The following is a 139492-nucleotide window of genomic DNA, read 5'->3' on the forward strand; positions in this document are numbered from 1 at the left end:
GAAAACATGTGACAGCAAGGAGCCCTGGGTAAATGTTATGGGTGCTGAGCTGGGAGTCATGGAGCCAAGGGATTTCTGGTCTGTTCCTAGCCTCTCTCCTCCTGAGTAAAGGTGACTTCATTTGGAGTGCCAGCATTGACTCTCCCCACTTCCTACAAATGCTTTTCCTGAAGGGGACCTTGCCATCTTGACAGGGCCTCAGTCTCCTTCAGACAAGAAGCTAATGGGCAAAGACTGCTGGGGGTCTGAGGCTGGATTCCAGATGGTTCTGAACTTCTCCCACCTGTCACAAATTAAGAAGCAACCATATGATGTGACAAAGGCAGAGGAAGAAATAAGGTATCAGAGAAATAAGGTCCCACTTCTGTGGTGTCCTTTTTGAAACTCCTCCTCCTATACTTCCTGGCTTTCTCTCATTCCTGGTCCCACTGGGGCCTCTGCTCTCTCTATGGCTGGACGCTGGGGTCAGTGAGGTCACCTTGCATGCAGACTTTAAGGAGGTTCCCAAAAACTCTGTAATCAAATGCTATCTTAAGTCTTTTTAAAAAATAAAAATTAATGCCAAAAGTCAATGACAAGCAAATTATCACATTTAAAAATAAAGGCAGAGTTAGTCTTTCTCTTTTTCAAACATTTGCTTTGGTTGACGTCACATGTTACTCCCATGCAGGCAATTCCCAAGTTTCTGTTTCTAGCCCTGACCTCCTCCCTTGAGCAAAAATTGAGGCTCTCCAGCTGCCTCTGGAAACCTCTGGAGAGGTCCTCTTGGCAACAAAGAGCTGAGGCCCCCAGCCACTGCTGCAGGTTAGTGAACCCATCTGGACGTGGGTCCTGTGGCCCCAGTTACACCCTGGATTGGCGGCAGCTTTGACTGACAACTAAACTGCGGCATCACAAGAGACCCTGAGCCAGAACCGTCCAGCTGAGCTGCTCCTGGCTCCTGCATTCTTTTTAAAAATAATTATTTTAATATGCCTGACCAGGTGGTGGTACAGTGGATAGATTGTTGGACTGGGACGCAGAGGACCCAGATTCAGAACCCCAGGTTGCCGGCCTGAGCGCGGGCTTACCAGCTTGAGCGTGGGTGTGGCTGGCTTGAGAGTGAGATCATAAACATGACCCCATGATTGCTGGCTTGAGCCCAAAGGTCTCTGGCTTGAAGCCCAAGGTCTCTGGCTTGAGCCCAAGGTTGCTGGCTTGAACAAGGGGTCACTGGCTCTGCTGTAGCCCCCCTTCCCCATCAAGGCACATATGAGAAAGCAATCAATGAAAACTAAGGTGCCGTAACGAAGAATTGATGCTTCTCATCTCTCTCCCTTCCTGTCTGTCCCTATCTGTCCCTCTCTCTGTCTCTGTCACACACAAAAAAATTATTTAAAATTTTCCATTAAGAAAGAGAGAGAAGCATCAAATCATTGTTCCACTTAGTGGTACACTCACTGATTGTTTTTCATAGGTGCTCTGACCAGGATCGAACCCACAACCTCGTGTGCCAGGATGACACTCGATCTACCAAGCTACCCAGCCAGCGCCTGCTCTGGGATTCTTGACCCACAAAAACCATGAGGTAATAAATGCCTGAATCTTGTGTTTTTTAAAATTTATTTTTATTAATTTTTTAGAGAGGGAAAGCGGGGGGGGGGGGGAGAGAGAGAAGCAGAAACATCGACTGTTTCTGTATGTGCCGTGACTAGGGGATCAAACCGGCAACCTTTGTATACCAGGACGATGCTCTAACCCAGGTGCTATCCGGCCAGGGCACCACTAACTAATTCTTGAGATGATTTGTTATGCAGCAAGCAGCCTTTCTCTCTCCCTGGAGAGATTTTGGTGGACTGCTCCTTTGGGTGGCATGAGCATCCTCCTCCTCCTCGGTTACCGTCCCTGGGAATGGAATGTGCCTCATGGCTGCAGGCACTGCCTGTGTGCCTAAGGCGCCCGGGGCGATAGCTCCTCCAACCAAAACATCATCCCCGAGTTTCCAACCATCATGTCATGACTATTTCAGAATGTAAAGTCACAGGTGTGTGGTATTTATATGGTGTATGTGTGATATCTATATATGAAGGGTATGTATGTGTGATATATACATGAGATGTAGAGGTTCAGTCAGTTCCAGATAAGAACAGAGACCATGGAAAAGAGTTGGGGAGAGTTGGTAGGATGAATTTTATTAAAGAAGGAAGAAGAGGAAGAGATTTCCTAAAGTTAACTTCATATGAAAGAGGCTCAGAGATAGATCTTGGAATAAAGACAACATTCTTTTTATTTTTCTTTGTTTAGTTTTTTGGGGTTTTTTGGGGTATTTTTCCGAAGTTGGAAATGGGGAGGCAGTCAGACAGACTCCTGCATGTGCCAGACTGGGATCCACCCGGCATGCCCACCAGGGGGCAATGCTCTGCCCATCTGAGGCGTTGCTCCGTTGAAACCAGAGCCATTCTAGCACCTGAGGCAGAGGCCATAGAGCCATCCTCAGCGCCCGGGCACACTTTGCTCCAATGGAGCCTTGGCTGCGGGAGGGGAAGAGAGAGACAAAGAGAAAGGAGAGGGGAAGGGTGGAGAAGCAGATGGGCGCTTCTCCTGTGTGTCCTGGCCAGGAATCGAACCCAGGACTTCCACATGCTAGGCCTACGCTCTACTGCTGAGCCAGCCGGTCAGGGCAGTTTTTTATCTCTTAAGAATACATTCTTGGAGAGTGCACCACCCCACATCATGCAATCAGTCAAGGGTGTGGGGAAAAGCTTAGTCTTAAAACTAAGCCTTAGGCTATAACAACCCAGCCTGCTTACAGCATGTCCCCCACACCCAATAAAAAAAAGAAGAAAAAAAAAGAATACATTCTTAAATAAGATGCAAAAAAGAAAAGATTAATAAATTTGACTTCAACAAAGTACAAAGCACTGTAAACTTGAAAGGAAACCATAAAAAAGGGAGCCTCCCAGCCATGGGAGAATATATTTACCATGAATATAATCAAGAGAGGATCTGTAGTCAGAATGTATAAAATGTTGCTACAAATCGATGAGGAAAAGACAAAGCACAGATTAGAAAGACTGGAGGAGGAAATCTAAATGGCTTATAAACATTGCAAAGCCATTCAGTCTCCCTGTTGATCAGAGGAATGTAAAATAATGCAGTAGGTTCCCTCCCACTCCCACCCCACACTAGATTAGCAGAATGTAGGGGCTTAATTAAGAGAGGGTGAGATGTGAGGACATAAGTTTTCTCAGACACAGTTGGGTCTGTAAATTGGTTGAGAGTTCTTGGAGGGCAATTTGGCAGAATCTGATAAAACTATAAAGTATACACATCCTTTTACCCGGTTCTCCCAAAATTATATCATATATTTATAAAATGTGTGTGTGTGTAATCTTTATATATAAATGTATATTATATATGTACATATATAATATATTATACCAATACACTGATGGAGTACTAACAGAGAAATACCCACACACAGCACACAAAGAGCAATGCTCAAGAATCGCCTTGTAGCATTGGAGACCCAAAAGCTTTAAGAGAAAACAAGTATCTAATAATAATAACATATCGCCTGACCTGTGGTGGCGCAGTGGATAAAGCGTCAACCTGGAAATGCTGAGGTTACCGGTTCGAAACCCTGGGCTTGCCTGGTCAAGGCACATATGGGAGTTGATGCTTCCAGCTCCTCCCCTACTTCTCTCTCTCTCTCTGTCTCTCCCTCCCTCTCCTCTCTAAAATGAATAAATAAATAAATAAAATTTAAAAAAAAAAATAATAATAACATATCATTAGAATGGCATCTTACTTTTCATTAGCAACCCAAACTGCCCTGATTACTGGAAGTCAATGGAGCAATGCCTTAAATATTCTAAAGAAGAATGATATTTGAAATTGGAGTTCTACACCCAGCCAAGCAAGTCAAAGGTAAGAATGAAGACATTTTCAGACATTTAAGCTTCCTTTTTTTTTTCTTTCTTAAAAAATTTATTGATTGATTTTAGAGAGGGGGGAAGGAAAGAGAAACATTGATTTGTTTCACTGATTTATACATTCGTTGGTTGATTCTTATATGTGCCCTGACCAGGGATCAAACCCGCAACCTTGGAATGTCAGTCAGGACGATGCTCTAAGCAGCTGAGCCACCTGACCAGGGCTTATGGTTTTGTTTTGTTTTTTTTTTTTGAGAAAGTAACTTGAAGATCTACTCCAGCAAAATGAAGGAGAAAACAGAAAAAGAAAAACAAGGGATCTAGAAAACAGTAGATTTGACCCAAGATAGCAGTGAAGGAAAATACCAATGACGACTGTGTAGCAGACTTTGAAAAGAGCCTTATTTAAGTTTAAGCAAGAGAATGGAGATGTCTGGAACAAGGAAAGATGCCTCGAGAGAAAAAAAAATTGGACCCTCTGCAATAGACAGATTTTAAAAAGGCAGTAATTTTGAAGATATGGTAAGTCATGTTATTCTTTTGTCTACATGAAGAAAAGAATCAGTAACTATAAGAAAAGTTTAAAGGCTGAACAAGAAAATCATTGTTCAAATGTGAAGCAAATCAAAATGAAGTATATTAGGAATAATTGACAGACTGTATAAGAAAAGGGAATCCATTTTGTCTTTGAGTTTATTTTGGAACCACAGTAAAAAAAAAAGTCCTCTTAGCATTCTTTTTGGCTCTATAATAAATATGTATATGATCATGGTAGCATAAATGTTATTTGTTGGTTTTTGGCATTTAAAATCAACTTATAAACAAAGGACTAGGCAGGACATTAAGATTGCCAGTGCTGACAATGCAAGAGGTAGGGCAGAGCAGATGGCATGGGAGACGGGGTGATAGAAACCACGGTAGTTACATAGTCTTGTCATATGTGTTGGTTACTAGATTCCTGAATGAATTCTGTCTAAAGCCGAAGGAGCAAGAAACAGAGGTGTTAGTATAGTGTTTAAATTTGCAAAAGTGACAAAGAGGACTAAAATGACCAATGTGTTCATTGACCATTTGAGAGGAGGATGACAAAAAAGTGACAAACATGCTGTTTGTTGTTTGGGAGGTAAACCAGTGGTAGTGATACTGCTTTTCCTTATGAACCCTTCTTTGCTATTTGATTTTGCACAGTGGATATGTCTTTGAACACCCATATGCATGCACAATCGCACACATAAGGACTCTTTAGAAAACTTGTCAGCTCCCACCAGGAACCTCTCAGAGAGCCTAGAGACCAAGAGGCAGGCCAAATGCTCAAAGGACAGCTTCGAGTTGCATTGCAGAGGAAGCAAAAAGTGTTTGCCAGAGGTGTAGGGGCTGCTCGGTGGCTGGAGTGTCACGTTCCCTGGTGAACGTGCAGGGAGGGGGTGAAGCATGCAGCAGCTTGTCACCAGGGAGGACAGCAAAAGCTCGTTTCCTTTCTGTGATAGCTGCAGCACCGAACTCTTGATAAGGTGCCTAAGTTTCTGAGGGAAAGACCCCTCCCAGCAGGAGAGAGCTAATCCCACTGATGTTCAAATGACTGCATGCTCATTATTATGTATTTTGTTTACTCAGCCCGCCTTTCTAATTACCTGTCGGAATGTGCAAACCCTTCTCCCCAGCCCCGCTCTGGAGATTAGAGAGTAGGGTAACGACCCTCATGTCCAATCCCACCACCCTCTGCTGAGGCTCTCTCCTGGACTGGTTCGAACTCTGGCTCCACACCAATGAACTCAGTGCCTACAGCCTAGGAAACATGATTCCATCTAGGCCCTCAAGAACTTTCCATCTAAGTGCCTGGCTGGATGCATTGGTTGGTTAGAGCATCATCCCAATAGGCCGAGGTTGTTGGTTCGATCCTTGGTCAGGGCACATACAGGGACAGGTCGATGTTCCTGTCTTTCTTTCTCTCTCCTTTCCTCTCTCGCTAAAATCAATAAATAAAATTTTTTTAAAAATTTAGCAAAAAGAGACTTATCCATCCATTCGTTTGTCCATCCATTTCTCTCTGTCTGTCTCTGTCTCTCTTTCTCACCAGTTGTTTTGTATGGGGCCGTGCTAGGCATGATTACAGAATCAAACAAGAGCGTGTCCATCTCTTGCTGAGCTGGTGCTCTGTTGGAAGACTTGCCCACAAGCCTGTCTTTCCAGAATGCCACCGGGAGTGTCATCCAGCTATTGTCACATGGGACCAAGGGCATTCAGAGCACATAGTGATGCTTGGGGCAGGGCCAGACTGGGGTACTCCAAACATTAGAGAAGAATTTTCATGAAGGAAGTGAAATTTATCTGAGATTTACCAGATGAGAACATTTCCAAGGTAAAGAAGAGTTGAAGGGCTTTAGGCCAAGGAAAAGGAATGAGTCAACACGTGGCCTCCAGGGCCGCTCTGTGCTGGGCCAGCTTGCTAAGTGAGGGGCTGCGGTGTAGCAGGATGTAGGGGTGGGAGAGCTGCAGCCCTGACTCCATGTCCCCTCGGAAGGGACAGCTTTGGTGTCAACCAGGCAGAGAGCCACAGTCCAGAATTACACCCCGGCATCCTACCTTCCATGTCAGGGCTCTTGAAAGTGAAAATATTCCAAAGTATTGAAGCTCTCGGGAAAGACATAAATGGTTTTTATGCAGGAGAGGGTGGTTTAGAAGAAACAGAAATTTAGAGAAAAAAAAATTTTTTTTTTAAAATATTTTATTTATTGATTTTTTTTTTTAGAGAGAGAGGAGTGAGAGAGAGAGACAGAGAGAGAGAGAGAAGGGGGAGGAGCAGGAAGCATCAACTCCCATATGTGCCTTGACCAGGCAAGCCCAAGGTTTCGAACCGGCGACCTCAGTGTTCCAGGTCGACGCTTTATCCCACTGCGCCACCACAGGTCAGGCCTAGAGAAAAATTTTGACCTATATTCACTTAAGAGGGTTAGATAGTAAAATTAATTTTCATATAATACAGTTTGACTATATTCAGAGTATTTTGAGAAAAAGCTTAAATGTTTTTAACTGATTGATTTCAGAGAGAGAGAGAGAGAGAAATATTGATTTGTTGTTCACTTATTTATACATTCATTAATTGCTTCCCATATGTGCCTTGACTGGGGATCAAGCCCACAATCTTGGCATATTGGAACGAGGCAACACTAACCAACTGAACTACTCAACCAGGGTGAGAAAGCCTTTCTGTCTGCCTCTCTTACTCTCAAATTTTCATGGAGAGCCCAGAAAAGGCCTCAGAAAATATGTCTTTTCCCTTGATTTTTTTCTGATCGTTTTCTCTCCAGTCCTCACAGCCAGTCTGGAAGCCGAGGAGGCATCCGAACCGACCTGGATTCTGGACACAGAACCTCAGTGGCTTTGTCCTCAACGGCCTCCTGTCGCACCCCGTCCATCGTCACGCTCCTTCCCTGACCTAATGTGAGAAGCTTTAACAAGCCAACTCCTCACTGTGCCCCAGCAGAGCTCACTCAGGAGGCCTGGATTGGGGTCCTGGACTCTGCAGTTACACAAGTTCCTCAAGTGAGTCCGGGCAGACATCACCACCTCACCAGGGATGAACCCACACCCAGTAGAAGGTGGGAGGTGCCAGGACAGGGGTGGAAAAGCTGTCTGGGGCTGAGGGGAGGGGAGGAACGGGGCCCACCCCAAAACTCAGGGGCAGCTGGCATTGTGGTTCCGAGATGGCAACACTGTGTGGAATGCCACCAGATGAAGGAGCACCACTGCAGAAACCACGGAGTCCGGTCCAGAGAGGACAGACAGAGCGGGCTGGAAGGCGTCTGGGTCAGAGGAGACCAGTTTTAAGTGCCCTTGGTCCTAAGGATATGCACGGGAGCACAAAGTATCTGCATTCTCCTACAGTAACCATAGAGTTACACTTAGAGCATCTACAACGTAGTATCTTTGGGGGAAAAAAAGGCTTCACAAAATTTAAAAGTCCCTAACAATACGGGTTGGTAAACAGTATGGGCTTCATCCACTTTAGAAAGCATTGGCAGACAGCAGTCTGATTTCAACAGCTTTATGAGTAGTCTTTCCTCCCCCATGTCAGAAGAGGCTGTTTTATGGTTTTTCTGCTTTTTAAGCTCACCCTGACCGCACAACTGACTGGCCAGACTCCTCACCCAGACCCGCACTCAGACAGAAGGCCTGCTTCCCTCCTCTGCATGACAAAGGGCGGTTGCCTCCTGACCGCCCAGTCCCTTGTAAAAAGTCTCCCAATCCACACTCCTGGTCTTCTTTTGGCCACTAGCTAATTGCTCAATTATTTTATTTCCCCCCAGCAAAATTTCAGGCCGCCTGGAATCCACATTTGGGACCAGGAGTCTGTGTCCAGGAAGCCAAGGAGTCTGGAGATTTATCCTCTGTCTGTCTGCTTCTGAGGCTGCCCCTGCCCAGCCCTGCCCCTACCGGGCCTGCCTGGGTCCCCAGCTTGCCTGGGGCTGATGGCTGCCTCCCTCCAGCTTCAGGGGGTCAGACAAGCTGCACTGGAAATAACTTCAGAGAGTGGAAGGGGCTAGGGAGTGGGAATCGGAAGACATGACTTCATGTAGGCATCCATCAACTGTGTGAGCTTGGGGACATTGCCACCTCTCAGAGCCTTGGTTTTCTTAGCTCTAAAAATTGGGGGCAAGGCAATGGCCTGGATAGTCCGTTTCAGCTCTGACTCTACAAGGAAGCAAGATCACTTGTACAGTGGGTCCTCACTTAAAGTCATGGATAGGTTCTTGGAAACTACTACTTTAAGGGAAAACGATGTATAAGGAAACCAATGTTAGTTACCAAAGGCTCATTGATAGAAATGAGTTAAATTCCTATGAGCTATACATACATTTAAGAAAGACGAATAAAAATTAGTAAGATCATTATTTTATTTTCCAACCCGTTGATTCTAATTTAGGGTCTCAGGAAGCCTGAGCTTCTCCCAGCAGTTCAGGGCCCACCCATTGCAGGGCTGTTCACACTACACCCACAGTCACTCAGACTGGGACAGTGAAGACACTAGTTCACTTCCCATGCACATCTTTGGGATGTGGGAGGAGCCTGGAGCAAACCCACGCAGACATGGGGAGAATGTGCAAACCACCCAGACAATGGCCCTGTCCAAGAAGTGATTATTTTACCTTATTTCTTGAAACAATGAAATGAAGGCAAAAGAAACAATATTATTCGAGGACCTGCTGTAGAATCATTTTCCTCTGATTCTCCAAAGTAGCGGAGAAGGAGGAGGCTGTGGCATCTTGCTGGACAAACCATCCAGAGGTGCTACATGCTCCCAGGCTCTCCCCTCCAAGGTAGGTCCCCATGATGGGGAAGGTTCTCAGTTTCCCAATGGTGGGCCGCTGGCCCAGGCTCTCAGTGGCCCCTCAGAGCTCCTGGGCACTGGGCCAGATGCCCATCCCTGCTGGCAAGACTCATCCTGAGTTGGTGATGCTGGCTGCTGCCCAGACAGTGCCAGTCCCCACTGAGGACTCAGCTACAGAGGTGGCTTTGCGCTTGGAGGACCCATGAGGCGCCTGTGAGATGGGAGTGGCAGAGAATCCAGCTGAGGGGGACCTTCCACTTGACTCTGTGCTCTGGAAAATGCAGTTGCAATTTAACTGGTCAGTTATCCCAGGTGCAAAAGGGGCTCTGATCACTGGACTCCTGTGGGTTCTCAGCCCAGAGGCACCCCGAATGGGAGGAATCCTTGTGTGGGCATATGTTGGTCAGGGAGCAGCTCCAGGGTCTGGCCTCTTAGCCTGGGAGAGCAGGTCCCTAATGAAACCAGTACGGAGTCTCCAAAGCTTCCAGCCCCAGGGAGCTCCCAGGGTGTAGATATTGGGGGCCTGCCGTGGGGGCCATGGTATGCAAGGGCAGCCTGGGTGTTAGATCTTTGGCACCACCCTGGCCCGTGATAAGCCACGGGGCTTCCTTTCGCCCAGCACCAAGGGTGGCGACCTTTGCATATTTACGGAATACCAGCCTAGAACAGCTTCAAGGGACCAAGGGCCACTGGTCCTGGGTTGCCTGTAAATGTGATACTTCTGCACCTTTTGGCCCGACTTGAAGCCCAAATGTTTGCATCACGTAAGTCCTTTCCTTGCTAATCACCACTTGCAAAGAAAAGCGACACTCTTCTTTTGAAGAAGGCTACACTTGTCACAGAGCGAGCAGGAGGGCCTGTTTGGGCCCAACAGAGGGGTGTTCAAACTCTGTGAGATGTGAGCCCCAAGATGGGATTTGAATTCCTCCTTGTGAATTACACAGATTCCAAAGAAACAGATGGGGGAGAAGAAAGGGGAGCAGTTTGGGGGCCATGATTCTGTCACCCCTGAGATTCCTCTTTTGGTTTCAGCTATCAAAGTTTCTGTATTTCCTCTTACCTTATCCCATGTTCATATTCGACAGAATCCCTGTTTCCTTCCCTTCCAACAGTCCTACCTCTGACACTTCCTAGCTGTGTGACTTTGGGCAAGCCAGGTAAGCTAGCTTTTATGCCTCAGTTTCTTCATCTATGAAATGGGGACAATAATGGCAAGTTGTGATGATAAAGAGTTCAGGTGTGTAGGTCCTGGCCAGTTAGCTCGGTTGGTTAGAGCATCGTCCTGAAACACCAAGGTTGTGGGTTTGATCCCTGGTCAGGGCACATGTGGGAAGGGACCAGTGAGTGCACAACTAAGTGGAACAACAAATGAATGCTTCTCTCTCTCTTTCTTTCTCCTCTCTAAAAAGTAATCAGTTAAAAAATAATGATAAGTTCAGGCCCTGGCTAGTTGGCTCAGTGGTAGAGCATCAACCTGGCATGTGGAAGTCCCAATTTTATTCCCGGTCAGGGCACACAGGAGAGGTAGCCATATGCTTCTCCACACCCTCCCCACTTCTCTTGCTGCAGCCATGGCTCGACTGATTTGAGCACTGTGGCCCCAGGTGCTGAGGACGGCTCAGTGGAGCCCCTGCCTCAGGTGCTGAAAATAGCTAGGTTGGGAGCATTGCTCCAATGGGCATAGCAAGTCCCCAGATGGGGGACATGGGGCGGTGTTTCTGGATGAATTCTGTTCAGGGTGCATGCGGGAGTCTGTTTCTCTATCTCCCCTTCTCTCATTTAAAAAAAAATAAAGTTCGCCTGACCAGGTGGTGGTACAGTGGATAGAGCATCGGACTGGGATGTAGAGGACCCAGGTTCGAGACCCCAAGGTCGCCAGCTTAAGCGCAGGCTCATCTGGTTTGAGCAAAAGCTCACCAGCTTGAACCCAAGATCACTGGCTCCAGCAAGGGGATACTCGGTTTGCTGAGGGCCCGCGGTCAAGGCACATATGAGAAAGCAATCAATGAACAACTAAGGTGTTGCAACGCGCAATGAAAAACTAATGATTGCCCTGGCCGGTTGGCTCAGTGTTAGAGCGTCGGCCTGGCGTGCAGGAGTCCTGGGTTCGATTCCCAGCCAGGGCACACAGGAGAGGCACCCATCTGCTTCTCCACCCCTCCCCCTCTCCTTCCTCTCTGTCTCTCTCTTCCCCTCCCACAGCCAAGGCTCCATTGGAGCAAAGTTTGCCCGAGCACTGAGGATGGCTCTGTGGCCTCTGCCTCAGGCGCTAGAATGGCTCTGGTTGCAACAGAGCAACACTCCGATGGGCAGAGCATCGCCCCCTGGTGGGCATGCCGGGTGGATCCTGGTCGGGCGCATGCGGGAGTCTGTCTGACTGCCTCCCCATTTCTGGCTTTGGAAAAATACAAAAAAACCCCCAAACAAAACAAAAACAAAAAAAACCTAATGATTGATGCTTCTCATCTCTCTCCGTTCCTGTCTGTCTGTCCCTGTCTATCCCTCTCTCTGACTCGCTCTCTGTCTCTGTAAAAATAAAAATAAATAAAAATAAATAAATAAAGTTCAAGTATGTATAACACTCAGCACAGTGCACAGCCCATAGGCACTGTTAGCCATTATGACTATTATCAGTGTTATTATTCCTCCTCTTCCACAAATTCTAAGCCCCCCACCTTACTACTAAAACCCCTCAATGTACCTGCACACATGCATATGGTGGCAGTTTGTACACCGTGTCCCTGGGCTCCCATCCAGGGAAATCCTGCACATGAGCACCAGGAGGTTCTATCTTCCTCTGCCCGGGATGTGTGAGGAGCACAGTGGCAGGGGGATGGCACAAGAGACCTGCCAGTGACATGCATACCTACAGAGGACGCAGAGTATCCCCTTCTGGGAAGGGGGTTGAGGGGGTGCTCCCTGCCCACTGGGCCCTTGGCTCTCACCCACTGTCCTTACTCTCCTTCACCATTATTGCTCACCTCCGCCCCCCATGGCAGAACACAGGTTTTGAGAAGGACTTCCTCCTGCACATCTTCAAATACCCTGGGCCAGGAAGGGCCTCTAGGAACAGATGACCTCCCAAGCTCTCCACATGCTAGTGAGTGCAGGAAGGTTTTTTCACTGTGTGGCGTGCTGACTTTGTGTCCAGCAGAAGATCTGGGGTGGGTGCTGACCCCCTCCTCCCAGGGCTGTCGTGAATACATATCCAGGGTTAGAACAGTACCTGGCACACAGTGAGCTCTAATGGTTGTTGCTCTATTGAGAAAGGACACACCTAGGCACTGCAATGACTATGCAGATAATAACAGCAAACCCTTATATGGGCTTACTGTGCACCAGGCACTGGGCTAAACGTCTTACACATGTTGATTAATTTAATCTTCATACTAAGTCTTATGCAGTAGACCTGATTACTATCAGCCCCTCCTTCAGATGAGCAAACTGAGGCACTGAGTAGTTAACGAACTTGCTAGCAGGTCTAGCAGCCAGCAGGCAGCGTATGTGACCCCGGGCAGTCTCACATGTGTTTGAGGAGGAACAGGGCTCCCAGATACCCTACCATGCGGCTTTGGACCGGGACATGACTCTGGGCAGCTCTGGCCTCTCCTTTCTAGGTTCCTGTGCCTTGATCCCTGTCTGGGCATGACATGGGCTCGAACTGAGTGCTGGTGGTTCAAGCATGGAGTCAGCAGCCAGGTTCACCACTCAGCGCTCTCCAGGAGGATGCCGTGCCTGAGGGGGTCTCACTCTGTGGCCATGCGACCAACCGCAAAGATGCTGTGGAAGTCTCTTTCCCTGGCACTTCCGAAGAGAGATTGCCAGATTCCTGTCCCGACAGCACCCAGCTCCTTCTGTCACAAGGGAGGACAAGGTCCCCTGACACACTGTGGAGAGAGTGGAGTGGGGTCTTGTGGGGACTGAGAATCGGGAGAAGTGACTCAAGGGGCTTCTGTGAAATGCTGGGAGCAGGGCCAGGCCCAGGACAGGCAGGAATGCAGGCCACTTTCCCTGTCTTCTCAGTGAAAACCCAAGACCCAGACTGGCCTCCAGGAAGGAGGCTGGCTCCCAGGACGCTCTCTCACAGAATAGGCTTGCTTTGCATTGACTAGGGCTGGGTCGGGCCAGGGAAGTTCAACAGGCACTAAAATTATTACTGAGTTGCCAGATGGCAGCAGCCAGAGACACAAGCCTGTGTGGCATGCAGACAGCCCTGGTGCCCTTTCCAGACAGCCCCCTCCTCGGGGCACAGGGACCTGTCTGGCTGCTGAGCTCCCAGGAGGTCAGGGGTGTGACCTCCCAACTGCCCTCCCTCTCACTGCCCAGGCCCAGCCCAGGGCTGCCTATAAAGCTGGCCCAGCCTGGCTCTCAGCACACCCAGCTGGGACCCTCCTGGAGCCCCCTCAGGGGACACATCTGCTCCGCTCCCCCTCCTGAGTAGCACCATGAGGTCCCTGTGGCTCTGCTGGGCGCTCTGGGCACTGCCCCTGAGTGGCCCCGGGGCGGCCTTGACCGAGGAGCAGATCCTGGGCAGCCTGCTGCAGCAGCTGCATCTCAGTGAGGTGCCCGTCCTGGCCAAGAGTGACGTGGAGGAGCTGGTCACCCCTGCCCAAGTGAGGGCCCAGTACGTGGCCTTGCTGAAGCGTAGCCATGTGGCTTCCTCCCGTGGGAAGAGGTTCAGCCAGAACTTCCGAGGTGAGGCCCTTGCTCCCTGATGCACCTGGTCCTTAGGGGGAGAGGGAGCTAAGACTGGGTGTACAGATTTGGAAAGGCTGACTGGGGCCCCTCTCTTCGGCCGGAGCCCACCCACTTGGTGCCCAAAGCTAGAGCCACATACCTCACCCTGTTAGCTCAGGGTCCCAGAGCTGCCCCTTCCTGCTGGGTAGAGATTGTCACAAATGAAGCCCAGGGAAGGTCTACAAGGCAAGTGAGGACTGTAGGAGTGCTGACCTCTGCACTGAGGTCCCCATCCAGCGGGCCAAAATGGACCCACTGCCAAAGCCAAGGCATCAGAGAAAAGGGGGGTAAGAGACACGAAGGTGGAGCCCATGGAAGCAGAGGTGGAGGGGTGGTGGAAGACCCCTGGTTCAGCCCCAGAGGCCTGGATAGAGGTGGGGCTTCTTGGGTTCTATTTTCACACTGCTATTCGTGCCCTGACCTTGAGCAGTGGTTTCTTTTTTCTTTTCTTTTTGTATTTTTCTGAAGTTGGAAACGGGGAGAGACAGACAGACTCCTGCATGCGCCCGACCGGGATCCACCCGGCACGCCCACCAGGGGACGATGCTCTGCCCCTCTCCGGGGGGTCGCTCTGCCGCGACCAGAGCCACTCTAGCGCCTGGGGCAGAGGCCAAGGAGCCATCCCCAGCGCCCGGGCCATCTTTGCTCCAATGGAGCCTTGGCTGCGGGAGGGGAAGAGAGAGACAGAGAGGAAGGAGGGGGTGGGGGGGTGGAGAAGCAAATGGGCGCTTCTCCTATGTGCCCTGGCCCGGAATCGAACCCGGGTCCCCCGCACGCCAGGCCGACGCTCTACCGCTGAGCCAACTGGCCAGGGCTGAGCAGTGGTTTCCAAATCACCTCTGAACCTGTTTGCTTTCCTGTAACAATGGACTGTGCCTGCTCTACCTGCCAGGATTGTGAACATCCAAGTGCGTTATTGTGAGTGGAAATGTGTTGGGGTAACTGGCAGATTCTAAAGTATAACACGGGGTTCGTCAGCTGTCAGGGCTGCAGTGGGCCTGAATCCTACTTAGCCCTTGCCTCTGTGGGCGGGGGCTCATATCCCTGGTGTCCAGAGACAGACCCGAGGACCCCAAGGTGAGGATTCTGATCTTAAACATCTCAGCCGAGGCCATTAGCTCAGGGCCCCAGGGCTGCCCTTTCCTATTCCTGGAGATTGATATAAAAGGCCACAGATCCTAGGAGGATTTTTAGGTAACCAGGATATGCCCAGGGAGACGGAACAGGGGCTGTTCTCTCCCCACCTGGCCACTACCTCAGTGGCCTTGCACCCTCAGAACTCTCCTGGTGGCTGGAGAGGCCCCGTTGACCCTGCTGTTGTCCTCAGAGGTGGCCGGCAGGTTCTTGGTGTCCGAGGCCTCCACGCGCCTGCTGGTGTTCAGCATGGAGCAGCGGCTGCCCCCCAACAGCGAGCTGGTGCAGGCCGCGCTGCGTCTCTTCCAGGAGTCGGTCCCCGAGGCCGAGCTCCGCCGGCACGAGCTGCTGTCTCCGCGCAGAGACCGGGCCCGGGTGACCATCGAGTGGCTGCAGGTCCGGGACGACGGCTCCAACCGCACGTCGCTCATCGACTCCAGGTGGGGACGCCTGGGCTAGGTTGTGCGCTTGGGAAGAGTCAGGGCGAAGGGTAGGAGGGGCGCGAGAGGGGCGGGTCCATCCCCGGGAAGGGGTTGGAGAGATCGTCCCAGTCCCCACCCCATAGCGCCGGCCTCTGTCTCCACCTGGTGTCGCAGGCTGGTGTCCATCCGCGAGAGCGGCTGGAAGGCCTTCGACGTGACGGAGGCTGTGAACTTCTGGCAGCAGCTGAGCCGGCCCCGGGAGCCACTGCTGCTACGGGTGTCGGTGCAGAAGGAGCACCTGGGTCCGCTGGCCTCCAGCGTCCACAAGCTGATACGCTTCGCCTCCCAGGGGCCGTCGGACACCCGGCACGGCGAGCCCCAGCTGGAGCTGCACACCCTGGACCTCAGGGACTTCGGGTAGGTTCCAGTGGGCAGGCGTGGACTAGATGATTCAGGCCTTCGACCCCTAGGACTAGCAGACAGTCCAGCCCAGGGCGCATCATTCATTCATTCCCCACTACCTATCAGTTTCAAATGGTGGAAATTTTTATTATTCAAACATTTTTTTTTTTTTTGTATTTTTCTGAAGCTAGAAACGGGGAGAGACAGACAGACTCCCGCATGCGCCCGACCGGGATCCACCCAGCACGCCCACCAGGGGCTACGCTCTGCCCACCAGGGGGCGATGCTCTGCCGTGACCAGAGCCACTCTAGCGCCTGGGGCAGAGGCCAAGGAGCCATCCCCAGCGCCCGGGCCATCTTTGCTCCAATGGAGCTTCGACTGCGGGAGAGGAAGAGAGAGACAGAGAGGAAGGAGGGGGTGGGGTGGAGAAGCAAATGGGCGCTTCTCCTATGTGCCCTGGCCAGGAATCGAACCCAGGTCCCCCGCACGCCAGACCGACGCTCTACCGCTGAGCCAACCAGCCAGGGCTATTCAAACATTTTTTTGAAAAACATTTAAAGATATTTTCAATGGGTTTTCATGCTGTCATTGACACACACATAATTCTAATAATCTATTATCATTTTACCCTTTTCCATGATTAATTATTTTTTTTTTTATTTTTTATTTTTTTATTCATTTTAAAGAGTGGGGAGAGAGAGAGAGAGAGAGAGAGAGAGAGAGAAAGGGGAGGAGCAGGAAGCATCAACTCCCATATGTGCCTTGACCAGGCAAGCCAGGATTTTGAACCGGCAACCTCAGTGTTTCCAGGTTGACGCTTTATCCACTGCGCCACCACAGGTCAGGCCATGATTAATTCTTTAAAAAATATTATCATGAGCTGTTACTAAGTTGAACAACTTTCATCTGGCCTCGATAGATTTTTCTTTTTTCTTTGTAGGACAAGTAACAGGACTTTAGAATCATAAATGTAGCTCTGCCTTCCCAGGGCCTCTGGCATGTCATGTCATATTTATTTTATTTATTTATTTATTTTTTTCTGCATTCCCCCGAAGCTGGAAACGGGGAGAGACAGTCAGACAGACTCCCGCATGCGCCCAACCGGGATCCATCCAGCATGCCCACCAGGGGCAATGCTCTGCCCACCAGGGGGCGACGCTCTGCCCCTCTGGGGCATCGCCCTGCTGCGACCAGAGCCACTCCAGCGCCTGGGGCAGAGGCCAAGGAGCCATCCCCAGCGCCCGGGCCATCTCTGCTCCAATGGAGCCTCGCCGCGGGAAGGGAAGAGAGTGACAGAGAGGAAGGAGAGGGAGAGGGGTGGAGAAGCAAATGGGCGCCCCTCCCATGTGCCCTGGCCGGGAATCGAACCCGGGTCCCCCGCACGCCAGGCCGACGCTCCACCGCTGAGCCAACTGGCCAGGGCCTGTCATGTCATATTTTGGTGTCCTCATGTGTAATAGGGATAATGCTATACTCTCATCAAGGTTCATGTCAGGATATATGCAGGTACCATATGAGATAACATGTAAAGTACCTAGTTCGGTGCCTGGCATAGTAGCAGACCTTTAATAAATTGTACCTGATTTATGTTTTGGCTGGTTATTTGTTCGCCATTTATCACACATATCCAGCTTTTTTTTTTTTTTTTTTTTTTTACAGAGACAGAGAGTCAGAGATAGGGACAGACAGTCAGGAACGGAGAGAGATGAGAAGCATCAATCATCAGTTTTCTGTTGCAACACCTTAGTTGTTCATTGATTGCTCTTTCATACATGCCTTGACCGTGGGCCTTCAGCAAACTGAGTAACCCCTTGCTCAAGCCAGCAACCTTGGGTCCAGCTGGTGAGCTTTGCTCAAACCAGATGAGCCTGCGCTCAAGCTGGTGACCTCGGGGGCTCGAACCTGGGTCCTCCGCGTCCCAGTCTGATTACTGCGCCACCGCCTGGTCAAGCCATATCCAGCTTTTTTAACATTATGCGAGAGGGATCACACATCTCCCTCCCAGGTGCCCCACTAGGCCCCACCCTGGGTCCCCTGACCTCAGCCCTCCCAACTGACCTCTGACTTCACCCCTCCTTGTCCCCACAGAGCTCAGGGCAATTGTGACCCTGAGGTGCCAGTGACCGAGGGCACCCGCTGCTGCCGCCAGGAGATGTACATTGACCTGCAGGGGATGAAGTGGGCTGAGAACTGGGTCCTGGAGCCCCCGGGCTTCCTGGCCTATGAGTGTGTGGGCACCTGCCAGCAGCCACCAGAGACCCTGGCCTTCAAGTGGCCGTTTCTGGGGCCGAGACAGTGCATCGCCTCCGAGACGACCTCGCTGCCCATGATTGTCAGCATCAAGGAGGGAGGCAGACCCCGGCCCCAGGTGGTGAGCCTGCCCAACATGAGGGTGCAGAGGTGCAGCTGCGCCTCGGACGGGGTGCCCCTGCCCAGGAAGCTGGCACCATAGGTGCCGGGCATAGCCACTGAGGCCTCCAACTAAACACGTGCACCAAAGTGGGTCTTAATGTAGGCTTTAGTTTTCTAGTTAGCAAGGTACCCCAATTAGGGCCCCTATTTTAGCTTTCTAAGATTTCTCCCATTTCTTGTCCTTGTGTTCATCACCCTAAGCACTTACATGAGTAATTAATGCCTCTGGGGGTTGCTGAATAGGAAATCCTGACTTACTTGTTGCTGGTGCAGCTTAGCATGGACGGATTGTCTGCCGGGAGCTTCTATTCTAAACTCTCAACCATGTATGGGCAACACACCCTCTGATTAGAACTAGCGAATTAGAACTCATTTACTCTATTACATGATGGATTAAACAAAACTGTAAAATCCATGTTTCCCCTAGATAGTGAGGATGTCTAAAAATGAACCCCCATATCCCAAATATTGACTCATTTTGGACTTTTGTAAACACACCTAGATTCCCCCAAGAGGGTATTGGGAGGCAAGGTGAAGGGCTTCAGGGCAAGGGCAGTGGACAGGGAATCAGGACACCTGGTTTTTGGATCTTGCAGGGCCATAAGCTGTGACTTCAAGCAAATGTAGGAGCCTTTGAGTCACCAACTCTGAGAGGTCATTGCCCTGGGGACCAGACACCCCTAATCTCACCCTCTGGAGACCAAGCACTGCCTTCCTTAGTTGCTTTCCCCAATGTTTTGGAAAACTTATCAACAGCCTGGTAGCTCAGTTGGTTAGCACTGTCCTGATACCCCAAGGTTGTGGGTTTGATCCTGGGTCAGGGCACATATAAGAATCAACCAATGAACGCATAAATGGAACAACAAATCGATGTCTCTCTCTCCTTTCTCACTCTAAAATCAATGAGTAAAAATAAATTTTTAGAAAATATTACCAGTTAATACCACATGTATGTTTTTATTATTTAGCAAAAAGAAATTGACCGTAGATAATCTGTTGGAATAAAAGTGGCTCTACTCTGTGTTTCTGTATTCAATTTCTAATATTTAATCGTGTCAGTATTTAATTACTCCTATAGAAGGCGGGCGCACAGTCCATATACGCATCCGATTGGCCCGCTCGGCCTAGAATGGCGCGCGGGGCGGGGCCACGTGGAGCCCTGCCGCGTGGGCTGTGAGCGCGGAGGGTAGCGGGATCCCGGCCGGAAGCTGTCGGAGACTCCCGGGATCCGGCTTCCGCCGCCCGCCGCCTTCCTTTTACCGTACCTCCCAGCCGGCGCTGAGCGCATTCCCGTGCCGGCCGGGTGGACGCCGAGCGCGGGACCATGAGCGTGGGCTTCATTGGCGCGGGCCAGCTGGCCTGTGCGCTGGCGCGGGGCTTCACGGCGGCAGGTGAGCGCGTGGGGGCAGGAGACCGGTGCGCGGGAATGGTGGGTTTTGATTCTGCTTTACCCCGGAAAGCGTGGGAACGGGGTGGGCCTTGCCCCCCAGCTGAAAAGCCCTGTCTGTTGTAGGCGTCCTGTCGGCTCACAAGATAATGGCCAGCTCCCCGGAAATGGACCTGCCCACGGTGTCCGCGCTCAGGGTAGGTGGGGTAGAGAGGTGTGGGGAAGAGGGCGCTAGCCCAGGGGGATGGCCTGATTCACATGAGCCTCTGAGCTGGTCACCAGCTGGCTGAAACCCCCGCCCCTAATCATCTGGTTTTTCCACCTTCCCTGGAGCGGTTCAGTGTGGTGAGAGCACTCAGGAAAACAGACTGGGGTTCAAATCCAGACACTGGGGTGGTTAGATTCATGGAAGTATTTATGTATGGGAAGTATCTGGCACATATTAGGTACCCAACAAATACTCGTTTGTCTTCATAGACTGTGTGTCCTTAAGGTACTCTGGGCCTCAGCTTTCCTCATTTCTAAAATGGAGACCACGACAGCCACTCTGTTGAGTTATTCTGAGGCACAAATGAGCGTGTGGGTAAGCGCTCACGCTAAAAGAGAATATTCCAAGTCCTCACCCCAGACCTGGGCAGTGTGGGAGGGGATGCCTAATGAGGCGGATGACAGGCAGTGCCTGTGCCTAGGAGGGCTGATGCCCCAAGTCCTGCAGAGCCCTGCGTCTCAGTGTGGAGTCCTCCAGGTCCGGGTGTCCTCCAGTGTGCCCTGGGTGACATGGAGACCATGTAGTCTGAGGAACACATGTTCAGGGTTGGGATAGGGCCTGACCAGCTCTGCTTCCAACTGCTGGGTGCCAGGATTTCACCTTTCTCATTGTCACTTACCAGCCATGGAGCCCTCTCACTTGGCAGAGGCGTGCCTTGGGTGCCAGAGGATTGGAGGGGATGTGGGACACATTTCGTGGTTGCCACAGAGAAATTTGTCCATGCTATGCACCTGTGCTCACTTGCCCAGTAGCAACATTGGGGGTAGAGGCAGGGTGTGAGGGGACAAGGCAGGGAATTTGGCAAAGTAGGCTTGGCAGGGCGTCAGCTGCTCCTTGGGTGGGTCTGTGCTGGGTGAGGCTGCCCCGCACTGTGAGTTGGGCAGTTTCCTCCCACAGAAGATGGGTGTGAACCTGACCCGGAGCAACAAGGAGACCATGTGGCACAGCGACATCCTGTTCCTGGCCGTGAAGCCGCACATCATTCCCTTCATCCTGGATGAGATAGGGGCGGACGTCCAGGCCAGGCACATCGTGGTTTCCTGTGCAGCCGGCGTCACCATCAGATCTGTGGAGAAGGTGCCCGTCTCAGCTCTGGTGCCCCTGTGGGATGGGAGGGCTGGGCATGCATGGGAGCTGTGCCCTGGCAATTCACTGGCCCTCTTCCTTGCTCCAGAAGCTGATGGCGTTCCAGCCGGCCCCCAAGGTCATTCGCTGCATGACCAACACACCTGTGATGGTGCGGGAGGGTGCCACGGTGTACGCCACGGGCACCCACGCTATGGTGGAGGATGGGCAGCTCCTTGAGCAGCTCATGAGCAGCGTGGGCTTCTGCACCGAGGTGGAGGAAGACCTAATCGACGCTGTCACAGGGCTCAGTGGCAGCGGGCCTGCTTATGTGAGGCCCTCATATATTCAACCTTCTGGGGATCCAGGGGAGCAAGGTGGGATGGCAGCCAGGCTTGGGCTGGGGATGTCACCCACCTGGTGGGTACAGTTGAATGATGGGGGAAACTGACCCTTGGCACTGGCTCCAGTCATCGGGAAAAGTGGACTGTCAGGGGTGCCCTTGAGTGCCTGCTGCCTCGGGACTCAGTCAGCATCTCCACAGGCGTTCATGGCCCTGGACGCGTTGGCTGATGGTGGGGTGAAGATGGGCCTGCCACGGCGCCTGGCAGTTCGACTGGGGGCCCAGGCCTTGCTGGTCAGTATCTTTCTCTGCGTGTTCTGGACCAGGTATGGGCTGGGGGTCTTGTGGTTCAGAGAGCCAGGGGCAGGGCTTGTTTGGGAACCTGGGCTAAGGCTTGGGGAAGCCTGTCCCAAGGTGCACGGGCAGTTTGTCCTCTCATATTCCCTTTCTGCTATAGGGGGCCGCCAAGATGCTGCTGGACTCAGAGCAGCATCCGGGCCAGCTCAAGGACAATGTCTGCTCCCCTGGAGGGGCCACCATCCATGCCCTGCACTTCCTAGAGAGTGGGGGCTTCCGTTCCCTGCTCATTAATGCAGTTGAGGCCTCCTGCATCCGAACACGGTGGGTCTGTCTCTTCTGCCCCCAGTTCCCCATTCCCAGCTGGTCCCTGGGCTGGACTGGACACTGTCTTCCTTAACAAGTCATCTTTGGTCTAATCAGCAGTGTTGGAATCTGTGCTCTGTTAACAACCTCAGCTTATTAGCTAAGGGTTGGTAGGTCTCACTTAATTTAATTCTCACCACAGTTCTAATAGTTGGGATTAGCTTTGAATATAGGTGAGAAAGTTGATACTCAGACAGCTGTCCCAGGGTTAAACAGTTAATAAGGGATGGAGGCAGGATTCAGCTTCAAGGGCATGACTTCAAGCCCTGTGACTTTCTACACTGTCTCTTGCCCATATGATCACAGATAGCACTTGGCGCTCTAGATCTATGTAGTGACCCATACTTAGCTAAGAGCCCTTCTGAGAAGGTCAGGGGAACGTTTTGTACGGGCTTCTAATTTTGGGGGATACCAAATCAACAAGGCTGGGGGTTTTGGGGATGGGAAAGCATTGAGGAGTCTGGCTCAACTGTTGACTGCATTCCTCCTTCAATCCCTCTCTGGCTTTGTCTGCAGAGAGCTGCAGTTCATGGCTGACCAGGAAAAGATCTCCCCAGCTGCTCTTAAGAAGACGCTTCTGGACAGAGTGAAGCTGGAATCCCCCACGGTGTCCACACTGTCTTCCTGCGGCTCAGGAATGCTCCTCACGAGGAGCCCAGCCCCAGGAGGCAAGAAGGACTAAGGCAGCTCCTTCCCTCCCCGTCTCTGTGACCAGAGCCCTTGCCTGAGCAGGCCGTGCAGGGTGAGAGCCGGCTCAAGTAGTTTTCGGATCCTTGTTATGAATTAAATTCCTGCAGACCAAGCACCCCTAGTGTTCCCTCCTGTTTCGTGTGGGAAGGTGCTCAGAAGGGACGGTTGGTGCCATAGAAGCCAGACGGAACCCTGCACACCTCCCACTGGCAGAGCCCCAGCTCGGGTAGGAGGGTCTGGGAAGGATCTTCAGCTGTGGCTCTCCAGCAAGCCCAAAGCGGGGTCCGCTCGGTGCTACATCCAGGAAGCAAGAGGGCCAAAACATGACGGGAGATTTTCTTGTCGGATTGACGGTGAGCAGCTTAGAATTGTCGCAGTCAGAACTGCACAAGCCTGACCAGGCGGTGGCGCAGTGGATAGAGCATCGGACTGGGATGCGGAGGACCCAGGTTCAAGACCCCGAAGTTGCCAGCTTCAGCACGGGCTCATTGAGCAAGGCTCACCAGCTTGAGCCTAAGGTCGCTGGCTCGAGCAAGGGCATACTCGGTCTGCTGTAGCTCCCTGGTCAAGGCACATATGAGAAAGTAATCAGTGAACAACTAAGGAGCTGCAATGAAGAATTGATGCTTCTCATCTCTCTCCCTTCCTGCTGCCTGTCTCTGTCCCTCTCTCTGACTCTGATTCTGTCACACACACACAAACTGCACAGAATGAGGCCAGTCTGTCTTTCAGTCTTGCTTCGTAGATAGACCATTGAGAAGGTGTTAGTTCTGCTAACTTTAGCTGCTGTAATAAAAAGTTTTCTATTTTATCCTGCTTTTCTACTGCTTAATCATAAGCCATCTTTCTAGAGAGCTTGAGGCCCTAGCTAGGTGTTCGCTGCTTCTGTGGGGAGCAACTGTCTAAGGACATGATGTAGGGACGAGAGGAAGGAAATAGTGGCCAGGCCTGAGGCCTGAAATAACACTGTGCTCCAGCCCGGCCCCTAGGGTCAGGGTTAGGACTGGAACTTTGTGTTCCAGGATGGGCCAAAGCTAATGGCAGAGAAGAGCCAAGTGGTCTTCTACATGTCAGCTCCTCCAACTGCCTTCCAAGGCGGGATCGATGCTCTTCCTCACTATATAGAAGACGCCAAGGCATAGAGGGAGTAAGCAGCTCACCCCAGTTGAACTGCTGGTCCGTAGTAAGGCTGCCCGTGTTGGTAACCATGGGCTCTGCCACCTGTCAGAAGCCAAGGCTGCGTGTGCCAGCCACATGGCCAGGCTGATCCTGTGGTGTTCCCAAGCCAGCTGGTGTGCCTGGTGCTTGTCCCCAAGGGCTCGCTACCTGTGCCATTGGTGTCAGCAGCATTGCTCTGAGTTCAAATCCTCGTTTCTACTATTTCGATTAGGGAGCCTTGGAGAAGTTACTGGACAACTCCGACCTAAAGGTTTCATTCCCCATAAATATGGAGGTCATGCTTTATAAAAAGGTTCTGGTGGGTGTGGAATAAGATCATGTGTGATTGCTCAACAAAGCATCTGGGACACTGGACCCCTCGTCCTTCACCTTCCCACTGGGCTCTGTGCAGCCCTGGCTCTATTCCAGACCTGACGGCCACAGGGAGGGCTACTTCCTATGAGGCCAAAGTGACAACAGGTTTTTTTGTTATTATTATTGAGAGGCAAGGAGACAAAGAGACAGACTCCAGCATGCTCTCCAATTGGGATCCACCAGATTGGGGATCTGGCAAGCAAGCCCTTTTGGGCTGTTGCTCCGCCCATCTGGGGCATTGCTCTGTTGCATGACAACTGAGCTACATATTTTAGCACCTGAGGTGAGGCCATGGAGGCATCCTCAGCACCCCAACTTGCTCAAAGCATTCGATCCAGAGCTGCAGGAGGGGAAGAGAGAGAATGGGGAAGGGGACAGGTGGAGAAGCAGGTGGGCACTTCTGTGTGCATATTTTAGAGAGGAGAGAGAGAGAGAGAAGGGAGGAGCAGGAAGCATGAACTCATGTGCCTTGACCAGGCAGCCCAGGGTTTTGAACCAGCAACTTCAGCATTCCAGGTCAATGCTTTATCTGCTGCACCACCATAGGTCAGGCCAACGTGACAACAGTGTTAAAAGCTATCATTTGACAGCCTCCATTATACGGCAGGCTCTTTGCAAATCCCTTACATAAAATCTCATGACCTTGGAAGCTAGGTACAATCTAAGACTACTAACACGAAGCTCAGAGTTTATATAAGTTGCACACAAAAATTCAAATGGACATTTCAGCAAAGAAGATACACAGATGGCCAATGAGCACATGGAAGGATGCTCAACATCATTAGGAGGGAAATGCATATCAAAACCTGGTGAGGCCTGACCTGTGGTGGTGCAGTGGATAAAGCGTCGACCTGGAAATGCTGAGGTCGCCGGTTCGAAACCCTGGGCTTGCCTGGTCAAGGCACATATAGGAGTTGATGCTTCCTGCTCCTCCCCACTTCTCTCTCTCTATCTCTCCTCTCTCTGTCTCTCCCTCTCCTCTCTAAAATGAAAAAAAAAAAAAAAAAAAAAAACCTGGTGAGGCCTGACCTGTGGTGGTGCAGTGGATAAAACATCGACCTGGAACACTGAGGTTGCCGGTTCAAAACCCTGGACTTGCCTGGTCAAGGCACATATAGGAGTTGATGCTTCCTGCTCCTCCCCCTTTCTCCCCATTCTCTCTCTCTCTCTCTCTCTCTTTCTCCCCCTTTTCTAAAATGAATAAATAAAATCTTTAAAAAAAAGTCTTTAAAAAGAACCTGGTGAGATAGCATTTTACACTCAGTAAAAGAAACCCACAAAAAGAACAAAGACAGTGAGTGCTGGTGAGGTGTGGAGGAATCAGAACCCTCGTGTTGCTCATAGGGATGTAGGATGGTGCAGCCACTTTGGGGAACAGTTTGGCAGTCCCTCAAAAGGCTAAGTTGAATACCATGTGACCCAGTAATTTCACTCCTAGGCATTTACCCACGAGAAGTAAAAACATGTACACACAAATCTCGCACAGGCAGCATTATTTGTAATAGTCATGAAGTAGAAATAGCCCTGGCCTGATAGAGCATCACCTGGCTGCACCAAGGTTGTAGGTTCAATCCCTGATGCACATACAGGAAGAGATCAATGTTCCTTTCTCCCTCTATCCCTTTCTAAAATCAGTAAGAAAATGTTGAAAAAAAATCCCTCAACTGACTGCAGATCAAACCACAACCTTGGTATATCAGGACATGCTAACCAACTAAGCTACTTAGCCATGACTCCCAAGTTTTAATTAGCAGAAAGTGGTGTCAGGATTCAAATCCATGTCTGGTACCAAATCCTGTCCTCTTTGCACTAGACCTGCTGGTGAGCTGTCCAAGGTGACAGGAGACTTTCCCTCACTCCCCTCCCCTCCCCTCCTGTAACCCTAACCTCCTTCCAGGCCCAAATCCACCAACAACACACATTTACTGAGAACCTACCAACTGCCAGGCCTTGGCTTATGCCTTGGTGCGTAGGCCTGGCTCAGGTACATCCTTACCTGCCAAGGACCTGTCTTCACCCCTGAGTTTCAACCAGCTATGGTCAGGGTCAGATTTGACTGAAGGTCCTCCAGGGAGAGGGAGAAAAGGGTCACCCCTCGGAAAACAGCTCTGGTCGCCTCCCCTGTGGACCTCAGGCCTGCCCTCCCAGCGCCCGCCTTCTCACTGGGCTGACTGGCCTGACTAGCCCTGGGTCTGGAGTTACAGGCTGAGCCAGAGGCTGGCAACTCCCTCGAGCCCCAGCGTGTCAGGCTTGGGCAGAGGTTCCAAGGCCGTGCATTGTCCACCAGGTGCCGGAGCCACCGGAAGGCACCCAGAGGCCCCTGCATGCATTTGAGGGGTAAGAGCCAGTTTTGAAGTTGAGTGCAGTGTTTTCAATAAAGGTGTGCTAGATGCTCATTCCCTCTGTGCCTAGTGTCCTGTAAGGACGCCTCAGTGTGCCCTAGTCAGTAACACTCTGTCCTTGTTCTGAGCGGCGCAGGGGCCAAGGACAGATGTGGACACAGAGAGGTCATGTGAAAAACATGGGAAGCCAGAGAAAAGGCAGTGTGGAGGAGGGGGATGAGAGAGTAAGGAAGGGGGCTAGCCAACACTTACCCCGCCCACTCATGCCCCTCCTTAGGCCTCTACCCGTCAGGGTCCCTGAGGCAGCTGGGCCTATCAGTCCTTGTTTAATGACTGGCTTCTCTCAGGACCCCAAACCTCTGTTCCAACTGTGAACAATAGTCACTTTGGGGAAGTGGGATTACAGTTCATTTCTCACTTGGTTTTTTTCTTCATTTTGCTTTAGATTGCTGATTGCCATAAGAAGCATGATAATCATAGTTAGGAGATTAAAAAATGTCTCCACTGCTCCCCACTGGCCGCACCAAACACAAACATGCTATGCTTCATCATGTCCCTAGGTGACCGTTACTAAGCAACGCTCAGAGGGACTCCTGAGAACCTGACTGCACTCCACTCCACAGTGCAGTCACAGTCCACAGCCTGGCGGCACCTCAGCAGGTACAGTGTGGCCCCGACACAGTCTCTCCCTTTCTGCAACCTTCCACACTGTACGGTTTCCTGTTTTCATCAGCAGGGAAGCCCAGCCAATGTTCCTTGTCAGGCAGCTTCTCAGATATAACTTAAAACTTTTTTCCTTAATAAACAAACTCGTGGTTTCTTTCCAAGGGCAGGCATTATATTTTGTGTGCAAGATACATAATCTTATTTAATCTTTTAAAAAATATCTATTTTGCTGATTTTAGAGAAAGGAAGAGAGAGTGAGAAACAGAAACATCAATCCGTTCTTTAATTTCATAATTATAATGTACTTATTATTTTTGCATTGTATTGATGGAAACACTGAGACTTGGGCAAGTTAGGAATATGGCCAGTGAGAGGAAAGGTCTGGGTGCCTAAAACCTGTTTCCTGAAGTGCTGACTGTCCTGCCCTAGGCGGGCACTGCCACCCTCTCTGCCCCAGGGCCCTCCTTTCCGGAACACAAGGATCGGACCTGAAATCTAGGCCGGGTGAGGGGTGCGGGGATGTAGGTGGGGCTAATTCTTCAGGGGTCCCTGCAGGTGCCTGGGAAGGAGACTCAGAATACAGAGCAGGGGCAGGGCTGGCCTCCTCACCACTTTCAGTGGGTGGGGACCTTGTTTTGAGAGTGCCAGGCCCTGGCAAGCCCGCTCAGAGGAGCAGACAATGTAATTTTTCCTGTTTTATAGAAGCAAAAAAAAGCGTCCTTTCTCCCTGCCTTTTGAATTGAGGGGAAGGAACAAGAACTGAGCATGTGTTGACTTCGGTTCCTCCAGCATTGCCCGCATCGCCCGGCCATGCTCCCGCCGCCCTAAACAGATGTGTCTGTGTCTGCCGAAGCCCCTGCCTTCCTGGAGCTTGCTCACCCCACTGTCTCCTGGGGATGCCTCCCCCTTCTCTTCACCCCTCTACCCCAGCTCTCGGCCTTTCTCCCTGCCCTTCATTGACCCTTAGCCGCCTGGACCTTATTCTTTTGGTTATTTTCTCATGAACACAACACTTTGCTCGTTAATAGCGCTTTTGAACTGACAAGATGCTCACTCATCACATCCAACAGGATTCTTACAGCGATCCCGGAAGGCAGGTGAGGAGGGTGTGAGCAGCCCCATCTAACACCTGGAGAACTGAAGACACTTACCTAAGGCAACTAGGGGGGCTGGGGCCACGATCCCAGCCTTCAGATTTCAAGTCCTCTTTCTGATTTCCCTCCCACTCATCTCACAGATGAGCTCTCAAGGCCAGCAGGTGGCTCCTAAAAATGTTTTTACACAGCAGGCCCATAGGAGAGCTAGTCCTGCAAGCCCAGCTCTGCCCACGCCCCATTGTCCAGCTGCAGAGGAAAGGCTCCCCTGCGTCACTAGAGGGCGGCAGGCACTAACCAGTGAGGCCCCCCCCCCCCCCCCCCGGGGAGGGGGGAACTAATGCAAGCCAGGTGACAAAATTCAGGGTGGGGTGTCCTGGGGAGAAACCGATTTAGAGACACATGTATCTAGTGGGAGGGGTGGGGCATGCCAACTGTGGAAGGTGATTTCATGTATTCACAAAACAAAGCAACTTAGTGTCTGTTAGACATGGGAGCACTTGAATCTTCCTTCTTGGAACAGCCCTGGTCCTCTGTCCCTCGTCATTGTCTTCATCATTCCAGGTGGGAAAGGTGGGACAGCAGCCATCCTGGCTGCCCACACACCTGGGCCCCTCCCCTAGGTTTCCCAGGCTGAGGAGCCTTATCAGCCACTGTGTTCAGGCTTCTTGTAGCTTATCTGAATCAATACACACTAGTCCTGCCCCGAGACCTTCAGAGTCGGCTAAATTACTAGTCACTTGACTATGGGCTATCTACTTACCCTCCAGGAATTTATGCGCAAGTCTGAGGACAATAGCAGTCCCCACCTGCAAGAGTGGAGGTGAGGATTCAATGAGACTAATGGCTGGGCTGGTGTCTGGCAGGAGGTGAGCTCTAAAAACTGAGGTTGCTGTTGATTTTATGGTACTGGTCAAGGAATTGGAGGCTCAGAGAAATTAACTAGGAAGTCAGGCCCCAGAGTCAGGGCCTGCTGGAGCCAGAGTTCTGGTCTGGGTGGGAACCTGGCCCCTGGCCCCCGGGCATCTCAGGCTCCAGACCTGGTGCCCAGACCTGGTTCTCAAACCGATGGATCACCTGCCTTTTCAAATTAAGGGAAATGGAGAGAAAACTAGCACTTACTGAGTTCAGTTTCCAACCTTATTACCCTCAACTCTCCAAAAAGCTCCATCTGGACCCCAGACCTGCTCTTATCCACCTGCTCCCCCATGGTCTTTGCTTGTGATAATGTGCCAAGGAACCATAAAACTTAGCATTAGCAGCCATTTTAAAGAGGAAAAGTCAGGCTTCTTACCCCCTCCTTTTTGTAGAGAGTGGAAAGAGAAGAATGCAAGAGCTTCCTGGCTTACAAGAACAACTGGGTCACCTAATAATAATTTAGCTAATTCCTAGAATTCTCTGAAAGGGTGCCTGGGGCACTTGCCACACAGAGCAAAGAAGATAGAATTTATCTGAAAACCTTAGAAAACAATGTTTATGTACCTTAATCAAGAATTCCTATACTCGGATTTACCCTAAAGTCATGAGAGTAACATATAAGTCTAGACAAAGGGTTCACAAGCCCCTCCTTTACCCACCCCAACCAGTACTTGATCTTGTATAAAAGCAGGCTCAGAACTGTATGAGGCCCTACATGATTTGGGATTGTGCCCCGTGTAGCTAGCCGGTTAATTAATAAACTCCTCAAAACTTTCTTCTGTAACCTGCCTTGGTGTCTCTATGTAACCTGTGGATTAAAGTACACTACTTTATAACATGCTCACCCCATTTCCTCCACTGGAAGTGCCTTATCCTTGTCTTTTCTGCCTCTCTAAATGTGGCAGATCCTCATCTCCCACCAAAATCTCAGAATCAGAGCTTCCAACCCTCAGCCAGAGGGGAAGCCACTGCCCAGCAGTGAGGACAGTGAAGATGCAGGCCTGGGCCCATTAGAAGGCAGGTGCAGCCACAGGAGGGTTTTAGGCAGGGAAGGCTCAGAGCATTTTTGCTTAAGAAAGGAATCTTTGCCTGATCTGTGGTGGTGCGGTGGCTAAAGCATTGACCTGGGAACGCTGAGGTTGCCGGTTTGAACCCTGGGCTTGCTTAGTCAAACCACATAGAGGAAGTAATTACAAGTTGATATTTCCTGCTCCTCCCTCTTCTCTCTCTCTCTCTCTCTCTCCTCTCTCTAAAATGAATAAATAAAATCTTTTTTTAAGAAAGGAATCTCTGGAAGCCTTGCAGAACAGTCATTTGAGTCTTGCAGCCATCTGGGTAAAAGCCAGTTAGTTGAAGAGGGTAAGCCACAGGCTTAAGGACTCCCCCCATCCCCGCCCCCGCAAAGCTCCTTATATCATAATTGGTTGTGGAAAACCCAGTTTGTTTAAATTGATAAGCTGAAGCAGATAAGCTGAGGCTCCTCCTGCCCACAGCTCCCCCTGTGTACTTAGCAGACCACTGGGCTATCAGTTAGTAAGGGCTTCTGGGCATTGTTGAGCTCAGGAAGCAAACAGGCCCATGATATGGGGACAGGTGCAAGGGAAGCAGGTGTGGAGGCCAGGCTGAGGTCCCAGCTTAGTGACTGCATTAACTAACCAGGATAGACCAGAAGGAGATTGGGTTTGTGAGAAATAATAAAAATTACAGCTGCCATTCACTGAGTGCCAAGTGCAGGCTAGACCTAGAGCTAGGCCCTTACTCACTGCCCAGGTCTTCACGAGCAAGTCTGTCAAGCGTTGTGTTTCTTTCCCTACTTTTAGCAACGAGGAAACTGAGGCTCATGGCTTTGCCCATGGCTGTGGCGAGCAACAGTAGTGGCCAGAGCCTAAGCTCACCTTCTTCTGCGATCTGCAGTTCCACGGGGGGTGAAGAACACCAGTCATATTGTTTTAGGGCCCATCCGTGATGATTTCATTTTAACTTAACCACCTCTTTAAAGGCCCCGTCTACAAAGACAACCACATTCCTAGGTAGTGGGGGTTAGGGCTTCAACATGTGAATTTGGGAGGACACAGTTCAGCCCATAGCAAGCAGAGTCTGGGGATAAGGAGGATTCAGGAGCTGAGGGGAAGGACCAGAGAGAGTTGGTGAGAACAAGGGAGGCAGTCCTGGAAGCAGAGTGGGGAGCTCATGGGATGAGGGGGAAGAGAGGTCCAGAGCCTGGCAATGTTGGAGGCCCCGAGCTAGCCAATGAGAGAGGATGTGTTCCTGGACCGCAAACTTTGAAGAATGGAAGGATGCTCAGGAGGAGAAGGCTGTGGCTGGAGTGGCCACCTCCCTCTGCAAAAGCATCAGTCAGCCCCGCTTCACTAGAAGGTTAGGGTGGCTGTGGAGGGCAGCTGGGCTGTGATATCTTCATCAGAAAGAGTGAGGCCACTTGTCAGAGCTGCGGGGCTGGGGTTCCTGCTGCAGGACCTTGTCCCTGAGAGGGTGACCAGCTGGAAACCCAGGCTACTGAGAAGCAGAGTCTCCAGGTGTGTCCTCCATTGCTTCAGGCCCCATCCACACTTGGCCCAAAGCAGGTCCTGGGTACCACTGATCCCGACTACAAGACCCAGAACCCCAGCCCACATTTGGGTACCACTGTGAACTCTCCCCAGCCCATCCATCTGTGAAGGGACCAGATTTTTTCCTTTTCTTCCCCCATGCTGTCCGCCTCTGGGGACCTCCAGAGACCAAGGGGCCTGGCCTGTCAGATGGGAAAAGGCCCCGTCTTATTATGGGACCCGTTCTAGGGGGCTCTGGGGGACTTGGCAGGGAAACCCAGCCCTTCCACTAAAACTCAAATAAAACCATTTCCTGGGACCACCGTGAACCTGCTCTGTGGTCATGGTACCGTTCCAGAGGCCTAGGTCCTAAGTGCTGTTGTCTGTTGCCGGCTCTGAGTCAGGGAGGGGATGGCAGGCATGCTGCACACACTCACGCACACTCACTCACAAGCACATACTTGCACGCACCCTGGAAGAGGCTTTTGTTTTACTCGATTGTGGCTGATACACACATCTCAGACTCTTCTTAAAGAAAACATGTAGAGTAAAAATGGCCACTCAGGTCAAAGCCCTCATTGTCCAGAGAGGGTCCTGGGCTGCCCAAGGTCACACAGCTTGCTGGCCTTTGTTCACTCCCCTTTACAGGCTTCCTTAGCTTGTGCTTGAGCCCTGGGCCCACCTTTGTCAACATAGCCCACAAACAGGCCCTAGAGATGCTTCCTCTTCTGGGCAAAGCAGCCAGAAATAGGGCCTCCCACCTGCCCCCACATATCTGGTCAGCTTTCAGGGGCCCTTGGGCAGGGAAATAAGAGGCTGGTTCCACAGCAGCCCCGGGGACCAGCTCCCTCCTTCATTTGACATGTTATTCCATTTTTAATTACTGAGACAAGGCAGCAGAGCCTCCCAGGCTGAGCCCAAAATAGTCAGTTTTTAAATTTGATTTCTGTTCTCTGGAAGGAAAGCCTCGGGGACCCACTGCATGGAGCATGTGGGGCGTGAGGGGCTCAGTGGGCCCGGAGCCGGAAGTGTGGGGGATGCGGTGACCTACACATTGACTTCAGCCTGGCTGTGCCATCAACACGTAGGGCTACCTCTGCAGGCCTCGTTTTTCTCATCCGTGAAATGGGCTGGACCAAAGCTTCCTCCCAGGTCCTTTCTAGCACTAAATGTGTAAATCCTGATCTGCTGTTCTTCACACACACGTGCAGCTTTGCAGGTGCTTTGCCCTCTTTTCCATTTCTGGGCTTTCATTATCTTTTGTTGTGATGCTAAACGTCTTCTCCTTAACTCTCTGCCCATCAACCTAGCGCCAGCCTGTGGCTCTCTGGGAGGGGTGAGGAGGTCCCTTCCTACTTCTCTGACAGTTATTTTCTGTCCCATCTGGCTTCCTCTATCCCCCCTCTCCCCTGGGCTCAGCCCTGGTCCCTCCACACCTGTACCTGGCCAACTCTCCTCTCCTGCTGCTGTCCTCTGCTGTCAAGGGTGCCATACCTGACCTCCAGCATGTTCCTAGTGTGGCCCCTGGACTTCCCCCAGCTCTTCAGACTGACCTGTCCACTCTCTTCACAGCCCCACACCCACTACTTGCTGGTCCTCACTCCTTCCCTGCTGCAATGGTGCCATCCCCTGCCTGGTCTCTGTCGTGGGCCCAGGGCCCTGGCTAAAGTGGGGAAGCTCTCCACATGATAGCTCCATCCTTTCTCCACGCACTCTGCAGCTTTCTGGCTTCAAAAGGTGGGGACACACGTTTCCAGGGCCTGCGAGCAGCCTCTAGAAGTTGAGGGCAGCCAGAAACCAGGGCCCTTTGACCTTGTGATCCTACAACCACAAGGGCACAAATTCTGACAACAGCCTGAGGGGGCTCAAGAGTGGCTCCTTCCCCAGTCAACCCCCGATGGGGCCACAGCCTGGCTGACACCTTGACTATAGCCTGTGAGGCCCACACTAGGACCCAGCTAAGCTGTGCCTGGATCCTGACACAGAATCTTTGACATAATAAATGTGAATTGCTTTTTTTTTTTTTAAAGGATAGGGACAGACACTTATTTTTAGAATTGTAGGACCTCTGTTCCTTAAGCCCAGGATACATTATGAGCTGGTGGCTGAGCCAGGCCAAACCCTGGTCTCCAGACTCCTGACCCAGGCTCTCTCTGGGCTGACTCTGCCTGCCATGCCTGGTCCCCAACCCCCCATCAGGTCCTGCCAGGAGCTTTCGGGCTGGAAGCACAGGCTGGTTTCAGGAGATACCTGCTGTCCCAGGGCTGATGGAGGCCGGGCCCTTGGTGTTGCCTCCTTCAACAGAGGAGGCCCACGTGTGGGAGAGGAACCTCCTTATGTGTGGAGGCCTGGTTGGCTGTAGGACAGAGCCATTTACTGAGCTTGGACCAGGAAGGGGTGGGAAGGCAGTTGGATGTGGAGTGCTGGTGACCATTGTAGTGGTCTGGCTACAGTCATCAGTGAATAAATGGCACGGGAAGCCATGAGACTAGACAGGATGTCTTAGGAGGAGCAAGGAGCAGGTTCTTTCCATGATCTCGGCCTGTTTGCACAGGCTATTGGCCTGGGGTCAGAGAGATGGCGAGAGACCACTAATACAGGAGATGGATTGAAGGAAGGGCATGGACAGAGGCAGACACAGGGCAAATCCCCAGACCTATTATCCCTCTGCAAACACAGGCCCCTTTCCTGAATGTGGATTCCTCATGGGGGCAAGGGTTTTGCTGGGCAAATAAAATAAGTGGGCAGTGAGCCAGAAGAAAGTGAATGTGGATTGGGCCTTTCTTTCCAGTGGCTGGACTAACCAACCAGGAGGGAGGGCAGTTCCACTCTTTGTCCTGTGGAGGTCTTGGGAGAGTCTGGCCTCCTGCTAGGTTGGGTTGGGCCTGAAGGTTAGAGGTAGGGAAATCATCAGGAAGCCGGATCTGCTGTCGTAGAGGGGACAGCGGAGTGGGGAGAAGGAGGTAAAAGTCAGCCCCCCTGAATAAGGGCCTAACCTTGGACCTGATTGAGGACATTATGGCAAGATGGGTCATAGGAGCTGCAGCAGGTAGTTGGAGATCCTGCCTGTATAGGCAAGGACTTGATCCCAACCAGAGTCCAGGCTGCCAGGTGAGAACCAGGAGGAAATGAGAGGTCAGAAGTCATCTCCTGGACTCCATGGGTAGGAATGAGCTGAAACTGGAGACTGGGTTCAAAACTGATACCTAGACATCAATAGTCATCAATGATACAGTCAATCATTAAACAGTGCCACAGAATAAAAACCCCATCTTCAATAATAACAAAAAACATAAATTACCCAGTAATTGATTTAATAAGTTACATAGAAGATGTAAATAAAACCAACAACAGCAATTAAAAAAAAATGAATGAATAAACAAACTGTGTCCTCAGAGGAGAAGATGCTAATGTTTCCAAAATTGATCTTGAAATTTAACATCATTCAATACAAATATTAGGGTATGGCAAAACCCAGCCAGAAACAAAGTAAAAAACAAATTTTTATAAACTAGGGAGAAATATATGCAACAGAGAAAGGGCTAATGTCCCTAATAAATAGAGTGTCAATCAATAAGATAAAAAATATGACAACTGGATAGAAAAATGGACACAATGTAGGAATAAAGAGTTCTCAGGAATGGAAATACAATGGCTTTAAACATGAAAAAATGCTCAAGCTCATAATAATAAAATAAATGCAAATTAAGACTAGAGTGAAATGCCATTAATTATTTATTCAATTTTTTTTTAAAGTTTGGTCTTTAATGATACTACCATATTCGTGGGGCTGTGGTCTCATTTGTTGCTGGTGTAAGTGGAGGTTAATTTGGCAATATGTATAAAAATAAAAACTATGTAAACCCTGTAACCCAGTATATCCACTTGTAGACATTTATCCAAAAGATATATTCATACATGTATAAAGTGGCAGCATTATTTGTAATAGCAAACGTTTGGAAACAATCCATTCAGAGAAAACTAGTTACATAAATTATGCTACATTCATACAGAGAAAGTTCCTGTAGCAGTAAAAGGGAATAAAAAAAAGCAGTACAATACAGAAGATTCTACAAGATACATTCAGTGAAAGAAAAAAGTGAAAGCCAATATGTGTCCTATGCTAAGTTATGAGTTAAAAAAGAAAACAATGTATCTGTTTTCATTGGCATAGATGATCTCTGAAGGATACCTGAGAAAGTAATCACCGTATTTTCTCAAACCCCAGACCTTTTGAATCTGGAACTTTCTTCATCTGACCAGAGCTGAGTTGTGTCTCTGTAATTCAGTGGTTCTCAAAGTGTGCGCCAGGGTGCACTGGTGCACCCTAGAAGATTTCCAGGTGCTCCCTATGGTATTCCAGAGAAATATGTGCCTGTTGGGGACCAAAAACCAACAGGGTTTTTGGAGTTTAGATTTTTAGGGGACAGAGGTGTGGGGAATTGGCTGTAAGCTGACAGTCTGCCCAACCCTGCACCTCACTTGCCTGATTAGGTTGCAAAAGGCTGTTAAGCTGTAGTGCTGGATTGTTTACACTACCCCCCATGTTCCCCAGAAAGACTGGAGGCAAGTTTCTTCTATCCTCTGTTTGGTGTAAAGTTAAGTTGATATGTATGGTGGGGGTTTTCTGCACTCAACACAATTAAGAGTAAAAAGAGAGGAATTCTTCAATGTATTGGTAAGAAAATGAGAATTTGCCTTTCAAATATATGCCCAAACATTGAATAAATTGCTAGGACACATCAAGCTCATGTTTCTCACAAACACAAGAATGAAAAAACTTAAAACATTTGCGCCGGGACCTGCCGGATTTACTAAATCTTACTAAGAATGTATTTATATATATAAAAAGATAAACTTTTTGTCATTTTTTTATTTTTTAACTCCTTTTTTACAAATTCTAAAAAGCACAATTCAAAAAATGTAACATAGCCTGACCAGGTGGTGGCACAGTGGATAGAGCGTCAGACTGGGATGCGGAAGGACCCAGGTTCGAGTGCGGGCTCATCTGCCTTGAGCAAAAAGCTCACTAGCATGGACCCAAGGTCACTGGCTCGAGCGGGGGGTTACTCGGTCTGCTGAAGGCCCGCGGTCAGGGCACATATGAGAAAGCAATCAATGAACAACTACAGTGTCGCAACGAAAAACTGATAATTGATGTTTCTCATCTCATTCCGTTCCTGTCTGTCTGTCCCTATCTATCCCTCTATCTGACTCTTTCTATGTCCCTGTAAAAAAAAATTTTTTTAAAAAAAGAACATAAAAATGTTTTTAAATGTCAGAATAAATTTAATTTTGTCATATTTATTTTGTTTAATTACCATAAAAGCACCCTTGGACTTGATATATTTTTCCTTTAATGTTTGACTTATTATAACGTATTTCTCAGGAATTTGTATATAGTGTGCCTACAATTATTTGTAGGATTTTAAATGTGACCAACTTCAAACAAAACGTTTGAGAACCACTGCTGTAATTTCATGTTGAAGTCCTAACCCCCAACGCCCCAGGCTATTTGGGGATAGGGGAATTAAAGAGGCGATTAAGTTAAAATGAGACTGTTAGGGTAGGCTCTAATCCAATTCAATTGGTGTCCCTATAGAAAGAGGAAATTTGGACACACAGAGACACCAGGGATGCCTGTGCACAGAGGAAATACCCTGTAAGGACATAGTAAGAAGGTGGTTGTCTGTAAGCCAAGGAGAGAGGCCTCAGAAGAAATCAAGTTTGCTGGCACCTTGATTTTGGACCTCCAGCCTCCAGAACTATGAGAAAATGCATTTCCTTGTTAAAGCCCCATAATCTGTGGTCTTTTGTTATGGTGGCCTGAGCAGACTAATACATTAGTATCAATAAGTTGTTGCAAAAATGTGTCTCCTGGCAGACAATGATTATGAGATAAATTCTGATTCTAAAGAGGTTTAACTGTCAGAGAAAATAATAAGCCCCTTTGAACCAATTACTCTGGTTGTCTCTGGAAGGGGGGTTGGGGATAGAGAGACTGAGGGGGGATGGGAGAGGCTTTTCACTGTGTTGTTTAAAAATAAAATTATAATGATACATTAAAATTACAGTTTTGAAAATAGGATAGAGATCATGTTGCTAGATTAGTAAGATTTGTGTGGTGGGAAAAATACCTCTGTGTTCCTTTGTAAACTGCAGACTGTTTCTGGGGCGTGAAATTGGCAGTGACATTTTCCAAGTACCATCCCTTTTGTATGTTTTGGCTTTTGTGCTAATTCTAAAAATAATGAAGAAACATGGTTACTGTAAATTTTTTTAAAAAGTTAAACATTGTAGAAATTACTAACAATATGAAAGACTTCTTTTATTGAGCACCTACTGTGCTCACATATCCATCATCTCCATTCATACTGACAAGTTCCTTGCAAAAAAAGTGAATTATTCTCCTTTCATTGGAAGTCTTCTAATCCAGATGGCAGAAAACTCGCCTGAGGCCACACAGCTAGTCAGCGGCACAGCAAGGACTGAGTCCAGGCTCACTCTTGCCAGGAAGGGGCTGGATGGGCTGAGTCATGGGTTCCTGTCTCCCACCCCTGTTGGCTCCAGGAAACTCCAGGCAAGGCTGGCCCTGTTGATGTGAGTCCAGGCTGCTTGGAACATCAGGAAGGGCCCTCCTAGGGACATGTCTGGAGACTCTAATGGAGCCACATCGGAGCCCAGGCCTGGGGACAGGGAGGCTGATGGATGAAAGGTTGGGGCACCCCAGCACCTGGGACTGGGCCTCGAGGCCTGTCCGGATCGCCCCCAGTAGTATCTGCCCTTTGCTGTGAAGGGGACATGTGTCACCATGGAGACCCCCAGGTGCTGGACTCAAACCCAGAAGCGAGCCTGTTCCTGGGCCCCAGCCTTCATCAACCTCACAGCTTCCTTTGGGTCCGAACCCAGGCTCTGGTCTTATCTGTCCCCCATCCATGGAGGCTGCAGATGACTTCTGACCCTCACATTTTCTCCTGACTTTTGCCTGGCGGCCTGGATTCGGTTGGGGTCAAATCCTGGCCTATTAGGGGCAGGAGGGTGATCTTGGACACACGGTCCACCCCTCACCTGCCCACCTGCCCATCATCTATCTCTCCAGGTCCACCTGAGTGCCAGGTTTGGTGCCCACACCCTAGCTAGCTAGCCCACTGCCTTTCCTGATCTCCTAGGCTCTGGGATCAGGGCCAGGTCCAAACTGGCTGTCACTTAGGGGCCCCCATTACTTTGAGCCCCTCCCCCACCATTTCTACCTCAGGCTGGAAGCTCTGACTCCGGGCCCATTTACTACCTCCAGCTGACCAGACCCGGTGGAGTGGGAGCAGACAAGTGGAGGTAGAAGCGGGGGAAGGGGCTCCTTCGTCTGCATGACAAAGCATGGGAGCTGCCCGCCCTCCTGACCGCTAAGCAACTGTTGTACAGGGGCTCCCAATCCACATTCGCCTTCTTTCCCCCCATCCCAGGGTTGCCATAGTTAGCAAATAAAAATATCAGCTTCCCAGTGAAATTTGAATTTCAGATAAACAACGAATAATTTGTTCATATAAGGATTTCCCAAATGGTGTCCTGTATTTTATTGGGTGCCTTCCCGCTGGCTGGCTGCTCACTTGTTTTATTTCCCCAGGAAAACTCTTCAGCTGGCCTCACATCCACATTCAGGCTGGGCTGTGCCCCTGTCCCCAGCCAGACCTCATCACCTGGCCTGGATGCCCTTGGCTAGCTTCAGAGGGCTGAGCAGGACTCTGGCTGCGAGTAGCTGGAGGGCATGGAAAGAACTCTGAGCGGGAGTCTGAAGACACTGACTTTGTGCAGGCACCTCTCATTGACTGTGTGACCTTGGGGATGTCACCTCTCTGAGCTCAGTTTCCTTGGCTCAAAAATGGGAGGAGGGGGTGGACTAGATGACCCTTTCAACCCTATAATCTCCAAATTTCCAAACAGCCTGGAAGAGGGAAAGGATGGGGTTCCTTATTGGAGAAGAACCCGATTGATGCTTTTAATATTCTCAGGCTCCTTTACACACCTCCCTAACCCCTTCTGCCTGGGAAATGGGGAACCCTGGGCCCCCTAACCATGGACAGACAGCCCAAGATCTTAGCAGGAGCCCTCTGAGCACCAGGTCCCGTTGCTTATCCCTGCAGGCAGGCTGGCCCTTAGAGAGACCTGGGGCCAAGCAGGCAGTTTAAATTGCAGCAAGGAACAGGATGTAAAGGTCCACACACTGGGGACGCCAGTCTGCTGTCACTGGGGGACAGGAAATGTAGCAGAGAACGAGATCCCACCTCTCCTCCAGGAAAGAAGCTTTTTAATTTAACTGGTCAGGTACCCGAGCCAAGGTCCAGACAGCCCTGGTGCCCTTTCCAGACAGCCCCCTCCTCGGGACACAGGGACCTGTCTGGCTGCTGAGCTCCCAGGGGGGCAGGGGTGTGACCTCCCACCCGCCCTCCCTCTCACTGCCCAGGCCCAGCCCAGGGCTGCCTATAAAGCTGGCCCAGCCTGGCTCTCAGCACACCCAGCTGGGACCCTCCAGGAGCCCCCTCAGGGGACACATCTGCTCCGCTCCCCCTCCTGAGTAGCACCATGAGGTCCCTGTGGCTCTGCTGGGCGCTCTGGGCACTGCCCCTGAGTGGCCCCGGGGCGGCCTTGACCGAGGAGCAGATCCTGGGCAGCCTGCTGCAGCAGCTGCATCTCAGTGAGGTGCCCGTCCTGGCCAAGAGTGACGTGGAGGAGCTGGTCACCCCTGCCCAAGTAAGGGCCCAGTATGTGGCCTTGCTGAAGCGTAGCCATGTGGCTCCCTCCCGTGGGAAGAGGTTCAGCCAGAACTTCCGAGGTGAGGCCCTCGCTCCCTGATGCACCTGGTCCTTGGGTGTTGGGGGTGCGGGTAAGACTGGATGTGCCCAGGGTCCACAGTGCAGGGAGCAGGGACCATGGACTGTTAGGAAGGCCAATCTGTCTGCACTGAAGGCTCCACCACTCAGGCCAGGAGGAGCTGAGCCAGGCTGGGCCCATTGGCAAAGCCAAGACAAGACAGATATCCTGGGGTAGCAAAGTGGAAGGAGGGGAGAGTGGGGAGGAGAAAATAGGCTGGCAGAAACCTTATGCTGGTGAACAAGGAGGCTAGCTTCAGCAGAGGGACTCCTTAGAGAGAAGGGACCTCTTGGTTCAGTTCTCAGCTTTGATCGTTGCTGTTTTACCTCAGACAACTCAACAAACATCTCTGATTCTGTTCGCTTCTCTGGAAATGAGGTTCAATTAGCCCTGACAATTTCCCAGAGTTGTGGGCCTTACATAGGATGTAAGGGGTGGTTTCATAATTCTAAAGATGATCATTTGAAAACAGCCTGTCAGAGATGTGCTCGGTTTAAACCCTACTACAGCTTCTCACCTCCCTGGGGCTGGGGTTCACCTCCTCGGTTGCCAGAGCTAGACCCACGCCCATCCTGATCCCTGGCCAGATGGTGCCTGGGGAGAGGAAGAGGCCCTTCACAAATACCTCAGCTCATGCTGTGAACCTAGAGTCTCATGTGTTGGAGACAGGTTGCCTGGCACCTCTGACCAGGGTGTCATATGTGTCCATGCCATTTACCTCTGGGCTCAGGAGCCCTGAAAAAGTTTGTTTATAGGCCCCTGGTTCCTCTTCCTTCTGTTGGGGATATTTTATTTTATTTTTTTTGGTGAGAGACAGAGAGAGAGAGACAGAGAGAGGGACAGATAGGGACAGACAGACAGGAAGGGAGAGAGGAGAAGCATCAATTCTTTGTTGCAGCACCTTATTTGTTCATTGATTGCTTTCTCATATGTGCCTTGATGGGGGGGGGGGGGCTACAGCAGAGCAAGTGACCCCTTGCTCAAGCCAGCAACATTGGGCTTCAAGCCAGCAACCATGGAGTCACATCTATGATCCCATGCTCAAGCCAATGACCCTGCACTCAAGCGGGTGAGCTCAGGGTTTTGAACCTCAGTCCTCTGCAACTCAGTCCGACGCTCTATCCACTGCACCGCCGCCTGGTCAGGCTGGAGACATGTTACCAGAGAGGAATATGAGAGTAAACTAAGGCTCTCCCTCTGCCCTTAAAGAAAAGCCAGGTTTAGCTGGTGTCCATAACATTCCCACTGGCTGGGTGTTCTGCCTCCCACCCTCCGTTCCCTCACCCATCCTAGTGCTGCCGTCTCTGCCTAAAGAAGGCTGCCTATCACAAACAAGTACATGCCACTCAGGGGCCCAAAGCTGCCTCTGGTAACTGAGGGAGGGGGCGGCTAGTCAACAAGCCCCAACAGCAAATGACAGTTTTAGGTGACAGAGGCTGGCCCAGAAAATTTTTTAAGGTGGGGGTGCTTTCTTTCTCGCCTGGCCCACCAGTTTCCCAGGCCCAGTATTTTCCTTGTGGATTGGTTACTGGGGAAATCCTGTACCCAGGGTCAGGGCCTTGCTACCCTCTGAGCTCCCCGTTGACCCTGCTGTTGTCCTCAGAGGTGGCCGGCAGGTTCTTGGTGTCCGAGGCCTCCACGCGCCTGCTGGTGTTCAGCATGGAGCAGCGGCTGCCCCCCAACAGCGAGCTGGTGCAGGCCGCGCTGCGTCTCTTCCAGGAGTCGGTCCCCGAGGCCGAGCTCCGCCGGCACGAGCTGCTGTCTCCGCGCAGAGACCGGGCCCGGGTGACCATCGAGTGGCTGCAGGTCCGGGACGACGGCTCCAACCGCACGTCGCTCATCGACTCCAGGTGGGGACGCCTGGGCTAGGTTGTGCGCTTGGGAAGAGTCAGGGCGAAGGGTAGGAGGGGCGCGAGAGGGGCGGGTCCATCCCCGGGAAGGGGTTGGAGAGATCGTCCCAGTCCCCACCCCATAGCGCCGGCCTCTGTCTCCACCTGGTGTCGCAGGCTGGTGTCCATCCGCGAGAGCGGCTGGAAGGCCTTCGACGTGACGGAGGCTGTGAACTTCTGGCAGCAGCTGAGCCGGCCCCGGGAGCCACTGCTGCTACGGGTGTCGGTGCAGAAGGAGCACCTGGGTCCGCTGGCCTCCAGCGCCCACAAGCTGATACGCTTCGCCTCCCAGGGGCCGTCGGACACCCGGCACGGCGAGCCCCAGCTGGAGCTGCACACCCTGGACCTCAGGGACTTCGGGTAGGCGCTGTGGGTCAAAGGCTGAATCTGAATAACAGGACAAATAGGGAATTACACTTAAATTGAAACGAGCATCTTTTCTCGCGGTACTATGGGAATAAATGGGCATATACGATTTCTCCTTTGAATTTTAGGGTTAACATCACAGTATTATTTATATTTTGGTTATTTCAGTTCTCTAATCTTATCACACATATCCAGCTTTTTAAACATCATGCGAGAGGGATCACACATTTCTCTCCAGATGCCCCACTAGGCCTTGTGCAGAGTCCCCTGACCTCAGCTCTCCCAGCTGACTTCACCCCTCCTTGTCCCCACAGAGCTCAGGGCAATTGTGACCCTGAGGTGCCAGTGACCGAGGGCACCCGCTGCTGCCGCCAGGAGATGTACATTGACCTGCAGGGGATGAAGTGGGCTGAGAACTGGGTCCTGGAGCCCCCGGGCTTCCTGGCCTACGAGTGTGTGGGCACCTGCCAGCAGCTGCCAGAGACCCTGACCTTCAAGTGGCCGTTTCTGGGGCCGAGACAGTGCATCGCCTCCGAGACGACCTCGCTGCCCATGATTGTCGGCATCAAGGAGGGAGGCAGACCCCGGCCCCAGGTGGTGAGCCTGCCCAACATGAGGGTGCAGAGGTGCAGCTGCGCCTCGGACGGGGCGCCCCTGCCCAGGAAGCTGGCGCCGTAGGTGCAGGGCATAGCCACAATGGGACTTGTGTTCTGGGTGCGTCAGCACTGTTCTAGGGACCAGAAGAGACGGGAGTGCTTATGGGCAAATGCTCTGTGCTCTCTACTGAGCCCTGAATGTTCTTTCTCTGACCAGTCAGCTTATATCCTCATAGTCACTTTCCAGGAACAAGACTCCTTGGTCACTGGGTAGACCCTGCCCAGTCTTCTCTGCCTTTTATATTATTCACTGCACTGTATCCTAAGCACTTACCTGTGTAGATTCTATAATCCAAGAGCAGAAACTCCCATTTGCCATTGTTCCTGTGTCCTATCACAGGATCTGGGCTGAGCTCTGTGATACGGGCTGGAGATCTAGCTGTCACTGAGGGTTCAAAACCTACGGTCAAATGTGGGTTGTGCCTTCCCATTGCGGATATTAAGGGCCATTTGTAGGAAGCAAATCAAACACACTTGATTCTGTATTTCTATTTTACCCAGAAGCCTGCCAATTGTGAGAAAACAAAGTTCTATGGGGATTAGGTAAACCCAGTTACTTTCAACCAGTGGCTGTCCGTGGTCACCTGCCACCATATGGGTCCTGGTGAGGGTTCTCAGTGTGGCCCCAAACAGAAGTCACATGGTACTACCCTGGCCAGACCACCAGGGTTACCGATCTAGCCCAGCTCGCTGAGCATAGCCGGTCTCCTCAGGCTGGGTGCCAGGGTGCTTGCAAGAATTTTTTTAAAAATATTTTATTTGGCCTGACCTGCGGTGGCGCAGTGGATCAAGCGTTCACCTCGAACACTGAGGTTGCCGGTTCAAAACCCTGGGCTTGCCCGGTCAAGGCACGTGTGAGAATTGATGCTTCTTGCTCCTCCCCCTTCTCTCTCTCTCTCTCTCTCTCTCTCTCTCTCTCTCTTCTCTAAAATGAATAAATAAATAAAAGTAATTAAAAAATATTTTATTTATTTGGTTTAAAGAGAGGAGAAGTAAAAAGAAGTGGGGGGGGGAGCAGGAAGTGTCATTTCATAGTTGTGTTTCATATGTGCCTTGACCAGGCAAGCCTAGGTTTTGAACTGGCGACCTCAGCATTCCAGGTCAGCACTTTACCCATTGTACCACCACAGGTCAAGCCTGCAAGAATTTTTAAAACTTGCACCTGACCAGGCGGTGGTGCAGTGGATAGAGCGTCAGGCTGGGATGCAGAGGACCCCGCTTGAGTGCGGGCTCATATGGTTTGAGAAAGGCTCACCAGCTTGAGCCCAAGATCACTGGTTCGAGCAAGGAGTTACTCAGTCTGCTATAGCCCCCCGTCAAGGCACATATGAGAAAGCAATTAACGAACAACTAAGGTGCCGCCATGAAGAATTGATGCTTCTCATCTCTCTCCCTTCCTGCCTGTCCCTCTCTCTGTCTCTGTCACAAAATAAATAAAATTAAAATGCTTTAAAAAAAAAGAATTTTTAAAACATGCAATACTTGACCTCTTTTCTCTTAGATTGTCAAATTAAACAAATGACAACAGCTAACACAACAATAGCCATCCAGTTGAATAAATCAAAATTATACCTAATTTTTTTTGTCAGGTAGGCAAAAAATATATATGTTTTGGTGTTTTGCAGAATTTTATAATTAGTATATGTGTGCCATGAAATGAAAAAGGTGGAAAACCACTAGGTCAACCTGATTAGGAAACTAAGGGAAGAGCTATAAAAGACATGGTTAAAGTCTCAGTTAAGTACAACAGGAAGCTAGGATTGAAATACATTCAGATTCTAGTGTGCCAGTCCTCTTAGAATTGAAACAGAGATCTTTTTTTGTCATTGTCCACATTTTAACTTTTCTGGGCACAGAGAGTGGGCTTTGTTTCAATTTTACTTGCTATAAAATATGAAAATCTGTGATCAAAATCCTCAGTACTACAGGAATGTGGGTCACTCATTTAGGTTTTGGGGCAGACAAACGGAGAAAATTTTGAAACTGTCATATATAACATTTTAGAATGCTAAGATCACAGTGGCTTTTAAGCTGTGACTTTGATGTAGGATGCTGGCCTGGGGCATGGAGGTCTTGGATTCCTTGGTAGTTTGCACAGTTCTTATTAGCTATAAATTCTATAATTCTATACCCTCTAAACCTCCATTTCCTTCTCTATCAAGTAGGATGCCCCCTCCTCTGACTCCCATACATTTACTGGAGCTTTAAGGAAATATGTTTTTATATAAGCACTCCACACCTTGCATGCTACATAACAGGGATTAAGGTTATCTGAACTCACATGCTGAACCAGTTTGGACTTCTGTTAATTTTGAAATAAACTTAACCTACTAAAAATCAGATTTAGAGATTCCTTCCCTCTCTGAAATAAAAGATTCTAACTTTATTTTTTTATCAGAGGTTTTACCATTTTAATTCCTAGGGTTAGAACCTTGCTCTTCCCAGGTGCCACTGAGGCAGGAAGGGAATGAGGACTGGCAGGTAGAGGGTATGGGGCTGTGAAGAGAGCGGACAGGTCAGTCTGAAGAGCTGGGGAAAGTCCAGGGGCCACACTAGGAACATGCTGTAGGTCGGGTGTGGTGCCCTTGACAGCAGAGGACAACAGCAGGAGAGGAGATGTGGCCAGGCATGGTATGCGGAGACCAGGGCTGAGTGAGCTCAGGGGCCAAGGGCGAACTGTGAGAAATGACTAGTAGCTGGGGTTTGTGAGTCAGAAAGAAGGAGGAAGCCAGATGAGACAGAAAATAACTGCCAGAGAAGCAGGAAGAGAGCCCCTACCCCTCCCAGAGAGCCACAGGCTGATGCTAGGATCATGGGCAGAGAGTTAAGGAGAAGACGTTTAGCATCACAACAAATGACAGAGAGCAGAGAAATGGAGGGCAGAGCACCTGCAAAACTGCACCTGTGTGTGTGAAGAACTACTCAGGATTTACCGATTTTTAGTGTTAGAAGGGACCTGGAAGTAGGCTTTTGTGCAAATCCTCAGGTTTTGCAGATGCGGAAACCGAGGCCTGCGGAGGAGCGCGGTTTGCACACCAGGCTGGGAGGCGGGCGGGGCTTTTCGGCTCAACAGGGCGCGCGTCCTCCCTGAGCCACATCCTGCGTCCGGCCCAGTGCACACCCCGGTGCCCTTCTCAGTTTACAGTCCAGCTTAGAGCAAGCACCCTGGTACCCAGCCTGGGGAGACCGGCCATGCTCAGCGAGCTGGGCTAGATCGGTAACCCTGGTGGTCTGGCCAGGGTAGTACCGTGCGACTTCCGTTTGGGGCCACACCGAGAACCCTCACCAGGGCCCTTATGGCGGCAGGTGGCCACAGACTGCCTAGAGCGGAGGTGCTGAACCCTACTGAGCTCCGCATCCTCCCACTCCCGGGGGTGGCCCAGGAGCCGTCAAAGAAATAAAGTACAAAACAGGGACGACCACAAACGTTGGCGGGTATTCTCCCCGCGCGTCTCCGGTCCGCAAACACCTGTGCGTGGCCCAGGTCACTCCCAGGTGCCTGGAATATGGGGATGTGCCGGGGGGGGGGGGGGGTTGGTGAGCGGAATTTGCCCTGGTGACGTCCTCCTCGGCCCTGGACGGAGCTGGCGGCGCCAAGGGGTGAGGACTGTTCCCTGGCGCGGGCGGCAGCTGCAAGTTGAACAAGCAGTGGCCGCCGCTTTGCGCATGTGCAGGAGGCGCGGTTCACTTTGTAACTTTCAAGTGCCCGGGACGCCGCTCCTCGGCGGGGCCAGGTGAAGCCAAGCAACTTCCTCCCGCCGCCGCAGCTGCGCCGCCGCGTAAGGTAAAGTGGAAAGGGGTCGCTGGCCTCCGGAAGTCGCCCTCCGCCTTTCCCGGACGTGTGGGACCTGGGCTCTGTGCCGGGGCGCTACGTCAAGTGTCAGGTTTCGGGGCTCGGCCCTCGGGTCCTCGCAAGCCCCGCTCCCTAGCAGAGTGGGTGGGGGGTGGGAGCAGAGTATCAGTCCCCGGGCCGCGCAGCCCGGGCGCCCCGATCCCGCCCCGCGCTCCTCCGAACTTCCTGACAGCTTTGCCCAACTTTCCACTTTCCAGCTTTTCGCCTTCACGCCGACCCCTCCCCCAGCCCCTCTTTCTTAGGGGCTTTGTCAGCTGGAAGCCGACTTCCCAGCCTAACCAGGAGCGCAGCCTCTGGGTTCTACCTTCTCGGACTAGACGCGAGGCTAGCCTGGCAAAGGGCCAGACGTCTGAGTCTTCTGGCCTGGGAGGGTTGAAACCAGCCAGGCTGTCCTCTACAGGAGGAGGCTGGGAGTTTGGGGGAGGAACAAGGAGGGTGAGGAGAATCTACTAAGGAACCAAAACCAAAACCATTCAGGTCCAGTACCTGATAAAACTGGCTACCTGAGACCCTGGAGTGGCCTCCATATCTCCCCTGGGTAGGGGTACACATCGTGGTTGACCAATTCACCTCGAAGCTTCCTTCTACTCTAAAGTTGTGCAACTGCGTCCCAGTTCCTGCAGTGTTCAGAGTTTGAGGTTAAGCCTGTGGGTTGTAGTCACCAGTCCCAGGTGCGATGGCCGCAGGGGGGCTGTGGGAGTCCTCCTGGGCCTTTCTGGCTCTCGCAGGACTGTAGACACCCACTGGGGCCGAGGAAAGACTGCAGTTCATCCCACACTGTTTTCCCTTCTCCCACCGCAAACCTCACTGTCTCTCTCTCTCTTCCTCTCCTGGGGCATCTGTCAGAGCCCTGAAGTTGGCTTCTGCCTGGAGGTGAGTGTGAACAGAAGCGGAGGCCGCCTTTCCCCCTCCAACCCCCTCTTGTTAGTGTTGGGAGAAAGGTCCCTACTGGCTGTTCACTGGGCTCTAAAGGGGAGAACATCAGATGGGGTCCTGCTGTTCTCCCATTAGGTGGAGAGTGACTTAAAAGCAGACAGCTTTTGAGTGTTCTCAGGGCTGGGTCCTGGGCTAAGTACTTTATGGGCATTGTCTCAGGTGTGTGCCTCCCAACATCCCTGTAAGAAAAACATCACCCCCACTTTACAGAGAAAGAAGCCAAGGCACAGATTGGTTAAGCCACTTGCCTAACTGACAAGGTGCCGGGACCCTAACTCCAGAACCTGTTCAGGGAAATGTTGGGCTCACAGCCTCTCATCATGGCAGACGCTGTGCCATTTACTCGTTGCTCCAGGGCCGATGTGTGTGTGGAGGTAAAAGTTGTCCAGGTTCCTGGGTCCTTTTGGTGGTCCAGTAAGAAGTTTGTGCTTACTTTGCAAACTTCTGCATCTAGAAGATCAGAGTTAGTTCCTGTGGCAGAAGGGCTAGGGCTGCTTGCGGTCTGGCAATCATTGTATCAAAATCAGAAGATTTGGTGATGTTAAAAAATACCTTGGATTTGTACAGAGCCTTCTTGTGAGAGCCACCAATGCTCAAATGCTTCTTGCAGCATTCTGCTGGCATTTCTGGAAGAAATAGAGGTCTTCAAGTGCGCTATGGGGGCCAGTCCTCGCTGCCAACTCAGGTGGGTGGTGGGTGATGGGATAGCATTGGTGGTTAACTTTTTGCCAAGTTTGAGACCAGCTGTTGGACTCAGCCATCTGTCCCCACTAGCCACAATCAGATTCTGGGGTACACATGGGCTGAACTTGGAGTTGGGGGCCTGAGTCAGCTGCTGCTCACCTGCCTCAGCAGAAATTCTTGGCTCTCCTACACTCGGGGTCTTGGCTAGGAATGAGATGAAGAATATAGACCTCTCTGGAAGGCAGTGATAGGTGCTAGGCATTTGCATGTGCGTATCAAACAAATATCAGATGACTGAATATTGCGAAGGTAGCAGCCAGGCAGGGCTCCTGTGACCACAGGGCCTCCTTGCTGGTTTGGCCTCTGCCCAGAACTATCAGTTTTTCACCTGCTGGGCTAGCTTCCTCTTGATCACTGCCAGCTGAGCCGTCCCACCCCCCCCCCCCATCCCAGCAGAGGTGCTCATTCTGGAAGATGTAGAGAGGCTGGCCCTGGAGGGACCATGATGTTTCAGCAGAATCTGGACTTTATGTGTGTAACAGCAGGGACAGGCTCTATCAGGCGTCCCCAAACTACGGCCGGCAGGCCGCAATGTGGCCCCCTGAGGCCATTTATCCAGCCCCCACTGCACTTCTGGAAGGGGCACCTCTTTCATTGGTGGTCAGTGAGAGGACCACTGTATTTGGCAGCCTTCCAATGGTCTGAGGGACAGTGAACTGGCTCCCTGTGTAAAAAGTTTGGAGACCCCTGCAAGTGAGCTGAAAGGCCTGAGAGGGACTGGAAGCCTCCAGAGCTGTGCCATCACCTGGGCATCTCACCTGAAGGGGGCAGACAGACAGGCTGGTGGTATTTGCTGGCTGATCTCACTGAGTTCTTCTTACCAAACTTTGTGAACCCACACAAGTGATCCTGTTTGGCAAGAGGACAGTGACTTAGAGGCATGACGGGGCTGAAGGAGGTAGAGGCACCATGAGTACTTCCTCCCATGGGGCCTCCACTTGCCTAAGGCTGGGCATAAAATAACATTGGTGAGGGCTGTCCTGCCCCCAACACCACCACTGTAGCTGCCACCTCTTTCTAGAGATGACAGTGTTCCCTCTGTGAGCATTTTATGAGGATGTGTTTTTCTTACCAATTCTCTTTTTAAGCCTTCCTTGTTTGTTCTGCCCTGTCCCTGGCGGCAGCAGCCGCCTTTGGGGCCCATATGAGGTCCCACAGCCTCCAGTGCTTGGCTGGGGTGGGGACCACTATTGTGACCCCAGTCAACCCCGAGCCAGAGGAGAAGAGGGGTGAGGCTGGATCCCCAGGTGATGCTGAGTGAGGAGGGAGGAGCAGGGGGGCAAAGAGGACCCTGGGCCTAGACCCAGTTCTGGGAGTTGAGGGAGAGTCAGGGCAGGAGGATGGCCGTTGGGAGGAGCCAAAGGGTCTACATGCGTGTTTAAGTTCAGAGACACTAGGGCAGGTGAGAGAGAGTGTATGTGTGGTGTGCCGAAGGCCTCAGAACTCCTGAACTGGGGGAGGCAGCCTCCACGTGACTCCGGTTGTCTGTGTCCCTTAGGAAAGTCTGTAAAAGCTGGTGCTCCATGACCCTGTGGTCAGGAAAGCCTAGCAGGAAATGAGTGGCAGGCCCAAGTCAGCTTGGGAGGTGGCCAGGGCCGCTGCTGCTTTTGCCAGAGCCGGTTTCAACTGAGGACCTCTCCAAGGAACTCGTGCACAGTCCTCACGTCCCCTGATGTCTGGTAAGTGTGGGGACAGGAGGAAGGGCAGGCACTGGCCTGCCAGTGTCTGGCTGGGCTGTTTGGTTGGGGGTGGTGCCACTGGGTGGAGTGTAAAGAAGGGAAGACAGGACCATATGTTTTCCAGAAGTAGATTTTGTGACTCTGCTCAGAGCCACCAGCTCCATGGCTCTGGTGCCACAACCTCCAGCTCCTATAGGGGTGAGAAAGTGCCTTGATCTTCTGGGGTATCCTGCCATAACTTGGGCCTGCCACCCTGCCCTATACCCTGCTTGCTTTTCTGTGTGTGTGGGATTGTCCCCAGCCCAGCAGTGGTAGGGTCAGAACTGGCAATCACCCCCCCACGGCACACAACCCACCAGCACTACCAAGGGTCCCAACTTCTGATTGGGTTCTCTGTACCTTTTCTTCTTGTCCCCAACATGTTGTCCCCGTGGCATGCAGAAAGACCAGACTTAACAGAAAGCCCATGGGAATCTGGTTTGATCAGGTTTGGGGAGCTGAGGGCTGGAGGGAGGGGTGCTGAGCCTTGCTCCTGGCCTTTTGGCTGGCCGCAGACAGAGTGAAAAGGAGGCCAGAACTTGGGCATCGACTCTGGGGCCTTCGGAGTCAGAAGACAGACAGGAGCTTTTCATTAGCTCCCGGTGTGCCAGCAGCCAGGAAAGGAGAGGTTGGCAGCCAGTCTGGGGCAGTATTTGCTTTGGATGTTGCAGACCTTCCATTTAGACTAAAGGTACTGTGGGTGCAGGGGTCAGAGGGTGGAACTGGGGGAGCTCCATGGGTGACTCAGGGGTCCCTGTGGAGGTCCTGAGATGCTATCCCCCTTCTCCCCTGGACCACCCCCTCCTGTGTCTTCTCCATTCCCATATTCTCTCCCAAATGGTTCCTTCCCAGGCCTTTAATCTCTCATTGAACCAGCTGGAGAGGGAGCGTGGAGGAATAGAAGGAGATCTGGCCTCCGCGAGTCGGAAGTCGGGGTCTGAGACCCCATTCTGCCAGGACCAGCTCCTTAATCTTTGGGCAGGTTTTTAAGCCTCTGAGTCTCAGTTTCCAAGAGTATTGAATGGACCTGTCTCTGATATCCTTGCACAGTAGGAGAAGGGGTTCATCCATGACTCCCATGGACCAGCAGTTGTTGCATACTTAGATGTCCCTTCCTTATTTGTTCCCTTCCACCCTGTCCCCTGCTTGCACGCTAGGGCTCCCAGTGGCTCCCAGGGGAATTACCTTGCCAGCAGTAGTCCTGGAGCCTGGAGGCCTGTGGGCACCCTAAGCAGGCAGACACAGCAGCTCCTGTCCTTCCCTTCTTCCTGCCCCCCCCCTCTGGGGAGGCTGCCAGCTGTGTCTTGCATGGCCATCCGCCCCAGCTGACCCTTGGGACTGTTCCTACACTGGAGCTCTTTTCTGTGGACTCTGCCTGGCACGCAGGGCCTGGCATCTGCCTCTCCCCATCCCTTGCCGCTAGAGCCTTGTGCCCTGCTCGCCCCTGGAGGAGACACCCACCTCTGGCTCTTCCAGTGCTGGAGGGTCAGAATTTGAGCTCTGACCATCTGCCTGGTCTCATTCACAGGCGTGATGACCGACTCCCCATTCCTGGAGCTGTGGCAGTCCAAGGCAGTGTCCATCCGGGATCGACTGGGCATTGGGGACCAGCCCAATGACTCCTACTGCTACAACTCAGCCAAAAACAGCACCGTACTCCAGGGAATCACCTTCGGTGGCATTCCTGTTGTTCTTCTCATAGATGTCAGCTGCTTCCTGGTAAGACCCTTGTGAATCATGTCCCTCTCCCCCCTTCCCAAGTTATTTATTTAAGCCCCTACTCTCCTGAGGAACTCAGGTGAGGAGACAGATGTACTTGGCTTTATATCCCGACTCTGCTACTTACTGGCTCTGTGACCTGGGGTATGTTGCATGGCTTGTTTGGGCCTCAAGTATCTGTTCTGTAAAATGGAGCTAATAATTCTTACTTGAGAGAGTTGAAAGAAGATTAAGTTAGGCAAGGTATGGCAACAACACAGGTTACTGTTCCTTTGATTACTATCATCATTGCTGAGTTATCAGTTTGTTATCATTCCCAGAGATCCTCCCAATTTGAAATATACCATTTTTCTTCCCTATGCTGACTCAACCTTAGCTAGGTGAAATTTACTGGGACTAAGGGGCACCTCTTTTCACAAATGCCGACGGGATGGTTGGTCCCTCTTGATGCCTTCTCCTAACACGTAGAGGAGACCCTATGAGAAAACGAAGTGAAATGGGGGCAGAGGGGTAGACACCTTGGGATGGCTTTGAGCCAGAAGCTAGCTGGGGATTTGGGGGAGGAGGAGTTAGTGTAGCATGAATGTCCCAGTTCCCAATGGAAATAGGCAGGTATCAAACAAGTTTGCTGGAACAAAAGCAGTCCATAGGTGGGGGGTGGGGGGGAATTCTTCCCCTTCCATTTTCCAGTTTGGTTCTAGGGTTAAGGTCTAAATGTGTGCATTCGAGTTTCCTTACATTGTTGGTCCTTTATGAGCTGATGCGGGAACCTGCATGCTACACATGTTGCTTTTATTCAAAAGGGCTCTTTAAGCACCAGATCACCCATGTGTTGGAGCTAAAACCCACCTGTAGGTTGAGGACACTGTCATATAGACCAACTGGTCTTGGTTGAGAGGGAGGAGCGGGCAGGAGTACAGTGGTGGATTTGAGAGCGCTGGGGTTCATGGAGGAGGGTGGCCCTCACGCTGTAAGGCTGCGTCTTCAAGAAGGGGAGAGTTTGGGCCAAGTGAGAAGACTGGGGACGGAGGATGGGCAGGGACCCTAGGCAGGCTGGGTGGGGTATGCCTGGATCAGGGTAGGTTGAGAAGAGAGAGTTGTTCTCCAAGGGAGTGTGCTGGTGGGGGCGACTTTTATTACAGGAAGGTAAGGGGAGGTCACAGAGGAGCTGGGCCTGGTGGCTGGCTGGAAAGCTGCACGCATGGGAAATGCCCATACCACATGGTCAGGGAAGCAGCAGTCAGGACAGAGGACAGGCCCTGGCTGAGCAGCCTTCTTTGGATCCTGCAACATGACTCCTCTGCCTTTGAAAATATGTCACTAACTTCCGGCTCAGTCTGCTACCGGAGTTCTGTAATTAAAAATGAAATTTCACGTAAAGTGAAGAAGTTAAGTAAAGCTGCCCCCACAAGGCTGCTGTGAGGCCAGACCTTCAGGGACTGCTGATGACAGATCAGGGCTGAGGAAGGTTGTGGCCGTTAGTGCTGCCGTGATAGCAAAGGACAGAGCCAATGTGCTTGACTAGGAGGGGCCAAGGCAAGCTCACTGTCAGCACTGACAGCTTTTGTGACTTAGGAACAAGTGATGAAAACTGGGGGGGGGGGGATGGTGAGCAAAGCATCAGGCCTCTGAGCTGTGTGGCTTTGGGCAGCTCAGTACCCTCTCTGGGCTTGGATCATCTCCAAGACCCTTCTAGCCTTGTTAGATCTAGGCAGATGGGCTTTGCCCCTCAGACAGCAGTTTCTTCTCCTATATGCTCTCACTTGGTTTCTTTTCTACTTGTAGTGTTTAATATTGGTGTTTTCCATCATAAGGAGAAGATTCTGGGATTATGGGCGCATTGCCTTGGTGTCAGAGGCTGGCAGGTAAAAAAGATATTACCTCGAGTGTGTGTGTGTGTGTGTGTGTGTGTGTGTGTGTGTGTGTGTATGGGAGACAGAGAGAGAGAGAATGAGAGAGAGAGAAGGAGGAAGGGAGGGAGAGAGAGAGAGCGAGAGAGAGAGAGAGAGAGAGAGACTGAGATGGGCTGGAGGCTTCTAAAACCTACTAGTCAGGACCCACACACGAGGCTGGTGTTATATCATGTTCCCTGAGCACATCTGCCAGGCCTGTCCCAGACACCGTGTTTCTGCTCTGCACCACAGACCCATGAGGTCAGCTTCGGCACCTCCACTGTGGTGATGAGAAAACCGAGGCCCACACTCCTAGCTCTCTCTTGGGGCATTGGCTGGGCTGTGACCATGAACCTTGCTAGCTGCAGGCTAAGCAGGCAATCTTGTTCCTTTAGATAATTAGGGCTTTCAAAATCAACTAAAGAGGAGGATGCCAGTTTTATTTTTTGCCCTGAATGTTTTCAAGGGCATCTTCTTTGAAATTAATTAGTTTGGGGCTGGGGCTGATTACGAATGGCTGTAGAGCGGTTGGGTGAGCTATGCCTGGCCTCTTTCTGGTCTGTGCTGGCGATGGCCCTAACCCAGCTGGCCCCGGATGAGTCTGCTACTAACCGCAGACCTCTCAGCTCCTTTCACTTTCATCCTGGGCTCTGATGGCTCTCCGCTGGGGTTTCCAGCTCCCTGTGGCTGTCACACACCTTGGTATCTTGTGTCAGTAGGAAATGAATGGGAGAACATATGATGCCTGGGCTGCCTGCCCAGCACCTCCCCTGCCATCACCCAGCAGACCTCCGCTCTTGCTCCAAAGGCTGCCCCTCCAAAGGGGGCTCCGACTTCAGCACGTTTGGAGCTTTAGACTGTTGGGTTAAACTTTTGGGACATTCACCCCTAGGAGAGAGGCTGAGTGTTACAATATAATATAAAACTTTGACATCATGAGACCTAGCCACTTCTCTGGCTGTGTGATCTTGGTTAAGTCCCCAAACTTTTGGGGGGGTTGTTTCTTCCTTCTCTTCCTTCCGCACAGGCTTACTGTAAAGGTCTAATGAGACGGTTCTCTGGAAAGACTTTGAAAGTGGAGTTTCACCATGTCTTAGCTGTTAGGAGTGGGATGGTGGAGCCAGGGGTAGAAAAATAGAAGCAAAAATGCACTCCCCTGAAATTCACAGCACATGGGGTGTTCACATGAGTCACTCAGAAGAAAGGGTCTGATTAAAATGCCACAATGTAAAATGCCAGAGTTCATCAACTCTAAAATGCACATTTTGACATTTTCTTGTCTCTGAAATTGGAATGCAACTTATCATTGGTAGTTATAGTTTAATTGGTAGCATTTTTTTCATTCTTTGCGGTTCATAATGATGCCCCTTAAAACCAGTGGTGTCTTAGATTTGATAAAATACAGTATTTATTCCAAGCGTCATGTGGTATATCGGGAAATAGCTTATAAACAGGCAACTTTTTGAAGTCACCTTAGGCATACCAGTCATAGTGCTGAGGGTTAAGGGTGTCCTGATCCCGAGTTATAATCACATATAACAGAGTTTTATGTCTTACACACCTAGGAATGGTCATTGTTCTTGCCTATACTTTTCACAGGGTGAGTTATATCCCACCCAGCCATTGAGAGCAAGTATCTTTGGTCCTGAACTTGATGAGGCAGCAAGATACTAGACATACATTTTTAGATTTTTTTTTTAAAAGAGTTATCCTGATTTTTTCCCCTTTTGTATTTCTAGTGAAGCCAGGTTCCAGAGATTGTCATCGTCTTCCTCCCTAGGTCAACAAGACTTTGAAAATGAGCTGGTTGGTATCTAAGGGACAGCTGTGGTTGTGGCTGGTGGAGCAGGGGGTGGAGCAGGCGGGCAGTAGTGAATGAGTGGGGAAAGGGCAGTGGTGCTCCTGTGCAGGTGCTAACTCAGTACCCTGGATCATGAGAGGCAGGTGTGGGTAAGAGCCCCTCCGCACTGACAAAACCACCTAGACTTAGTAAATACCACAGGAGACATGGCAGCAGGATGACCCAGGATCCTGAGACTTAATTGACTCTCAGGAAGAGGGCTATGGAATCCCCATGTGGTCCTGGCACTTGTCTCTGTTATCATACATATGGCTTTGGGTGACTGTTAATTATTGACTTGCCTGCTAGTTTGTGAGCCAAATGGGGGTAGGAACCATGTCTTTCCCAGTGCTGTTCCCCTTTACCTGACACCCAGTAGTACAGTGTGTCCGTAAAGTCATGGTGCACTTTTGACTGGTCACAGGAAAGCAACAAAAGACGATAGAAATGTGAAATCTGCACCAAATAAAAGGAAAACTCTTCCAGTTTCATACCTATTCAGTGCAGTTCAATGTGGGCTCATGCACAGATTTTTTAGGGCTCCTTAGGTAGCTATCCCATATAGCCTCTACAGACTCGTCACTACTGATGACCTACCAGAATGGGGTTTCTCCACCCCGTTCTCCACCAAACTGCCTGTTTCCTTTAACTGCTTATCTCACCGAGTAATGTTATTCCTATGTGGTGGTGCTTCATTATTAACGCGCTGATATTCACGTTGCACTTCGGTCACGGATTTGAATTTAGCGAGCCACAGAACACACTGAACTTTCCTCTGTACCGTCCACATCTCGACTGGTATGGCCGTGGGGCTGCTCCGCTGTATACACGGTGTTACGTCATCATCTATGCATGCACACATGCTGCCACATCATCCTACAGAAACTGGGAAGGTTTTCCTTTTATTTGGTGCAGATTTCTATCACATTTCTATCGTCTTTTGTTGCTTTCCTGTGACTGGTCAAAAGTGCACCATGACTTTGCGTAGGTGCTTAACAATGGTCAAATGAATGATGAACAAATATTTGTCTCCAAATAAAGACAAATAAAGCTGGTAACAGTCCAGCTTTAGGGAGTATCAATGGACAATCAAACCTATAGACAACCCCTTCCCTCTCTGAATCCAACTCCTGGGCTCTTTTGCCTCATGTCTCATTCAGTCGCTTTGAGACAAACAAACCCACATCAGTTTCTCCAGAGCTGTCCTGAGTTATCGTCAGCTGTTGATTCAAGTTTCATGATTTGATCCCACAGGCTGTGTAATTCCACAGGTTGTCAAATTGGAGAGGTTTTAGCAAGAATTGCAGACATGGAGTGCATGTTGGGAAGGACTCGGAGCATGCAGACTCTGTCATGTTTGGGATAAAGGGCTGCTTGCTGAATATGGGGCAAAAATGCTGCTTTTATACAGGAGGAGGTGGAATGGTTATTAATGTCAAAGACGATGATTCTATCTGCTCCCCAAGACAGACATGCTCAAAGCTAATCTCTGATTTCTTTGTTTCCAGGGATGCTGCCCCTGGCTGACTGCAATCTTCCGTCTGCAGTGAGTACAGCACAGGCAGCTGTGTGTGTGTGTGTGTGTGTGTGTGTGTATTTGGCCATCTAGAGGAAAGAGCCAAGATGCCTCATCTTGAGATAAGGTCTCTTAGGTACTTTTTCAGTTCAGGTTCAAAGCAGTATGTGAGAACAGAGGTAGCCCAGCAGCCCCTGGACAAGCTAACTAAAGCTCATGCTTTGCTTTAAGCAGGAATTATAGTACTTAATATTTAACATGGATATACTTGGATGGAAGCTCTTCTAGACAGTTTCATATGTCTTTGAACCAGTGAAAAGCAGAGAACTAAAGATTGCTTGATGTATTCAGCTCATTGGGTTAAAAGTTTTCATTTTTTTTTTCTTCAAAACTTGGAGCCTGTGGAGAGAAATCCTAAAAAGATGCTTGGTCAGGTGAGCTGATTAGTCATGTCCAATGTGGTGGGAGAAGCTGAGATGTGAGTCTTGGCAATGCCACCTGCTGCCATATTCCATCCAATCCAAGAAGTCATTGTTGTCAGATGCACATTATTTGACATAGGCCCAGGAATGAGAAAATGCTGCCTGTTGAGCCGTGATCAGCTATGATCACTGGAATAATATGAAAAGGACATCTTAGAATTGAAGAACTATCAGGTAGTGTCAGGACCTTGTGTAAGTCTGTTTCTCTGGGCCTTAGTTTCCCCAACAATGAAAGGGTGCCGAGGATGATACCTGCTATGCCTAATTCAAGTGAATTTGTATGGATTGTATACATGGCAGTCTGAGGGGGTGTTGTTCCCAGGGGAACTGCCAGGAGGCAGAGTTTCTATAGAAGAAGCCAGTGAACTCTGATTTGGAGCAGGAAGAAGCAGGAGAAAGGATTTCAGGGAGAGAGGGAGGGGACAGAGGTGGGAGAGGTGGAGATGCCCAACATAAAATCAGGTTGCTTGGACACATTTCTTCCTAATATTGGAAGTAATACGTGCATTATGCAAAAAGTCCAGCACATACAGGAAAGAATCAGTAGGAAGGAGTTTTAAGTCACCGATGACCCTACCTCTAAGAGATGCACATGGCATGTGTTCCTTTGGTCAGCCTCTCTCCACGGCCACTGCTGGTTGGGGCTCAGGCCACCTCCCTACCCTGGACTGTGGACCCCACTCTTGTCCTAGACCCAGTGGGCAAAACCAGAAACTCTGACTCATCATCTTCGTGGTAACTAGCAAAGGCTCGACAACTTTGGGCTGAAGTCACTCTTCTCTCCATGCCCACTGTTTGCATTGTCCCATGTCCCCAACACTCCTCTCTCCACAGGGAGGCTCCTTTCTTGTTGAGTGGGGCTGTGGGGGGCAGGGAGGTCACAGCTGTGAATTCTCTGTCATTTTAATTCTGTTGAGGACATGATTTTGCATTTTGACTCCCAATGGTTTTCGCTTCTGTTTGAGTCTTAGAAAAGACTACCCTTTGACTTTTTTTTTTCTACAGAGACAGAGAGAGAGAATCAGAGAGAGGGATAGATAGGGACAGACAGACAGGAACAGAGAGAGATGAGAAGCACCAATCATAAGTTTTTTGTTACGACACCTTAGTTCATTTTTTTTTATCTTTTTTTTTTATATATAATAGTAGGGGATTTTATTAATTTTTTTTAATTTTTATTCATTTTTAGAGAGGAGAGAGAGAGAGAGACAAAGAGGGGGAGAGAGGAGAGAGAGACAGAGAGAAGGGGGGAGGAGCTGGAAGCATCAACTCCCATATATGCCTTGACCAGGCAAGCCCAGGGTTTTGAACCGGCGACCTCAGCATTTCCAGGTCAACGCTTTATCCACTGCGCCACCACAGGTCAGGCTTAGTTGTTCATTGATTGCTTTCTCATATGTGCCTTGACCATGGGCCTTCAGCAGACCGAGTAACCCCTTGCTCGAGCCAGCAACCTTGGGTCCAAGCTGGTGAGTCTTTTGTTTTTTTTTCTGAAGCTGGAAACGGGGAGAGACAGTCAGACAGACTCCCGCATGCGCCCGACCGGGATCCACCCGGAACGCCCACCAGGGGGCGACGCTCTGCCCACCAGGGGGCAATGCTCTGCCCCTCCAGGGCGTAGCTCTGTTGCGACCAGAGCCACTCTCGCGCCTGGGGCAGAGGCCAAGGAGCCATCCCCAGCTCCCGGGCCATCCTTGCTCCAATGGAGCCTCACTGTGGGAGGGGAAGAGAGAGACAGAGAGGAAGGAGGGGGAGGGGTGGAGAGGCAGATGGGCGCCTCTCCTGTGTGCCCTGGCCGGGAATCGAACCCAGGACTTCCGCACGCTAGGCTGACGCTCTACCACTGAGCCAACCGGCCAGGGCCCAAGCTGGTGAGCTTTTGCTCAAACCAGATGAGCCCGCGCTCAAGCTGGCGACCTCAGGGTCTCGAACCTGGGTCTTCCGCATCCCAGTCCGACGCTCTATCCACTGTGCCTCCACCCAGTCAGGCCCCTTTGACTTTTTAAAAGTTGTAATTAAATTTTAACAACTGCTCACACAGTAGTACAATTGGCATTTAAAGTGACCTCTCAGTTTCCTTCCAAATTGCCTTTCTCTAGCAAGGTAAGAACGTCAGAAGAGTGTCTCACCGTATGTACTGAACATAGCTCATTTGCTGGTTTTATTTATTTATTTATTTATTTATTTATTTATTTATTTATTTATTTACAGAGACAGAGAGAGAGTCAGAGAGAGGGATAGATAGGGACAGACAGGAACGGAGAGAGATGAGAAGTATCAATCATCAGTTTTTCGTTGCAACACCTTAGTTGTTCATGGATTGCTCTCTCATATGTGCCTTGACCACGGGCCTTCAGCAGACCGAGTAACCCCTTGCTCAAGCCAGCGACCTTGGGTCCAAGTTGGTGAGCTTTGCTCAAACCAGATGAGCCCGCACTCAAGCTGGCGACCTTGGGGTCTTGAACCTGGGTCCTCCGCATCCCAGTCCGACGCTCTATCCACTGCGCCACCACCTGGTCAGGTCATTTGCTGGTTTTAGTCTTCATTGATATTTATTTACTAAGCAGAGAGAGAGTAGGGCAAGGTATGTGCATTTTGGTCATTTATTTAGAATTGGAAACAGGGTAGTTCATTGCAAAGCTTTGAACTCCAGGTAAATAGTAAAAAGGAGTACCTTCGCAAGCATACTTCTGAGTGTGTACCAGGTGTCAGGCACAGCAGCGGGTGCCTCTGCTAATTACCAGGTAGCTGGCAGGTAGTGCTTTCCATGCTTCAGGTGAGTCTCAGCCTCAGCGAGTCCTGTGACTGGCTCTCACAGGTGGCTGAGCTGGATTCCACTGTGGTCTGTCTGACCGCCAAGCCCATGCTCCACCTGTCAGAGGTGCCTCTTTAGGCCTCCATGAGCTCTTCCCAGGCTGTGCTCTCCCAGCCTTCTACAAGCAGGACCCTCAGGATACCTCCCATCAGGAGGCTGGGAAAGAGGGAGACCCCCCCCCTTCTCCCATGAAAGCCTGGCTGTCAGAACCTGGAATTTTCTGGATCCCCAACTGACCTGTAGCCTCCAAATACAGCATCAAGTGTGGGAAAGGGTGGAGCAGGTCACCTCCCATCTCTGGGGTCATGTCAGAGACACAGGGAGGAGCCAGGGGCAGCAGGATGAACTGAGCCTCGGCATGTTTAAGCAATGTATCAGCCTCCTTCTCCCAGCTTGGCTTAAGGGGGTATAGATCGGGGCTGTGAACTTCAGAAGGAAGTTCCCAGTAGCCCTCTTGCCAATAACATCATTCATAGAAGCAGGAAGGGGCTGTGAGGTCACTGTACCTACACCTCTCACCCCACACAACATGGGCACCACCAGTGTTTCTGGAGACAGAGGGAGTGGTAGCAGTTCTTCCCAGGAGTAGGGTGTGGGGCTCAGGTCAGGCTCCGAAGTTCTCATAGCTCCTCTGTTAAGAGCTATGTGGTTATAAAAGTTGTGTAACTTTTCCATACCTCTGTTTACTCATACATAAAAAAATGGAGATAAAATCAGAACCTCCCTGGTGGCAGGGTTGTGGGGATTAAAGGAGAAAATCACAAGAAGCCCTGAGAAGGCCTGTGACTACTGCTCATTATGGTTCTGTGTGTGTGTCTTGCCCAGTGATGACCAGATCCTGGAGTGGTGTGGGGAGGATGCAATCCACTACCTGTCCTTCCAGAGACACATCATCTTCCTGCTGGTGGTGGTCAGCTTCTTGTCCCTGTGTGTCATCCTGCCTGTTAACCTCTCAGGCAACTTGCTGGGTAACTATTTTTTTTTTTTTTTTTTTTTTTTTTTTTACAGAGGCAGAGATAGACAGGGACAGACAGACAGGAACGAAGAGAGATGAGAAGCATCAATCATCAGTTTCTCGTTGCGCGTTGCAACTTGTTAGTTGTTCATTGATTGCTTTCTCACATGTGCCTTGACCGCGGGCCTTCAGCAGACCGAGTAACCCCCTGCTGGAGCCAGCGACCTTGGGTCCATGCTGGTGAGCTCTTTGCTCAAGCCAGATGAGCCCATGCTCAAGCTGGTGACCTCGGGGTCTCGAACCTGGGTCCTTCCACATCCCAGTCCGACACTCTATCCACTGCGCCACCGCCTGGTCAGGCATGCTGGGTAACTATTCCCATCCTCCTCTGCACTGGACCCAGGCCGAGCAGCAGGCCTGGGGGAGGGGGCTCACTGTGGTGGATTCATGCTCACACTCAGATGTGAGAAGGTCTCCAGGTGGCTTTCTGGACTTTTCCACCAGATTAAAAATCCAGAGAAGAATCTACCCCACACTTGGGCCAATTTCTGCTTCTAAGTAGGTGGGGAAAAAATCCCAAGATTTATGTTTTCCTGCCCCCACCCCAATCAGGAGGCCACAATTGGTGGATCTGGAAGACGGTTGTGGTGCTCAAAGTCGGAATCAGAACCAAGAATTACATTTTCAAGCAACCGTGGGAATCTAGCTTCCAAAATGCCACCACGATTCCATTTCTTATGCCAGTGATTCCCAATCTTGGTTTTCAAAACAGCGTAGGATCTCTCCAGATTTCTCAAGAGATGCCACAAAAAGTCTCAAAGCAAGACGAATTCAGATTTGGACTTGACCCCCATGATGGGTCAAGAAGTTGTCAGGGAGGATCGTGGGGTGAAGCAGAGGTCTTGGTTGGGGAACTCTAGAAGACGCTGGAACTAAGTATCTGTGCTTCTCTGCAGACAAAGACCAGTACAGTTTTGGGAGGACGACGATAGCGAACCTACAGACTGAGTGAGTAGGGTTGGAAGGGACTAAGGGTGCCGCTGGGCGAGGCCAAGGAGAAGGCAGGAAGCGCGGGTGGGCTGGCTGATATACGCAAGCCCCTTTGCTGTGAGCGTATGGCTGGATTCTGGGCACAGACGCGCCGGAAGCAGTGCTGTTTTGAGAGGGTTTTGGCAAACCAGGGGGTCCCGTGCATCTGAGGTCCATTTGTCAGGACAGGGCTCTGTCTGTGGGGGCACTGGCCATGCACCTCAGTGCCATGAAGGTAGCCAAGCCCCAGCCCCTGCACCCCTGCCCCCCCCCCCCCCCCGCCTCCCCGCCTGGGAGCCCACCCTGACAGCAAATGGTATCCCTCCGCCCCTCAGCAACGACCTACTTTGGCTGCACACAGTCTTCGCTGTCTTTTATCTCTTTCTCACTGTGGGCTTCATGCGGCATCACACCCAGTCCATCAGGTACAAAGGAGAGAACCTGGTGAGTGCGGTGGGGCTGGGGGTGGGCCAGGGGATGGGGAGGGACCCAGGCGGGCGGAGAGATACTATGTCCCCTGCGTATTCCGTATTCCGCAGGAGCAGGACAGCACTGAGCCTCCGGCAGGCTGTCTATGAAACCTGGTTTGTGTATTTCCATTCAAACTTGCCATTATATTTTTTAAAATTAAATTTATTTATCTTTTAGATTGTATTTATTCATTTTTATTGGAGAGAGAGAGAGAGAGAGAGAGAGAGAGAGAAAGGAAGGAAGGAAGGAAAGAGAGAGTTAGAACAGGGGAGGAGCAGGAAGCATCAACTCCCGTATGTGCATTGACCAGGCAAGTCCGGGGTTTCGAACCAGCAACCTCAGCATTCCAGGTTGACACTTTATCCACTGCACCACCACAGGTCAGGCCTAAACTTCCCATTATCTTAAACAAGTCTTTCTTCTGATGAATTATTTCAGGATTTAGTTATTTTCCCTCTTGTGGGGTACGGGCTTGTCATTACTGATTCTAAGTAACTTTCAAGACATTCAAATTGAGAGAGCTTCGTCTCTCTTTGCAGCACACAGCTTGAGGGAAGAGAGCAGTTTCTGTTACCTGGTTCCAGGCCTGGGCCCTCCTCTCATCTGCTGTGTGACCCTAATTGAGTCACTTCCCTTCTCTGGGTTCTTTCTCAGCCCGTCATGCAAAGGAGGCTCATAGAATTGCTTTGAAAATGGTCTTTGTGCAGCTGGGGAAAAGGTTCATGTAGATATCATGCTTCCGGGCTCTGCCAGGCCCCGGAATGAGAGCTCCTGAACACCCAAGACTGGCTTGTCCTGGTAACTTTTCTCTCTGCTGTGTTCCTCCGGCAGGTGAGACGGACCCTGTTCATTACAGGACTCCCCAGGCACGCCACAAAGGAGGCTGTGGAGAGCCACTTCCGGTGAGCAGGGTCCCTTTTGGACAGCAGGGCTGTGGCCAGAGGGGACTGAGCCCCTCCAGGAGGGATCACACAGTCCTATGGGGTAGGCACTTTGGGTGAGTGCCCTATGTCTTCCCCTTGGGCACCTGGGTGATAGCTAAGACCCTGTCACGTGGGCATCAAATAAATGGCTGCCTTTTGCTGGCTCTGCTGGTGCTAAAAGAGGGGAAAAAAAAGGTCTCCGCTGGCACAGAAATGAGCAGTGATTGCTCTGCTACCTTTGGCGATGTGGGGATCTCACCTGCCTAGGGGTTCTCTTTTCTAATGCTGGCTTTTGCCTCTGGCCTGCCCTGGGCACAGGGATGCATATCCTACATGTGAAGTGGTGGAGGTCCAGCTGTGCTACAACGTGGCCAAGCTGATCTACTTGTGCAAGGAGAGGTAAGAGTGGGTGATGGGCGGGCATACCTGGGTTAAGCTGGCCTGCAGCTTTCTTTTTTTTCCCTCCTTTTCTAAGTCAGAGGAGGGGAGATAAAGAGACAGACTCCCACATGTGCCCTGATCAGGATCCACCTGGCAACCCCCATCTGGGGTCAGTGCTGTGCCCATCTAGGGGCATGCTTGCAACCGAGCTACTTTTAGCACCTGAGGCCATGAAGCCATCCTCAGTGCCCAGAGCTGATGTGCTCAAACCAATCAAGCCATGGCTGTGGGAGGGGAAGAGAGAGAGAGAAAAAGAGATAAGGGGGAGAGGAAGGGGTGGAGAAACAGATGGTCACTTCTCCTGTGTGCCCTGACTGAGAATTGAACCTGGGACATCCACATGCCGGGCCAACGCTCCACCACTGAGCCAACCAGCCAGGGCCTGGCCTGCAGCTTTCTGACCCTTCCCCTCTCAGATGCCCACCCTCCTTCCTTGATGGCCTTGGATCCCATCAAGGATCTCCCAACTGGGAAGGGAGGAGGAGGCTCTGTCTTTATCTGTTCAGAAAGCTGAACTCCCAGCTCTGGTGGTGACTGATGGTTGAATAGCGGATGTTGGGTCTATGACACCAGATTGTGGATCTGAAGTTTGTCCCCTCCTTCTGCCCCCCTCAACTGCAGAAAAAAGACTGAGAAGAGCCTGACCTATTACACAAACCTGCAGGTGAAGACAGGCCAACGGACCCTCATCAACCCCAAGCCCTGTGGCCAGTTCTGCTGCTGCGAAGTGCAGGGCTGTGAGCGGGTGAGGCCCACACCATGGCCAGGTGCACGGTGCTGGGGTCCCCCTGCCACCTACATGGGCTGCATCATTACAGGGATGTGTCCTCTGGTAGGAGGATGCCATCTTTTATTATACATGCATGAAGGACAGGCTGATGGAGAGGATCACAGAGGAGGAGTTCAGGGTCCAGGACCAGCCCCTGGGGATGGCCTTCGTCACATTCCAGGAGAAGTCCATGGCCACCTAGTGAGTGTCCCAGGCCCTTCTGTGGCTGACTCCCTTATCTCTCTCCAGATACCTCACTGCCCTTCTTGGGTAGAGGTGGCACTCACATCACTGGGGTCTGACAGTGGTATGTCCATCTATTTCCCCAAGTCTGGCAGGGGAGGAAGCCATCTCACTCACGCCCTTGGTGAGCCAAGCCCATATGTGTATGACAGCTGGGCATGGGCGACTCTAGCTGAGACTTTTCGGGTGGATGTGGCCTTACCTTGCTGTCGGGCTCACACCAACTACCCCAGGGGGTGCCCTAGGCTCTGTGTCCCATGTCCCAGCATTCTGCCAGGCAGGATGGATGTCACCTTCCTTCAGACATCCCCTCTGCAACCACACATCCTTCTCTGTGCATGGGCTCCCGTATTCCTACAAATGACAGTGGTGGGGCAGACCCATGCACACTCCAGGGTGCTCACTGCATAATGCCTGGACTCTAGCTCATAAATGTACCCATACCTGGGGTCTCGGTGTCCTGTCGCCTTGGGAGCAGCAGAGGGATGAGGTCAGGAGAGGGATGTGGAAAGCAGGTGGCCAAAGAAAAGCCCCTCCCTTGCCTTCCCTTGGGCACCGTGGACCCTGGCAAGGGTCTCCTGGGTGTGCTTTGCAGACCCTGAAGTGAGGCTGGGGCCAGGAGGCCAGTGGAAAGAGGAGGAATGTTCTGAGACAACAACAGGGAAGCTTGTGGGAGACAAACAGGGGAAATTAGGACCTGTTGAGCTGGCAAGGGTTGAGGTGGGAGTCCTAGGGAAACCTTGGATTGGAATGAGAGCATGCCTCATATAGTGTGATCTGATAACAACTACGGGGCCTGGGGAGTAAATGAGAGAATCGGAGGGTGAAGTGCTGACAGAAGGGCCCAGGGGAGAGCAGTGTAGGGGCAGTGCAAACAGTATGGGCGCGGAACCTAACTCAGGGAGCCTCAGTTTTCTTATCTGTAAAATAGGAATAATAACCCTTGGCTAGCAGGATTGTTCAGAGGATTAAACAAAATCCTCCATGTAGCCTGTGCCTGACCAGTGGTGGCACAGTGGATAGAGTGTCAACCTGGGACGTTGAGGTCCCAGGCTTGAAACCCTGAGGTTGCCAGCTTCAGTGTGAGGTCATCGACATGATCCCATGGTTGCTGGCTTGAGCCTCTCCCTCCCCTCCATCAAGGCACATATGGGAAGCAATCGATGAACAACTAAAGTGCCACAACTATGAGTTGATGCTTCTTTTCTCTCTCCTTTCTTGTCTCTCTCTTTCTCTCTCTCTCTCTCTCTCTCTCAAAAAAAGAACCCCCCCCAAAAACCACCCAAATCCTCCACGTAGTGTGCCAAGCATGTTGTCTCTTTTATAGCATTGATTATAATAAAGTAATAATAATAAAGCGGTCCTGCATCATGAGGCTCCCAGTCTTACTCTGTCCTCTGTGCTGAGCATGTACATGGCACCGTGTGGTCTGGGCCCTTAACATTTCTGCATTTCCTGGCAGCATCCTGAAAGACTTCAATGCCTGCAAGTGTCAGGGCCTTGCGTGCAAAGGCGAGCCCCAGCCGTCCCCCTACAGCAGAGAACTCTGCATCTCCAAGTGGACAGTCACCTTTGCCGCTTACCCCGAGGACATCTGCTGGTGAGCCCCCAGGCCTGGAATGTGTGTCTCGGACATTATAGCCTTAGGTCAACTGTCACCTTCCTCATTAGCCCGGGGACACATTAAAAGAGTAAAAACAAAAAATTGAAATTAATTTTAATAACATTATCTCTCTCTGCATATCTAAAATATTATCACTTCAACAGTGCTATAACTTGTTAGCAGTGAATAACCTATTTTCCCTCTGAGCTGCTAGCACCTCAATACAGTATTTGACCTTTCTGTAGCTGATGGTCAGTGCAGATAACTTGTCTGTAGTGCTAGGTCAAAATGAGCCCTAAGTCAGAGCCCTTAGGCCTGTCCCTTCTGACCCACCTAAGTCGTGGGCATTGCTGGTGTGGCCAGTGGCCACATCCGGGAGATAAGGGCTTGTGTCCCCTCCTCCGCAGGAAGAACCTCTCTATCCAGGGCTTCCGCTGGTGGGTCCAGTGGCTGGGCATCAATTTCACGCTCTTCGTGGTGCTGTTTTTTCTGACCACACCCTCCATCATCCTCTCCACCATGGACAAGTTCAATGTCACCAAACCTATCCATGCGCTGAATGTGAGTGACCATTCTGCAAGGCCCATCCCAGGAATGCTGGTGATGATAGGTGTGATGGGTGGTGGAGGGAAGGGGACAAGGGATGTAGGGGACAGTGAATCAGGGTGTCTTGTTTTCCAGCTCATGTCTGTACTACTTTTAAAATAAATAAATACTTTTTATTGAGGTATAATTGGCATATATAATCATGTCTGTGATTTTAAGCCCTAAGCAGACATGGTCACATTTAGTGCAATGTCTTCTAGTAATTTAAACACTATATATATATGTAAAATTTCATTATATATAACATATAATAAATGCATATCATTATATCCCATATATTCATTTATTCATAATATATAATTACATATACATGGATGGAATCAATCTAAATATTCATCAGTAGGTGTCATTTGAGTTGAATGAAGTATATTTGGTCTGATAGCATGTTAAGTATCCATTAAAAAATTGTGTAGCCTGACCTGTGGTGGCGCAGTGGATAAAGCGTCGACCTGGAATGTTGAGGTTGCCGGTTCGAAACTCTGCGCTTGCCTGGTCAAGGCACATACGGGAGTTGATGCTTCCTGCTCCTCCCCCTTCTCTCTCTCTCTCTCTCTCTCTCTCTCTCCAATAAAAAACTGAATAAATAAAATCTAAAAAAATAAAAATAAATAAAATGAAAAAAAGAGTCTTTAAAAAAAATTGTGTAGACTTTCTGGTGGATGTTGGCAGCTTATACTAAAAGCAGGATGTCAGCTGTCTCTGGGCCCGGTCACAGCGAGGTGCCGGTGGTGCAGGTGAGCAAAGGGGGTCACGGGGAGCGGGCAGCAAAGGATGGATCGAGGTGGCAGAACCAGGAATTGCTTCTTTGACATTTCAGTTTCTTTCTTTTTTTTTTTTTTCATTTTTCCGAAGCTGGGAACGGGGAGGCAGTCAGACTGCCGCATGCGCCCGACCAGGATCCACCCGACATGCCCACCAAGGGGCGATGCTCTGCCCCTCTGGGGCATCACTCTGTTGCATCCAGAGCCATTCTAGCGCCTGAGGCAGAGGCCACAGAGCCATTCTCAGCGCCCGGGCCATCTCTGCTCCAATGGAGCCTCGGCTGCGGGAGGGGAAGAGAGAGACAGAGAGGAAGGAGAGGGGGAGGGTGGGGAAGCAGATGGGCACTTCCCCTGTGTGCCCTGGCCGGGAATCGAACCCGGGACTCCCGCACGCCAGGCCGACGCTCTACCACTGAGCCAACCGGCCAGGGCCAACATTTCAGTTTCTAATACTCTTGCTACAAAGTCATGGATTCTGGATAGGTAATGAATGGTTTTTAAAAATCTTAGGCAGACTGATGGGATAACAGCTAAACACTCCCTAAATTGGCATCTAGTCTAAAAGATGTTGGCTTTGCTGAAATATTACCCTAAATATTACCCCCCTCCAGTTCCACTTGATGTGTGGTTAATCACAGGTTTTTAAAAACTTAATTAATTAATTAATTAATTTTTTAAACTTTACAGAGCCAGAGAGAGAGTCAGAGAGAGGGATAGATTGGGACAGACAGACAGGAATGGAGAGAGATGAGAAGCATCAATCATCAGTTTTTTCGTTGCGACACCTTAGTTGTTCACTGCTTTCTCATATGTGCCTTGACCGTGGGCCTTCAGCAGACCGAGTAACCCCTTGCTCAAGTTAGTGACCTTGGGTCCAAGTTGGTGAGCTTTGCTCAAACTAGATGAGCCCGCGCTCAAGCTGGTGACCTGGGGTCTCGAACCTGGGTCCTCTGCATCCCAGTCCAATGCTCTTATCCACTGCGCCACCGCCTGGTCAGGCTAATCAGTTTTGGAAAGCATGCTGGGCTGGGGGCCCGAGGTCCTGGTCCTCCATCTGCCATTCCCCCAGCTGATGCATTCTGAGCCTTGGTTTTTCATCTGAAAACTGGAGTAAAAAACTTGCCCTCTTACACTCAGGGGACTGTTGTGATGGTGATTGAGCTAATGTATGGTTGAAGCTCTCTTTCTTATCTGACTCAATATATAATAAAAAATACATAGTGGCCTGACCTGTGGTGGCACAGTGGATAAAGCGTCGACCTGGAAATGCTGAGGTCGCCGGTTCGAAACCCTGGGCTTGCCTGGTCAAGGCACATATGGGAGTTGATGCTTCCAGCTCCTCCCCTTCTCTCTCTCTGTCTCTCTCTCCTCTCTAAAAATGAATAAATAAATTAATTAATTAAAAAAAAAATAAAAAATACATAGTGTACATTAGCATTGTTCACTAGATTTAAAGCACATAAATGTTCATTTTTTGGCCCATCTTTTGATGTATAGTCAAGGCCCGTTCTTTTGAAGATAAAGCTGCTGATTTCAGAGTTCCCCTTCATCAATTTTACACAAACTATATCCTTATTTCATTTTATGTGATTCTAGTTTTGGTCTCTTACAGGAAAGCAAGAACTTAAAGATACTTGTGAAGCCATTCTAAGTATAGGACCCTCCTAGGGCTCCTCGGTCTTCTATAGTTAATGTATTCTTATCTCATTCAACAGCATTTTTTATTGGCCTTTAGCAAGACTTTCCAAAGTTAGTTTTCAAAGAAATTTTCTATTTTATGCTCACTTAATCAGGGGAAGTAGTAAGTTAATCAGGTCATGTCATTACAATAACAAGTACAATGGACATAGACAGGACTGGGGACAAACATGAAGTAGCCCTGGTAAGTTCTGATGGGGCCTTTGGGAGCTGAGTGGGCAGGCCAGCTGGGGAAGGGCTCTGGCCTTCAGCATTCTGTTGTCCCTTGGTATTATCATTGTTTTCTATAGGAAATGGAGATGGTTATCTATCTGGTCAGTAAGACAAGGGGGTTTCAATTACTATATGTGAAATTGCTATCTTCATTCTAAAGAGCTCCACCATACAAATATAAGGTGTTATTGTTGTCTATTCAGCCAACAGTATGGGATACCTACCCTGTACCAGGCACAGCATTGGTTATTGGGGTCAAGAATGATCAAACCCCAATCGTAGGAGATCATTGAGCTGCTGTGCCAATAGATCATGGTTTCAAAGCCCCAACTCTCTCTGCTGTGGACCTTGTTTTCCAGGACCCAATCATCAGCCAGTTCTTCCCAACCCTCCTCCTGTGGTCCTTCTCAGCCCTGCTCCCGTCCATCGTCTATTATTCTACACTGCTGGAGTCTCACTGGACCAAGTGAGTACTGGGAGCTCTGACTCCTGTCCCCTAGGGCAGTGGGCACATGGCTTACTGGGAACACCTGGGACACTAGGGCCTGTGGGTGCTCATCTCTGACTTCCTGCAGGTCAGGGGAAAACCGGATCATGATGACTAAGGTCTACATATTCTTGATCTTCATGGTGCTGATTCTGCCCTCCCTTGGCCTTACCAGGTACATGTCGCTGCCCCTGCTGTAAATTCAGAATCAGGATCACATCGGGAGAGCACTGTCCCCAGGAGAATGGAAACGGTTTTGGAGTGGATACAAGTCCCTAGCAATATTTGAGCTTGTCACACTCACTTGAAGTGTAATTGTGCTGGCCCATTGATTCTCCTGAAGACACAATTTCTCTTCCCTTAAAAATATATAGAGGTGGGCAAAAGTAGGTTTAGAATTGTTTGCATGGAAAAAGATTATGATTATTATTGTACAATAGCTTTACATCCCAATAGGCCTAGGTTGCAGGTCCAATCCCTGGTCAGGGCACATGCAAAAATCAACCCATGAGTGCATTAGATGGAACAACAAATTGATGCTTCTCCCGCTTTACCTCTCTCTCTCTCTCTCTCTCTCTCCCTCTTTCCCTCTCTCCCTCTTTCTCTCCCTCTCTCTCCTTCTCTCTCCTCTTTCCCTCCTTTTCTCTCTCCCTCCTTTCTCTACAAATCAAGCTATAAAAATCCCTAATAACTTTATTAACTAAAAAGAATGTCACAATGCAATTATAAACCAACTTTTGCCTACCACCGTATTTTTTAAAATCTTGAAAACAAAATTTATCATGGCCTTCCACTTAGTGGGAGGATCTGATCCTGACTTTGTTTATCTCCAAGAAAGAATTTTCTGTTAAAGTAGGCCCTGGAATGTTGCACTGTAGTAAGTGGCATTTTAAAGGATAAATGTGGATCTTGAGAGTCGGCCTGTTTTTGGAGCAAGAAAGAAAAAGAAAATGTGTATAGTGATCACATGGAGTGTTGGAAATAAATTCTTACAGGATTCATTTGTCTTTCAGTCTGGATTTTTTCTTCCGGTGGCTCTTTGACAAAACCTCGAATACCGCTATCAGGTTGGAGTAAGTATCCACCACACTGAGTTTTGGAGCCACGGCCCTGGGTACATGTCCCACAAGAACTTGGGCTGCACGGTGGGGAGGGTAGTTCATGCTTCAGAACGGATATCTTCCTTCCTGAGACCACAGGGCCTGGGTCTTCCCCACCGCCCCTACCAGGTTCCTGGCTGGGCTGAGGCTGGGCAGAGCCATTGGCTGCACCAAGGGAGCTGGCCCATTTTATGATATGTGTGCAAAGATGTGGTTAATCTTTTAGGCCAAGACTCAATTAATTGCAGTCTCATTCATTCTTTGAAACGTACTTACCGAGAACAGAACCATTGGGGAGAAGAAACTGCAGGGTCTCAGTGGGGCCAGGGAGCAGGAATGGAGAGTAATAATTAACATTGTGACTGGAATGACTGGGTTGTGGAATTATTTTTTGCCAGGAGAATGGAGCTAAACTTTTTTCTGATGCGTGTCCTTGTTAATATTTTCAGCTTGTACCATGCCTGCTTAACACTGATACTTATTATTCAAGAAGGCACTATGCTAAATGCTTTATTCTTTTCTCATTTCAGTTTATAATGACTTATGAGGTAGATAGCATCAGTATATCCATTTTACAGATGAGGAGACTGAGGCCCAGAGATGTTGAATAAATTGCCCAAGGCTACTCAGCTAGTTAAGGGACAGAGCTGGGATGCAGCCTCGGCCCTTACTGCACTAAATTTTAAGTCCTGATATGGGCTCTTAGGCTCTTGATGGATTTTTCCAAAGAGATATTTGTAGGGAAGGCTGACTGCGATTTTCTGGAAGGAAGGGGTGAATTATTTTTAATGGGTTCTTGCTGGATAAGCAGGTGACTCAGGACCTGGCAGCCTCAGACAGACATCCCCCTACCCAAACAGCCCTTGTCTAGGTTGACAGTGACTTCCAGATTGCCAAGTGCAATGGTCAGCTCTCAGTCTTCATTTGACCTGATCTATCAGCACCATCATGCCTTCCTCCTTCACTGACATTGGTTCTCCCCTCTCTTGGTTCCCCCATCTCAGTCTCTTGGGTAGGTTCTTTTGCATCTTCCCAAACTCTAAATATCAGCTGTCTGAGGGCTCAGCCCTCAGTCTTCTAGCCACACTCCTTCTCTAGGTGATCTTAGCTGGACTCTTGGCTTTAATGCCACCTGATGACTCCTGAATTAGAATGTGGATGAAGTCACTTTTTTTTTTTTTTTTTACAGAGACAGAATCAGAGAGAGGGACAGATAGGGACAGACAGACAGAAAGGGAGAGAGATGAGAAGCATCAATTCTTCATTGCAGCACCTTAGTTGTTTACTGATTGCTTTCTCATATGTGCCTTGACCAGGAGGCTACAGCAGACCGAGTAACCCCTTGCTCAAGCCAGTGACCTTGGGCCCAAGCTGGTGAGCTTTGCTCAAACCAGATGAACCCATGCTCAAGCTGGAGACCTTGGGGTCTTGAACCTGGGTCCTCTGCGTCCCAGTTCAATGCTCTATCCGCTGCACCACTGCCTGGTCAGGCTGAAGTCACATTTATAACCCCAGCCTGCCCTTCTGGACTCCATAGCCCACTGCCTGCCACAGCCCCACTTGGGGTTCTATTGGGCATCTCAGACTTTACCTGCCCCAAACCAAACTCCTGACTTTTATCTCCAACTCTGCTGCTCCCACAATTTCCACCATGACCACCATTATGCCATGCACAGATGACAGCAGTAGCCATCTGTGTGATTCCCCTGCCCTCGGTGGCCTCCCTGCACTCAGAGCTGCTCTTCTGCCCTGGGCCAGCCCTCCATACACTGTGGCCTCATGCCCTGCCTTTCCCCCTGGCTGGTCCTCTCCAGCCCCTGCCTCTTGTCCCATCGACTTGCCAGGCACACTTCCCTGAGGGTCATTACCTGTTGTATCCGCTGTCGGGATGTTCTCTCCCTGGTATCCAAATGACCCTCACTCTTTACCTCTTCTGCACAAAATCACCATATCAGAAAGGCATCTCTGACCGCTGTGCATAGCAGAGCAAACATCTCCCACCTGCTTTCTTTGCCTCACACCAGGCATACATGTTTGTACATGTTTGTTTGTGTATCGCCCATCTAGGACGTAAGCCATGAGAGTGAGGTCAGGGGCTTTGTTTCATTCTCAGTGCTTAGAACAGTGCCTGGCACATGTGTGCGCTGCACACGCACATACCAAACGGAGGGTCAAGTACAAAGCTTCCTTGGCAGGAAGGAGGCTGTCCTGGCTCTCAGCTCATGCCCCTGCCGGGTTCCCCAGGTGCGTCTTCCTGCCCGACCAGGGAGCCTTCTTTGTGAACTATGTCATCGCTTCAGCCTTTATCGGCAATGGCATGGAGCTGCTGCGGCTGCCTGGACTCATCCTCTACACCTTCCGCATGATCATGGCCAAGACCGCCGCCGACCGCAGGAATGTCAAGCAGGTGCACTGACTCCCCTCTGACCTTCCGCACCTCAGGCATTTCCCCTGCCACCCTGTCCAGTGCCATGCACTTTGCAAAGTGTCTCTCACCAGGGACACAGGGCCACCTCTGTAGGGGGTAGAGGAGTGAGGACCCTATGTGAAAGTGGCCTGTCTGCATAAATCTCCACTCTATAACTTATAACTTACTGGCTGGAGGGGAGAGCATGGATTTTTGCATTTTAATCGTTTTGGTCACACGCACATACAACTAACATTACATGTTCCTTATTTTGGGGCATTCATTGGCATGAATTCTTTTTTTTTTTTTTTTTTTTTTTGTATTTTTCTGAAGTTGGAAACGAGGAGGCAGCCAGACTCCCACATGCGCCTGACCGGGATCCACCTGGCACTCCCACCAGGGGGCGATGCTCTGCCCATCAGGGACAGACTTTACCTGCCCCAAACCAGAGGCCAACTTTGCTCCAATGGAGCCTTGGCTGCGGGAGGGGAAGAGAGAGAGAGAGAGGAAGGAGAGGGGGAGGGGTGGAGAAGCAGATGGGCGCTTCTCCTGTGTGCCCTGGCCGGGAATCAAACCTGGGACTCCCGCATGCCAGGCTGACACTCTACCACTGAGCCAACCAGCCAGGGCCTCATTGGCATGAATTCTTTAGATTATCTCAGATATCAAAGGTGTTTGGGGCTTGTGGCATTTGTTCCCTAAATTGGGTGGTGTGGGTTCTCTTTTATTCTCCTTTGCCACGTGGGTACCACGAGAGGAGAGTCAGAGATGTGCACATGCTTTCATTTAATCCTCAGAGCCCCCTGAGATGGACACCACTGCTGGTACCTTACTTGGCAGACACACAGACTAAGCTATAGGGAGGTTAAGCACGTGGCCCAGGGCACATGCCAGAAGGGGCAGAGCTGACCTGGGTCTGATGCCAAAATCTGCAGGGTATCACTCGACAGTCTGCCTGCAGAGGCACCATCTCTGCCCTCCAAGAGTGCAGGGGCCTGCTGGGTAGACATGATTCAGACAAAGGAAACACTGAGACAGCATGAATCACTACACCTTGGGAGGTCTGGGTGTGGACTGAGCAAAGCTGGTTGTGGAGGGAGAGAAAGGACCTCGAGAGGTGGGGGGCTTGCGAGTCTCCCATTTTCAAAATCCCTCTCACTGGCTTTTCCCTCACCATGTGGAGCTATCAGAGGGGGGTTTGGGGTGCAGCAAACCTGGAAGGGCCTCACCACCTTCTCCTCCTCCCAGAACCAGGCCTTCGAGTACGAGTTCGGAGCCATGTACGCGTGGACGCTGTGTGTCTTTACTGTCATTATGGCATACAGTATCACCTGCCCCATCATTGCGCCATTTGGTGAGTGGCCCAGGAGCTTGTCTAGGGTAGGTGGGTACCTGATTTCCTCCAAATACCCTGAGACAGCCATCACGGGGCATTATGGAGACCCACAGACAAAGGACCTTTTGTAGCTGCAAAAACCACAAAGTGTCAAGGAACAAAACCAAATTTAATTTCACTTCCTGTGAATTCCTCCCACTGGCCTCCTAAACTGTGGCCTCCCTCAGTACTTCTCCTGCTCTGAGCTTCTCTGCCACTTCATTCTGGGTCGGCATTAATGATAGAGGTTCTTGTATGTGCTGTCACTCTGGCCAGTCGCCTTTGCACCTCCCCACGATGATCACACTCATTCTCACGCAATCCTACAAGCCAGGTCTGGCTTCTGTCCCCTCTCACAGATGAAGCATGTGATATGTGCCACTGAGGAAGAGAGTAGGGATTTGAACTTAGAGATGTTTGATTTTAAAGGTCAACATCTTGCAACTAAAATAAAACGTCAGGAACTGGCTGACAAATGGAAGACTCTAGAAGGAAACAATACCCGAGAGACTTGACAGTGATAGCTGAGGTTTAGGGGTAGGAGGAAGTTTTAGTTTTCCCTGTTTACTCTCTGGTATTATTTTAAAACTGTAGTATTACTCTTTCAAAACAAAACAAAACAAAAAATTTAAGAACCTGACATAAAAGCCAGGACCCACCTTATGTGCCGCCCCTAGGTTAAGATCCTTGGGCATCTACTGACTGAGGGCACAAGGCCAGCTTGAGTGGGAGAAGGAAAGGAGAGGGGAACACTGGGGGGTCCAGGGGTGCTCAGCATGGGAGGGCTCCAGAAGCAGCTGAGGCAGGTCTCTGGGCGTCAGGGAGTCTCTTTTCCCAAGATGATGCTAGAATTTCAGTGTTCCTTGGGCAGAGAATCATAGACACCTCTACTCCTTGGAATCAGAGAGAAACCAGGAAGGGGGAGGGTAGAGGTACTAAGAATACTAGCAGCCAGGATGTGCATTTATATACTTGACCACCTTTTGGTTCATGTGGTTAAACAGCAGACCCAGCCCCAGTTCCATGCACAAATAGCCACTCCAGGAAGAAGGGGACAGAGGGGCCCTTGTGGCCCAGCCAGGTCTCCGGCTCACAGCCCTCCCCATCTCTGCAGGCCTCATCTACATCCTGCTTAAGCACATGGTGGACCGGCACAATCTCTACTTTGCCTATCTCCCCGCCAAGCTGGAGAAGAGGATCCATTTCGCAGCTGTGAACCAGGCCTTGGCTGCTCCCATCCTGTGCCTCTTCTGGCTCTACTTCTTCTCCTTCCTGCGCCTGGGTGAGGGGCCCTTTGACCCAAGGCTAGGGTGGCAGCTGTCGGCCTCACGTTCCCATATCCATTCCAGCCAGTCAAATCTCTCGTTACTTTAACAGCATCAATTCAATGTCCAATCAGGAGTTGGTACCCAGGTTGAGGGCTGGTTGAGTGTCCAATCAGAAAATGGTACCCAGGGTGAGGGCTGGTTGGGTGTCCAGTCTGAATGTGGCATCCAAGGTGAAGGGTGGTTGGGAGCAGTGTTGACCCTGGTAAAGGCCAGGCTGACTGTCCCAGAGAGCCTAAGAGAGAAGATGGTCCCTTTGTCAGCTGTGCAGGGCTGCACCAGAGGAGATGGGGAAGCTGGTTCAGACTGCTGTTTGGCAGTGGATGGGTCCAGGTCCTCATACCTCGCAGTGTGGACATGCAGGATAATCTGAGCAGAATAATGCCAGCTGCTGAGGGACTGCTCTGCATCCCTGGCTGTGAAGACACCATCCCAGCTGCTTGAGGGGGTGGAAGTGCCTTCTCTTTATTTCCTGGCAGAGGGAGAAGTCCTCCCAAGTTCCTGCACCCCTTTCCTCAGGAGGGTGAGGGTGAATGGCAGCTCCCTCTTCCTCCTTCTCTGAGGCTGGCATCCCTTTGTGCCCAGGTCTGACAGCCCCTGCCACCCTGTTTACCTTCCTGGTCGTGCTCCTCACCATCCTGGGCTGCCTGGCCTACACCTGCTTTGGATGCTTCAAGCACCTCAGCCCTCTGAACTATAAGGTAAAGGACCCCTCACCCCATCATACCCAGCCAGGACCACCCCCAGCCAGGACCTGGGAGGAGATGTGGGTTCACTCTCCACCCATTCACATATCAACAGCCTTCTCCAGGTTTTATTTACCCAGAGAGGCGTGGGCCATTGGGTGAAATGTGTGCGTTCCCTCCCCACCCCCTTCCCTTCTTCCTGCTCTGCCCTCCCTCCCCCTCTTGGGCTGCCACTGGGAGCCTGGTGCCAGCTGGTACTATTATTCTGGGTGTTAATAGTCTGCTTGTTTGGAGGCTGTTAGTTCAGGAAGACCAGTTTTGTTTATCATCAGAAGTGTCTGCTGTTATTTGCAGACAGAGGAGTCAGCAAGAGACAAAGGAAGTGAGGCTGAGACCCACGCATCCCCACCATACACAGTAAGTTATGGTTCTCCTCCAGCACTGAGCGCGGGCAATGGCCCCTACCAGATGGGCCCTGAAGACATGCTTTGATCATCTCTTGTTAAGATAGGAGTCCCTTGATCACCTGTCAGGCAGGTTGCTGAATTAATGCTTCTTGAGAAGGAATCCTGGCCCCTCCAGGTGCTTTACCTTGCATATGTGAAGTTTTGCCAGGATGTATGCCCATCCCCCTTGGTTTCAGTTTCCTGCTCACTTTCCTTCTCTGCATATTTAATGTCCACTGAGTTTTTGGGCCTTGCACAAGGTGGTATCACCAGGCCCCTTTGGTTTGGTGGGTGGAGCTTATCACCAACATTTCAGCAGCACCTGTTTGGGGGAGGTCCTCTGCGGTGTCAGAACCAACTCCCCTTTGAATTCAACAAGTGAACATTGCATCTGCTTCAGAGCAGGCACAGCGTTAGAAAGATACTGGGTCCCCTTTCCTCCCTGGGTCTCCCTGCTTGTGGCCTCCAGGGTCCTGCTCCTAGATGGAGCTGGGAAAGGAAAAAGGAGCCTCAGGATCCCAGAGTCGTGACCACTGGCCATCTGCCAGGGCCAGAGCCAGGCCAGGGCAGCGTCCCTCTCATCAGCGGCGTTCTTTCCAGTGGCAGCCTCCCAGGCGTCAGGTCCTCTTATCAGTGTTTGTCTTTGGACCAGCCCCAGAGAAGGCTCCCAGGGGGACTCACTACCCAAGCGCACACCTGTGGCTGTGAGCAGACAAGGGAAGAGGCAGGGCAGATGGACGATGTACCTCCCTCATTCTCAGCCTGGGTCTGGGGAGTAGCAGAGCCAGGTGGTGCCACTAGCTAGGGCCAGCAGCTGGAACCTGGGACTGGAAAGAGGAGTAAGTTCATTCAGCTTTCCAGAAGGCCCACTGCCAGCCTTCTAGCCAGTCCTGCGTAGATAGACTTGTTTTCTATATAAAGTGAGAAATTCTGCTAGGATCCAGTGCTAGCAAAAGTCATTCCCTTTGAGAAGTAGGTGTGTGTACTTCTTTCTCTATGATCATGAGAACTGTATAATTGATTGTATTTTCTATTTTACTCTGGCTGCTAGAAAATTCTGCAGTTGGCATATTTTGGGTTCTGATGCCCTAAGTTGATGTTATTTCTTGAGCATTGAGTCCCTCTTGCTGGAAGGAAGGGGGACAATGGAGGAGGAATGGGGTATAACATCTCACGCCTGCCCCTCCCAGGCACTAACACTCTTATTTGCTGGCAGCCCTATGTGCCCCGGATTCTGAATGGCTTGACCTCGGAGAGAACAGCCCTGTCCCCACAGCAGCAGCAGACCTATGGAGCCATCCACAACATCAGTGGGGCCGTCCTGGGGCAGTGCCTGGCCCAGAGCCCTGCAGACAGTGTGGCAGCTGCCTACCAGGAGGACTGAGGGCGAGCAAGCTTCTGGGCTGGGCCAGGCTCAGGGAGCTGGCACGTGAGGAGATACAGGTGGAGAAGTAGCTTGACATTGACCCCAACCAAGTTTAGGACTTCTGTCCACCTTTTAGAAAGTCCCACTGCTCTGTAAAGATGGAACCAGCCAGGAAGGGGCTCCGGCCCTTGGCTGAGGGGTTTGGGGCGAGACTGCCATTGGGTAATGCTTTCTGGTCACAGCAGTGGTGAGGGGACCAGGTGCAGCTCCCTGCCTTTGCTTGTGTGCCTGGGGCTCTGCTCATTTCCGATCCCCCTTCTGCAATGTCCAACTCAGTAGCTGGATGGTGTCCCCATGATTTTTAGCAAGATCATGTGTTGGAATTGTGCCCCTCCAGGCCCATTGGCTGTGGTGACACACTCTCAGGAAATGGGGAGGATGTAACAGATGGAAGACCTCCTCCCTCTAAGCACGCAAACACCAACCACCCCTTTCTTGGTGTACATACAACCAACTGGCAACCAAAGAGCCTACTGCAGAGGGAGCCTGGACCAGGAGATGGTGCGGGGGTCCTTAAAGCTCCCCACTCTGGGTATTAAGCCACGCCCCAGCCCTGTCCCAGGAGTTAAGCCACGCCCCCAGCCCTGTCCCAGGACTGTGTAGGGAGTAGAGCAGAGCCAGCCAGTGCAGGCTCTGTTGGTGGGCTGTACACACACCTCCACTTTCCACTGTGGTTCTGTTTTTGTATCATGTTGCCGTGACGCTATGGCTGGGCCAGGGTCACCCCACAGCAGTCAGGGACAATGGGATTCATTAATAAAGTGCCTATTTAGCCAGACTGGTGATAGCCAACCTTTCCTGCCTCTCCAGGGCCAGTGTGTGGGGCTCAGTCTCCAGCCCTTGACTCCGTCTCTGTCCCATCCAAGGTGGAATGATGGGGAGAGTCGTTCTCAGGGCCTCCTTGGAGCCTAGAGTTGCAGGCGGGCTCAGGTGGTGAGGCAGAACCTGTGGGGCTGCCTCATTTCCCAGAGGTGGGCAGAGTTGGATCTGGGGCATCCTTGCGGACCCTGTCCCCAGCAGTCACTCAGCCCCTTGGCCTCTGCTCTGAGCGGCCCCAGGTGCCGGAAGGGGATAGAGCGGGCAGCAGGCCTGTCCTGCCCTTCCCTGCCAGGTTTGAATGGGATCACTTCCCCAACCCCAACGCAGACCTGCCAGCTTTCCTGGAAGGGAAAGCCCAGTGGGGTCGGGGCACATGCATGTCACTTGATTCCAGCTGCTCTTAGAAGTAAAATCATTATCAAAGTCATGTTGCTTAACACAAGTGTGGGGGAACAAGTGTGGAGGTGTGAGCAGGGTGGGGTGGGGTGGGGGCTTGCAGGATGGGTAGGGGACTGAAGCAAACCCATTCCTCAGGAAAGGGGCTCTGCACCAAGAGAAGACAGAGGCGCCTCCCTGCCAGCCCTACTCCGGAGGGAGGCTGGCACTGGGACATGGGACTTCCAGGAGAAAGGGCAGGTGTCAACAAGGGAGCCGGCCCCAAAGGGGCAGGGGTCACTGCCGCTCCACCAACCCCACGAACTTGCAGATATCCTGGGCGACCAGCTCTGGCTCCTCAAAGGCCGCGAAGTGGCCCCCACGGGCCATGTAGGAGTAGGAGAGGAGTTTCGGGTACTGGAACTTCACCAGCTTTTCTGGGACGTGCATTAACTCACATGGGAAGGCAGCAAAGCCTGTGGGCACGTGGACCTTCATCCTGGAAGGGATAGCGATCCCACTGAGGGCTTAGGCTGTGGCTTGGCAGCCTGTCCCCCACAGCAGGGGGTAAGTGTGGGAGAGAGGGTCAGCTGGCCTACCCACAGGGAGCCATAAAGCCACCCCCCACAATTCTAACCAACTAGGAACCCTCCTTTAGGGAAGGGCCACCTAGACTGGGGAGAGGGATGGGACAGCCTCACTCCCCACCGCTGTTCCCTTTTCCTTCACTGCCCCCAGGGGTCTTCCTATGAGATCAGGAAAGGGTCCCAGAACTGTCAGAGCCACACCAGGCCGGCACCCTGGCCCCGGGAAGCCCTCCGGGAGCTGATTCTAAGGACAGAGGGATGTCTCCAAACACACCTGACCTTTCACTTGTGCTCTGGTCCTACACACCCAGTGCACCCGCACTCCAGACTACTTTTCTGCCACTGAGTGCCCTAGCTTGAGTTCAAGACCAGGTCCATCCGCTGCTCTCTGCCTTGGAGGGCCCATGCCCTGAGGCAGGCTCACCTGTAGTGCTTGTCAGTCAAAAAGTTGCCTCCCAGGTTCTCCTTGTAAAAGCGCTGAGAGGAGGTGATGGTGCCCGTTGTCCAGTAGATCATGACGATGGTCAGCAAGTCGTCCAGGGAGAACTTCCTAAGAAAAGCACAAGGCCACGGTCAGTGCCAGATGCAGTCGCACGACAAACAAGAGCTGCCACTGTAGGTTGCGAGCATTTGCCAGGCCCCATTCCCACCTGGCTTCCCTCATTGGACCTCACTGCAAGGTCGGGGGTACTGTCCCCAAGCCACAGGCAGGGCAGGCTCAGCCCAGCATCACCATCCACCATGATGACAGGTAATGAGTGCACAGTGCCGACAACATACGAGGCAGGCTGTGCTGGTTCTCACCGTCATCTTGGGTGGTGTCAGCCAACTCCTTCTTCCCCTACCCCAGAGGTTTTGCCCAAGTGGGAAGGAACAGACAAGGTCACCTGACCTCAGGGGCCTTGACATGGTCACTACCAGGGGTCCAGGAGGTCTGTGAGCAGAATGCTACACCCCCTGCTCAGAGGCGGTACCCCCTCCTGTGTCCTCAGTACAGACCGGACCGTCCGGGACTATCCCCAGATAAGACTGCCCCTGCCAGGCCCTGGGCAGTCTCTGGTCCCAAGGCAGCCTTCACAGCTCCTGTCCCTGCCCCGTCTGGCCCCACGAGCAGTAGGGCAGAACCAGCAGTTCCTGGGGCATTTTTGTTCATCAGGCCCCAGCTTGTTCATATGCCTCCTGCCAAACTGGTGTCGCCCCTGGAGGGAGCCATGGGCCCAGTAGAAATCCCCCACTCAGCATGAAGCACCCCTTCTCTCCTCCAGCCTGGGACTGCTGAGCAGGAAGACCCCATCCAGGCCACAGGGCCCCACACCCAGAAGGAAATTGTCACTTGGCTCACACTGATGGAGCTCGTGGTCTGTGGACTTGGGATGGATGCTCATTCTCCTGGTGCTGGGCTCCTTCACCCCACCCCATGTCCAGAGTCCCTTGGAGCCCTCCATGGCCTCTATCTGTCACTGGTGCCCACTGGCTGTGCCTTCTGGTCCCCCATGTTTCCTCATTACTCTCCCCCACCCCGTTGTCCACCCTACAAGCTTCCACCTTTCACCCCCAGAATAACCGCCCGTGGTACACGAGATCCTCTAACTTCTGTGACACTCACTGCTTCAGTGTCCCTGTGTGGCCTTCTGCTACCGGGACCCAACCAACAGTCCACAGACCCGAGGGGACTGCAGCCCTGCTGATGGGTCCATTATAACTCTTTGTTCTCGAATTTCAACTGCCAGCTCCGCAGAGGGTACCAACCCCCGGTGCCCACCCAAGCCTTCCCTTCCTTCTTGGTCTCTGAAGAAACTCAAGTCCTTGGAGCAGCTGCTCCCCCCATACTCTTCTCTGCTGGATACCAACTTGGGGCCTACTTCCTCCACCCAGTGAACTGGAGGGGAGGAGGATGGTGAGAAGGTGCTGCTGGGCGAGGTGCAGGGGGTCTCACCTCTCCAGGCCGCCATCCTCCAGGTCGCGGAACTCGGAGTTGGTCCAGGTGGAAAACTTCTCTAGAAGATAGGCAGCTAGTCCCACAGGGGAGTCATTCAGGGCACAGCCTGGCACGGGGAGGCAGAGCGACTCAGGTCTGGGACCAGGGAGCTGGCTGTTAGTTCTGAGGTGTGGTGCAGGTCCCACGGAGTGGTGCCACAGCCAGGGAGCCTACGGTGGGGCACAGCCCTGCCGTGACGCTTGGGGTGCTCCTGCACCTCACTTCCTTAACCCTCACTTTGGGATCCTCATGTTTGAGAAAAGGGGTAATGCTTCCCCCTGCCTCGTGGGGACCTAGACACTGTATGGGCAGCTACCCTCACACAGAAGGGTCTGTGACTCCGGGTTTTGTGAGATCTGAATGAGAAATACTGTATATTAACGCTGTTTTTAAAAGGTGGTTTTTTGGTTTATGTGCTATGATTTGTGAAAAAACGAGAAACTACCTAAAAGTCTAAAACAGGATCAGTTACAAATAAATATTGATCCACCCACAAACTAAAATACTGGCAGGCACTAAATATGGCTGGGACAACAGCATGGTGTCTCACCTCATGGTATCTCACAGCATGGGTGAATCTCCCAAACATAAAATTAAGCAAAAGAAGCTAGACTTAATTCTACTCTAGAATTCCACTTCATATAAAGTATCAAAACAGGCAGAACCAATCTATCTGTCTCAAGTCAGGAAGGTGTGACCCTGGAGGGCTAGGGGAGACAGTGGAAGAGGGGAAGGGGGCTTCTGGGCTGGTAGGTCATGTTCTGTTTCTGGTCATACAGATGGGTTCCACTTGTGAAAATTCATCAACCAAAATGTTAGCAAGTTTGTTTGAAGTCTGGGGACAGAGGAGGTAGAGAAGGATGAGAGGTGACAGGTGACTGTTGTTTCTGTCTTGAGCTTTTTGCATCTTTCAATAATTGTGAAAATGAGCATGGATTGCTTTTATGATCAGAGGGATGAAACGCTATTAGTATCATGAGCTGCCCAATACGTATTGAGAATAAGATTGTCCTGAAAACTATAAGACTTTGAAATGGGCAAAACTCTTCCTGGGTGCTTTCTGAGTGACATTCAGGGAATTATACAGTGGACCCTCCCAGGGCTATCTGACTCTATAGGGGACTCCTCTTCCCTTGTCTTAGAGCTATTTTATAGCTCTGTAAAATGTAGAAAAGGGATAGTTATGCAGGTGATTCTTGTTCATAGAGAAGCAAATGGATATTTAATTATTACTGTGGGTTTTGATGTTTTGCATCTTTTTGCATCTATTAGCCCAGCAATTTTCAACCTTGTTCATCTCATGGCACACATAAAGTAATTACTAAAATTCTGCAGCACACCAAAAAATATATATATTTTGATGATCTGACAAGAAAAAAGGTGTAATTGTTTTGTTCACACTGGACAGCTATTGTTGTGTTGGCTGTTGTCATTTTTTTTATTTGACAATCTAAGGGGAAAGAGGTCAATGTCTTGACTAAATAGTCAGGTATTGCATGTTTTAAAAATTCTTGTGGTGCACCAGCTGAAAATCACTGTATTGGCCCATTATGTTCCTAATTAGTGTTCCTAATTGCCTTTGAGCTGTTCTGTTTTACATTCTACTGGTTCCTTTATTAATTAATGAGGTAAGTAAAATCTTTGACATGTACTCATTTTATATTTGTAAGATTTTATCTTTTTAAATGTCTCTATCTGTTTTTTTTTAAATACTCTTTTAACAGGGCCCTGGTTGCTGGGCTCTCCCTCACTCTCATGGGGACCCCCTCTTCTGTCCCCACAGTCCCAGAGGGACCATGCCCCCCGGCTTCCTCCTCCCTCCACCCCTCTCCACCCCTCAGGGGTGGAGGGATCAGAGGTCAAAGCCACTAGGAATATTAAATCTGCTAAATGGAATTGTTTGGGAGTTTGATGATGATGCATCAACTCACTTCTATGGAAGAATGCAGTTTACTGGTCAAGAGAGCTCAGAGTTCCCGAAACAGATTGACACCCTGTGAGTAGTGTTCTGGGGGTAGGTGAGGCCTCCCTTGGTGAAGAGGGCCTCTGAGTTGGGCTGCTGGGCCACATCCTGGTCACTCACCCACGGTGTCTGGCTTGGTGGATTGGATATGCAGGTAACCACTCTCCCTGAACAAGGTGTAGAACACCTTCTCCTTTAAGGGATGTATCAGCTCCATATCCCTCTCGGTATAGCCAAAAAGCTTCCGGAAACGTGGTCCCAGGTAAAGGGTCAGGGAGTAGAAATTTCTTAAAATGAAAGCCATGTTCAAGTGCAGTCCTTTCACGTGCCTGAGGGCAGAGAGGGGCCAGGTGAGGCTTGCTGGTGTCAAGGGAAGGGGGGAGAGAAGAAACAGAGAGGAGGAGGCCACCAGGGCCAACCCGCTTCAGCATCTGCCCTTCTGGGGTGGCCACATGAGATGGAGGGGCAGGTTGGCGAGCACATACAGAGTTTCTAGAAAGTTCTGGTCTAGTCTCTCTCAGGGTTTGGTCCATCAGAAAGGTATATTCCCTGACATTTCCCTCCTTTAACTGGCCCTTTCTTCCTGGGTATCTGACCCAGAGTCACCTACCCTGTGTGACACCCTATGGAGGGAGGATCCTTGTCAAAGTGCCCCAGGCAGAGCTGACTGCCAGGAAACCCTCCCTCCTGTGCCCTGGGCTCACTAGCATCCCAGAAAGAGGGCATGCCAAGGCTCAGACACTAAGTCCAGGCAGGGCCCAGTATGAAGAGCCCTGCACAGATGTCCGACTTGCAGATGCTGTGCACACACAGGCATGCACACACACCTGAGTGAGCCTCACCTGGGTGCCAGCTGAGCCATGTTGGTGCAGATCAGGGACCCCCAGTCCCCGCCTTGGACGTAAAATTCCTGGAAGCCCAGCCGTAGCATCAGCTTATAAAAGATCCTGGCAGTGGCCACCGAGTTCAGGCCTGGTTGTGAGGGGGAACAAGAACAGAGTCATGGAGAGAGGCCACTCCTTGGGTCCTCCCATGTCCTGTGAAACTCCTCCCCCTCCCCACCCTATCCTCACTCCCAGGCTGGGTAAGAGCAGCTCAGGAGGAGAGAAGAAATCCTGGGGCCCAGAGGTGGGGTGTCCGATGCCTGCCTCGATGGACAGGGAGTGGGGACAGATGGGCTCATGCCAGGCTTCGCAGCTGATTCCCAGCCTCGATCTCCCAGGAGAGCCTGGTGGGTAAACCTGGCTCCACCAGGTGAGGAGGAGGTGGATCTGTGGGCCTTCAGCAGCCCCCGTACCCTTCTTGGAGGATGCCTCTGAGAAGCCATAGCCAGGAATGGAAGGGCAGATGACTTCAAAAACGTGCTCGTCGCTCAGGCCGTGGTTCTTGGGGTCAGTCAGGAGCGGAATGATGTTGTAAAACTCGTAGAAGGCGCCAGGCCAGCCATGCACCATCAGCAAGGGTTTTGGGGTGTGGCTGGAGGGCAGCTGGGGGGGCTTCACGTGGATGAAGTGGATATCCAGCCCTGCAGGGATAAAGTCTAGTCAGGATGGGGGATGATGGGGAGAGGATCCTGCAGTCACGGCCCTCTGGTCTGGCATCTGGTTAGGCTCTGCACCCTCTGGAGCTCAGACAGTGGGTGCTGCCACCTCAGCCCCCCACCATGGTATTGATTCCAGTAATAACTGTAACAGCCACCAACTCTGGCCAAGCACCTGCCCTGTGCTCCAGCTGCATGGTTGTCCTTACTCAGGCTTCACGGCCATCCTTCAAGGCTGGTGCTTTCCTATGGCCCGTCACATGAGAACGTGAGCTCTGTGAGGCCAAGGCTGAGGACATGGCCATTTGGGCATACTTGTATTCCCAGAGCCCAGAACAGTGCCTAGCTCATGACAGGGCTCAGTAAATACTTGCTTAATAATTTAAAAATCAAGTTGGAGGTGGTGGTGTAAAAGCCCCATATATCTAGCAACAGAGAATGAAATAGGTTATAGTTTAACAGTATCCTGGAATACAGCACATGTTTAAAATGACAGTGTAGATGTATATGTATTTGATAGAACACAGTTCAGTATATATCGCTATGTGGTGAAAGCAAATTACTGAGGCACATTCATTATGTGATCGCCTTTGTAAACAGTATATGAATGCACATATTTATACTGTGTGTAGATGAATTTTAAAGTCTGAAAGGATAGATTACAAAAATGTAAAAAAAAATTCTGAACAGGAAAATTTCAAGCGCTTTCATTTTTTTGTATGTGTTACATGTACTTTCTAATTTTTCTATAATGGACATATATTAAATGCACAACTTTGTTTTTTTAAGTGGAGAAAAATATTTTTAAGGTAGAGTGCTGGAATGCCATCCATGCCAGGACAGGTGAATGGTTCCAGGCTCCTCTGGAGACTCCTGGAGAGCAGCCCCTTCCCGAGCGAGGGGCCCGGATAGCACCTGGGAAGTTGTGGCAAACAAGGCCAGTTTTCCTATTAACATCTGATGTTAACAGGATGCATTTGTTACCACGAATAAACCAGTACTGATACGTGCATAACTAAAGTCCACACTTAAGTTTTGATTTTTAAAATTTGATGCCATTAAGAACATTTGATGTAAGACCAACCCTCTTCACAAATTTTTAAGTGTGCAATATTGTTATCTGTAGACTCAGTGTAGCACAGCTGATCTGTAGGATGTATTCATCTTGCATAACTGAAACTTCAATTATCTATTAACTATTTATTTATTTATTTATTTGTACTTTTCTGAAGCTGGAAACGGGGAGAGACAGTCAGACAGACTCCCGCATGCGCCCCACCGGGATCCACCTGGCACGCCCACCAGGGGCGAAGCTCTGCCCACCAGGGGGCGATGCTCTGCCCCTCCGGGGCATCGCTCTGCCGCGACCAGAGCCACTCTAGCACCTGGGGCAGAGGTCAAGGAGCCATCCCCAGCGCCCGGGCCACCCTTGCTCCAATGGAGCCTTGGCTGCGGGAGGGGAAGAGAGAGACAGAGAGGAAGGGGGGGGTGGAGAAGCAAATGGGCACTTCTCCTATGTGCTCTGGCCAGGAATCGAACCCGGGTCCCCCGCACACCAGGCCGACGCTCTACCCCTGAGCCAACCGGCCAGGGCCTATTTATTTTTTTTAACTTTTATTTTGTTCATTTTAGAGAGGGAGAGAAAGAGAGAAAGAAGGGGGGGAGGAGCAGGAAGCATCAACTCCCATATGTGCCTTAACCAGGCAAGCCTAGGGTTTTGAAATAGCGACCTCAGCGTTCCAGGTTGATGTTTATCCACTGCGCCACCACAGGTCAGCTTATTAACTGCTTATTAACTATTTATTAATTAGCAACTCCCCACTTCCCCCACCTCCCAGCTCCTGGCAGCCACCATCCTCTTCTCTGCTTCTACGAGCCTGACAATTTTAGGTCCCTCGTATAAATGAAACCGTACCATATTTGCCCTTCTGTAATTGGCTGATTTTACTTAGTATAATGCCCTCAAGATTTACCCCATGTTGTCTCATTGTGGGATTTCCCTTTTTTTCCCCCCTAAGACTGAATAATATTGGCCTATACATACAATGGAATATCACTCAGATATCCTGAGTTTCTACCTAATGTCCTTTTTCTGTCCTAGGACCCCATGCAGGACACAAGACATTTAGTTGTCATGTTTCTGTAGGCTCCTCTTGGCTATGACAGTCCAGACTTCTCAAACATGCTTAAAGAACATAACTTTCTTTTAACAGAAATAGAACCCTACATACATTCATTCCATTTTGGAACTTTATTATTTTCATTTAACAATATATCCTGGTCATCCTTCTATGTTGCTAAATTTACAGTTTATTTTAGGAGGTAATAATATTCAATCCTTTGGGGCACACTGCATGACATGAGCTTATTTTTAATTCAAGTTCTATCACATTATCATTTGGGTTTTAAATTAGAAAAAACACAAAGCCCATCTATACATGTATGCTTGTGTGTGCACGGGCATCCCTGATAGCAGATACGAGAGAAGCAGAGTGTCCCTGGGGAGGGGACTGGGGGAGGGTCAAAAGGTAGATTCCTTTTCACGGTGTATCTTTCTGTACTTTCTGAATTGTAAATATTTCAATTTTTAAAATTACAAAAAAATGCGAAAAGCCCAAACCTCATAATTTTCCCTTTGAGGAGGAAATGTTCTTTCGGTTTCCCTAATAGGTCTGTGGTGCCCACAGGATGCTCCATACCCAGGATGCTGACTTAGGAGCCACACTAGGCTCACAGGCAGTGCTGGGCCTGGTGGGTGGTGAGGGGAGGGCCTGAGGAGAGGTCATGGCCAGGGGCCCCAGCCGGGACAGGCTGGGAGGCTGCAGAGCTGGGACCTGGCCTTGAACCTCAGTCTCCCTGGGACTCAGGCAGCTGGCTCACTCTCTGTGAGGTGATGGGCTGGACATCCCTGCAGGCCTCTGGAGAGACTGACCTGTGCTAGAAGGCCCAGGACAGCAGCTGGAGCCAGAGGCTCAGCACAGACAAGGGAGGGTGGATGACAAGGCAGTGGCGATGATGACAGAACACTGGGGTGGGGGTCAGAGGCTGAGCCTTAAGCAGCCCAGAGCTCAGGGGTCAGTGCAGCTCAAACATGAGGGAGGAGGACAGCAGCATACAGAAGATGAGGTGGGAGACCTTGGACCAACCTCAGGCTGTGGAGCCAGGAAAAAGATTTGTTGAAGGCTTGCTGGGCCCAGGGGTGGGAGGCAGCCAGCTTAGCATTATGGGGGCTGGACAGCAGACAGCATGTGAACTTGGGCTTGGACTGTTGCATCAGTTGGGATTTTGCATTATTTTTGCATCTTGATGAGGTTATACCTTTTAAATACATCTCAAAGACCAATAACTGGACTCTGGGTCTCCCTAGTTTTGTCTAAGTCATGTCTAGCATCTAAGAAGTCCGTTCTGTGACATCTGTCCCCCTTCAGCGGGTGTTTTGGAAACATACCTTCAATCTTCGTCTTGAAGTGAGGGTATCTGTTGAGAACCTCCACCTGCTTCCTCCAGTCAAATTCATTCCGCCAGTAGGAGATGATTTTCTTCAGATAGTTGGAGTTGAATCCATAGTGGAAGCGGCTGTCCTCCAACGATGGGGTTAAACGAACCTTCTCGATCCTTCGGTGTAAATCCTAGAGCAAAATGCAGGACCGCAAGGAGAGGGGTGTGGGTGGGGCAGAGCACAGAGGAAGTTTGTTTCCAGAAGACCCAGCAACCCTGTAGCCACAAGACTGCACTATAGTAGAGGCAAAGCTGGAGAGGGGCCATGTCCCACACCCCGTCCCCTCCCCAGTCCTAGCTTAACACCCAACACCAGTGTCAGGGAAAGCACAGAAGGGGCTTCCTGCCTTCCCTCTGCCCAACCCTGCACGAAAGAGGGCCCTTACGTTGATCTCCTCTTCTGATGTTTCCACTTTGAAAGGACAAATGCTCTCATCCTCCTCGGAGGTGGGCCTCGCCCCAGAACCCCACCACCCATCTTCAAGTGGCAACGTTTCCTCCTTATCCTGGGAGACGAACCAGTAGATGACGAAGCCCAGCACCAAGGCAAGGAGAATTTCCAGCCACATGACTCCTACAGAGAGGGGGAAGTCCATCAGCCACAGAGATCACCCAGCCACTGTCATTTCCCTCTGATATAAATGACCAACTTTCCCTTTCTTGGCGGAATTATCTGTTTTTTCACCCATCCACATGGGCTGTGTCTTCGCCCTTGGATCACCTCCTTGGGAAGCAACCAGGGAAACACAGCTGCGGAGCTCTGCAACAGTGACACTCTCAAGGCCTGTATGGAAGGCAGGGCTGGTTTGCCTCACTTCTCACTGCCTTTTTATAACTGCATACTCCTGCCAACTCAGCTGACAGATGTGTGTGTAACGTGGTTACCTCCCCTGGACTTCATGCAGCAAACTGAACCATGCTGGCCCAGAGAGAATGTCAGAACGATCAGGGTTTAATATCCCATCTAAATGTAGGAAGTCTAGGACAAGGGGCATTAGGATGGTCCACTCTAGCACCACTCAGGCAAAGTAACAGATTCAAGGAAAATTTTTTTTTTCCATTTTAGTGTTTCTTTTTAAAAAAATCTAATTTATTGGGGTGACATTGGTTAATAAAATTATATAGCTTTCAGGTGTATGATTCTATAGTACATCATCTGTATATTATATATTGTGTGTTCACCACTCCAAGTCAAGTCTCCTTTCATAACCATTTATCCCCTCTGTACCTTCTACCTCCCTCCACCCTCAAGGAGAAAATCTAAAGTCATTTCTCTTGCATCCTAATTTAGATAATAAGAATATTACTACTCGGCTCAAGATCAGTGCTTTAGAGCCACTGATCTTGGATTACATAGGGGGCTTTACAGGATTGTGCTAATTTGGCACCCAGTAAACGCTCTTTATTTAATAGCGGGTATTAAATGTACACGAAGGTGTTTTAGGTTAGCCCTCCGTAACAGGCGCTGGCTGTCTGCCTGTGGGTTTTCAAGGGGTGTGCTAAAGGACGTACCATACAAATCCAACCAGTAAGGAGCCAGAATAAGTCAAAATTGACTTTCCTCTTCATGTATGTAATGCAAGAGTCAGGGCAGGCAATGGTTTTGCCCCAAATCACACCGTAGTTGTGAGGATGAGAATTTGTAACCAAAGCATTCATCCCTGTTACTAAGCAGGTTGCACGCCCCCCGATATTTCTGTTTCCCTTCACGCATCTGTTTTTAGCTTCACACCCCAGAGCCAGGCAAGCCACGACTGCACGGGAGCGTCGGCCGTCGGACCCAGCCTTTTTCCAAGGTCTACATTTCTTTTCCGAAAGATGAAATAACAAGACCCGCCACGTCCTGGCCTATTGGAGCAGAGGTTCAATGGGGGAAAAGGTGGCAAGTCAGTGATCCCCGAGAAGAGGCGGGGCCTCGAAGTTCGACCAATGAGAGCTCGACTTCGTGTGTTCCACTCCCCCCCCCTCCCCCCGGCTCCCCGGTTGGGAGCGAGAACCAAGCCGCCCACCGCCGGGGGCGTAGAGGGTGCAGGGCACAGCGGCTCTCCTTAGGCCTCTGGAACTCCCAGGCCAGGCCTGATGCTTTACTTAGAGTAGAAGTGAAGGTTTGAAGCTTAGGAGAGAACGTGCTGCTCTGTCTACCCAGCTCCCTGCACAAAGCAGGTGAGTGTGGGGGGCCAGCCGGTGGCTCTCTTTCTTCCCCAGGGTGGGCTCTTTGGGGTTGGGCCAATGGAAGCAAGCATCACTCACAATGGAGAAGGCACTGTTCCCCAGGAAACCCAAGGCTGGCTGGACTCTGGTAGCAGCAGCCTGGGTTGGGGAAGGGGTGACACTAGGTAGGTGACAGAGCCCTCCCCTCCCCAAGGTCCCTCTCTGCCTAAAAGGTACCTAGGAGGAAGAAGAGGGCTAGGTTGGAGCCAGTGAACCCCCCAAGCTGGAAAATAACTCAGCAACCTTGAGTCCAACCCTTTCACTTCATAGCTGTGGAAACTGAGGTGGGGTGGGGGTTGGGGGTAAGTGCTCTCTCCAGGTTGCTACACATCTGGAATAAGGGGAGAAAAGTCGCTGCATTCCCTGCCCTCTGTCATAGCTCTTCTAGGGCAGGGTTCCTCAACCTCAGCACAACTGATATTTCAGAGGAGATAATTCTCATTCTTTGCATTATAGGGTGTTTAACAGCATCCCTGAATCTACCCACTAGAAGCCAATAGCACCCCCCTCCCGTAACCGTGACAACCAAACATGTCTCCAGACACTGCCCAATGTTCCTGGGGGAGGGAGTGGGAAACTGCCCTTAGCTGAGGACTCACACTATAGATCAGTGTTGCAATTCTAGGATGTGGTTTAGAATCACCTGGGGAGCTTGTTAAACCAAGTTCCCGATTCAGGAGCTCTGGGGTAGGGCAGGAGAATTAGCATTTTAAACATGTTCCCAGGTGCTGCTGCTGCTTCTATTCTGGGAATCACACTTGGAGAACCCCTGTCCTAGACTGCACTATAAACTCTAAGAAGTCTGGTCCATCTGTCTGTCTTGCTCTCCATGGTATCCCAATGAGCATCCTGGGAAGATGGGAAGAACCTTGGCTCTTTCAAAGGATTGAGAACGGCAAAGAGAAACCACCATCTCCAAGGTAACAGGGGAGCAGAGAGACCCAGAGCCTCTTTCTGCTCGCAGACTAGTCAGTTGGTCCCATGTGGAAGGCTGGATACCCAAGTTGCCTGCCTGGGTATGATCCTCTGGGGAAGGGTGTTCTCATGGACTTTGCATCCAAGGTGTCTTTGGATAGAGTATACCCAGAAGTGGAATCACTGGGTCATAAGGCAGTTCCACTTTTAACTTTTTGAGGAATATCCATACTGTTTTCCACAGTGGTTGCACCAATCTGCATTTCCACCGACAGTGCATGAGGATTTTCTTTTCTCCACATCCTCCCCAACACTTGTTTGTTCATTTGATAATAGCCTCTCTAACAGGTGTGAGGTGTATCTCATTGTAGTTTTAATTTGTATTTCTCTGATGATTAGTGATATTGATCCTCTTTTCATATGTCTATTGGCCATCTGTATGTCCTCTTTGGAGAAGTGTCTATTCAGGTCCTCTGCCCATTTTTAATTGGATTTTTTATTTTAGTGTTGTTGTATGAGTTCTTTATAAATTTTGGATATTAACCCATCAACATATCATTGGTGAATATCTTCTTCCATTCAGTAGGTTGCCTTTTCATTTTGTTGATGGTTTCCTTTGCTGTGCAGAAACTTTTTAGTTTGATATAGTCCCATTTGTTTATTTTTTCTTTTGTTCCCTTTGTCCAAGGACATATATCAGAAAAAATATTGCTAAGAGAAATGTCAATTATTTTACTGCCTATTTCTTCTAGGATTTTTATGGTCTTGAGTCTTATGTTTAAGTCTTTAATCCTTTTGAGTGTATTCTTGCATGTGGTATAAGAAGGTGGTCTAAAAGAAAAAAAAAGATGATGGTCTAGTTTTTACTTTTTTGCATGTTATCTGTCCAATTTTCCTAACACCATTTATTGAATAATGTCTTTACTCCATTATATATATGTTCTTGTCCCTGTCATAGATTAATTGGCCATATAGATAAGGGTTTATTTCTGAGGTCTCTATTTTATTTTAGATTTTACTTATTGATTTTAGAGAGCGAGAAGGGGGGGCGGGAAGCATCAACTCATAGAGGTTGCTTCTCATATGTGCCTTGACTTGGCAAGCCCAGGGTTTCGAACTGGCGACTGCAGCATTCCAGATCAGCACTTTATCCACTGTGCCACCACAGGTCAGGCTATGTTCTCTATTCTATTACACTGATCTGTGTGTCTGTTTTTATGCCAATGCCATGCTGTTTTAATTACTATAGGCTTGTAGTATAGTTTTATATCAGGAAGTGTGATCCCTCCAATTTTGCTCTTCTTAAGATTACTGAGGCTATTTGGGGTCTTTTGTGGTTCCATATAAATTTTTGGATTATTTGTTCTAGTTCTGTGAAAAATGTCATTGGTATTTTGATAGGAATTGTGTTGAATCTATAGATTGCTTTGGCTAGTACGGTCATTTTAATGATGTTAATTCTTCCTATCCATGAGCACAGCATATGATTCCATTTATTTATATTATCTTCAATTTCTTTCTTCAGTGTCTTATTTTTTAAGTACAGGTCTTTTACATCCTTAGCTAAATTTATTCCTAGGTTTTTTTTTTCTTGTGCAATTATAAATGGGATTGTTTTCTTAGTTTCCATTTCTAACTGTTCATTATTGGTGTATAAAAATGCAACAAATTTCTGAATATTTATCTTACTGAATTCATTTATCAGTTTTAGTAGTTGGTGGAATCCTTAGGGTTCTTTATATACAGTATCATCTCAGTTGCAAATGATGTCAGTTTTACTTCTTCCTTTCCAATTTGGATGCCTTTTATTTCTTCTTCTTGGCTCACTGTTGTGGCTAGGACTTCCATTACTATGAGGAATAAGATTGGTGACAGTGGATATCCCTGTCTTGTTCCTGATCTTAAGGGAAATACTTTTATTTATTTATTTTAAATGTTTATTATATTAGTTTTAGAGAAAGAGGAAGGGAGAGAGGGAGAAACAGGAATATAGATCTGCTCCTGCATGTGTCCTGACCAGGGTTTGAACTAGAAACTTCTACGCTTTGGGATGAAGCTCCAACCAACTGAGCTATCTGACCAGGGCAAGGAAAATACTTTTAGTTTTCCCCCACTGAATATGATGTTAACTGTGAGTTTGTCATACATGGCCTTTATTATGTTGAGGTATGTTCCCCCTATTTCCACTTTACTAAGACATTTTTTAATGTTTTTTTAAAAGACTTTATTCATTTTAGAGAGGAGAGAGAGAGAGAGAGCGAGAGAGAGAGAGCAGAGGGGGAGGGCAGAACAGGAAGCATCAACTCCTGTATGTGCCTTGACCAGGGAAGCCCAGGGTTTTGAACTGGTAACCTCAGTGTTCCAGGTCGACATTTGATCCACTGCGCCACCACAGGTTAGGCCATTAAGATTTTTTTTTTAAATCACAAATGGGTGTTGGATTTTGTCAAATGCTGCTTTTTCTGCATCTAATGATATGATCATTTGGTTTAGAAATCTCTGTCCTTTTTGGATCTGTATTTTTTTTTTGTTGTCGTTTTTTTTTTCACTAGGTTAGGGAAGTTGTCAGTCATTATTTCTTCAAATAAGTTCTCAATCTCTTGCTTGCTCTCCTTCTTCTGGTACCCACCCCTATGATACAGATGTTGTTATGCTTCACATTGTCCTAGAGGTCTCTTAAACTATCCTCATTTTTTTTAAATTAATTATTTTATTTTATTTTTTTGAGACAGAGAGAGAGTCAGAGAGAGGGATAGATAGGGACAGACAGACAGGAACGGAGAGAGATGAGAAGCATCAATCATCAGTTTTTGTTGCGAGACCTTAGTTGTTCATTGATTGCTTTCTCATATGTGCCTTGACCGCAGGCTTTCAGCACCGAGTAACCCCTAGTTCGAGCCAGTGCGCTTGGGTCCAACCTGGTGAGCTTTTTGCTCAAACCAGATGAGCCCGCGCTCAAGCTGGCGTCCTCGGGGTCTTGAACCTGGGTTCTCGGCATCCCAGTCCAACGCTCTATTCACTGCGCCACTGCCTGGTCAGGCACTATCCTCATTTTTTAAAATTATTTTTTCATTTTGCTGCTGATTGTTTTCTGCTACCTTGTCTTCCAAATTGCTGATTTGATCATCTGTTTCATCTAATCTGCTGTTGATTCCTCCTAGTGTATTCTTCATTTATGATATTGTATTCTTCATTTTTGATTGGTTCTTTTTTATGGTTTCTATGTCCTTTTTTATTCTTACTATCTTTTTGTTGAAGTTCTCACTGAGTTCATCCATAAGTTCCTTGAGCATCCTTATAACCATTGTTTTGAACTCTGTATCTGGTAGATGCTTGCCTCAATTTCATTTAGTTCTTTTTCTGAGGATTTTTTCTGTTCTTTCATTTGAGGCATGTTTCTTGGATTCCTCATTTTGGCTGCCTCTCTGCATTTGTTTCTGTGCATTAGGTAGTCTTGGTAGGGTGGTGTTATGGAGTAAGTGTCTTGTGGGGCTCAGTGATGCAATCTCCCTGATCACCTGGGCTAGGTGCTCCAGTAATGTCCCTTGTGTGGGTTATGCGAGCTCTCCTGTTGTAGTTGAATCTTGATTGCTGTTGGCCTGTCGGTGTGTGACCCTCAGGGTGGCTGATTATGAGGATTGATCTAGACCACAGCATACAAGCTGCTCTGTGGAGGCTGACCACACAAAGTGGGATTGACACCAGCACGGTCTGGTGCCTGCCACCAGGTGTGTTGGTTCTCTGGCCTCTTGGGCAGGACTGCAGTGTAGGTCAGTGTCAGGTGCTGACTGTGACCCTCCCTGGGCTACCTGGTAGGAGCTACAAAGCAATTCACAATTTGTGGCTGCCTCTACTGGACCTAGGTGTGCACAGAGGGGGGCCAAAGCTACACACTATGGCCAGCATCCACCAGTACTTAACCTGGGGGCTGGTCAGCAAAAGACCCAAGGTACCCTGAAATCGCCTCTGCCTGTCGACTGCCTGTTAGGCTCAGTCACTGAAAGAGCTTCTGGTGGTACACAAACTTGGTGCCAGTGGTGGGTCTGAAGCCACTCAGCAGAAGTCCCAGGGTACACCCAGGCCAGCCGCTACCTGCCTGGGGCCTGCGGACCTTTGTGGTTGGAAGGGTCTCAGGGAGCTGTCAGGAGAGTCCTGTACAGTTCATCAGGTCCAAACAGACCAGGATTTGCCTGTGTGGAGGGAGGGTTCTGTCCTGGACAGGTAGAGCTGGTTGGTGAGTATGGGAGAGAAAAATGGCCCTTCCTTGGAGCCACACAGTGCAGCCTCTCCTTGTACGTCTCTGATACCCCACAGCTGCCCGGATCTCCTCAAGACTCTTTCAAGAAAGTCTGCACTGTGGAACCAGGCCGGCTCTTGTCAGCAGAGTCCTCCCCAGGGCGCGAGCTTGGCAGGGTGGGACTGCAGGGAGTTGGCCGGGTGGACTAGTGCTCACACAATATGGAGGGGAGTGCTCAACCCAGGAAAGATGGGCTGTGTGGGAGAGGAACTCAATGGTGGCTGTCCCTCCAGTCCTCTCCCTGGGCCACACAACCCAGTCTCTCCCTGTATGGCTCAGTCTGCTCTGAGCCTTTGTCCCTCAGCCAGAACCCAGAGTGAGGACCTGTGAATGTGATTTTGTGTGCTGCCCCTTTAAGAGGGCACCTGGGTTTCTAGCAGACTCACCTCTCTTTCCCTGGCGTCCCTAGCTGATGAAATCACTGCTGTTTTTCACAGCTACATGTTATGTGGGCTCCTCCTTCTGCTCTAGGCTGGGGAGCCGGGCATCCCCAGCTCCTGGGAGGGAACTTTCTGCAGCTGAGAGCTCTCTGGATTCTCAACCATGGCATATGAGTGTGGGGTAAGCCCTTTTCATGTCTCCGTTGTTTCTGCCAGTCTTGATGAAGCTTCTTCTGTAAATCCTTGGTTATAAAACTTCTATTCAGGTAGTTCAGTTGGTAATTCGGGCTGATTGTTCTGTAATTTAGTTGTAATTTTGGTTTGGTCCTGGGAGGTCAGTGTAACTCCCAGCTGCTCCGCTGCCATCTTAGATTGGTGGGGAGGATGTTAATGTATGTGAAACTGTGTGCTTTCAGAAAGCAGGGATTATGTCCTTTTCAGCCCTAAATCCCCATCGTGCCTTGCTTATAAAAGAGGACCCATAAACCACTGAACTAATGCCGTAATAGGCAAGCCCATCACGATAAGGAGAGTGGGCCAAGGTTTAGGGAGATTGAATGACTCTGCACAAGGTCACCAGGGCTTATTGGTGAGCCGGGGACTGCGTGGCTCCCACTGCCCTCACGGCCTTCACCAGCCCACAGCAAGGAGCCAAGGCAGTGCTCCGTGCTTTCCAGATCACCTCCCTGCCAGTGCCTTCCCCATCATCCTCCTCCAGCTGGAATGCGATCTTCTGTTTCTTCTGTCTCCACATTGCCCCAGGCTCAGTGCTCTACAAACTGAGGTGCTCCGCTTGAAGCTGGGAAGCTGGGGGCCCCCATCCCTGCCACTGGAAGACATTTACCTTTCAGGTGGCAGGGAGTATGTGGAGGATACTCTCAGAGCTGAAATCGAGGTCATAGTCCCAGAGAGAAAGTAGGCTACCTCAAAATGTAACGGGAGACTTTCATACAATCAATCTGGAAAACTTTTTGGCAGAATCTTCTAAACCTAGACATATACAAACTCTGCGACTCAGCAATTCACCTCTAGGTCTAGGCTCTCCCAAAATGTTTACCCAAAGTCACGAAACAGAATGTTCATTGTAGCACTATTTATAGGAGCCCAATACTAGAATCAACCCAAATGGCCATCCAGCACAGGCTGTGGCATGTCCATTCAATGTAATACATGGAACAAGAATGAAGAATCTGCAAGCACACATGATGATATACCATATGATTCCATTAAATACAGGACAAAGACAAGCAAGGCTTATCTATAAAGAGAGACATCAGAATGTTTTCCTTTGGTGGTAGGGGCTCAGGTCCAAGCACTCATACATGTTAAAGCTCCCCAGTGATTACAATGGGCAGAAGAGGATAGATAGGTCTGTGTGCAGCCTAGAAAAGAGAGACCTGCAGAGCAGAACTTGACCGGTGTCTTGGCAGGTGTCTTGACCGCTCAGGGGTGCACTGAGCAGTCACCGCGGGAATGCTCTATTCTGAACCTGGGGTGGCCATGGTCATCAGGCCTCCTCACCATCTCTGTGCTGTCCCTCAACTGTGGCAACCCCCGTGGGGTCTGATCCTTTACTCAGTGAGAACTACTGATTCAGAAGTCAGCCAGAGGTAGACCTGACCATTGCATCCCTGGGAACATGTTATTTACCTCCCAATCCACCATACATCAAGTATATATTATGGAAATACCTTGTGAGTTTGGGGAAGCATGGTGGCCCACCTGGGTGTTACCATTTGAGGAGCCAGCCTGGCTTACCTGTAGAGCTGCCATTCCATGGGACCTCCTCTCCCAAACAACAAGTCTGACTACCTTTGATGTTAAGAATTGGACCATTGTAAACCTTGGAGTTTACAATAAGAGAGCTTCTAGCTTGCTTCCTTGTTCAAGTAGTTCAAATCTCAGCTCTACCATTTACTAGTTGAGGGGCTTTCGGTAAGTCACCAAACCACTGAGCCTCTATGAACTTGTCTGTAAAATGGGGATATTAATGCCGACCCCCCAAGCTGTTTATGAAGATGCCTGGCTCAAAGCAGGTGCTCTGCCAAGTCCCTTATTGCTGTGTCGGATCTCTCTGTGCTGGGGGAGACCCCAGCGGGACTCTGTCCCTGTTAGATTATGTAGCCCACTCCCTGGGGCCCCATCACAGTCTGTGTGCATTAGTAGGCTGGAAGTTACAAAGTGCGTGGTATGGACAACTGTGGTCTGGGCACCTGCTGTCCTTCCTGTGTGTCCTCACCAAGGACTGACCAGGGAGGATGAGGGACAGCACAGGCCATGTACATTTTTGGTTATCAACCCTTCGCCAGACACGTCCCTGGGGGTAGGATTAGCTCTTCTTTTCTGTCTGCCCAAAGAAATCGTATTCTCAGCATTAGGGGTTAGAATTCTGTTTGCTAAGCCTCCACGTTTCCAAGGAGAACTATCTTTATCTCTTCCATGTGGTCGGCCCCTGCTTGTGTAGAAAATACTCTAATCACTTCAAAATATTGCCATTTAGGATACACTATGAAAAATTCAGAAGTAATACAATACAAAATAGGAGTGCCTACTTTGCTGTGCCAGCCCCTGACATTAGAGCTTATTGGCCCACCTCAGAAGTTCCAGAAATACATTTTATCCAGTTAGGTTGTTGTTCTGTTTTTTAGTGCACTTTTCCAGAATAGCGACAAAAGACTTGCTGATGGGGTGGGTGGTGGGGAAGGGAGCCTTTCTGAATGAAACTGTTGTTTGTTTGTTTTTTCCTCGGAGCCACAGTATCTTATCTAAAAAAATGATTAGCTTGCCTAGTAAGGAAAATGTAGTTTTCTTTTTAAAAAGATTTTATTTATTCTAGGGGGGGGGGGGAGTAGGGAGGAATGGGAAGCATCAACTTTAGTTGCTTCTTTTATGTACCTTAACCAGACACATACAAGATTTTGAACATACTGGATTTCGAACCGGTGACCTCAGCATTCTAGGTTGCCACTTTATCCATTGCACCACCACAGGTCAGGCAAAAATGTAGTTTCTGTTGTAAAGCAGACTAATTTTTAAAAATTTTTATTGCTTTTAATTTATTGTGTTTACATAGATTCTGTGTCGCCCCAAATGCATCCCCCCCCCCCGTATCCCCCTCAACATCTCCCTTGCTCCCCTCCCCACAGCACCCTCCCCAGACTAATTTTTTTTTAACACACTAACTGGAGGACAAGAGTCATTTAGTTATAGGAGACTGAGCTTAGAGGGAAATCTGAGGAGCAATAATTGACTCAGATAAGACATGATGTTCTATGTGGTTTAACTTCCCCCATTCTATAGCGAGGTCAAGTTCTGGGCATGCATTTATGAAATGTAGAAAAAAATCTGAATGAGTTCAAGTTGAGGAAGCTAGCTGAGCAATGTGATGACCATTACCCTTAAAAGACCAACTAAATGTAAACTATTTGAAAGGGACAGATAATTCAAGTAAAGCAGTGTATTAGTTTACTTTTGTCTTTCTGGTTAAAAAAGGCCAATTTTTTAAACATAGGATGTCAAATAAAGTAGGTGCTTTGTTCCCTGGCACTGTTAAACGGCACATAAGTTTCATAACAACCTAATATTTCAGTTATGCTTGGGTCAAGAATACAAGTTTTAAGACATATCGTTCATTTTAAGATTGATAGTAAAAGCTCGAGGAAACTCTTTTTCTGTAATTTGAATTTGGTCTATAAAGTATCAAGGAATTGTTTTTTTTTTTAAAGTAAATAGAGTTGGATCTGTGCATTAGAAAGGCTCTGTTGGACCAGAGGGTGGTTCAGCAGACTCTGTGTGTGACTGTGGTCCAGGTTCTTTGCTGATATGGGACTAAGACACGGCCCTGTACCTGCAGGGGTTCATGTCACAGTAGGACAAACAGATCAACAGACAGTACCCTTTTAGTGATCAGTATAACATAAGCACAATTATGTGCTGCATAATGACGTTTCGGTCAATGATAGACCACATTAATGACAGTGATACTATAAGATTATAATGGAGCTTAAAAATTCCTATCACCTAGGGTCCTCGTGGCACAATGCATGACTCACGTGTCAGTGGCAATGCTGGTATGTAAGGTACAATTATGTAAGGTACATAATATTTGATAATAATAATAAATGATCATGTGACTAGTGTATGTATTCACTATACTATTTATCGTTATTTTAGAGTGTACTCTATTTATAAAAAAAAAAATGCAGTAAAATAGTGTGCTGTGTTAGCCAGCAGCAGCCTTGTACTTCATCTCACCTCCTGTTTATCACATTACTGATTGTGAAATTTTCTGGTTTAATTTAACCTTGTGTTATTTGGGCTAGTCACATGCTTGTAGCCCAGGAGCGATAGGCTAGGTGCATAGCAGGCTCTCCCAGCTGGAATTGTTGTGGAAGTGCACTCTGTGATGTTCGCACGACAGAATCGCCTAACAACTCATTTCTCAGAATGTATCTCCGTCAGTAAGTGGCGCACGACTATGCACAGATGGAAGAGAAGTGTGCAAAAGTAGGCGTAGTTAAGTCGGCCACAAAGGTTTCACAGAGAAGGGGGGTGCCTGAGCAGGGTTTTTAAGAATGAATAGAAGTTTGCCAGGCGGAAAATAATGATAAAATGGGGCCAACTGCAGGGAGGAAGAGCACATGTGCAAAGGCACAGAAGAAAGAAGCAGTGAGTGCACAGTGCAGGCGGAGGACCGCGGGAATCAGGTCCACGTTCAGTGTCTGAATCGACTTTACGAGCTTTGTAGAGTGCAGCCGTTTACATTTATTTCTGTATTCGCTGAAAGACGTCCCTACCTTATCTCTTGGATAAATTGTTACTTCATCATGATGGAGCTGACCCAGGAGGAGTCTTAATTTAGAAGTTGTGTTGGCAAGTCAAATAATCTGTAAATTACATGCCAAGAGCAGTAAGGAACGAGACCTGGGGATGTGAGCATTTCATGGTTCATCGAGGAAAAAATGACCTGGGTGGCAGATTACACCAAATGCACACTCTAGCCCAGCCACCCTTACCAAGCTCACTTGGCCCAGCAGACAGGACCTCAGATTGAGAGCGTGTCACGCTGCCAACTCTGTTCCATTCTTTCTTAGCAATGGAATTTTTTTGCTGGATGAGCCCAGCCAAACACTACATTTCTTGGCCTTCCTTGTAGCTCAGCATGACAAAGTGATTAGGTGATGACAAAGTCACGGTCAATAAAAATATCCATGATGTTGATGCTGCGAATGGGTGATCACAGAGAACATAAAAGGGGATGAGACTTGTGAAGAGTGTCGCTTAATGTGGAGTCAGGTATTCACTGAGGAGATGGGGCCTCTGAGCATCTCCTGTCTCAGTCCAAGGAACTATTGTTAAGTGGCTGACCTATTGCTAAGTTCTCACAGCTGAGCAACAAACATCCTGGACTCACGATTGCTACATGGACATAGATAGACTTTACCTCCTCTTTGTGGTCACACCGTCTGCATTCTTCACCTTGAAAGGGATCAGTTCATTTTGACAGCCAGCATCCTTCATGTACATAATGGGCCTGACCAATCCCAGCTGACCTAGCCATGTAAATGAAGATTTACGTGGAAATTGTAATAGCTCTTCCGTTTTTTGTTTGTTTTGTTTTTGTATTTTTCTAAAGCTGGAAACGGGGAGGCAGTCAGACAGACTCCCACATACGCCCAACCGGGATCCACCCGGCACACCCACCAGGGGGCTATGCTCTGCCCATCTGGGGTGTTGCTCTGCTGCAACCAGAGCCATTCTAGCGCCTGAGGCAGAGGCCATAGAGCCATCCTCAGCGCCTGGGCCAACTCCGCTTCAATGGAGCCTTGGCTGCAGGAGGGGTAGAGAGAGACAAAGGAGAGGGGGAGGGGTGGAGAAGCAGATGGGCGCTTCTCCTGTGTGACCTGGGCAGGAATCAAACCTGGGACTCCTGCACGCCAGGCCGACACTCTACCACTGAGCCAACTGGCCAGGGCAGCTCTTCGGTTTTTGTCCTTTATAAATTCTTTTCTTGTTTCCTTTGGAGCACAGTTTATGTTGTTAAATGAATCTGTGTCCTAGATTGTAATTCCTCCTCTGCTCAAATGAAACTTTTTATTCTTTATTATGCCTACAACTTTTTTTTTAAGTTGGCAAGTTTGTCTAGTGCATAACCTGCATAGCAAGACATGGGTCCCGCATATGTGTGAATGACTATGTCAAGAACCCTTACTCAGCTGGGAAATAGGCACCTGTTGCCCTTCCTCTTCCTAGTCATACTTCCTGGGATGTAGACATGATGAGCTGGACTCTGGTAGCCATTTTGGGCCATGAGTGATCTTGAGGATGGAAGTCATAGGTACAATGATGACAAAGAAAGACAGAAGGAGTTTTGATTCACCATAGAACTACCAGCTCAGCCTTGGACTATTTACTCCCAAACATCCTTTAGCTGACAGAAAAATAAACTTCTGTATTGTTTAAGCCACTATTATATATTTTAAGTTTAAGCCTAACATAATCCTAACTAACTGAGAGAGTCAGGGGGAAAAGAAAATATATCAGATCCCCAGTGCACAAAGTCTCAAGAATAAATGCTTGCTCTTCAAATTTTTCAATGGCTATATTAATGTTCCATCTCTGAAACACTTTATGATAAATAAATGCATTCCTGAGGACCCAGGCACATACAGGTATGTTCTCAAAGGACAGATGCAATGCAGGGGGTGGCCCCTTGAAGGGTTGGTGTCAGGGACGGAGCCATCCCTACTGAGGACCGAAAAGGATGTTGTCCTACTTGGCTCCAAGGATTCACTGCTTCTTTAAATAAAAACAAAACAAAACAAAAACCCTGAGTGAAAAGCAATTTTCTAACACCTGTCAAAATGTAAAATACAGATGGCCCTGGACCTGGCAGTTCTAGTTCTAGTAATTTATCTCCCCAACATGCTGAATTTACATTTATATAAAATCTTATAAGTATATTCACTGATTTTTAAAAAAAATTTTATTTGTAAAAGCAGAAGAGTCAAAACAATCAAAATGTTCACCAGTTGGAGGGCTGGTGAAATAAGCAGTGATGTATTCCTACGGTGAATACTATGCAGAAGGTGAAGAAAAAAAGGTAACTTGTCTGACCAGGCGGTGGCACAGTGGATAGAGCGTCAGACTGGGATGTGGAGGACCCAGGTTCAAGACCCCGAGGCCGCCAGCTTGAGTGAGGGCTCATCTGGTTTGAGCAAAAACTCACCAGCTTGGAGCCAAGGCCACTGGCTTGAGCAAGGGGTTACTCAGTTTGTTGAAGGCCCGTGGTCAAGGCACATATGAGAAAGCAATCAATGAACAGCTAAGGTGTCGCAATAAAGAACTGATGATTGATGCTTCTCATCTTTCTCCATTCCTGTCAGTCTGTCCCTATCTGACTCTGTCTCTGTAAAAAATATAAAAATTTAAAAAAGAAGGGAAAAAAGGTAACTCTATATGCCGATATGGACAGATCTCTATGACACACAGCTAAGTGAAAAAAGCAGGGTGCAGAAAAACGTGTAGAATGGGCACCAGAGGACACACACATCTGCGCTGAAGACAGTGTCTGGAGCACACCCAGACATATCGGTGCCCGCCTACAAGGAGGGAATAAACTTTCACGGAATAAGCATTTGCATTTAAAAAAATCACATTTAGCAAATGCATATACTATCTACTCAAAAAAAGAATAATGATATACTTTTAAAAATATGAAAAACCATAATAGTGACAGACCTGTGGTGCCACTTCCACAGTGAGTCAGCCACCCTCATGACACGTGAGCTGCGCATAACACGCTTAAGCGGCTGCAGCTGGGATGTCTGCTGCGTGACTTTCTAGTGGCCAGGAGGCCCTGTAACAAAGGTTAATGTGGAAATGCATGGGCATCTGAGGGCCAGAGGCCTGGTGACAGTGTGCAAATGGGTAAACAAAGCTGGCTAGGCTGACGGAGAAGCAGTGGCTGCCAGAGGACCTGTGTCCCCAGGGGCCATTCTTTCTGTGAATATGGCTCTTGCTGCCACATGGCTCAGGCAACAACTTCTGGCAACTCTTTCAAAATATACCGCTTACAAAAATTAGGGGATATTTCAAAATGAATATGAGCGATAAAAAAAATGCATTTGATTTTTTTTATTAAACAAGAACATCAGAAAAGCAAACAAGTCAAAGAAATTTGTTCAATTATACAAATTAGATGCAAAACCAACTTTTATTTTATTGGTGAGAATGCACTACACAAAAGGCTAAAAGTATGGGAGTATCTGCACGTCCCTAATCCCCTAATTTTTGTGAGCAGTGTATATCTTGACTTCATCCCCACCACAACAGCCCCACCCAAGTTCCTGTGAGCTCCCTGGATCACAGCAAAGCCCCCTACCCAGTCCACTCACACCTGCGGCACCCTCTCCAACACACTCTGCAGTCTGACTATTTTGGGAATGTCACTCTCCCTGTTCAAAACATTAAATAACTTCCTGTTGCCCTTAGGACAAAGCAACACTGCTTAATGTAGCCTTCAAAGCTTGTGTGGTCTGACCTGCCCACCTCTCCCCTCCCCCAGACTTCAGTCCGCTCCCCACCTTCTTGCAGTCCGTGTCTTACCGTGCTTCCTCCTACACCATGTGCTCACCCGTCAGACTTCAGAAGATCAAGTGTTCGTCCTGACCCATTTCAGCAGGGCACACCTCTCCTTGGCACCATTGCATTTGTGTGGTTATGTGACTGTTCTTGGTCTCCCCTACTGCAAGTAAGCTCCTTGAGGGTAGAGACTGTGTCGCTTTGGTACCCCTGGGTGTCCCCAGTAAATATTTGTTGAATGAACAAATAAACTCAAAGATTGTTTGAATGACAGTGTAGAAAATTGTCAGAACTTTTGAACAAAAAGATGGCTGAATGCTCCTTGAGGAATTATACAGGGGCGAGCAAAAGTAGGTTTACAGTTAGAATACAAAGAAGTAATCCTATGGCAGGTTTCTTCCCAAAAGACTGGAGAACCGTTATGCCAGGTGCACTCTAAATATCAGGGTTTTGGATAAAAAAAGATGAGGATCAGATGCAGGGTCTTGCTGAACACAGTGTGGGGCCTGCTGGCCTGCCCTGGGACACTCCCTGTGAACCAAGGTGGGTGGGGAGACCCTCACAACCAGAAAATGATCCTAAAATCATAGAAAGGTACCAGCTACCTCCAGTTCAGCCCTTACCATGCACCTGGCCTCGGGCCAAGTGCATTGCCCACTGCATGGCCAAATGCCTTTTGGTAACAGAGGTGAGAGGGTGGACACAGCCTGGGTCTGCTGACAGGGCCAGGCTCTGTCGTGTTTGTGAGATTCCTCCCTCTACTCTGCTGGCTGACGTTTTCCTGACCGTGACTCAGACTCACATGAGTGCGAGAACCTCGGGCTCCTTGTGTGGGAAGTGTGCCTGGGCAGTGAACTGTGGGGCAGAGGGAGGAAGGGGAAATGGTGGTATCCTGTGCCCTTGGGGTGCCAGGCAGAGAGAACAGTGGGGGTGAGCGTGGGGGTCTGTGTGCTTCCTCTGACCTGGGCCCCTACCTACCCTGCCAGTCTCGCAGCTCCTCCCTGGGGAAGGCAAAATGAACATCCAGCAAAGGGAGAAACAGATGGCTTCCCTTCCACCCTGGGGCCAGCCTGCCAAGGCAACACAGAATGGGACGTTCCTGCCACCAACTCCAACACACTGTTGATAGCCGCCCAAGCTCTGGGGCTCCCTAGAGCTTCCCAGAAGTGTGTCCCCCAACTCCCAGGCTCACTCACCAGAGCAGAGACCACTCTGGGTGTAGGCTGGACCACCACAGATTGGGGGGGAACCGCGGGGGACTCCCTGGCCTGCACAGCCCAGCACTGTGCCAGCCTTCCACCCATAGCCCTTCCCCATGACTCCAGTGGCTCAGGGACTCAGGATGGGCGAGGCTGAGTGCAAGGGAGCTGGGCTTGTTTATCTCCCTGCAGGACCTGGAGCCAAGCCCTGGGAGTCCAGGCTCATGCCAGCACCAGAGAAAAGGGAAAATATGGCTTAAAGGCAAAAAGAAAGGGGAATGAAAGAAGTAAAAACTGTGAGGAGGGGCCAGCCCACTTGGGGGAGCCCTGATCTGGGGCCTGAGTGAAAGGACTTTGCTCTCTGCCTTAGAGGGACTCTCCCTGTCCCCTGACTCGCTATATGGACTGTATTGATAGAAAGAGTACACTTGGTGACTGTTGACCTGGTGAACATGTTCAGGGAGTCGGGAGCCAGCTGCCTGGTGGCCAGCATTAACTCGTTTGCACAACCTTCCAGCTTGAAGTTATATAACACAAGGGCAGACCAGACACTCCCCACAGGGAAGGGTTCACGTGCTCATACTCAGGGAGTTTCATGTGAAGTCCTGTTTCATCTCCTGATCTGCCCGTTAAAATAAGAGCTGTCGGCCCTGGCCGGTTGGCTCAGTGGTAGAGCGTCGGCCTGGCGTGCAGAGGTCCTGGGTTCGATTCCCGGCCAGGGCACACAGGAGAAGTGCCTATCTGCTTCTCCACCCCTCCCCCTCTCCTTCCTCTCTGTCTCTCTCTTCCCCTCCCACAGGGAGGCTCCATTGGAGCAAAGATGGCCCGGGGCGCTGGGGATGGCTCCTTGGCCTCTGCCCCAGGCGCTAGAGTGGCTCTGGTCCCAGCAGAGCGACGCCCCGGAGGGGCAGAGCATCGCCCCCTGGTGGGCAGAGCTTCGCCCTGGTGGGCGTGCCGGGTGGATCCCGTTTGGGCGCATGCGGGAATCTGTCTGACTGTCTCTCCCCGTTTCCAGCTTCAGAAAGATACAAAAAAAAAAAAAAAAAAAAAAAAAGAGCTGTCAAGTTTCCAATGGTTTTCAATGAACCAGAGGAAAAAACCCAGTGGAACACAGTCCACCACCTCTGAGGAAAAAGCATTACTTTCTGTGGAATTTCAATACTTGGTAATTTTCTATTTGAGTAGAGAAAGACTCATATACTAGGGGATAATAGGAGTGGGCCATATAATATGCTTATTTGATTCCTTTTCCATCATTACCCACACTCTGCCCCTCTCTCCTCCCCCCAGGTCAGCTTGTTCTCAACAATGTATCTCCATCTGGAAGCTTCCTCAACAGTGTGTAACAGGATAGTGCTGGTAGCAGGGCGCTGACTCAGTAACCTGAGCCGTTTGTTGCCTGGGACAGAGCAAAAGGGCTGGGTGCTTCCTGTGGAATAGCCCGAAAGACGGGGCCAGAGAGAGTTCCAAGGAATGTTCTGGAATGATGGTATCTTGATGGGGTTAGTTTGCTTGAGGCAAAAATCTAGGTTGCAAAAAGAAATAAATAAGAAGTCACAAAAAGCTGAAAACATATCTGGCGTTCAATCAAAGGTCCTAGTTTCCTCCCCCAGAGGGCAGGAGAGTCAGCCTTCCTGAGCCGCCCTGGTCACTACAGGGGTGACACATGGGGCATGGCACCAGAACCAGGTGATTTCCTTACTTTTCAAAGGTCCAGTGTCTCCCCTTCTAATAATAAGAGTGCACCGGAAAGTCACCACTCAATGTAGCAAAGGTCACGCATTCCATGGAAAAAGGCAAGTCCCACGCCATGCTGCTGGAGGCAATCAGAGGTGGTGACCCTTGAGGAAGGGTGGAGAGTCCCTCCCTGGTTTCTCTGAGGAGCACTGCGTGGCTCTCTGACATCACACAGAGACACTCAGATCTTCTGCTCCTGGCCGTTGGCTCCCTGCAGCCCAGACTGACAGCAAGGAGCCACATGGGCCATTGGGCGGAGACTCTCAAAACCTCCTGGGGCCTCAGTATGTGCCTGGACACCACAACCTCCGGTGACAAAGCCCAGAGAAGTCTTGGACTGTGACGTGGAGTTGGGAACACTAAACATATCATCTCATGTAGTAAGGGGTAGTTCAGGGGTCCCCAAACTTTTTACACAGGGGGCCAGTTCACTGCCCCTCAGACCATTGGAGGGCCAGGCTATAAAAAAAACTATGAACAAATCCCTATGCACACTGCACAGATCTTATTTTAAAGTAAAAAACAAAAACAAAACGGGAACAAATACACTATTTAAAATAAAGAACAAGTAAATTTAAATCAACCAACTGACCAGTATTTCAATGGGAACTATGCTCCTCTCACTGACCACCAATGAAAGAGGTGCCCCTTCCAGAAGTGCGGAGGGGCCGGATAAATGGCCTCAGGGGGCCGCATGTGGCCCGCGGGCCATAGTTTGGGGACCCCTGGGGTAGTTCTTCTGTTTTAAAGAGATTTAATAATGAAGCTCAGAGATGCTGAGTAGTTTGCTTGAGTTAACTCTGCCAGTAAGCACCAGGCAGACATCTGAATTCAGTCAGTCTATGTATTCATCTTTCCAAAAGCTTCTGTTCCTGTGGTCCGGGTTAGCTAGAGAATCTTCTGGAAAGTCTCTTTACGTCTCAGAGAGAAGAAAGTTTTCCCCTCTAATGCAAGCACTCTTACTTAGACCTTGGAGAGCCCAGCGGGTATAGCTTTGCTGTGCCTGACCATGCACTAAGTTGGCTCTTCATGAGAATAGTGTCCGTCCAGTGCCCCCCCCCCGCTGCCCCAGCCAGGCAACAAGAGCCAAAGACAGATAGCAGGGACCAGTGGGTATGAAGGCCTTCCTCCAGGTCTGTGGGTCTGTGAGCCCATCTGAAGGAATGCTGTAGGCGTTAGAGAGTGAGAGAACAGAGCTCTCAGGGTGAGAAAGGGTGAACTATGACCCTGCTCAGGAAAGTAAATAGACCTTGGTGATAGAAGAGGCCACTTCCCCTTGAAGTTGGTTTGCACAATTGTGTGTTTAGTTATGTTTTTGTTGAACAATGTGGTGGTAGAGGCACTGACACCTCGTGCAGTCAAAAATCCATATATAACTTTTGTTATCTATCCAAAAACTTAACTACTAATGACATACTGCTGCCCGGAAACCTTACTGAGAATATAAATAGTGGATTAACATGTATTTTGTGTTATATGTGTTATCTACTGTATTTTTACGCTGAAGTAAGGTGGAGAAAATGTTAAGAAAATCATAAGGTTCGTCTGCGAGGTTTTTCAAATTGTCGCAAATCTCCAAAAAATTTCCAATATAATTATTGAAAACAACCCATGTGTAAGTGGACCCGCCCAGTCCAAACTTGTGTTGTCCAAGGGTCAACTGCATAACCAAGGATTGGATTGCACTGTTCCATCCTGGTGAGAGGCAGCTGTTCCCAGAGCACCCACCACTCCTCTCTCCTCCGGGAAAGGGGAGGCTGGACCTTTGGCAAAGCTTTGTTCCCTATTGGGGGAGCTGCTGGGGTGCCTCTCCCTGCTGCAGACTCCCCACCTTACCACAGAGCCCCCAGAGCCTCTGCTCCTAAGGCAGTGGACATCAGACATCGGCCAAGAACAGCCCCAGGTAGCTCACCCACAGGGGACTCCAGGAGGCCAGCTGGGCTGGGCGGGGGCTCCTCTGCCTCCCCCTTGCTCTCTTTCCAGGTTCACCTCCCACACCCCAGGGCCAGGACCTTCGCTCTCTTTCAGCTGCCCTCAGTGTGCCTGGCAGATGCCGCAGGGCCCATTCAGGCCTCATCCAAACTGACCGCTCCCCACTCTCCACCTACATAATTCCTTTCCTACAGAATCGTCACAGATTAGTGCTGCAAATTCTTGCAGATTGGATGGCCCTCCTTCACCATTTTATGGTTGAGGCCCTGGGAGGCTGGCGTTAATGGCAGAGCTAGGAAAGGAATGGGCTCTTCCTTCTATGCCAGTTCTCTTCCCACATCATTGTATCGCCTCTCAAAGGAATGACTCGCTAACAATGGAATCCAGGCCCTATCAGAGGCAGGTTTTGAGCATGAGCTCCTAGAGGCCCCGCAAGTTCCCACATGCCTGCTCTGTGCCTGCTCCAGCCCCAGATTGGCTATGCTTGGGGCTATTTCTCCAGCAGTGGCAACCAGCTCACATTTAACCCTTCTGTATTCTGCAAGCCCAGCTATGTTCTATGTCTCTGAGTACTGAAGAAGTGGAGTCTGGGTAGCTCCTGCCTTCACATGTCTGGGCCTGGCAAGGATACTGGAAGGGAAGTCAAGGTGTCAGGAGAACAACCAACTAAATTCTGGCATATTGGGTTCTATGTGGACGGGAGGGGCACTGCACATTGGTGACACGGGGGCTCCCTGTGAGCTCCAGAGGATGCTGGGTTTAGACATCAAACATGAACCAAGACACCACAGGAGGGGTCTGGGGAGGCACTACATTTACTCCAGTGGCCGGATCCCTTTCTCTAAAAGTCACTCTGCCCTAGGACATTCAGTCACTTCCCATTGACATCCACTCCCATTAGTCTGTACAACTGGGTGTTTAAGGCAGAGCTGAGAGCTGTGCGGGATTTTACAGATGAGCTGGATCGGAGCAGATGGCTTTGAGGTTCACCCTGGCTACCTTGCTGAGCACTTATTTCCCATGAGTGTCTTTCTTTTCCTGGAACTATGGAGGAGTCTTCTCAGGCTGGGCGAAAAAGGAGAAAGGATGAACTATGACCTTCACTTTCCTGAGAGAGGTCACAGTTTATCCTTCCTCACCTGGGTCCTGTAGGTCACCTATACTAGAGGATATAGGTGGTGGCTTGGCCCTCACCCAGAATACACAGACATAAAGTTCTGCCATGCCAGGCACATAACTGCCACGGGGCCTTTGCACTTACTCTTTCCTCCACCTGGGCACTGTCATTAGAGATAGCAGCCTGCCACTCCCTTTCTCCTAGGGGTTACTCAAATGCCACCATTCAGAGAGGCCTTCTTTTACCTGACACTCCCCTCCTCCCTTTAGTGCCCATTGTCTCCACGGTACACATCTGACATACTTCGTATTTTACAAATTTACTTTGTTTATTGTCCACCTTTCTCCCACATAACTGCAAACCCCTGAGAGCGTGTTTCTTGCTGAGCCCCCATCCTTAGGGCAGAGAGCAGTCCTTCAGCACTGCCCACACTTCCTTGGGGAGAAAGGAGGAAGTCATCACGTGTCCCTCCTAGCAGTGGAAATTTGAGAAAGAACTTCTGAATACCCCCAGAGCTTTTTGCTAAATCAGACCCAGTGTGGCCAGTGAAAGTATCCCACAACATCCCCCAAGCCCAGACTCCCTCAAGGAAGTAACCAGGGCACCAGCAGACAATGGTACTTTCTGGAGCAAGGGCAGCCGAGTTTCCTGAAAATGTTTATTTTAAACCACGCGGAATTCAGAGGAGGCTGCAGTGGCACAGAAATAGGCATAAATCCCAGTGTCTTCAATGGTTTCTCATAACAGCTCACAAACCCGGGCAAAGGGCTGCGCTGGGAACTGAGATGCCAAATGCATAGGTTTCCTCACCTCTCATCCTACCTCAGAGCTGCCAGAGCCTCGGTGGGGGGTCAGGGAAGGGAGAGGATGCCTGTCCATCCAGGTGCCAGGGATAGGTACAGGTTTGGGGGAGTCTGAAGTTTATACTGTGGAGTAAAGCGGGGGACGCAACTTCAAGAATAAAGGAGTCATAATTAGGATTACAACATTGCTAGCGCCCCCACATTCAACCCGCGAGGCTGCAGAAGGGGCACGGGCAAGTGAGGGGCCAGAAGCCAAGTTCTGCAGTTTCTGGGTCAATGCACCCCCGCCAGGGCGGGAGGCTGGATTTTGGAGTCTGCAGGTGCTTTTCTTCAGCCTGATCAGATCACACCACTCACTCCTACTCCACGGTTAACTTTAATAAACCCCAAGGCCAAGTTTCCTCTTCTGTAAGCTGGGCTTGGCTGAGTGGGCTGGCCTACCCTCCCGAGAGAAGAGCAAGGAGAAGGGAGAGGGGGAAAGCAGGGGCAGCAGGCAGAGATGCGCACTGCAACTAAAAGACGTGAGATAGGTGGTAGGACTCCGAGGACGAGCACGTGCGTGTCACCGCGGGTTCCGGACGCACCCCTGCGATTGCTCTCCCGGACAACAGGCCGCGGAAGTCGCTGCCTGAAGCCCGAGCCTCCTGGCAGGGCCCGCGCGGCCTCCCCCTCCTGCATGCCCTCGGAGACAGAGGGCGGCTTGGTGCCAGGAGCGGGCATGCGAGGTCCCTGAGACTGGGGTGCAGTTGCGGGTGGGGAGGAAAGGCGGCGCACGACACCAGTGGGAGCATAGGCCTGTCTGTAAGTTACACTGGAGCCCCGGCCGGCCAGATGGCGCGGCTCCACCACGTCCCCAGCCCGTGGCCACCAGGCCCGGCCGGCCCCTATGCGCCTCCCTCTGCCCCGCGGATCCTGTCCGTCCTGCGCACCCTGGAAGCGCACCCCCACCGCTGGGCCCCAAAGCTCCGCACCACGTGCCCCAGGTGCTTACGGTTGTCAGTTCCGTCCTGTGCACGGTCCCTCTCTCCGGCTCCGTGTTCAGGTTCCCGTGACTCCCGCTCAGCGGGTCTCCAGAGTGGCGCTGACCCCGCCCAGGCTCGGCTCCACCCTGGGGCGTTCCCGGCTGGGCTCCGGGGATAGGGACATCCCGGGTTCAGTCCCGCCCCGCTGGCGTTACCTGAGGGACCCTGGACTGTCTGCACGTCCTTAAGGCTCCGCCTTTAAGTTGGAGCAGGGCTACTCAATTTGATGCTGTGACTTAACATTCTAAAACTTTGATAATGGTGATGGTTGGTTGCATCACCACAACTCTGAATATATCGAAAAACTACGGAACTGGGCACTTTAAAAGGGTGTATTCTGTAGTGTGTGTATTAGACCTCAATAAAACCGTTATTGTTATGTAAAATAACAGCAGTGCGATTGTAACTTCACTCCTCACTATTTATAATATGAAATGTAAGACTGTAAGATATTTCAAAGTATAATAAACATATATGCAGTCAATAAATAAGTTACAGAGTCCAACTAAGCAGGGTAAAATTTATTTTTCTTTCTCTTTTTTGTCAGCAGAGTAAAATTCAGTCAGAATTCTACTGCTTTTGGTCAAAAGCCATTGCTATGGAACTAAAGTGTGGGTATAATGTGCTTTCTAGAATAAATTATAGTTTAAAAAATCTGAACAAAGGCTGGATGAGCCCACACTCAAGCCAGCAACCTTGGGCTTTCGAACCTGGGTTCTCAGTATCCTCTCAGGATTCTGGAGAGGTTCCAGGCACATCAGGTAGGATAAAAAATAATGTGCGAGGGGAACAACTTTGGATAGAAACTAGGTCCATTCCTGATTCACTGGAAAGGAAACAATATTCTTTATGCTAAAAATGTACAATATAAATCAATCATGAGGAAACATTAGGCAAACCAAGATACATTCTACAAAATAACTAGCCTATGCTCTCCAAAAATGTCAAGGTCAGCCTGACCAAGCAGTGGTGCAGTGGATAGAGTGTTGGCCTGGGATATTGAGGACTCAGGTTCAAAAGCCTGAGGTTGCTGGCTTAAATGTGGGTTCATCCAGCTTTGGGGTTGCTGGCTTGAGTGTGGGATGATAGACCTGACCCCATGGTCCCTGACTTGAGCTCAAGGTCGCCAACTTGAGCCCAAGGTCACTGACTTGAGCAAGGGGTCACTGGCTCAGCTGGAGCCCCCAAGTCAAAGCACATATGAGAAAGCAATTAATGAACAACTAAGGTGCCGCAACTATGAGTTGATGCTTCTCATCTCTCTCTCTTCTCTCATTCTTCTCTTACTTAAAAAAAAAATGTCAAGGTCAAAAATGTCAATGTCAGAAAAGACAAGGCATAAGTCATGACAATGAATTGCAATGCTCTATTCTAGGCTGATCCCAGCGCAGAAACAGTTTCTATAAAGAATGTTATTGGGATTACTGGGGGCATCTGTAGATTAAATAGTGGTTTTATATTCATGGTTAATATTTTAATTTTGAGAATTGAATTTTTCTAAGTAAATATCTTTGATCTTAAAAAATACACATTGAAAATTTTAAGTAGTAATGGAACATCATGTCTGAAATGATTATGTATATTATATAATGTTTTAGATGTTATTATACAGCAAATATGCATTTGCTTTGTAACTATCTAGATATATAATTATTTTTCTATCTGCACCCGCCCCACAGCTTTTCCTTCACTCTTATTTACCATAGGACTCCTCCTGGGCACTCTGTGCTCTTTGGATGCTTACCAATAAATTGCCAATGGAAAGATCACTGATTGCACCAGACCCTGTATGTATTTTATTATAGTTCTCAAAAGGGTATATCACCCATTACTTATTACAAAAGTATTATCTACTTCAAGATTAACAGATTACAAATCATCTTGACGTTAAAGGAGTTGGGGTGGGGATACCAAATGGCTTACAAGATGTTAAAGAGTGAACTTTTTTTTTTTTTTTTTTGCATTTTTCTGAAGCTGGAAACAGGGAGAGACAGTCAGACAGACTCCCGCATGTGCCCGACCGGGATCCACCCGGCACGCCCACCATGGGGCAACGCTCTGCCCACCAGGGGGCGATGCTCTGCCCATCCTGGGCGTCGCCATGTTGCAACCAGAGCCACTCTAGCGCCTGAGGCAGAGGCCACAGAGCCAACCCCAGCGCCCGGGCCATTTTTGCTCCAATGGAGCCTTGGCTGCGGGAGGGGAAGAGAGAGATAGAGAGGAAGGCGCGGTGGAGGGGTGGAGAAGCAAATGGGCGCTTCTCCTGTGTGCCCTGGCCGGGAATCGGAGTGAACATTTTATAAGAGTACCGATTACTGTATAGCTTGCTTGACTGGTTAGATAGAGCATTGACCCAGAACTATGAGATCACCAGTTGGAATCCCGAGGTTGTCAGCTTGAGTTCAGTGTCACCAGTTTGAGCATGCAGTTGCTGTTTTGAGCATGGGTCACCGACATGATCCCAAGGTCACTGGCTTAATCCCAAGGTTCCTGGCTTGACGCCAAGGTTGCGCAAGGGGTTGCTGGCTCGGCTTGAGCCCAAAGTTGCCTGTCCGATCCCCAGTCATGGCACATAGGCGAAGCAATCAATGCAGAACTAAGTGGAGCAATGAGCTGATGCTTCTATCTCTCCCTTCTCATCTCTCTCTCCAATCCTCACTCAAAGAAAAAAGAATACTGATTACATAGAGTTATTTCATATCTGTCTTCTCATCATTTTTATAATCAAGTATATTTAAAAATCATCGATTAACATATGGTGCTCCCAATAAGCCAATAAAACACAAGTAGAATCCCAGTTTCTAGAAACTTGCCTATGTACAATGGACAAAGTAATTTACAATGATATCTGTTGGAGACAGCAGGAATGACAATATGAAATAATATATTTTATGCACTGAATCACTACAAATAGAAAATAATTTAAAATTTTATACAGCCTTCATATTTTATATAAAAAGATGTGTTAGAAAAGAGACAACAGGCCCAAAATGGAGTCACTTGTGCTAAGCCCCACATCAGCAAACCAAATGTAATTGACCTAACCCAATTGCTGTTTCAGCTTCTCCCAGGATTCTGTTAACCAGTTACTCTGGAATTACATGGTCAACACTAGTGAGGTAATCTTCCTGATAGTCCCCTGCCTTCCCCCAAAGGAAGGAGCCATTCCTTGAAACAATTATTTCTTTTGCTAATAACTCCTTGTTCCACCCCCCACTTTCTGCCTTTAACTGACTCCATTTTGTACAGCTCTTTGGAGCTCCTTTCTATTTTCTAGCTGGGATGCTGCCTGATTCATGAGTCATTGCATCAAGCCAAGAAGATACTTAAAATGTACTCAGTTATGGTTTTTAACAGCTATAAATGAAGAAGAAAGATGTCAAATGTTAGCTTTTTAAGCACTTTTCCTACTGAAAATTTTTTTAAATGACTTCACACTGGCTCCCCAAATCACTTTCCTCCAGGTTCCTTGAGGTCTCTGACTAGATTGTACTATATTCCCGAACTTCAAGGGCAGGGGTCAACAACACAATCTTGTGAATATCAAGATCACTAGAATTTCCATGAATAAGCTAGTCTGTAAACAAAGTTCAAAAGCAAACGCCATCTTGGGGCCTCTATAGGCCTGCGCTGGACACTGCATTGTGAGTTAAGTGTGAGAATCATTTTGTGCCTGCTTTGCAGGAGATGGGAGGACTATTAAACTGTGTTAAGATCATTCAATTGATTGAAGCATTAACTGGCTCTTGTGGCTTTTAAGACCACAAGACCACAGCAGCTTCTTCTCCCCACCCCTCATTCTTGAAGAGCAAAAACCAGGTTTAACTCTTTTAGTTGATGCTTTTTATATTTGTTTTTTTTTAAGATTTTATTTATTGATTTTAGAGAGAGGAGAGAGAAAAAGGCAGAGTGGGGTGAGGAATGAGAAGCATTAACTCATTGTTGCCTTTTTTTTTTTTAAGTGAGAGAGGGGAGGTAGAGAGATAGACTGCAGCATGCGCCCCAGCCGGGGTCCACCTGGCAACCCTGTCTGGGGCCATGCTTGAATCAACCCAGCTATCCTTAGCGCCCAAGGCTGAGGCTTAGAACAATCGAGAGCCACTGGCTGCAAGAGGGGAAGGTAGGGAAGGGGCAGAGGGAGAGGGAGAGAAGCAGCTGGTCACTTCTCATGTGTGCCCTGACTGCGATTGAACCTGGGACATCCACATACTGGGCCAACACTCTGTCCACTGAGTCAACCGGTCAGGGTGTTGAATGGCTTCTTAATAAAGGGTATGTGGGAGGTAAAAATCTCATTGTGTAACTTCCCAGGGATGCAATGCTTACATATTCTTGACTTTTGCTATGTGACTTCCAGTGCCTGCCTGAGGGTTCGTATAACATCCCCTGTCACTGATGTCAGGCTCTTTTTTTCACTCTGGGTTCCCTTGAAGGTAGAGCCTGGGACAAAGTCTTCCTTATAAGTACGTAGTTTATTTAGAAAGTTGTCCCAGGGGAAGGAGTAAGGGCTGGGGAAGTGGAAAGGAGGAAAGACAAGACAAAGGATGCTTAAAAATTGGCTGCTGTTCTGGGCAACTGGTGCTTGATTTATGGGATGTTCTGAGCTTTATGAAATGAGAACTAAAAGTGGAGTTATTAGCTCCTGTCCCTCATTAGTCAATTGACTTTTTAGTGATTGACTTCATAGGCTCTGACTTCCCTGCATCTCCAGGTTATGTGAGCATGAATGTCAAGAAGACTAATGTTAGGCCAAAACCATAAAGAAATGGACCAAGAGATTAAGAAACAGTTCTCACCCCCCTTAATCTGTGGACAGATAGCAAATATTTACGTATGGTGTTCCCAACTGCTGTCTTAGGGACAAATGCTGATAAACTGTTTCAGCAGTTCCTCCTTCTTCGGGGACTTGTATGTCAACATAGAGCTCCATGCTTCGTGGGACATACTCGAGCTCACTCCATGCTCCCTGGAGCTTTAGCACACGGGAATGCCCCCCCCCCTTTTTTTGTAGTATTTTTTCTTTTATTTATTTATTTTTTGTATTTTTCTGAGGATGGAGATGGGGAGGCAGTCAGACAGACTCCTGCATGCGTCTGACTGGGATCCACCTGGCATGCCTACCAGGGGGGAACGCTCTGCCCATCTGGGGTGTTGCTCTGTTACAACCGGAGCCATTCTAGTGACTGGGGCGGAGGCCATGGGGCCATCCTTAGTGCCCGGGGTGGCTTTGCTCCGGTGGAGCCTTGGCTGCGGGCGGGAGGAGAGAGATGAAGAGGAAGGAGAGGGGGAGGGGTGGAGAGGTAGATGGGCACCTCTCCTGTATGCTCTGGCCAGGAATCGAACCCGGGAATCCTGCACACCAGGCCAATGACTCCGACGGGTCTACCATATCATGCTTTTTACTTAAAAAAAAAAAATTTACATTTCTTCTGAATGCTGATGAACAGGAGACACCAAATCTTTTTCACCTGCAAACTACTACCTTCTTTATTTGATCTAGCTAATAACACTGTTTTGTCTTTTTCCAAATGGCCCCAGATATATGGAAAAGATTTATATGGGCGGATGGGGATCCTCAAACCCCTCAGTGAGATCTTCTGAGAATGGCTTTTAAGATACCTAGAGGCAGAAAAAGCCCAATAGAGATCAGGGGAACTACCAGCTTTTAGGATACACCCTTAAAGGCTCCAACGCCCCAAAGGGGTCTCATAGGATGCCATCTGGGTCCTGCTTCAATAGTGGAAAGGAAGGTCATTGAGCTAAAGCCTGCCAGGCTTACACGCCTCTGCTGTGAGGAAACAGGGACACTGGAAGGTGGGCTTCCCCCTCGCTCCTCTAAGGGAGGGTTCAGTCTCTTCCAGGCCTGCTCCAGCCACCTATGACCTAACCTTGCCCAGAAAGCTGGGGTTTGCCACTGAAGGCTGAAGGTGCCCAGGGCCGTCGACCCCATCTACGACATTGTGGACGAGCCTGGGGTGTTTCTTCCGAGAAGCAGGTAAACTGATCTCATTTGCACAAGGGCCACTTAACTATGTTTTGCCTGAATAGTCAGGTTTTTTATTCTTCCCTCAAAGATCTCTGTTGTGGGTGTTGATAGTCCTATTTTCTGCTGCTTTGCTTAATATATGGTGTTTCCTTTATCCCTCCTACCTCAATGCCCCACTCATATTTCAGGCTGGGACCTACTCCTAATTCAGAGCTCTCTTTCCTCCTTTTGCCAACTTGTATTATGAATTTACCTTTGCCACCCAGCTTAGTGTAGCCCAAGGTTCTTTACCATGCCACAGTCACAGAGCTCCAGGGAAAAGCAACCTGGTCTCAACTCTCCAGGCAGAGGAGAACAGAAGCTCCATGTCCATGCATGCTGCAGATGGCTTTTTCCAGTCTACCTGAATCATTGCCAGCTAGAAGCAGCGGTCATTGGGACTTGGACATGAGCTGCAAAGTATAGAATGGTGACAACAATTCCAGTGCCATGTGGACTTTTCCTGTGGGGAACTTTCCTGGACTCCTGCTCCCTGTGACAGCTCCTAACAGACTGAACTGTGGTTGGGTTGCATTTTTCAGGGATTTGGCATGGTGAGGGGGCCAACTTGGACTTGGGGAACATGTTAAGGACACTACTCTTTTATGGATTCTTGCTGTATTGGCCAAGAGTTTGCTTAAAGGCTTTTAATCACTGTAAAAAAAAAAATAGAGGACTGGATGAAGAAGATGGGGCACATATACACCATGGCATACTATTCAGCTAGGAGAAATGATGACATCGGATCACTTACAGCAGAATGGTGGAGTCTTGGTAGCATTGTGCAGGGGTGAAATAAGCGAATCAGAAAAAAACAGGAACTGCAGGATTCCATACATCGGTGGGACATAAAAGCGAGACTAAGAGGCATGGACAGGAGTGTGGTGGTTACGAGGGGGTGGGGTGGGTGGGGGGAGGGAAGGAGGGAGAGGGGGAGGGGGAGGGGTACAGAGAGAAATGGATGGAGGGTGGCGGAGGACGATCTCTTTTCAGGTAATGGGTATGCAACATAACTAAATGACAAGATAACCTGGAAATGTTTTCTTTGAATGTATGTACCCTGATTTATTGATGTCACCCCATTAAAATAAAAATTTATTTATAAAAAAAAAAAGAAAAAGAAAAAAGAAACAGTTCTCAAAATCTGAAACTTCTATATGACAAAAGGTATTTGTTGTAGGCTGAATAATAGATACATCAAATGAAGTTGCATGTACCAAGATGGGTAAGATGTATAGAGATTTATTGGCAGAAATGTCTGTGAAGGGGACAGGGAGCAGGAGTAGGTAAGAACCTCAGACCTCAATGAAAGTCTCACACCTGTAACGGGAGATTGTTTCCTCCGTCCCACTGTAATCCTTTCCATTCACCTCTCCCCTTCTCTGAGGGAAACACTCATCTGTGGTCCAGAAAGTTTGCATTTTCTAGTTTTATGTAAACTAAATCATTCAGCATGCACTGTCTGGTTTCTTTCACTCAGTGTTAACTGTTTTGTGATTCACCCACCTTGTCATGTTATCAATAGTTTGTTCCTTTCATTGATGAGGCTATTATTGGTAGGTATGGATATTCACCCTTTCACTTATCCAGAAACCTTTCGGGTTGTTTCTGGGTTTTGGCTATTCATGAAGCTACTATGAATATTCATGTACAAGTCTTTGCATATGCAAAACTTTTAAGGAAACTGCCAGTTTTCCAAAGTGGTGGTGCTAATTTCCATTCCACCAGCAGTGTTTGAGAGTTCTGGTTGCTCCACATCCGTGTCAGCACTTGGGATGGTCAGTCTTTGTAATTTCAGCTATTCTAATATGTATGTAGTGGCATCTTGTGATTTTACTTTGCATTCTTGTAACAACTGATGATGATTAACATCTTTTTATGTGCTTATTTGCCTTCTGTACATCTTCAGTGAAGCGTCTATTCGAATCTTTTGTAGGTCTTTTTTGGAAAGCGTATTGAGTTTTGAGAATTCTTCATATATTATAGTACAAGTTGTTAGTCTGTGACTAAGAGGCTTTGTATTTTTGAGACAAAAAGTTCACACCCTAGTAGGTACCCTGAAAGGGGGAGCAACCCTTTACAACAGAGAACACAGGTAGACCAACAGCCATGTTTAAAGGGCTCTGTGATCCAAGGGAAGTGTATCTTCAGAAGAGAATGAAAAAATGAAATTATTTGAAATATTAGTACTAGAGTCTCAATTACTACAGTGACTTTATTTGGATTACCTTAGAATCAGCAGCCCTTGATGAAATCTATCACAAAATAGTTTGCTACAAATTAACCCATAGAAATGTGATTATAGTGTTCAGAAATACTTCCTGATTTAAAAAATTAAGTATATAGCACTGTAATTTTCAGAATATATGATTTGGTGTTTTATTATATATAAGGTCTACCAGAAAGTTCTGATCGTTTCTATCACAAGTTTCGACATGTAAGCACGTTTATTTGGCGCATGTGTGCCTCTCTATTTTTATCACTTAATGTATACATACTGATGTAGCAAATTAACTAAAACAAAGTTGATTCACGTTAGTCTTATGTGTGAAGCGATAGTGTACCCATGGCTACTGATAAAGTTCATTTACACCACTGTAATTTTTACGAATTTCAACAAGGAACAAATGCTACAGAAGCATGTCTGTCACATCCACCATATTCCCTGGACTTAGCACCCTCCGACTATCACTTGTTTTTGTCCTTACAAAATTTTTTGAAGGGCAAAAAATTCAAAAATGAAGATATCAAACAAGCACTGGTTCAATTTTTCGCATCAAAAGATAAAACATTTTTCAAAAATGAGATATACAAGCCCTGGTCGGTTGGCTCAGCGGTAGAGCGTCGGCCTAGCGTGCGGAGGACCCGGGTTCGATTCCCGGCCAGGGCACACAGAAGCGCCCATTTGCTTCTCCACCCCTCCGCCGCACTTTCCTCTGTCTCTCTCTTCCCCTCCCGCAGCCAAGGCTCCATTGGAGCAAACATCACCCGGGCGCTGGGGATGGCTCTGTGGCCTCTGCCTCAGGCGCTAGAGTGGCTCTGGTTGCAGCATGGCGACGCCCAGGATGGGCAGAGCATCGCCCCCTGGTGGGCAGAGCGTCGCCCCTGGTGGGCATGCCGGGTAGATCCCGGTCGGGCGCATGCAGGAGTCTGTCTGACGGCCTCTCCCTGTTTCCAGCTTCAGAAAAATGAAAAAAAAAATGATATACAAATTGCCCTCATGCTGGCAAGAAATCATTAATCATAATGGCAATTATATTATTTAATAAAGTTTATTGACGGTAAGAAAAATTTGTATTTTGTTTTATTCCAAAAACGGACAGAACTTTCTGGTAGACCTTATATATAGTCTTTAAGATTCAAACTTGGACCACTTACCACCAACTAGTTCTTTCACTAATTTTATTTTGTACACAAACAAGTTTTAGATTTAAGGACCCCCCCACACACATACATAAGAACACTATGAAAACAGTCTTCTTGTATTTCCCAACTGCCAAAAATGGCATTTAATAATAGACATAACTTGGCAGAAAAGGCAGCCATTACCAATAAATAATCCTTCAATTAAAATTATGAGAAAACTTAGGAGCTGGCTAATACTCTTTCCCCTGAAAAACAATAATAATAATAATAATAGCTACCATTTATTGAGCTTACTATGTTCTAGGCACTGTACTAAAGGTTTAGCATGGACAATGCCATTTAATCCTCAAGTCCTATGAGCACTATGTTGACCCCATATCCAGAAGAAAACGGAGGCTCACAGAAGTATCCTGAGACCACAGAAACAGAAAGTAGTGGAGACAAAATTGTAACCCAGGCTGTCTGCCTTTGAACCTCTTTTCTTAATCCCTCTGCTATCAGATACAAAAATCTCACACTATTTTGCCCCCTCCCTGGTTACCTTTATAAAAGCAGTGTTAAAAAGTACTAGATGTACATGAGAGAAAAAAAGGCCAAAAAACCCCTTGTGATTCAACTAAGTGTGTGAGGGAATCAACAAATTCAAAAAACCCTACACTAGTTGATTACTTTTCCTAATCAAGAAAAGAACCTTGCCATCAACAGAGCTCAAAAGAATGTAATGGAAAGTACCTAGAAACAAACAAAATTTACTAACATTATCATTAGGCTCATTTTAGACTATATGAATAGAGTATGTCCTAGTCAAGAAATAGTAATATTTGTGAGGTTAAAGACTTCAATAAAAACAATATATAGTCACATAATATTTTATTTATTGACCTTTGAAGCATGTCAAGATTCACATAGCTACTGGAACTTTCCATATAATGGTCATGTTCAACATGACAGATTTCTAACAAAAAATATTTTATTGTAGGAATCAACACGTGAACTTTACATTTAGGTGGTAAAATTCAGGTTACAAATATAAGATAAATATCAAATAATATTATACAAACATGACAGTTGTGACAATCATGCTTAAAACCTTGGTTAAGTAAAAAGAGAAATGGGCAGGGGTGTTGGAGAGGTACACGAAGGTATAACAGTTCACACAGTCCTTAGCCCTTCTGATAAACTCTACATGGGAAATATGTGACACATGTCCTGTGATATGGTGGCTTCAGTCTATCAGTGAGCATTCTATTCTGTTCACGTATTTTGAGTACTGAAAACTAGTTTCAAAGCCTGCTCAACAAGCCAATGGTACTATGAATCCCTTATATTCAAAAATAGTTTAAATTTGGAGAGTTCAAGATAAAGCATACTTGTTTTCATAACTTCCTTTAGACACAATAGAGACAACACTACTGTACATAATCAAGAATGCTGCTGTGCATAGTTAATTCTAGTCACTATATTTTATATTTGTTGATCATCAAATGCACAGATTTTATGCCCCAAAAGAAATCTATCAATCCAGCAAAATGGTTGCATATAATTTTTAAAGATGAATAAACTAAAGAAAGAATAAGCTTTTCTTGATAACTCATTTACAAACTTACCACAAAAAATTATATCTTTTGCCCAGCATCAAATGATCTGCAGAAAAGTTTCCAAGATAGCCACATTTCTTGTTCAATTTCCAAAAATAAATACAGGCTTTCTAACTGAAAGCACTTACATTCCTAGCTCTCTAAAGTAAACATTAAAAAGCAAAGTTCAAAAATGATTTCTTGGCTTCTGAATAGCCCACTTAGTTACATAAAGTATTTACTGTCCCAACACTTTCTCAAATTCAAAGATATTTACTTCGTAAGAACACAACAGCCTTCATTTCAAAGCATTCAGTCCGTTTCCATGGCAACACTGCGGGATTCCTTGGCTACCATAAGTCGCATCAGTTGACTGTGGAATTTCTCAATCTTTTTTACATCTTGAGCTTGGTCTGTTCTATACACCAAACACTGTCAGAAAATTTAAAAGTATACATTAACTACGTAAGACTAGATTATCAACAATGTACCAAATATATGTATAACTGGGTAAAAATTTAAGCCTTTGCTACCATTGTTTTGCCCTAGTTTCTCTGGAGGTCATACTAAGAAAATTACACTCCAGTTTCCAAGCCCCCAGCATTTACATTCCTTAAATTTGTCAGTGCTGTTGCTAAAATAACTCAATGAACTCTATCATAAGTTTCTCAAAAATGACCAGTTAAATCCTGTTGTAGTCTGATGAGAAGAACTCAAGTCTTGAGCTTTTAAATAATACAGAAAACACAGAAATAAGAGGGGCTGTGACGGTGGAGTATACACCGAGTGATGAGGTTTTTAAAGAGGAGGGGGTGTAGTAACAATCAAATTCACATTTTTAGCAATCAGTCCAGTAGCTGTCTGGGATGACTGAAGGATGAACTGGAAGCAGGGACACAGGAGACTACTCTAATAATTTAGGCAAGTGACAATGAGCTCCTAAACTTGAGAGTAACTGAAAACGGGAGCATTCAGGACAGGAAATGAATGAGGCAGCTTGATTCAATAATCTCCAAAAGCCTAGAAAAGTGTACAGAATGTATCAGAGGATCAAAATACGAGTTTTTCAAATGAAGGAACAGTGGCCATGAGAATGAGGGCGAGGATGGGACCACACATGATCCTCAGACAGGAAGTGCAGCTAAAACTAGAAAGCAGGAGAAAGCAGCAGTCTGAGAAGAGGGCATGAGTTCCATTCCAGACAGGCTCATTCTGAGGAATGGTGAGGTGAGGGTACTGAACTTAGAGCTGCTCAGGAAGCCAGAAAAAAATCAGGTAAATGTACAAATCAGAAAACAGACACAGATCTGGGCAGTACCCGACTTAATGACTGAACAGATTACTCTACAAAAAGTGGTATGAAAAGACAACCAAGGGCTTGACTAGGCGGTGGTGCAGTGAACAGAGTGTCGGACTGGGATGCAGAGGATACAGGTTCAAAACCCGGAGGCCACCAGCTTGAGCGTGGGGTTACTGGCAAATACCATCACTTACTTCTCACATGCTCATAAAGAAACTTTATCCCCATATATCCAGTTTTGGCCTCTTCGTCCCTGTTGACTAAGGTCTGGAGATGGCAATTATTAAACCACACCTGGCATACTGTCTTAATGAAGCAAGTTAAATTATCTCCCTAAGAACCTATAGAAGTAGCTTCTAGAATATGTTTCTTTGACTTTGGAATGAAATGCAAAATAATAATCCTAACAGGTAATCTGCATATACTCTATGTGAATAATTCCAAACAAATAATTAACTCAAATCTGAAAGTATGTAACAAATAAAAAGGTATACTTACAACTAAATCATCTGTTACTTTAATACACAAACTCCCATCAGAATGCCTATATTTGAGAACCACACGTGCCTGAAACAAAAATACATATTTAGAAACACTGAAGTCAGAAGATAATTCTCATAAATAATTTAGTCTTCAAGTTGGCTAAAATGATCTTTTAGAATAGCCAAAATGTCCGAAGTAACCTTTACTGTAAACTTATCATTATAGAAATGAGGTAGAATAGAGCATTTCAGTCCATTCCTATTGCTATAATTTATTTTTTTTTAAAGACTTAAGTGGGTTGGCATTTCTAGCCAGTAAAAATATACATTGAAGGGGACCAAAGCATGTTACCTCAAAGTAAGTCACTTTGGCATAAGGACTGTTTTGAGCTGAAGGCAATTAGGACTCTGCCATTTCTGGCTAAAAGGAGGGCATAAATGTTCTCCCCTCCCTTACCAAGAAGGATTCCTAACTGCAAAACAAACTGTACTAAACAACAACTATTTACTATACTTTTCCTAGTTATCTTCCCACAAGTTACACCCCACCAGAAGCCCAAAACTCCCTTTTCTTTTTCCAGCCTTTATTCCACACTTTATCACCCTTTGTTAAGATGGTATATAGGCTCTAAATTCTAACTGCATCTTTATATTTCTTTATGAACTCCAGTTCATGTGTAATATTTTTCGCCCTTGTTATATCTGGCTTTTGTCAGGTTAATTCACAGCAATTAAATTTAAGGGGGTAAAGGAGAAAATTATTCCTCACCTATAATACTTTTTTTTTCTTTTGTATTTTTCTGAAGTGAAAAGCGGGGAGGCAGAGAGACAGACTCCCCCATGCGCTTGACCAGGATCCACCCGACAAGCCCACTAGGGGGCGATGCTCTGCCCTTCTGGGGTGATGCTCCGTTGCAACCGGAGTCATTCTAGCACCTGATGTGGAGGCAATGGAGCCATCCTCAGTGCCCGGGCCAACTTTGCTCCAATGGAGCCTTGGCTGTGGGAGAGGAAGAGAGATAGGAAAAAAGGAGAGGGGAGGGGGAAGGGTGGAGAAGTAGATGGGTGCTTCTTCTGTGTGTCCTGGCCGGGTATCAAACCTAGGACACCTACACGCTCGGCTGAGGCTCTACCACTGTGCCAACCGGCCAGGGCCTGACCTAGTGGAATGATGGGCAAAAAAATAGCAGAAATGGCTAATTTTAAATTCATTCCTCAGGAAACCACTGGTCACATTTGCCTTTTCCCATGACTCTCAGGATGTGGACTGAGGCTAAAGTAGTCAACAAAATCACAATCACATCTTTATCATGATGATACAACGTGATGCATTATTACATAAAAGCAGAATTTTGCCTTGAGAATAAGTCTCCATCAAGTTTTCCCAAATCTAGAATAACTCCTATATTGAGTGCCACATTACACAATGAATTTTTCTTTTCTTTTTTTAAGGTGACAGGAGGGGAGATAGTAAGGCAGACTCCCACATGAGCCCCCGACTGGGATCTACCCGACAACCCCATCAGGGGCTGATGCTCAAGTACTGAGCTATCCTCAGAGCCTGGGGCCACACTCAAAACCAAATGAGCTGGCTGCAGGAAGGGAACAGGGAGAAAAGGGGTGAGGCGAGAAACAGATGGTTGCTTCTCCTATATGCCTTGACTGGGAATTGAACCCAGAATGTCTATATGCCAGGCCAATGCTCTAGCCCAGGGGTCCCCGAACTTTTTATACAGGGGGCCAGTTCACTGTCCCTCAGACCGTTGGAGGGCCGGACTATAAAAAAAAACTATGAACAAATCCCTATGCACACTGCACATATCTTATTTTAAAGTAAAAAAACAAAACGGGAACAAATACAATATTTAAAATAAAGAACAAGTAAATTTAAATCAACAAACTGACCAGTATTTCAATGGGAACTATGGGCCTCCTTTTGGCTAATGAGATGGTCAATGTGCTCTTCTCACTGACCACCAATGAAAGAGGTGCCCCTTCCGGAAGTGCGGGGGGGGGGGCTGGATAAATGGCCTCAGGGGGCCGCATGCGGCCGTAGTTTGGGGACCCCTGCCACTGAGCCATTGGCCAGAGCCACTCAATGCTTTTTGTTGTTCAGTATTATAGTTAGGTAGCCCTCCCCCCCAAATGATTTAGATATCAGCATATTTCAATACAAGAAGACATTTCCCAAGAGCGCTTACAACTTCTGTGAACGTTATGTTTATTTCTTTAAATGATGGATTCAAAATAATGTATCACAGCATTTTCTAACAATTATAAAAGTTCTTGTTTAGCTGTTTTAAAAAGTTTGGCTACAAGCCAAAACAGAAACATAATTTTAACAGTTTAAAATGCAGCACTAGAAGTCTCAAGACAGTTCTGGAAACTAAATAAAAACGGCTATTAAAGCTGTAACCTGAAGAGTTTCCCATTATGCTCTCTGCTCTCCTGTGACTGAAAAAAAAAAAGTCACACCACTTATGAGATTTATCTTAGTGAAGGAAGACGGGGAATTCACCAAGCACTTAAGTAGATATATATAATAACAACTAGGTTAATTATCTTTGGATTACCTGACTCGATTTACTGAATGGTTAAATTCAGTTTTACATATTTTAAAAATCTGTTTTTTCAGAAACAAAAAACCCCCTGAAACTTAAAAATGTACTAAAGGGCACTGACCTCTAAAAGATTAAGAACCACTATTTTTCTAAGGGGTGTAGATGTCTCCAAATTGGGGTTTTTCAAGAAACCCCACCGTCTCGGCGGTGTCTGAAAAAATTACCATTTTACACGCCCTAGGGTATCGCTAGGGCGGTACCCTAACGCCCTAGCGATACAGGAAAAGGGCAGCAACACACAATGGACAGGAAGCCTAAACTGCGGGGGTGGAGCCGGCCCTTAGAGACACGTAAACCAAGCCAAGTGCTAAGGGAAACTCGGCGGGTGGGGACGCGCAAAGGCCCTGAAATGACGCTAACTTTTGCCCATTTCAGTGCCGTTAATCAGGGAGGAGACAGTAGGGACAATAGGACCTTCAGGGGTCCGTCCGTCTCTGCTCAATCCCAGCACCGCCCAGAGTGCGGACGAGCCCCCGGAGGCCGAGCAGACGGCAGGGTGGGAATCCTGACCCGGGGATGGGGACAGAGACACTGGCCCCTCCAGCGATTTACCTTCATAGGGTCGGCGAGGTAGAGCTTCTCCGCCGCACGACTGAACTCCTCCCAAGTCTGGTACTGCGGCATCGTGGATCCACGGCGGGACGGAACAGAGAAGTCAGGCCGGGACCAGAGGATACCAGACCCACTAACCTCCCGCCGCCACCCACCGACCCATAGGCCCAGCCGACCAAAGATGGTGGCGTCTCCTCTCACTAACGCCCCGTTTCATTGGTCGGCCGTGCCCGCCTTTGCCCAATGGGAAGTAGGGATGTTGTCACGGATGGGGCGGAGCCCCGAGCGTGTGGCTCTGGGAACTGGTCTAGAGAAGTGGAGAACCGGGAGACAGCAGGCGGCTCCCACAGCGCCCTCTGGAGGACTGGAGGAGCGACCGTCCCGCCGCCAGTAGGCTCTACTTCAAAGGTCAAGTCCAGGTTTCTGTAACCGCGATTCTCTGGAGATACAAGAGTGGACAGGACATGGTCCAGCTGTCGCATCTGCAGCCTAGTAAAAAAGAGGGGAGACAAACACAAGAGTGCAACCGAGAACTTTGAATTTATTGGAATGAGGTTGGTTAATAAAATTATACAGGTTTCAGGTGTACAACTCCAAAATACATCCTCTGTATATTGTATCGTGCGTTCACCATCCGTAACTGAAAAATTTACATCATTTATGTCGGGTCAGTGGAGCACAAAAGAAGAATGATCACTTGTGGGTCCGGGTGATGCTAATAATAATAGCACAAGATGGACCTCGGTAATCATGGTGGATGTTCATCAGGTGGGCAAGGAGCGGAGGTCTAGGCCCATTTTAAATCTGCGGTATAATGTGACAGATGTTTAAGGAATGGGAGGAGAGAAGCAAGAGCCATATTATCGCTCATGTCAGGGTGAGAAATTTGAAATGTGTCTTCCAGGCAATGGGGTGACATAGAAAGGTATCATTCTTTTCTTTTTTTTTTTTTTAAGATTTTATTTATTCATTTTAGAGGGGGGAGAGGAGAGGGAGGAGCCAGAAATAACAACTCCCATATGTGCCTTGACTAGGCAAACCCAGGGTTTTGAACCGGCAACCTCAGTGTTTTCAGGTTGATACTTTATCCACTGCGCCGCCACTGGTCAGGCAGAGAGGTATCATTCTTTTTTTTTTTTTTTTAATTATTTATTTTATTTATTCATTTTTAGAGAGGAGAGAGAGAGACAGAGAGGGAGAGAGAGACAGAGAGAGAGAAGGGGGGAGGAGCTGGAAGCATCAACTCCCATATGTGCCTTGACCAGGCAAGCCCAGGGTTTCGAACCAGCGACCTTAATTAACATTTCCAGGTCAATGCTTTATCCACTGCGCCACCACAGGTCAGGCGAAAGGTATCATTCTTTAATTAAGTCTATTGAGGCATATTTTACATACAAGAAAATGTTTTCATTTTGAATGTGCAGTTTGATGAATTTTAACGAATGTACCCATCAGGTATGTATATATACCCTTATGCCCAATACCACAAACAAAATACAGAATATTTCTTCATCTCCAAAACATTCCCTAATGTTTCTTCATATTCATTCTCCCCATCACCAGCCCTGGCCCCAGACAATCACTAATCTGCTTTCCACTACTATAGATTAGATTTTCCTGTCACTTGAAGGGCTTTAAGCAGATTTACATGTTATAAGGCTCCAGCTGCACACCATGCCTGGCAGCAGGGAGACCTCTTAAGATGCTCTTGCAGTTATACCAACATAAGAGACTGTGGATCTGAAATAAGATACTAGCTCAGGAATTGAGAGGAGGGTATAGTTAAGAGATCAGACAATGACTCTCAAGCCAGTGGAAGTGATGGTCACTGACTGATACAGGGGAAAAGGAGGAAGAACAATTTTGGGAAGAGACTGGGAAAGATAATTCCAAAAATCTGAAAAGCTCTGAAAAACCTTGGTACAGGGGTCCTCGGATTATGACAGTCTCCACATATGACGCTTCAAGTTTACACACTTACTCCCATAAAAACTTTTTAAAAATTGAGATGTGAGTGTTTTCGCTTACACCATTAGTGTCATACTTACGATATGGGCAAATTAGTTTGGTTGGTTGGCAGAAGAATACACAGTAATGTGGCTTGTTTGTGTTTTTATGTTCTAGATTATGATTTTACAATTGTGTTAGGATAGGTAAGTGACTTAGGCTAGGGTGTGTTTTGATTTACACCAAAATTTGGGTTATGTCACTGTCATAGAAATGGAACTGTGTTGTAACTCAAAACCCCCCCCCATACTTTGTGGCTTCTTTGGTGGAAAACTTGATCTCTGGTGAGGTTGGTTATAGCTATGATTTGTCCCACTCGGTGCGCATGATTACTGAGTGGAGTGTGATCTCTATAATATATAGTATGTGCACTGTGTTACCTTCCTGGAATTCCAACAAGTTTAGAATTCCAAAGCACATGAGGCCCTAGGGATTTCGGATAAGGGAGTATAGACCTGTTGCCCTCTCCTTTACAGGTGATGAAGAAATCAAGTCTGACAAATTCTGCTAAACCGATTAGCACTGGAATTTGCTCTCCGTTGTCTGGCAAATGGCAAGCCAACACAAGTTAATTACAACAGGAAGTAGTAGGATTCATTTTGACTTTTAAAAAATGTAGCTAGAGATAATAGGGAAGCTGGCTTAGTGGATAGAGCTTAGGTGGATGGTCAAAACCAGAGGCCCTAGTTCTTTCCCTAGCCTGTGGTCTCTGTGATTACTTTCCTGTCCTTGCCATCCAAGCCCACCCCACCCCCAGGTCCCCAAGTGCAGCTGCTTTCACTGAGGTCACCAACTGCTCTCACAAGTTACCATTCACCTGTATTTGAGGCCACTGGCCACCCTTTTGTCCTTACAACGTCTCAGGCTTTTGGCTTTTTTTCTTTTCTTTTTGTGTGCAAGAGAGAAAGAGGGAGGTATAGACAGACAGGAAGGGACAGACAGCATCAACTCATAGTTGTGGCACCTTTGTATTCATTGGTTGCTTTCTCATATGTGCCTTGACCAGGGGGCTCCAGCCAAGCCAGTGACCCCTTGCTCAAGCCAGTGACCTTGGGCTCAAGCCAGAGACCATGGGCTTCAAGCCAGAGACCCTGTCCTTAGGCTGGATGAGCCTGTACTCAAACCAGCAACCCTGGGGTTTCAAACCTGGGTCCTCAGCATCCCAGGTCAGCACTCTATCAACTGCGCCACCTCCTGGTCAGGTGCTTTTGGCTTTTTGATCTCATTCCTTTCTCCTCCTTCACCTCTCTGGCTGTTCTGCTCTGGCTCTGTCCTGGCCTCTTCTGCACCCAGGGTTCTTGAGGATTGGGTCCCAAGGGCCCCGACTTTGATTTCATTCTCTGTAGTCCTTCCTGAGTTTGCACTTGCACCTCATGCTGTGTGACTCCTGAATCAGCCCCAAATTCCTCCCAGAGCTTCAGGTTCATATATCCAAATGCCTGTCAGGCCCTGGGCGAACCTCAGAGTTCAATGTTGGGAATTGAAAACAATTTCTTGGCAAATTGAAGCAATTTTTAAGCAGTGAGTGTGATGCCTCCATTTTTACTTATTTTGTTTTGGTTATTTATTTATTTATTTATTTTTTACAGAGACAGAGAGTGAGTCAGAGAGAGGGATAGACAGGGACAGACAAGAATGGAGAGAAATGAGAAGCATCAATCATTAGTTTTTCATTGCGTGTTGCAACACCTTAGTTGTTCATTGATTGCTTTCTCATATGTGCCTTGACCGCGGGCCTTCAGCAGACCGAGTAACCCCTTGCTGGGGCCAGCGACATTGGGTTCAAGCTGGTGGGCTTTTGCTCAAACCACAGAAGCCTACACTCAAGCTGGTGACCTCGGGTCTCGAACCTGAGTCCTCCGCATCCCAGTCCAATGCTCTATCCACTGCGCCACTGCCTGATCAGGCTACTTATTTTATTATTGCCATTTGGCAAAGTATTAGCCACTCATATACTGTACTATATTTGACTGCCACGAATTTGATAAGTATGGATTGCAGACCTTTTGTGGGCCACTTATTGTGCTGGGCAAAGTGGTTATAAACTAATGAGGTCAGGGGCAGAGATAATAAGGTAAATTCACAAATACCTATAACTGAAGACAGAAAATGTGTCACAGTGAGGGAGAAGCAGTCTCATTCACAAGGTTTAGCAGTACAAGAGTTTCCTTTCCCAAGGGAGGAAGGTTTTGTTGTTGTTAAGATCGAGAGAAATGACTGATAGTTTTTTACTTCTTCTGCTTTTAGCTTTTTGTCCCGTTTTCTTGTCCTCCATTGTCTTCTAAAAACTGTCTGTGCCATAGCTGTTACAGAGTCAGAACAAGTATAGATTCTTAAATGATTTCTTATATTAATAATCATAACGAGCCCACGGTTGGCATGTCGGGAACATTTGCGCACATTCAGTGTTGAGGGAACCCACTATACGCCAGGAGTCAAAGAAGCCCTGTCCTCTTGTCCCTTCCCAGGTTTCATGGGCTTCAATGCAAAGCAGTCAGGGTGAAACAAACCTGGTAAGAGTAACCAGCCAGCAAACCGGTTTGCCCAGTAGTTGTGTCCAGAAGGGGGAGGGAAGGAAACCTGTGGGCATTTGGACATGGAGGGACATGGAGCAGGAGTGGGTTTCAGGGCAGCTTTGGCCCAGTGTCCAGTGGAGGGCAGTGGCGTGCAGAGAGTCGTATGGAGACCTGTCCCTGAAGGCCGCTGTCAGCCTTTGCTGAAGGAAAAGGTCTCCCTTGGAACACATACCCTTAGCTTAGCTGGGGAAGATGTTGAGCTTGGTTCCCGTTTGCTCAATCTCTTCCTTTCTGGACAGAGCCTCAGCTCTTAGTTGATTGCCACAATTAAACTTCCCAACCAGTTTAATTCTTTGCTTACTTACGGAGTACCTCTTCCATATCCATCACGTTACGGGGTGAGCTACAGTGGAAACCAAGATGTACACAGAAGCTCACATGCTCATGAAAGCAGCAGACAGGGCAGGGGTAAGGCAAGTTTGCAAATAATTAAACTGAAGGCAGAAGAAGGGCTTTATGAGCACCTAACACAACAGGACACGGTATACTAGGGTTTGGGCAGGTACACACATTCCCCGCCTTCCCGGGTGTTTGGGGTTGAGTGAAGGTATGCCTGTATGAAATGCCACAAAGGTCTCCCAGTGTGTCTGTGGGAGCAGCCCAGAGCTGACCCACAGGGACCCACATTTAGCCCTCCCAGATTCTGTGATCAGAAGCCCTGGCATTGCCTAGGGACAGTAGTACAAGGACCACCTTGAGGCTGGGGGTGAGGCGGGAAAGGGAAGAAGGGGCACAGGTGGAGATGGAAGTCATCCTAAGAAACAAAGTCTCATCTGGGAGCCATGCTGAAGGGGCTGGGAGATCAAAGATGGTGTTAGCACCCGCACCAATAATACCCCCCAGGGCAGCTCAGCGCTGTCTCTCTCTGTCCCAGTTACATACTGCTCCAAGAATGCTGACATTCCCATACTTTGAGCAGGTCCCTTTAAGGTGATACAGACTGAAGCAGAATGAACGCACCTCAAAAAATTAATTAAATAAATATTGATAAAAGCCTTGATTTTCCACGGGTGTGTAGAGAGAACAGACTCTGGCTGAGCCTTGGAGATGGGAAAGACCACCCTCAGTATTGCCACCTCTGGGGAAAGCGGGGTCAGGCCAGGTCACATGCTGCCCAACCCGCTGCCCAACCTCAGCAGGTGCTCTGGCGCTCGTGCTTCGCCAAAGGGCAGAGGCAGGGGCTGAGATTCCAGAGGCTCCTGGCTTGTCAGTTTCATCTGAAACTGATTAAAATGAAATGCAAACCCAAGTAGCTGGGAAGAAAAGGTCAGAATTTTAGCCCCACCTGCTCCCCTCCCTCCTCCTCAGTACACTGTGCTCTGGCCTGGGTCCCATCCCTGCTTAGATTTCCCGCATGCCCAAAAACCTAGGAGAATGGCCCCATTGTAGACGCGACAAACCAAAATAGCAGCATCTTCTGTTCTCGGCCTTAGGGAGATTCACTTCAAACCCCAAAGTCCCAGATGTGGACGACAATGGACCGTGTTGTTGCAAATTAGTGATCCTGGAACAGATAGATGAGAGGCAGGTAGTCAGAAGGCAGCCAGCATGATGGGCTGGGCTTCGGAGAGAGAACAATTAGGCAGTCACTCCATTAACCCAATTAGCCCTCACTGGCAGGAATCCTGTTAATCACCAAGGACAGCATGGCAGGGAAGGTGGGGAAAGGGGACAAGCAACTGGAGGGGGTCATGGGGGCTGGAAGGTTGGAAGGGAAGATGGATGTTGGGACCAAAGTTCTAGGAATAAAAGTTCAGCTATTTTGAGACTGGTAAATGTCATTTTTACAATTTTTTTATTGTGCTGGATTCCCCCCCCCCCCAAACCATGCCCTGGAGCATTTGGATGAATGGTGTTTGCATTAATTAATAAATCAGATGACATCTCTACTCAGCAGCAGGCTCTGCTGTGGAAATGCTCCAGGTGGCCTGAGAATTGGTGACTGTGGGCTCTTGATGGATCACAGCTGTCATGCCTTCAGTCATTCAATCCAACAATTCATTCAGCATGTCCTGAGCATCTCCCTGGTGCTCACTTGGGTTTGGTGAGGGGAGAGGGATGGACACAGGACCAAAAAGGCAATGTTGTATGCATGGCTAGCAATAAGCAGCGTTCACAATCAAGTCACAAAAACCTGGGCCGAGAAGGAACAGGTTAACTGAGGGTGAGTGTCCAAAAAAGTGTACAGAGGATTTCGATTTTGAAGATAAAGGTCAGATGATGATAGAGGAATGGCTAGGCTTTTGGATATAGAGAGGGTGTGAGCAAAGGCACAGAGACAAGCTTTCAGGGAGCAGGGTCAGCTCTTCCCTAGTGGGAGGTTGGGGTCCCCAGAATATGGTGGGCTTAGTGGCAGAGAGGCCTAGAATGACCAGTTGGGAAAGAGGGTGTTGGAGTGAGCAGTGACAACTGGGGACATGGTGAGCAAGGTCTTCCCACTTGCCTGTCTTGCTTTCTTTTTTAGAGGCCATGGGAACGGGACTGGCCTGGGAGCTTAGTGTGGCCACCTGGGGTTGCAGGAACCAGGACACTGATAACCACAGCCTTCATTGCAATAAGTAAAGGGAGACAGGGAAACCTACCAAGCTCAGTGCACTGGGTGACTGGGAGGACAGATGGAGAAGATAAGGCCAGCCCCGGGGGAAATCATGGCTGAGTAGGTGCCTGTCCTGTTTCCTTCCCCACACAGACCTGGGAGCCACTGTCCCCTGCCCCACCCCGGTCCCCCAGCCTCTCACTCCATTATCACTCTCCCCACACGTCATTAGACGCTCACCCACTTTCTCTCCTTTGCTCTATTTCCTTCTCACTTTAGCCAGGCTCCAGCCACTGTAAAAGAGAAAAATAGTAAAACATGCGACGCCTTTGTCTTCAGGACAAAGACGAGGTGTCCCGTGTCTCTTGTGTTTGACCAGTTGCAATCTAGTATGTCTAGTTGCTAGAGCTCCTGCTAAGCTTTGCTCCCCTTTATGCTCTGTCTTCAGGGATGCAGGGCTGGGAGGGTAGATGCTGACCTTTGAAACCAAATACCCCAGACAGGACCAGGCAGACAGTCCTGCTCAGTAAATATTTGCTGGTGATCAGTATGAGACATATGGAGAAACTATCTCCCATCAGTTTTTAGGAAAACAGTGATTTTTAATCACTGACCAGTGGAGCCTGACCTAGTGGTGGCGCAGTGGATAGAGTGTCAACCTGGGACGCTGAGGACCCAGGTTCAAGACCTCGAGGTGCCAGCTTGGTCTCAGGCTCACCAGCTTGAGCCTGGGATCATAGACATGACCCCATGGTTGCTGACTTGAGCCCAAAGTTGCTGGCTTGAGCATGGGGGTCACTGGCTTGACTGGAGCCCCCCCTCAACCCCCTAGTCAAGGCACATGTGAGAAAGCAATCAATGAACAACCAAGGTGCCACACTACAAATTAATACAAATTCTTATCTCTCTTCCTGTCTCTGTCTGTCTGTCTGCCTCTCTTTCCTTTGCTAAAAAATAAATCACTGACCAGTGAAATTTCTGTATCTCCAGAGATGCCTAAGGCATATATGTTGAGATCTATGGAACTATTGTATGCATAGGGGTGAGGGCTGGGGAACATGACCAAAGCTTCTGGACCTCCTTTCTTCTGGGTGTGGGTCACCGACACCCTGATGGGCACAGCCTTCCTTTTGCATTTCTGATTTGAAGCCACCCAGGCTCCTGGAAGGGCCTCCCTCCACCCAAGGCCGGGTTGTGTCTGTACGTGAATGGATAGGTACTCTCTACTCCGCACCCAGCCACACAATACCCACCTGTTCTCACAGCACCAGCCCAAAGTCACTCCAGTTTCTACTCAGGTTACATAACTGCCCGGAACTGTACCTGGTTCTTCTTGCCCTGAGGCTACAAGGATGTAGGCCAAGGAGATGCCC

At 49.0% G+C, this 139492-nt stretch overlaps 6 protein-coding genes and 1 long non-coding RNA gene across 19 annotated transcripts; 5 read left to right on the top strand and 2 right to left on the bottom strand.

The window, feature by feature from the left end:
* Window positions 1–13688: 13688 nt before the first annotated feature.
* LOC136320317 (left-right determination factor 2-like) lies at window positions 13689–18391 on the top strand. 2 transcript variants are annotated; one of them, XM_066253505.1, is made up of 5 exons: window positions 13689–13938; window positions 15308–15336; window positions 15439–15554; window positions 15711–15953; window positions 18028–18391. In XM_066253505.1, the coding sequence occupies exons 1-5, from the start codon at window positions 13689–13691 to the stop codon at window positions 18389–18391; spliced, it is 1002 nt and encodes a 333-aa protein (XP_066109602.1). The 2 variants fall into 2 exon arrangements, with proteins under 2 accessions (XP_066109602.1, XP_066109601.1); XM_066253504.1 differs by having other exon boundaries at window positions 15308–15554.
* Window positions 18392–19501: 1110 nt separating this feature from the next.
* Window positions 19502–22882, top strand: PYCR2 (pyrroline-5-carboxylate reductase 2). Of its 2 annotated transcripts, none has more exons than XR_010726234.1 (7): window positions 19502–19742; window positions 19865–19935; window positions 20904–21083; window positions 21181–21402; window positions 21616–21740; window positions 21872–22035; window positions 22594–22733. XR_010726234.1 is itself a non-coding variant. In XM_066237217.1 (7 exons), exons 1-7 carry the CDS (start codon window positions 19676–19678, stop codon window positions 22757–22759), a joined length of 963 nt encoding a protein of 320 aa, XP_066093314.1. In that variant the 5' UTR covers window positions 19507–19675; the 3' UTR covers window positions 22760–22882. The 2 variants fall into 2 exon arrangements, 1 of the variants encoding a protein (XP_066093314.1); XM_066237217.1 differs by having other exon boundaries at window positions 19507–19742; window positions 21616–21708; window positions 22594–22882.
* Window positions 22883–28826: 5944 nt separating this feature from the next.
* On the top strand, window positions 28827–44645 carry LOC136309210 (left-right determination factor 1-like). 2 transcript variants are annotated; one of them, XM_066237392.1, is made up of 4 exons: window positions 28827–29225; window positions 42335–42581; window positions 42738–42980; window positions 43301–44645. In XM_066237392.1, the coding sequence occupies exons 2-4, from the start codon at window positions 42391–42393 to the stop codon at window positions 43662–43664; spliced, it is 798 nt and encodes a 265-aa protein (XP_066093489.1). In that variant the 5' UTR covers window positions 28827–29225; window positions 42335–42390; the 3' UTR covers window positions 43665–44645. The 2 variants fall into 2 exon arrangements, with proteins under 2 accessions (XP_066093489.1, XP_066093478.1); XM_066237381.1 differs by lacking the exon at window positions 28827–29225 and having other exon boundaries at window positions 41743–42581.
* Window positions 44646–47206: 2561 nt separating this feature from the next.
* TMEM63A (transmembrane protein 63A) lies at window positions 47207–80899 on the top strand. Of its 9 annotated transcripts, none has more exons than XM_066237237.1 (26): window positions 47208–47426; window positions 48342–48368; window positions 48999–49116; window positions 50674–50854; window positions 52422–52612; window positions 54398–54477; window positions 56244–56310; window positions 57853–57890; window positions 61983–62125; window positions 63069–63120; window positions 63477–63584; window positions 64440–64514; window positions 64854–64934; window positions 65598–65721; window positions 65813–65946; window positions 67451–67588; window positions 67999–68152; window positions 71229–71335; window positions 71445–71531; window positions 72370–72429; window positions 74701–74863; window positions 76112–76217; window positions 77353–77520; window positions 78149–78264; window positions 78604–78666; window positions 79912–80899. In XM_066237237.1, exons 4-26 carry the CDS (start codon window positions 50848–50850, stop codon window positions 80077–80079), a joined length of 2430 nt encoding a protein of 809 aa, XP_066093334.1. In that variant the 5' UTR covers window positions 47208–47426; window positions 48342–48368; window positions 48999–49116; window positions 50674–50847; the 3' UTR covers window positions 80080–80899. The 9 variants fall into 9 exon arrangements, with proteins under 9 accessions (XP_066093377.1, XP_066093382.1, XP_066093334.1 ...); XM_066237247.1 differs by having other exon boundaries at window positions 49042–49116; XM_066237280.1 differs by lacking the exons at window positions 48342–48368; window positions 48999–49116 and adding an exon at window positions 51409–51584 and having other exon boundaries at window positions 47207–47426.
* A 441-nt stretch (window positions 80900–81340) lies between these two features.
* Window positions 81341–115180, bottom strand: EPHX1 (epoxide hydrolase 1). Of its 2 annotated transcripts, none has more exons than XM_066237356.1 (9): window positions 115030–115180; window positions 91268–91455; window positions 90832–91012; window positions 87141–87368; window positions 86686–86815; window positions 85964–86172; window positions 83839–83947; window positions 82327–82452; window positions 81341–81814 (listed from the first exon to the last, which is right to left on the bottom strand). In XM_066237356.1, exons 2-9 carry the CDS (start codon window positions 91448–91450, stop codon window positions 81613–81615), a joined length of 1368 nt encoding a protein of 455 aa, XP_066093453.1. In that variant the 5' UTR covers window positions 91451–91455; window positions 115030–115180; the 3' UTR covers window positions 81341–81612. The 2 variants fall into 2 exon arrangements, with proteins under 2 accessions (XP_066093453.1, XP_066093463.1); XM_066237366.1 differs by having other exon boundaries at window positions 115047–115133.
* On the top strand, window positions 92922–109844 carry LOC136320318 (uncharacterized). The gene is made up of 3 exons (XR_010728303.1): window positions 92922–93044; window positions 93818–94012; window positions 109757–109844. It is a non-coding gene; the product is annotated as an uncharacterized lncRNA (long non-coding RNA).
* Window positions 115181–125321: 10141 nt separating the features above from the next.
* On the bottom strand, window positions 125322–131195 carry SRP9 (signal recognition particle 9). Its single transcript, XM_066237403.1, has 3 exons — window positions 131001–131195; window positions 127844–127912; window positions 125322–126477 (listed from the first exon to the last, which is right to left on the bottom strand). The coding sequence occupies exons 1-3, from the start codon at window positions 131070–131072 to the stop codon at window positions 126358–126360; spliced, it is 261 nt and encodes an 86-aa protein (XP_066093500.1). The 5' UTR covers window positions 131073–131195; the 3' UTR covers window positions 125322–126357.
* Between the last annotated feature and the right edge of the window lie 8297 nt (window positions 131196–139492).

The sequence above is a fragment of the Saccopteryx bilineata genome, chromosome 1 (genome assembly GCF_036850765.1).
Source record: "Saccopteryx bilineata isolate mSacBil1 chromosome 1, mSacBil1_pri_phased_curated, whole genome shotgun sequence".
In the NCBI taxonomy this organism is placed as follows: domain Eukaryota; kingdom Metazoa; phylum Chordata; class Mammalia; order Chiroptera; family Emballonuridae; genus Saccopteryx; species Saccopteryx bilineata.

Coding starts and splice junctions, on each gene's coding strand:
- TMEM63A (XM_066237237.1), top strand. Junction 65,947..67,450: donor GAGAAGTCCATGGCCACCTA/GTGAGTGTCCCA, acceptor ATTTCCTGGCAG/CATCCTGAAAGACTTCAATG. Junction 71,532..72,369: donor CCCTCCCTTGGCCTTACCAG/GTACATGTCGCT, acceptor TTTGTCTTTCAG/TCTGGATTTTTTCTTCCGGT.
- LOC136309210 (XM_066237381.1), top strand. CDS start 42,145: ATGACAGTTTTAGGTGACAGAGGCTGGCCCAGAAAATTTTTTAAGGTG. Junction 42,582..42,737: donor ACGTCGCTCATCGACTCCAG/GTGGGGACGCCT, acceptor CTGGTGTCGCAG/GCTGGTGTCCATCCGCGAGA. Junction 42,981..43,300: donor CTGGACCTCAGGGACTTCGG/GTAGGCGCTGTG, acceptor TTGTCCCCACAG/AGCTCAGGGCAATTGTGACC.
- SRP9 (XM_066237403.1), bottom strand. CDS start 131,072: ATGCCGCAGTACCAGACTTGGGAGGAGTTCAGTCGTGCGGCGGAGAAG. Junction 127,913..131,000: donor ACCTCGCCGACCCTATGAAG/GTAAATCGCTGG, acceptor TTTTTGTTTCAG/GCACGTGTGGTTCTCAAATA. Junction 126,478..127,843: donor AAGTAACAGATGATTTAGTT/GTAAGTATACCT, acceptor ATTTTCTGACAG/TGTTTGGTGTATAGAACAGA.
- EPHX1 (XM_066237356.1), bottom strand. CDS start 91,450: ATGTGGCTGGAAATTCTCCTTGCCTTGGTGCTGGGCTTCGTCATCTAC. Junction 86,173..86,685: donor ATGGCTCAGCTGGCACCCAG/GTGAGGCTCACT, acceptor CTCTGCCCTCAG/GCACGTGAAAGGACTGCACT. Junction 83,948..85,963: donor CACCAAGCCAGACACCGTGG/GTGAGTGACCAG, acceptor TCCCCGTGCCAG/GCTGTGCCCTGAATGACTCC.
- PYCR2 (XM_066237217.1), top strand. CDS start 19,676: ATGAGCGTGGGCTTCATTGGCGCGGGCCAGCTGGCCTGTGCGCTGGCG. Junction 21,084..21,180: donor CCATCAGATCTGTGGAGAAG/GTGCCCGTCTCA, acceptor TCCTTGCTCCAG/AAGCTGATGGCGTTCCAGCC. Junction 21,709..21,871: donor TGGGGGCCCAGGCCTTGCTG/GTCAGTATCTTT, acceptor TTTCTGCTATAG/GGGGCCGCCAAGATGCTGCT.
- LOC136320317 (XM_066253504.1), top strand. CDS start 13,689: ATGAGGTCCCTGTGGCTCTGCTGGGCGCTCTGGGCACTGCCCCTGAGT. Junction 15,555..15,710: donor ACGTCGCTCATCGACTCCAG/GTGGGGACGCCT, acceptor CTGGTGTCGCAG/GCTGGTGTCCATCCGCGAGA. Junction 15,954..18,027: donor CTGGACCTCAGGGACTTCGG/GTAGGTTCCAGT, acceptor TTGTCCCCACAG/AGCTCAGGGCAATTGTGACC.